Source organism: Solenopsis invicta, chromosome 3, assembly GCF_016802725.1.
Source record: "Solenopsis invicta isolate M01_SB chromosome 3, UNIL_Sinv_3.0, whole genome shotgun sequence".
Classification (NCBI taxonomy): Eukaryota; Metazoa; Arthropoda; class Insecta; order Hymenoptera; family Formicidae; genus Solenopsis; species Solenopsis invicta.
Window position 1 is genome coordinate 3,526,261 of NC_052666.1, and position 144,179 is coordinate 3,670,439.

Here is a 144,179-nt window from a genome sequence, read left to right on the forward strand (position 1 = left end):
AAATTAAATATTTGATTTTTTTTAATAATATTATAAAAATTCACGTAAAAAGTAATTTGTTATACGACTGAAGAGTTTACATTTTGATGATATTCCTGAGATCTTTTAAGAAATATTAATTGTAAATATGTTTTTTTAATATTTATTTCATAAACATTTCACAAATAATAACAAAAATAAATTAAGAGTACATGTTTAGGTCATTAAAGACAAGCGTTTTAAATGGCCTGAATATTGATTTATTTGGATTATTTATAATATAAATTTTTATTATTTTCAGAATAATTAAAAAATTTGTTAAGTACAAACGTACATTTACACAGGCGCGTCGTGCACGACACCCACATATACACATGCGAACATAAATATAATAAGTAAGGCACGCACTCGCACACACGTGTGCGAGTGTATACATGTGTTAACGAGAGTGGACGATGGACGGGTAGCGCGACGCGATTAAAACAAAAGATGAGTCTCGGTCAATTCAAGGAATTTGCACCTCGGGATTGCCTGTTACCCGGCAGACGTGCGTCTCGGTATTCCCTGTCGCCAAGCGCACGTCTTTTCATTAAAAATAATTGCAATCCAATATCAGTTTTTTGTCCCGAATCCGCGTCTCGGATTCATTACGTCCTCGATCGCAGAGCTGAGTAGACGAGTCAAAATCAATCACTGATTAAGACGCGGAATAGTCGCGTAATCGCGTCGCATCGCTCCACGGCGTCGTCCTCGTAAACTCAGGGCGGCTGCCCCTTAACGCTGCCGAGACTGAAAAAACGCGTTATTATAAAGACGTGCACGCGAGTGATTTTCCGCGATCGAGAAAGAGACACGCTCACAAATTTTGTATTCACAATTCCGCGACTCAAGGCAATGGCTCCACGGCGGTGTCCTCACGGGCTCAGGGTTACTGCCTCTCGGCGTTGTCGCGGTGAATACGTCCTTCTGGACACACGCGTGCTCATCCAATCATTATCGTTTCGCAGTACGTGGTGAATACACGTGTGAATTAATTTGATTGAACTGTGCAATTATAAATAAAACATTTAAAGAAATACAGTGTGTGAAATTTAAGTATTTCTCACTGAACAAAATTGTTTATATGTTTGTTACAATAACGTTTTATATACCATATTTTATTAAATTATATTATTTTATATTATGAATTCTCTTGTACAAACTTTATTGTCTTAGCTCTACACCGTTATATATCCATTTACTGAAACATTTACTTTAACAACTTTCAATCGAGATTGCTTACATTGGAATTCCTTTTTTTTAAGCTTATTTATTTTGCAATTAAATGTAATAATTCTAACGTTTATAAATATTTTATGTATAATAATTTATATTTACTTTTGAACAAAAATAACGTTTGTAGAATATTTTCAAAATATTATATGGATATTGGAATAACTTATAAATAGATATTTTAATTTTTAATAATACTTGTACAATATTCTAACAATATTATAATACTTATAAGACTGAAATATGAATCTTGTATATTTTATAAGATTTTAATAAAAACAGAATTAAAAAATATTATTTTTATTCGAGGATTTCTTTAAAAATAAGTAACTAAATTTTGTTCTATGATAAAAATAGGAAATTTAAATAATTCTTTATTCAATGTATTCGAATTTGTCTCTCGTTTATTTTGTGTTTAATACGCAATATTAATTAATTCTGATGGCATTGCGTATATGCATAATTGTGCATAATTCACATCAGCGCATCAAACATATCAATTATCTCAAGTCAAAAGAAAACATTCAATGCGTTGGAAGAAGTTTAAGAATTCAATACAGTTAGTACAATCTAAAGAATCTTCAAAACTATCAATGTGTTTTCAATACGCATGTCGGTTAAATCGAAACGACTTTTTATATAGATTATGCGCTTTGTAACTTGGAACACACTATATTTCGTTGCTACGTGACGTCAACATTTATATAAACAAACAAATTTTGTTTGTTATTTAAAAGAAGAACTTCATTCCTTATCAAATTCGACGAAGAAGAACACGATAAAACACAGAGTATAAAGGTTAATAATATACAGAAAATAAGAAAAAAATAAAAATAATCATAAAAGATTAAAAAGAAGAAAAGAGAGAAAAGAAGACAAATATATTATTAAAAGGAGAACAGAATATAAGGACAAAAAAAGACAAAAGAATTAACAGAATTTTAAAAAAGTAAGTAATTAATAATTAATAGTTAAATAATTTATTAAAAAAGCTAATTGTAAACGAGAGAAAGAGAGAGGGAGAGAGAAAGAGAGAGATTTATTCTAGAGCTCTGTATTATAAGAGTAGCGCAAACGCTGCCCTGCTGGACTTAATGTTAATTGACTGAAAAGTGTGGAAACAAAAATCACTGAATGCTCATGAGAGATCATTAGGTCCAACAGTCGGCATTGCTAAAAGATAAAAGATTTGCGCTACTCTTATAATATAGAGCTCTAATGTATTCATATTCTCTCTCTCTCTCTCTCTCTCTCTCTCTCTCTCTCTCTCTCTCTCTCTCTGATGATGGTCAGAATTTACATATTATTGATGTTCTTTAACTACACATATGAGTTGATGTACCAAGAGATAATATAAATTTTTATCAAAGTGGTTAAAAAAATAAATAAAGACTAAATGTTAAATATAACTATAAGACATCTACATGATATTCATACAAAAAAATTATTATTACTATTTCCACTTTAAACATATTTAACTTTAAATGTATTTCATTGTAATATGCAGTTAATATTTTAAATATATGATTGGTTCTGAAAAAAGAAAGGATAACAATTGTCATTTTAATCCTGTGAGTTAAAATGGATTATGTGACCTAATAAAATAAAAACTTCTTTTGAATTGAAAAAATAAGAACTACTTTATTTTAATTCAGATATATTAATGAAAATTAAAAAATGTCCGCATTATTTTCATTAATTAATCAAACATTTGTAACGATAGCATCGTTACGCAGGTAAATTATATCTCTTTCTCGCTCGCACGCCGGATTATAACATATCGTTCCGTCCCTTTTACTCGCACAACCGATCACGTGACGTCAGTACTCTCCGCCTCGCTCACTCGCACGCACGGCCACGTAACGTTGGTTCCGTCTTCCATCTCGCTCGCTCTTGCGCCCGGCCCCATGACGTCACACATAGCATCGCGCGGGCACGTGCGCGTAGGTACACGCCGAAAAGTGGGGTAAACACGTGGTTCCGACTGCGTGGGCGGCTGGAGGGTATAAATACGGAGCCACACCAGGAAGGAGCAACCAGTCGGTTCCAAATCACCGGTACCGATACTCCGGGAGTACTCGGAGCTCCTTGGCTGGGTGTTCTCGGCTTCCTTATACCGGGTGTACTCGGTTTCCTGAAAACCCCTGACACCGGGCGTTCTCGGTTATCCGTACTCCTGTGCCGGGCGTTCTTGGCTTTCTTGACACCGGGCGTTCTCGGGTATCCGCACTCCTGTGCCGGGCGTTCTCGGCTTCCTGACACGGCCCTCCTGATACTGGGCGTACTCGGTTCCCGTTTCTTTACCTGTTACCTGTCCTATAATTTTGATTCTTAATTTTCGTTTTATTTTCAAAGCAGATTTAGAATAATTTCACTCGGTCGGCGACGACGCGTTTACCCGGAGTTACAACTTCCTCGCCGGATTTTCCTTGGATATCCTCCGTCCCGAGCGTTCCGTCCGAACAAGCGCCCTCCTAACAAAGCGAGCATATGTTGTCCCCTTCCTCAGGCCAGCGATAGTTATTAAGTTGCGTTAGTATTAAGTCCGCGTTACTTGTAATATTTTCCGAGCGTTAGTTTGTAAGATCCGCCTCTCGCATTTAGACTTAAGATTTCAATCGACGCCGCGAGCGCTTAATTTAGTTAAGTTTTCTACGTGTTCTCTATGCGTGTACGTCATAATTAGTTTTAAGTTCTTTCCGCGTGTGAACAAACGTTCCAGGGGAACACGAGTTCCGAAGGTGTTAACTTCCTCTCTTCCTAATAAATTTTATTTTTTTTGTATCACATGGAGTGTAAGGAGATATTGATTTAAAATAAATATTTTGTTAATTTCTTTTCAAATCGGAGTTCCTTCTTTTCTCGACTCTGGCACCGGCGAGCTAATCCGCGACCGCGAGAAAAGTCGCACTGTTACACATTTTTTTCAGTTTTATAAATATATTTTAAATATATTATTTTAATAAATTTAAATGTGTTAAATTAATATGTTTTAAATACACTCTGATTTTAAATAATAAGAAATATGTGGAAAATATTGTCCATTAATTTACAAGTATGTATGTAAGAAAGTACATTTGAATTTAAAGTAAAATTTTCATTAAGTTGTCTTATCACACAACCAATTAAAATTAAAATTTTTATTTAATGTCAAATATAATAACACATTAAATGAATTACTGAATCTATTTAACTTTAAATATGAATGCGATTCGAATTTCAAACTGCAATATTAATATGCACTTTTCCAATATCATTCAGTTTCTTAAATATACGTATAAAACGCATGAAGCGCATACAAAATTTGGATTTCCTGAGCTATTTATGCGTTGAGAGTTGATGTACCGAGGAATAATATAAATCTTTATCAAAATAGTTGAAAAAATAAATAAAGAATAAATGATAAATATAAATATAAGTCATCTATATGATATACATACATATATATACATACATAGTAATATGTTATTCTACTTGTTGATTGTACTTGTATATTTGTTGATTTGTTAATTATATAATTTCTTTTAATTTCTTTCTTGAATTACCTTGTTCTTTACAAAACTTTCTTAAAGCCTTTTATATTATATGATTTTTATTGAAAAAAATTCTACTCCACAACGTCTGTCTGTTCACAGTGCATATAATTAAAAACCTTAATAATTTGAATATACGCAACAATATACATAAATCATTATACATCTTTTGTTGTCGTCATGTTTTTATTATAGTGCTCAAGATGGAACGACAAATTATTTTTACTATCATATTGCTGTCATATTGTTGATAATAACATAACATATTAATGATGCTAACCGTTTACTTTTGTTTCGTCCCTGATTGCGTGTGTAAGCAATCACGTTGCGGCACTTGTAACGTATTCTTTTTCGAATCAGCAAATACATAGCAAATTATAATAACACATATGCGATACATTGATTAATTTCTTCAATACGTTATTATACATGTATCATGTTTATTATTATATCCATGTCTCTTTACATTATGATTATTGTTAAGAAAATAAACATATAAATAAATAATTAACATGTCAAAATTATTTTTCATTATGACCATTTGAAGCCAGAAAAATGCCAAAAAGGATTAAGAAAATGGAAGAAAAAAAAATAAATCACGAAGATAATAGTATGCTTTCCGACGAAGAAAATATTAATTTAAATAATATGAATATTTCAACAAATAGTAACGATTTAAAAATGGAAGAAAATAATGCGATTACGTACGTATTTTTTGAAAATCTTATACATTTACTCTCTTGTTTTCTCGCACGTTTGTTCTCTCATTCTCTCACATGTTTGATATCTCGCGTGTTTAATGTCTTGTACGCTCAATGTTTCGCTCTCTCTCTCTCTCTCTCTCTCTCTCTCTCTCTCTCTCCCTCTCTCTTTCTTTTTCTCTCTAAATTAGTAATATACAGTAGTAAAAAAGTGGAAATATATATTTTTTCAAATTAAACAGACCAAGCCTTCTACGGTTGTAGCTAGATCTTCATGCTATTTTTGGTGGTGTAAATTTCTATACACATTCAAACTTAGCAAAATTGCGCGTTGATTACTTTTCAGATATAACATAACCCTAAGCTAAAAAAGATTAAGTAATATCATATAATTTATTAAATTAAGATTAATTTATGTTGATTTTGTGTGAATTTCGTAATCCGAGGATCAGGATATGTGCAATGAATGCGAGAGATATAATGTGCCAAAAAGAACATGTTCGTCTTTAATAAGTATATTGGTACAGATACATTACATGTGAAGTCTTTAATAAGTATATTGGTACAGATACATTACATGTGAAGCTCAACGTGCAGCACAGGCAGAGATACATTAAGGATGGTGAGAGCGGCGAGCGGAACGTAAGAAAAGAAAAAGGATAGATGAATGTATCGATTGTCGCCCATCTCGATTACCGCAGGATGGCGCTACAAGATAAGAAAGCGCGAAGTGACCGAATAAATCGATTTATTACTTCAACACGCCCTCTCAAATCGCGCGTTAATCATCTTCAAATTTAGCTAATAGTCCCAACTTCTCCAAGCATCTTTCATGCGAGACACGGGGAAGTGCCTTAGTGAGGATGTCAGCAGTCATGCGTGTTGTAGACACGTGTTGTAGCTCCAATTCGCCAGATGCGATCTTCTCGCGGACGAAATGGCATCGGACATCTATGTGCTACGTCCGTGCATGATGAACTGGGTCGGAAGCTATGTATAATGCTCCAAGGTTGTCAACAGAAAGAATAATCTTTCCATACTTGCCATTCCAATCTCGTGAAAAAGGCTTCTCAAATAGATAGCTTCCTTTGTAGCTTCCGAGAGGCTAACGTACTCAGCCTCGGTAGACGATAGTGCAACCGTCCGTTGTTTCTGAGATCTCCAAGAGATTGCTGCTCCGCCTAAAATATAAACATAACCAGTATACGAACGACGATTAGATGTATCGCTGGCCCAATCGGCATCCGAAAATCCGTGGATAGGCTCGCCTGTTGGAGTATAGACAAGCGCCAGGTCAGATGTCCCTGATAGGTATCTCAGAATTCGTTTAGCCGCGGACCAATGTTCAGCCTGGGGATCATTTACGTGTTGAGCCATCCTGGAGACAGTATTGGCAATGTCTGGGCGCGTCGCCACAGCAAGGTACATCAATGCACCAATTAACTCACGGTATGGCCATTTTTCTGAGTTTGGAGCTTGATTCGCTAATGGCTTTGTTGCAGAACACCGTGATGATATCTCAGAGGGGGTGGCTACTCCGTTGCAATTTTCCATTCCGTATTCTTTCAGCAACGCCATAATATAACCCATCTGTGATAACTTGATCACGCCATCCTCTTGTCTGATTTCTAGTCCCAGACAATGCTTTGCAGATCCAAGGTCCTTTATTTCGAAGTCTTGCAGTAGTTGATCCTTACTCTTCTGGATCCAAGCTTCATCTCGCGCCGCCACGAGTAAATCGTCAACATATACGACCACGAGCATAATTTCGGAATTGCGCCAGCCGTAATAGAGGCATGGTTCATTCACGGTTGCCTTAAGCCCTAGACCCCTCAATTTTTGACTCAACTTAGCATGCCATTGTCATCCAGCCTGACGTAAACCGTATAGTGCTCGCTTAAGACAACAAGCATTTCCTCCTTTCTCGATCATCTTAAGCATAGTTTGAGCGCGAGTACAAACCTCTGAAGTATTCGATGACTTAGCAACGATCTTTCTCAGCGTCTCCTCAAGCATCTCAGGTATTTCCATAATGACCTTTTCTTCGAGTTGACCATTTAAATAAGCAGTAACAACATCAAACTGCCAAATTTTTAGCTTAAGCTCGGCAGCGAGTGCCATCATTGTTCGGACGGTTTCTAATCTCGCAACAGTGGCAAAGGTTTGATAATAATCAATTCCGAAACGTTGGCTATATCCTTTTGCAACTATTCTAGCCTTGCGTCGTTCAATTTGACCATCGGAATGATACTTATTTGTAAGCACAAATCTGCAGCCAACGACATTTTGCCCCTCGGATCTCTTGATGATATCCCATGTGTCAATTTTTAACAGACTTACTACCTCGTCCTCTACACCTTTCTTCCATTCTTCATGATCCTTACCCTCAAGTGCTTCCTGAACAGGTACTTCGGCTACGCCGGTAAAAACGTCATCTGAGTCGCTTGCCTCCTCGGAATCCACTTCTATCGGATTCTTCTGAGCTCTCTCCATCGACGTCGCGGATCTGAATAATCTCCTGGGTCGTCCTCTGTTTCCGGTGCGAAGCAATCTAGGCCTTCCAGGCGCTCGCTTAGGTTCTTCGCATTGTATCAAAGGTTCACACGGAGTATCGGGAAGAACAACCGGTGGAACCGTTGTTACAGGATCAGTAGAAACCAGCTCGACGTGATCGCGCGGAGAATTTTCGGAAGATTTTTCAATCAATTCCGTTGTATCTTCGACTATCAAATCATCCAATATCGGCGAATCCTCAGATACATCGTTCATCCTCTCCAGAAAGCGAACATCTCGAGCAATAACAGTCTTATGCTTCGACGGGATCTATACCCGGAAGCCTTTTGTGTCTCTAGGGTATCCCACAAAAACACCTTCCAATGAACGGGCTGCTAATTTATCCTTCGTCGGATCCTTATCTAAAACAAATACTTTTGAACCAAAAATTTTTAGATTATCGTAGCTCAACGATTCACCTGTCCATTTTTCAAACGGAATGCCTCCATCTAGGGCGCTTGTTGGACATCGGTTACGTATATAACAAGCTGTAGCGATGGCATCAGTCCAGAAACTCGCTGTCAAACCTGACTGAAGCATCAGACATCTAGCCATATCTTGCAAAGTCCGATTAAACCTTTCAGCCACTCCATTCTGTTGTGGAGTGTGAGGGACTGTTAATCTGCGCTCAATGCCACTCCTTACTAAATATTGGTCGAATTCGGCGTTGCGATACTCTCTGCCATTGTCTGATTGCAAATACTTTATTTTTCTTCCAGTTATTTGCTCCACCATGGCCTGATATGACTTAAACGCCTCGAATACGCCCTTTTTCTCTCGTAGAAAATACACTTCGCTCCACCTAGTACAGTCATCAACAAAGGTTACAAAATATCGTGCACCATTTGCGGCCTGTGTACGATATGGGCCAACAACGTCCGAATGTACAATCTTTAGGGGTTCAGTACATGGATTCCGATCCTTTGGAAAGGGGAACACAGTCATCTTTCCTTTTAAACAGATGGTACAACGCGACAGACTATCAATGTCTTTCAAATTTACGCTCGGTGAAATACGGTCCCGGATCGAACGCGAGAGATCACGCGCATTTAAATGACCCAAACGGCAGTGCCACTTTAACAGTTCGGAGCACTCCGTTGCGATCGCAGCTTTCGCGCATCTGACGTCTTCGCGAACGTAATATAAATCGCCTTTACGATCCGCGATTAATCTCACATCACCATTACAATTTACTACTCGCGCTTCCCGATCATTGAAAATTACATTGTGTCCCATGTCTGTTATCTTAGCCACTGAAACTAAATTTGTACGCAAGTCGGGCACATACAACGTATTTCGGAATTGTACCAATCGTTTTTCTTGTTTAGTCGCAGCGTGAGAATAACGTCACCTTCGCCTTTAATTTCTGCAACGGCATGACTAGCTAAATTTAATTTATTTTTGCCTGATTCGTGCATCTGTTGAAAGCTTCCTACGTCACCACAAAGATGGGTAGTGCACCCACTGTCGAGAATCCAAGGTCGAGTCGTTGTCCCGCATTTGCCCCCAAACGCCTCTTCAATCGGTACTGTCATATGGCAGGCAGCATTTAATATAACAGTAAAGTATAATATATAAAATATGAAAGATCAACTGTAGAAAATTATATTGTGAAATTATAACATGTAATGTCAATAATTATTATTAAAAAAAAAATGAAAAGTTTTAATCATGAAAACATAAAAAATGATTTAAAAGTTAATTATTCTGTTTGTTTTAACAAAATAAATTTAAAGAAAAGAAATATATATTTTTACAAATTAAATAAACCAAGCCTTCTACGACCATAGTTAGACCTTCGTGCTATATTTGTTTGTTTAAATTTATATACACATTCAAACTTAGCAAAACTGTGAGATAATAAATTTATTATAGAAATATTATGGAAACTAAAATGAACGTTTTGACTCGCAATATTTTTAAAAGCGTTTTACAATATTTAGTATTCACAATTTTAAAGATTGTGAATATATTAAGTACATAGTAAATTTCGTTAATGTTAAATGTAAAAGTAACAGTGAGTTGTCAAAATGATAAAGTTCTTCAGTATGGTCAAGATTAAAATTTCGACATCTATTCATCATTTAATGGCAAGAATAAAGTGAATCAAATAATTAAAAAAGTCGTGATGATATATTAAATGTCCGAAACATTACACATTACGATAAAATGTTAAAAAGAATTTTTCTAATAAATAATGTATAATTTTATAATTATTGTAATATAGTAAAGTAATATATATTCCTATCTTATGTATGAAGTAAATTTTATGAATATTGCTAAAATAAATTTTGTTTTTTACATTTTGTTATTATATTTATAGAATATAATCTTAACTACTCAAATAAAAAAAATATATTTTTTAATAACAAAAAAAACAGCAAATACAAATCAGGTGCAGTAAATGGTGCACAATAAATAGCAATCTTAAATTCTTAAATTGACATAATTTATATATATTTTAGAAATATATGTAACAATGTAAACGATCCGATTGAAGAGTTTGAAAACTTAGATGGAATGGATGTTTTAACATCCAATGAAGATTTAGAAAAAATTAAATTATGTGATTTAACCGTATAAGTATGATTTTGAATATTTTCCATTTTGGATATTTTTCAAATATTTATTAGTTGTTGAATATTTGTTTATTTTATTTAATAAAAAAATATTCAAAAAGTTAAATGTTTTTAAAATTATTGTAAATAATTATCATAAAATCAAAAATAAATTAATTTTGAATAAATGTTCTGTAAATATTTTTTAAAATTATTATTGCAAATAAATCATTAATATGACATAGATATTAAATAAACATTAAGGGGTTACACTACCCAGAAAATTTTTTTTTTTCAAAATTTTTTATTTGCTTAAATGATGTATAAACTATTTAAAAATGACATTCAAAAAGAATTTTGGTGGAAAGGCTGTTATAAATAATTTTTTCAGATTTTTTTCGGAAGCCCCTCTGAGCGCTCCGAAACGTTTGAAAAGGCCGCTCGACCGCGCACAGGATTATAAGGGTATTACAGCTCTGTCGGTAGTTTTAGCAGGTATAAGTGAATTATAGTTCTTCAAAATATATATAGATGGTGTAATAAATCTCGGAGATGTCGTAGGACGCCAGAAAAACCGTTAGAACTGGAGTAAACACGTTGCAACGAGCATCGCTTGCTAGTCCGACGTACGCGCTCATTTTATTTAGTTTGTGCGTTGTTTTTCAGTGCTTTATTTAACAAAATGAGTGAAAAAGTATATAACACAAAGAAAGGAAATAGAACAAGACCATCTCGGGCCAGTCGGAGCAGAATTTCTAACAGAAAACCGCCCAACCGCCACAGCTTCGAGAGCGACACCGAGGGAGTTTCGAGACTTGCAAAAAAATTAGAAACAACCCATGAACATGAATTCGAAATTGACGCAACGTTCGGATACCGGATATTGAACTTTGTTACTGTTTTTGGGATGCTGTCACAAATTTTAAAGTGTCAGTGCGGAGGCAGTGTTACTTTTTCGGAATCATGCGTGCGTGGCCTTGGATTCAAGCTCGTTGTGTTGTGTCAAAAGTGCGGAAGTACTTCAATTGACAGCAGTCCATTAATTAATGGTCATGCTTACGATATTAATAGACGTGTTACCTTTGCTATGAGAATAATTGGTATCGGAAGGCAAGGAATAACTAAATTTTGTGCGTTTATGTGTTTCCCGAAACCAGTGTTTCAAAAATCGTACGATGCAATTGTAAAGAGCATTGTAACTGCTACGGACGCTGTCAAATCTAAATGTCTACAAAAAGCTGCTGAGGAGGAAAATCAGGTTTGTACAGAAAAAGTACAGCTTGAGGGTTTGACAGTGTCAGGGGACGGCTCCTGGAGAAAATGTGGCTTCAGTTCACTGTACGGATTCGCAAGTTTAATCGGATGGTACTCCGAAAAAATTATTGATATTTGCGTGAAGTCAAAATATTGCAAGGAGTGTGAGCACTGGGGAAAAAAGAAAGACACTACCGAGTATGAAGAATGGCACGCTTTACACGAAGAGTACTGTAATGCAAATCACAATAGGAGTGCAGGGAAAATGGAGCCCGACGCTATGGTGGAAATGTTCTCTCGTTCCGAGTCTTTGTACAATGTTCGGTATGCGTACTACATCGGAGATGGCAAAACGCATAAGAGTATTCAAGATGCTAAGCCGTATGGCGATTTTCCCGTCATAAAAAAGGAATGTATAGGTCATGTACAAAAAAGGCTTGGAACAAGACTACGCAATTTGAAAAAAGAAGTGAAAAATCTTGGGGGCCGAGGGAAATTAACTGGAAAATTGATAGACGAATTGAGTGTGTACTACGGACTGGCTATACGTCGAAATACTGATTCAGTAGAGAATATGCGCAAGGAAATATACGCTACATTATATCACAAAATTTCAACAGACGAAAAACCTCAGCACGATAGATGCCCCGCAGGAGCCGATTCTTGGTGCTCTTGGCAAAGAGCGAAAGCCTCGCAAACTCTCGAGATGTACACTCACAAACCAGCTATGCCCCTCTTGGTTTTCAATGCTGTACAAAAAATCTACGAAGATTTAACAAGAGAAGAACTCCTCTCCCGTTGCCTAGGAGGATATACGCAAAATGCAAACGAAAGTTTGAACTCTGTCGTTTGGTCGATTGCACCGAAAGCGATATCTAGCGGCAAAGCAGTAGTTGATATTGCAACCAACGTAGCCGTCATAACATATAATGGCGGCTTTTCATCACTGTTAGATGTAGTATCAACCCTCGAATTGAAGATTAGTCCCGAGTTGCATAATTACGCAATGGAAATCGACCAACATCGTGTTCGAGCCGCCAACCGCTCATCGTCGATCAACCGAAAAAGCACTCGGAAGGATCTTACGGCACTCAGGAAGGAGACTGACGAGCTAAATTCGAATGTAGAAGGACAGCTATATGGAGCTGGGATAGCAGAGTAAAGGTGAAAAAATCAGCAAGCCCATATTTTGAAAATTTCATATCACAAATACGATTTCAAACTTTAAACGCGTTTTTCTCGAAACTATGTTTTACGAATCGGTGTACACCGTATCTCGCTCAATTTTTGTCCGATTGACTTGAAATTTTAACTGCAACTTCTTAAATAGATTTTCCGTGGAAGTACACACGATTTTTATGATTGATAAATTATTACGTTTGCAGTTAACAATTTATGGTCGATTTTTTTGCTAAAAAATGAAAAAAAAATTTCAACTCATACAAATTTGTGAATTTTTAAACAAAATTAAAAATCCTCGGTACTTCTATGGAAAAACTATTGTAAATTAAGAAAAAAATTTTTTTTTGTTCCAGATGGCACACCAGGACTGCAACGGTGCACACCGTTTTTCTCCTACAAAAAAAATTTTTTTTGTTTTTTATACTGCCACGAAGCCATTTTGTTATACATATATAAATAAAAAATATTTTTGAGAACTTTAATATATGTGTAATAAAGCCCTAAATTTTTGTTTTGATCCACCACCTAGAATTCAAGGAAAAAATTCACGAAAAAGCTTATTTTTTTCGACGCGCTTGGGTAGTGTAACCCCTTAAGTAAATATTAAATTAATATTTTCTCTAAATTATTATTTTAAATAAATAATAAATTTTATTTTTTAATAACTATTTAATAAATTCATTTTTATAATAAATTATACAATAAATAATTAATATAAAATAAATATTTAAAAAACTCTGTCTACTGATTGTTTTAGGAAGCTATATAACTCTGATTTATATAAAAATAGATTAATTAATAATTAAACGGTCTTAATTATTTCATTATTTTTATAGTGAAATAATAGGATACGTTGATGGTATTGAAGCTCCAAGATATAGGAGATAAACGCCAATATAAAGTATTTAAATTTTTCCTAAATAACGGATCGGGGAAACGTGTCCAAGTTATATCTTGGAATGACGAAATTGACCGGGTGGAATCTTACATAAAATCAAATTATGTAGGTGTTTTCATCATGCACTTTATTTTCTTTATATGTATACATACATGTACAACATACGTATATTATAAATGTCGCATAATTAATAAATTATTTTAATCATTTTTTAACAGATTATTCATTTAGACGGTGCACATTCTCGTCCACCAAAAGCAGCTCAATTTAATAATGGAAATGTTAATTATGAATTACAAATCTCATCAAGTACCCGAATTTCATGTTTAGGAAAATATAAATTTGAAAACACATTAAATCTGCCAGAACCGGAAGAAGTTAATTGTTCGGAAATTTTAAATACAACAACAAGAGTCAGTAAGTTTCTCAGGTTTATCAATTTATTATATAAATAAAGAAAGTCGACAATGCTAACAAAAACTAATTATACAATACATCACATTTTTTAATACATCACATTAACATTTAAATATAAAATAAAATTCTTCTTTAACAATAAATAATTATTACAGTGATAGAAGGTTATATCAAAACAAATTTTGCAACAGTATACAATATTAAATAAAATAAAAAAATTGGTTACGGTTCAATAACTGACGGAAGATACAAATTGGAAGTTCACATATCAAACTTCGATGCAGAAGATTATGATGACTTAAATTTAAAAAAGGGAGATAAAATAAAAATAATAGGAATGATACAAACAGGTAAAGTATAAAAGAAATGAGTGCAAATTTATATAATATAAAAAATGTAAAAAAATTTATACACTTTTTATAAAATTAAAAAATTTTTTTTATTCGTGTGCACCAATTACCATATCTATTTAACAATTTATTAAAATACTTAAATTTTTAACTAAATATATATTTTTTATAATAAATCTACATGATTACACGGATACTTTTTCCCATTTTTAATAAATTTATTTTATTGAAAGAAACATAATTATCATTTAAATTATTTTTTATGTTTTCTCATAAATAAAACTATTTTCATTTTTCTTTTAAAAATAATTATTGACATTACACATTTATAATAATTTCATAATATAATTTTCTACAGTTGATCCACCATATTTTATAATCCAAAATATAAAAGATATTATTAAAATAAAAGGACAGATGCCGTTAAAAGCAACTTTAAAAATTGGCGAATGTCTAAAGAAAACAAATTCAGAAAATAATTTTCAAGAGGTATGTACAAAATCCTCATGCAAAAAAAATATTGAAATTATTCAATAAAATTATTAAATTTATACAATATTTTAATATTGTACCAAAAAATTATTTGTAATTAATAAATTAATCTTAATCACATCGTAAAGAAACACCGCTTTAATTAATTTGTAGCATGAAATGATCGAAAAAACTCAAAATATATTAATATTAAACCTTCAATTGTAATTCTCGTAAAAATCTTATTATTGATAAACATTGATTTGACAAACTGTTAGCAAATTTTTGTTAATTTTAAAATTTCTTTATAATAAAAAATGTAGATTTTTAATTATTTTAAATATTGTAAATAAATACAAAAAATATTTTAATATAAAAATTACAAAAAAAAGATATACAAGGTGCCTCTAAAATCCATAGAATTTTATCTACTACATTTCGAAAACATTTTAAATTATAAAAAATCATGAAATACATATTTAATCATGTTAAAGAACTTATTTTTAAGGGAATTATAAAGATTATCCCTCTCAAACATTATTTTTGCAAAACTTCAACTAAAATATTTTAAATAGCAAGGAAATTAATTATTATATTAAATAAAATTTTAACAGCGGTATGTAAAACCAACATTACAATTTAAGGATTAAAACTATAAATATTTTCTTAATTTTTAATTATCTAACGAAATGACAAAGAAATAATACATTTTCTTCTTGTAGCATCAAAATAAGAAGAGTAAACAATAATTGAAGAAAAAGTTGTACCTTAAATTAGATGTTATCAAAGCAACAAATTTTCTAAGTATTTACTTATAAAATGTAAATATTTGAGTTTACTTATTAATTATAAAAATTTGTTATTAATATAAAAATTATTTAATTATGTTTTTCACAAACACACACACACACACACACACACACACATTTAATTATATTTAATTCTATATGTATTACATATGAATAAAGTTCATGCTAAATTGATAATCATATTTCTCAAAATTTATGACAAATTAGAAGTTCACGTATCAAACTTCGATGCAGAAGATTATAATGACTTCAATTTAAAAAAGGGAGATAAAATAAAAATATAAATAGAAGTGATAAAAACAGGTAAAGTATAAAAGAAATAAATACAAATTTATAAAATATAAAGATGTGAAAAAATTTATACACTTTTTATGAAATTTTAAAGTTACACATTTATAATAATTTCATGATATAATTTTCTACAGTTGATCTACCATATTTTATAGTCCAAAATACAAAAGATATTTCTAAAATAACAGGACAGATGTCGTTGAAAGCAATTTTAAAAATTGGCGAATGTTTAAGGAAAAGAAATTCAGAGAATAATTTTTTGGAGGTATGTATAAATCCTCATGCAACATAAAAATTGAAGTTATTCTATAGAATTATTAAATTTATACAATATTTCAATATCGTACAATAATCATGACGTAAAGAGACATGGATATACATATATATGTAAGTTTATTTTATTAACGCTGGTGCAGCGTCTCTGTGAACTTCGTCCATCTCGGCTTCGATCTGCGTAGCCATCCACATTTTAAATAAAAATGTTTAATTACCGCATGGAATTTGTCTTTTTCCATTTTTATGACAACTGCTGCCATGATTATTTCCAACGTCTGCCATACATAAACAAAGCGTCGTTTTGACTGAAATTTGGTATGAGACAGTTTGAAAAGTGTTACTTCCCAGCTATATACTGTACAGTTTATTGTAGCGCCACTTTGCGGAAATTTATCTTACTTATCGAACGACCATTGTATACTCGTATATACATTTAATTAATGAAACATAATTCCACACAAATAATTATTTAAGACAAATGCGTAGAAATTATACAGTTTTATTTATTAGATGTGTAATATATATTTATCTTCTATATTTGTCAGACTATAAAAAACAGAACAATACTAAACAATACCAAATAGAAGTTGATAAAATATTTATAATGTCAATGAAGAACTTTAACTTGGTATCTATAAACGTATTTTTCTGTCGGTTTAGTATAAAATGTTTACATTTTAAGATATCTTTTTTAATTTTAAAAATAATATATTAATAGAAAATAATATAAAAAATAAAATAAAAAATTAAATTAAATTAAATTAAATTTTAGCAGCGATAAAACCAGCAATCATACCATAATACCAGCAACAAATTTTATATTTACTTATAGAATATAAAAATTTAAGTTTATTTATTATTTATAAAAATTTGTATTATTTAATTGCATGTTTCTCGTAACACATCGTTTCTCGTAATCTCGCTCTTAACACACACACACACACACACACACACACACACACACACACACACACACACACATCTTTAGTTAAACTTAATTATAACTGTATTATTTTTACATACACACACACATCTTTAGTTAAACTTAATTATAACTGTATATGTACATACATATACATATATATAAAGTTCATGTTAAATCAATAATAATAAAAAAATAAAAAAAATTGTTTTTATTAATTTATGTAAAATTTTTCTGAACTTTATTAACTTTTTAATTTTTTTATACTTATTTAAATATAATATAATAAACATTCATTATTAAAAGCTCTATAGCGCGCGCTTGTTTTGTTCTAGTTTTGATTAAATTGTGTCTAAAATTGAAAATTGATGTGTTTCATGATATATTTCAGAAAAACTCCCTTTTCTACAACATTTTATAGTATTCCAACTTCAGACAGAGTATATGCGAGTAACATCCGCAAACCGACCTGTGAAGAACGTATTTTGTCCAGTATTTTTTATGTAAAATACTCACAAAAAAAGTTTCACTTATACACTATATGGGTCGCATTGACAACAAAACCCTAACTTTACTGCCGTGCCGTTCGAATTTTAATTGATCAAAAAAGTTGATCAACCATATCAATCAAAAGAGGAGATTTCAAACTTTTTTACGTCTTGGTCCGAACTTCCTATCTCATTCCGTCTTCACATAGCAAGCGTTCAAAACTTCATATGGGGTCTCTCAGACCCACTTACGTGTTTAAGGTTTAATTTAATATAATGTAAATAAATAAATATTTTTTATACATTATATAAATTCATTATATCAATAACAGCTCATATAAATCCATGCATATTCATGCAAGATTATATATGAACTAATATATATACTTATGTATATTTATATATAATTTTATATAATTATATATGATTATGTCTAAAACATTTTTTCCCGGGTAGTGGTACATTTCGAACCGATTTCCGAGGCGACACCTACTGTCTCCCTCGAGCACCTCACGACCATTCGCGGCCCTACAGCTGACAATGAGCTGCCGGCCGCATGTCAAATGTTGTGGCTTAGGAGCATGGAGGGCCACTTGTAAAAAAAATAGTCTAGAGCCTAGAACCTAGAAATAATTATTATTTTAATAAATAATAATATAAAAATTTAATGTATGTAATGCATACAATATGATAAACATGTTATAATAATCTATTTCCCCAAAATAAGTTATTAAAAATTTTAAATTTTAAATTAAAATCTGAACAATAGCTTTCCACATTACCCATGAGGTACGCAAATGTGTTTTTTTTTTTTAGTGGTTTTTCCAGTAGGCCTGTTTTAAGAAATAATAAATATAATGCAAAATATGGCTTGGCAGAAAAGTAATATTTGATATCGTAAGACATGATAATTAAAGAAGAAACAGCAAAAAAAATGAAACAATCAGTTAAAAAAACGTTGAGTTTCTTAGCTGTTTGAATGTGGTTCTACTAAGGATAATATATCTACAAAACTTTTTGAAAAACAAGGACAATGATGAATCGTTTAAAGAAGAACATTTATCCGTTTTTACAAATGAATTTTGAGGAAAAGCATTTGCACAAATATGTGGATACAAACATGCAGAAAATTCGAAGACGTGGATAACGCCATGCATCTAAAATTTTAACAAATTTGATTCCCTTTTCTAATTGGGCTTGTAAAGTAACATTAGATTGAAAATCATAAAGTTTTTCCTGAAATTCGAGACTTTGTTCTTGGATTTGCACAGAGACGAGTCTCAAAAAGTATTACATAAAGAAATTACATCTTTTCTTAGCTTTCTAGTTTTAAGTCATTGAAACGCTTATCAAACTGGTTTATCAAGGAATCAGTTAAAAATTAATAAGTATTTTGAAATTACATTTTATGCCATATTTTTCAAAAAGAATCTGGCAAGAAGGAAAAAAACAAAAAATATTATTTTTTAAATAATTTTTAAAATAATTGCAGTTTTTTACAAAAAGAATCTACATGACTAAAATATTGGGAAATAATTTGGTCAGTCTTTTGTAACTTTAGATGAAAAATATTTAATTAATTTGTTACATTAGTAATTAGAGCAAGCTCACACAACGAGTCTAAATCTTTGAAAAAAATTTAAATTTATTAGATTTTACAGGTAATTGTTCTTGCAAGAAAAGGAAGATCTCTTTTCTTATTGCAAAGAACTTTTCTGAACACTTTCCTGCACTGAACCGAATTTGCAAACGTACATTTGTATAAACAGCGTTATGTTTCTCGAGAAAATGTTGAAACTTTTGATGAGAAAGAAAGTTTTGACTGCCTCAAATTATATTTATAATTTTTGTTATGAGTTGCATCACACTGTACAGTTTAACAATTTTTCATATAATGCCTCTTGATAAATTATACAATGAATAATAGAGAATTTTAAATTTCGTTGCTTTAATTGATTAAAGAATTTTTCAAACCTATCAATTCCCTTGCGTCATCAGTTATGATAGCTGTGAACATTTGGAAAAATCTATTTTAATTTTTCTAGGTTTAGGTAACAATTTTGAAAATATCAATACTTGTTTTTCTATAATGGGGACAAAATCTTAAAGTTCCTCGACATATGAAATTCATTTTGCACGATTCGAGCAAAAATACTCATTTGACTCACGTGTCGATTATTGGTGTTCCCTTACAGACATAATATGCGTAAAATTCTAATAAATTTTAATTTGAAAATTAAACGAACTTGAAAAGTGAAGTTCGATCTTAATTATGCCTGAGTCTCGTCCGGATGGACTTTCTATGTAGTTATACTCCTGCTCGTGTTTTGACAGCAGTGTTCACAGAAATAAATCCGCGTGCGTCCCGTCGCCGCGCGGTGGCCCGGCTCGCGTCACGTGGTCTGTCGTTCCGCGCCATCACACTTATTATTTTCAAAGTGTTGAGGCAAATCGTCTATCTAGAGCCGTAATCTTGGGAGGGCAAAAAAGAAGTATGGCAAGTAGGCCTATATTTTCTTTGAGTGTAGAAGGTTCATCCGGACGAGACCCAAGCATAATTGAGATCGAACTTCACTTTTTAAGTTCGTTTAATCTTCAAATTAGGCCGTCGTGCCTTGTCCGAATGGACTTACTATGTAGATGTTCAAAGAAAGATTTGCCTCACTCTAAAACACTATATAGTCTCTATATTTGGCGGTGTTTACACTAAGAACAACTTCCACTTAGCATAAAAGATCATTTGTGACAGACCTCGCAACATAAACTCAAATAAAAAGATTTGCCATAACGTGTAGAAAACGAAACGCAAGTTTAGGTATAATTTGGCTTACATAAATAAGGCTAAACGGTGCTTACGTAGAAAAAACCGAGTTACAGAAGTCTTCCGGATTAAGAATCGGTCGCTTATGAAATCTTGCAAAGATTTGGGAGTCGCCTGACCATCCCGCCGCATGTTTAATTAAGTCTGTTGTATTTCCATTTTTATCTGCTAGTGAAGTAGAGGCGTGTCGGGTGCTGTGGGCCGAGAACAGCTCGCTCCGCACTCCACACTCTTCTAGTTCTTTACGCAACCATCGACTTAAAGTTTGTACACTAACTGCTTTATGAGGTTTTTTGCAAGCTATAAATAAGTTGTCACATTGCGCTGCCCGTAAGCTTTTGGTGATTTGTAAATAGTGTTCTGAAATATGGGCGATACATAAGTTCGGGCGATCAGAAAAACGGGCGAAGGTAAGTATTGGTTGCGGACACACTGGGGCAGACGTCTTAACTCGGTCGGAGTTCTAATGACAACTTTCTCTGTCGCGAACATAATTTGCGAAATTTTGATGGCTGTCAACGTTTGCGCTCGTTGTCCTGAGCCCAGTGCTAGTAACAAAACAAGCTTTGTAGTAATGGTTTTTAATGACATGGTGTCGTATGGAAATATTTTTGCTAATTTGGCGATCATTAGGGCTAGATCCCAAATAAAATCATAACGGGGTTTATGAGATTTTACAATACTAGCCCCTTTGCAAAAGCGTTTTATTAGAGGATGGTCGCCTATTTTATTGTTTGAAATAAAAGAGACAGCTGAGCGGGCAGTGTTAAGCGCAGAATACGATCCTGCGTTTCGTAATTCTTGAGTTAGAAATTCTAATACTTGGTTGACTTCTGGCGAAAATAGGTAAATCCGCTGTGTTTGACAGAAGTTCTCCCAAGCTTGAAGTGGGCGAGAGTATTGTTTAATTGTAGACTTAGCTAGAGAGGCTAAGATCGTGTCTAATGCTGTTGCCGGTACAACCCGAGCTTGGAAAGCTTCCCTGATAACTTCCCTGCTGCCGGGGAAAGGCTTTTCCACTGAGGGTGTTGGTCCCTAAAAGGAGATGATAAGAGCGAATGAGATGGCTGGAAAACAGTTGGGTCGTTGAGTAAGAGGTGACGGAAGTTGGGGAACCATGGTTGTGAAGGCCACCATGGCACAATCAAGACCCCCGTTGCCTCGTCGTCTATTATTTTGCGTAAGACCTTGGGCAACAAAATAAATGGAGGAAACGCATAAAAGAAAATACGATGCCAATTCACGGTGAAAGCGTCTATCGTCCCTGGGTCCGGAAACCGCGAAATATAAATATCGTTTTTCGTATTAATTGCTGCCAAGAGATCGACATCAAAATTTCCAAACCTCTCTTCGATCACCTCAAATGCCTGATTTGATAGCGTCCACTCCGTGTTCACATCTTGAACTCTGGATTCACTATCCGCGATGACATTGTCAGTAGAGGCAATGTAAGAAGCGTGGAGATAGATATCTCTCTCCTCACACCACTTTTAGATTTCTCTGGCTATTTGTGATAGTAGGGGTGTACCGAACTGATCCGAATCTATTCACGTGTGAGAGAGCCGTTGTGTTGTCAATGCGAAGCAAAATGCTACAACTATGTAGATCCGTTGCAAAGCATTTTAGTGCGTTAAAAGCTGCTTTTAATTCTAAAATATTAATATGGAAAGACTTATCATCAGACGACCACCATCCGTGTGTACGTTGATCATTGCAAGAGGCTCCCCAGCCTGTTAATGATGCGTTCGAAAAAATTTTGCGTGTAAATCGATTTGAATGGACAATATTGAATTGCTTGGTATTTGAAAATATTTTGGTCTACTACTCAAAATCTTCTTCTAAATATCGGGGAATATACATTTGTTTAGAATAATTTCCAGAACAAGTTTCTAGAGCCAAGTATTTTTCTTGTTCAAAATTTTTTATATATAAAGGCCCGTATTTAACGGCTGGACACTGCTACTAAAGATCCGATGAAGCTCGTAAATTCCCTAATAGTGCGACTTGCTCGATATGCGTCGTACTAGCGATAAAAGTTTTTGTCTCCTGTCAGGTGGTATGGCTATTGATTGTTGAGTAGAGTCAAACATGAAACCGAGGTATTTACATCGCGATGACGGATTTAGCTGAGACTTAGAATAATTTATAAAGAAACTTATAGATGTAAATAACCGCAGTGATGCATCGACATTACTCGCACAATCTTTGATCGACGTTCCTAAAAGCAGTAAATCGTCGAAGTAGATTACTGACTGAAAACCTTTTTTTCTTAGGTTTGTAACAATTGAGCGTACAATCTTAATAAAGATAAATGGTGCTGTTGCCAGATCAAATAGCATTGACGTGAACTCATAGCATCTACCCCTCCACTGGAAACGAAGAAACTTCCTGTGAGTAGAATGCACTGGTACTAGTAAATATGCATCTTCAAGATCTAATGATGCCATTTTTATGTTTAGAATCATAAGCCCTATTACCGTGCGCCAGTCTTCCATTTTAAAATGTGGAGGGGAGATGTATGAGTTCAGGTCTCGGAGATTTAAAATAAAGCGTTTCCCTCCGGAGGCCTTGTCGACTAGAAAAAACGAAGATAAAATTGATCTTCTGATTGCTCGACTCATAGTATCGCACTCTTTTGCTGCAACTGTCTGATCTTGTTGCAATCCTCGGCCTCTGATGTGAAGAAAGAAGGCTCCCTCAGAAAAGGTCGGGGTATTGGCGGTGTGATGAACGGAATCTTATAACCTTGTACTGCTTCCAGAACTTTCGAGTTCGTGGTTATTTGTCTCCATCTATCCGCGAACAAGGCTAACCGGCCTGCCAACCTTACCGAGTTTAACGGCGTGTCCGTGATCTGGGATCTGGCTCACCTGCTGCGACTCTGGTGTTGAGAGCTGCCCCTCCTCGATTAATGAGTCGACGGAATTCTGCGAGGAAGGCCTATCGGGTTTTTTGATTTTTGCTATATATTCTGCTGGCGTTGAGCTGACTGTGTCGGTGGTTGTGATTTTCTGGCCATTTTGCAAGCGACCTTTTCGACCGTCTGAGCGGTGCTAATTTGCTCAGCAAAGTTGGCCCCAAAAAGGCAGTCGTCCACCACCGCTGCGTCTGATACTGTTTTTGCCAAAAATTTGAGTGACGGGACAATAAATGCTTGTCTTGCTTGCGATAAACGGTAATAATGACTTGCTAAGAGACGAATGACCTCTGCAATTTTTGTGGCTGCGTTTCTCGCTTCTTCCGAAGCCTGAAGGATTTCAAGATTTGCCAAATCCGTAAAACCTGAGCCGATGGCGTTTAGCGATGCTCCTACTTAAGCCTGAGCCTGCAGTTGATGCTTGTTTCAAACCCTAGCAGTACTGTCTAGGTTAGGAAGAATTTCCCCATTTAATTTGGGCGGGCTGAGAAAATCCAAATCCTCTTTCGGTTCGTATTTAACGAGGACTACGTCTCTCAATTCGTTTTTAAGCCCTGTCGGTTTTTGCAGTGCTAAGAATACCTGGTAGCCACGACGCGGTCGGAGGCCGATGAGTTTGCTCGCCGAACAGTTCCAAGACGAAGGAATCTGGGTCCGTCGTTTCTCCGATAGCGTTCGCTTTGCTAGTAGCCACTATTACGGCATCGCTAAATACGACGTTGTTAGTTCTCGTTGGACTAAGAACGTCAGCACTCTCAGAAAAGGGAAAGGTGGTCTTGCAGAATGGAACAGTCGGTTGTGCTTCCTCTTTGCCGTAACATGCGTACGGGTCGACAAGAAATCCCACCTGGTTCGCTGCCCCTACCGTTACTGGACGTCTGTTCGTCTGCGAGCCTTTCGGGAGTATGGGACACATTGCCTGAATCTGTCGAGATTCCCGCCAAAGAAGCGGATTCGCCGATCTGTCGTGTTTCTGTGGAAAGGGTGTCCCCGCCGGAAGCCCTCGATTTTTCATGAAAGCGAGAAACTCGTTAAAAGTTTCTAACAGCCTTACATGTTGCTGCGGCGAGATATCTTACATGCCGGGCGCGTGGCCAAAGAGGTTAGCTTCTGTTTTAGTGCTTACTTCAAAAGAAAAAAAGAAAATAGAGAAAGAAGATAAAGAAAAATGTATATATAAAAAAATCCAGGAAAGATATTAATGAAAAAGAAGACTTATGTGTAGTATGCAACGGAAAATATTCCGAAAGTAATGAAAATTGGATTAAATGTTTGCAGTGTGCAAATTGGATACATGAGACATGTGCAGATTTACGATGCATTTGTTACACTTGCGCTTAATATTTTTATTATTTGTATTAATTACTTACTGCCTATCTATTTTTTTATTTAATTTTCTCTATTCACATTTTGCCAAAGATAGTTGTTCCATTAGGGAATTTTTGTTTTTATTTTGTCTTTCATACAATCAATTATTTTATATGTAATTTTGAAAAATCTACTTAATTCTATGATTCTATATTGTGCTTATAAATATTTTTTAATATGACATTTTAATTTTTTTGATAACGACAGTTATGTTATGCACAAACGATTCAGCGATAAAATAAGTTAAAATTAGACATTTATTTGTTTATTAATGATATGTGTTGTGCAATAATATGTGATAAAATAAGTCATGTAATGTGCGAGATCGCATCCAATTGTATCCGACGGCCGAATTGCTCGTTCTCGCGCCGCGACCAAGCCAACAGCGACGTTACAACGCGTGAACGGCAGCGGGAGAGAGCGTGATCTCCGGTGTTTGCGCGAGCTTCTAGAAGAATTCGGGATCGCCGTTGCTGCCTAAGCATAAGCAAAGGAAGTCGAATAACAGCCTTGACGACCGACGGATTCCTCTAGAAGCATTCCTCGCGCACATTATAAATAGGTGGCTCAGTGTCATTAAAGGCACTTGCTTCGAAACTGTACTCGCGTTCGGTGCGTCGCCAACGTTTGTGAAATAATAAATTCAAGTTAAGCATTACTCAATTCGTTTCAATCAGTACTCCGCGTGCCACTTGCTGTGCCGTAATATTCGGCACATTTTCTGGTCCTTCGAGCCGGATCGTGCGTCGCGGCCGGTGCATATCTGACTACATTTTCCTCTCGCGGAGTAAACGTGCCAGTTCTGTAGTGTGAGTGGTGGAACCCGACCTCCAAATTATCCGAATGGAGGCGTTATTGGAGCAGCAATCTGAGCTCCGCGGACGCATCTCTCGCGTCGTCGCGAACCTCAAGAAGACCGGTGTCGCGAACCTGACCGTCGATCACGTCCAAGCGGCCTTGGCCATTTTGGAAAAGCGATGGGCCAAGTTCGAGGAGAACCACGATAAGCTCGGGCTTGCTCACGGGAAGGAGTTAAGGAAAACCGAGTACTATACGAACGACCATGCCGAGGAGATGGAGATGCTCTACACCAGCCAACGAGCTGCACTAATGGACCTGGGGCGGTCGTTGAAGGCAAAGACCGAAGCAAATGTTTCGACGACGGTCAGGGCCAAAAGCACACAGCGAGCCCCGCTTCCTCGGCTCGAGCTCCCAACGTTCTCCGGCAGGTTCGAGGACTGGCCGGTATTCCGTATCTATTCGACTCCATCGTCGGTCAGGATCCGCATCTGTCCGACGTCCAAAGGCTCCACTATCTAAAGACGAGGGTCAAGGGAGAAGCGGAACAGCTTCTGAGGGGCTTGCCCTCGACGGACGCGAATTATGAACGCGCGTGGTCAACCTTGAAAGGTCACTATGAGAAAAAAAGGTTGTTAGTCAAGGCTTATTTGTCCGCGATTACATCGTTGCCCAAAATGAAAGCGGATTGCGTAGCCGACCTGCGACGGATCTACCATGGCATGGTAGCATCCACCCAAGCTTTGGAAGGTATCGGTAAGCCCGTTTCCAATACCACTCACTTACTCGTGCATCTCATGGTGGAGTTGCTCGACGCGGGTACAAGACGTGAGTGGGAAAATTCCATCGCGAAAAAAAGCGACCCGCCGTCGTTTGACGAGTTCAAGGACTTCCTCGAGGAACAGCTTGTGACGCACGAGTCGCTGCGGTCTGTCAAGGGGGAGTCCTCCTCAGGAAAATCCGCTCATCACACCGGGAGGCAGAGCGGAGGCTCCGAGCGCAGCTGCGTGGTGTGCAAGCAGAATCACTTTATTATGAACTGCGAGAAGTTTCGTCGGAAACCTACAAAGGAGCGGTTGGAGGTAGTGACCGCCAATCGACTGTGCATCAACTGCATGGGACGACATCAGGTGAGCGCGTGCTCTTCGCCGAAGGCGTGTGCTAGGTGCGCCGCGCGCCACAACACACTCCTACATGACGCGTACGAGGCGGCTCCGGGAGCCGTTGTTGCACTTTCGCCGTCGGTGCATGCCGCGCGGCACCCTCACTTCGAGCCGCCGCAGACGCTTCTCGCCACCGCGCGCGTTCTGGTGACGGATCGATTCGGAACTTTACACGCGGTTCGAGCCCTCATGGATCCGGGATCAGAGACTTCGTTGATCACAGAAGCGCTGGCCCAACGCCTGCGACTGCCGCGGACAACGGCGTCCGTGGCAATTTACGGAGTGGGCGGGTTGAGGTCGGGGGTGTCGCGGGGACGAATCGCGATCAATCTGACCTCGCGCGTTGGAGACGCGGTGTTTGCCATCTCCGCCTTGGTGATGCCAAGACTCTCGATCTACGGTGGTTCCGTGTAAGCTAACTCCAGCGGATGGTCGCACATCCGCGGCCTTGATCTCGCTGATCCTGACTTCAGTTCTACGGACCCAGTCGAGCTGCTGCTCGGTGTCGACGTCTATGCCAAGGTGGCACGACCAGGCATGCGGCTGGGAGGTGATGAGGAACCAATCGCGCAGCAGACCGCTCTAGGATGGATCATCATGGGTCCGGTAAGCTCTTGTCAGGTGACCACAGCCTTGACATCGTTGCAGTGCTCCGCTGTTAACGATCTGAACGCATTAGTGCGTCGATTTTGGGAACTGGAGGAACCACCGCGAGCGACACTCCCCCTGTCTCCGGACGACGCGGCTTGCGAGGAGCATTACTTGCGGTCGCATTCACGGGACGCCTCGGGACGTTACGTCGTCCGATTCGCGACTCGTTCGACTCTGCCGGACTTACGTGACACGCGATTCACCGCGCTGCGAGTGTTGCAGGCGAACGAGCACCGCTTCCGGAGGGAAGTCGCTCTTCGTGACGCGTACTCACAGTTCCTGGCTGAGTATCTTGAGCTTGGCCACATGACGCCGGCGCCTCCCTTACCGGCAGATTGTTCACGCGCCTGTTTCCTGCCCCATCACGGAGTATGGAAGGGCGACGGCGAGAAGGCTAGGATCCGCGTCGTGTTCAACGGCTCTTCACGGACATCCTCTGGTACCTCCTTAAATGGCGAACTTCTTGCAGGACCGAATTTGTTGCCGACGCTCTGCGACGTGATAACGCGCTGGCGTAAACACCAGTTTGTTCTCGCTGCGGACATCGAAAAGATATACCGGCAGATTTGGGTGCATCTAGAGGACCGTGACCTTCAACGGATTTACTGGAAGATAGGCAGCCGAGTCCAGGAGTTCCACCTTAACACGGTTACTTACGGGCTGGCCAGTGCACCCTACTTGGCTGTTCGAACGTTGCGTCAGCTTGCCAAGAACGAGGGTGCGCGCTTTCCTCGGGCAGCTGAGGCCCTGCGGCGGGACACCTATGTGGACGATGTACTGTCTGGGGCCTCCTCTCAGTTCGAGACCTGCGAGCTGCGCGAGCAGCTGACTCAGTTGTGTTTGGCGGGCGGCTTCCGCTTACGCAAATGGGTCGCCAACAAGGAAGACCTGCTGCGCGACATCCCCGCTGAGCACCGGTCGTCGCTGCCGTCGACGGTCGCGTTGACGTCGGAGGAGCACGACGTCCTGGGGATACGTTGGCTTCCCGCTGAGGACAGCTTTGCTCCAACTGTCAAGAGCATGACAGAGGAGCTGGTCACCAAGCGCACGGTGTTGAGGCAAACCGCGCATCTCTTCGATCCGCTGGGCTGGCTCACCCGGTCGTAATAAATGCTAAACTTCTCATTCAGGCGGCCTGGCTACGGCGGTTTGACTGGGATGCTCCCCTTGCTGCAGACGACGCGGAGTGCTGGCGACGGTTGCGGACGGAGCTGCCCGTCCTGGAGGAAATCCGCATCCCGCGCTGGTCACGTGCGGATTCTCCGGGCGCGCTTATTGAGATGCACGGTTTCGCCGATGCGTCGGAACGCGCCTACGGAGCGATCTTATACCTCCGCACAATCGCGGACGGCAGGGTGTGGCTGACGCTGCTGATCGCCAAGACGCGAGTCGCACCGCTCAGACAGGTCTCCCTTCCGCGACTGGAGCTTTGCGCGGCGGCTCTGTTGGCTCGGATCGCGGCTCACACCGCTTCCGTCCTGGCCCTGGATGGAGCGGCGATTCACCTTTGGACGGACTCCACAGTCGTTCTGGGATGGCTTCAGGGACATCCCACGCGATGGACAACCTTCGTGGCAAACAGGGTCGCCGAGGTTCAGGGAGCACTGCCGGACGCGCACTGGCATCATGTGCCGGGCGGATCAATCCGGCCGATTGTGCATCGCGGGGAATGTCACCCCTGGAGCTGCGAGTGCATGAGCTCTGGTGGCGAGGACCTCAGTACCTGTTGGCGAACTCTGCGGCTTGGCCGAGACAGCAGTGGCCTTGAGTCGTGAGCTGCCTGAGCAGCGAGCTGCTCGGGTCCACATCGCTTGCGAAAAGCAAGAACCGGAGGAGCTGACTCGCTTCTCCTCGTTGCGCCGTTTGCTTCGGGTAACCGCCTGGATGCGCCGCTGGGTGACGTTGGCAACTTCGCGTGCCGACTTGACGCGGGGGGCGGTGCTCTCGGCTACTGAGCTGGCAGACGCTCGGGCCATGTGGATCCGATGCGCGCAGAGGATTGCCTTCCGGGACGATATTAAGGCTCTGTCGAGAGGGCGTATCGAGCACTCTCAGGGTCCACTCCGGTTGCTGAGTCCGTTTCTCGACGACAAGGGACTGCTGCGCGTGGGTGGCCGACTGAAGCACGCGCTGTTGAATGCTGACCAGCGTTATCCCATAATACTTCCGCGGGGCTCGCATCTCACCTATCTGGTGGTCGCGGACGAGCATGGCCGTGTGCTTCATGGCGGCACCCAATTAACTCTCGCATCGCTGCGTCGGAGGTACTGGGTACTACGAGGTCGGCAATTGATGAAGCACTTCATTCATCGTTGTCTTCCATGCTTGCGATGGCGGGCCGCGAATCCCCAACCACGGATGGGCAGTCTCCCACGAGCCAGAGTCGTTCCGAGTCGACCGTTCACTCATACGGGCTTGGACTATGCTGGACCGATCCTCCTGCGTACCACGAAAGGTCGAGGTCACAGGGCCTACAAGGCCTTTGTGGCAGTCTTTGTTTGTTTCAGTTCGCGAGCCGTCCACCTCGAGGTCGTTAGCGACTACACAGCTGATGCCTTTCTTGCAGCGTTCCGGCGCTTCGTGTCCCGCAGAGGATTGTGCTTGCACCTGTACAGTGATTGCGGAACTAACTTCGTGGGCGCGGATCGACAGCTGCGCGGTTTTTTGGGAATGGCGAGCGAGAGTAGCCGGAGTATCATAGGAAAGCTAGCGGAGGAGGGTGTGGAGTGGCACTTCAACCCTCCCGCTGCCCCTCACTTTGGGGGCCTCTGGGAAGCTGCGGTCAAGGCCTTCAAACACCATCTGCGCCGAGTCATCGGCGAGTCAACACTGACTTACGAGGAGATGGCTACGTTTTTGGCCGAAGTAGAGGCGTGTCTCAACTCTCGACCATTGCAGGCGCTTTCGGACGACGCCGACGAATTGGATGTGTTGACGCCGGGCCATTTTCTCGTTGGCGCTCCGTTGAAGGCTATCCCCGAACCGGCACTGACGGGGATTCCCCCCAGTAAGCTGACACGCTGGAAGCTACTCCAGCAAATGAGGGATCATCTTTGGCAGCGGTGGTCGCAGGAATACCTCCAGGCGCTGACCCCTCGACCAAGGTGGTGGCGTGCGGAAGGTGGCCTGAAGGAGGGTCAACTTTGCCTGCTGAAGCAGGAAACAACGCCACCGACGCGGTGGCCCTTGGTGCGTGTCACGCGTCTCCACCCGGGTGATGATGGCGAGGTGCGGGTCGTGACCGTTCGGGGAGCTACAGGGGAGCTTCGGCGGCCAGTCATCAAGCTCGTCCCTCTTCCGACGGACGAGGAGAGTACGCAGCGCCATGCCTAGCTGAGCTCACTCAGGGGTCGCATTCGGAGGAGGCTCGCTGTATTATGCGCTCCTGTTTAAGGTCTCTCCTCTGTTCGCACCGGGCCAGTTGAGCGGGTTGTGCGGCCCGTTGAATAATAATAGTACATAATCTTACAGTAGCATTAGTTATAATAAGTTGTGTTCTTAGGTTGTAAGGAACTAGCCGGCGTTGTTGCGCTCTTTCGGGCGGAGTAAAATCGCCGAATTTTATCGGCGAGGCGGGCGGGATGTGCGAGATCGCATCCAATTGTATCCGACGGCCGAATTGCTCGTTCTCGCGCCGCGACCAAGCCAGCAGCGGCGTGACAACGCGTGAACGGCAGCGGGAGAGAGCGTGATCTCCGGTGTTTGCGCGAGCTTCTAGAGGAATTCGGGATCGCCGTTGCTGACTAAGCATAAGCAAAGGAAGTCGAATAACAGCCTTGACGACCGACGGATTCCTCTAGAAGCATTCCTCGCGCACATTATAAATAGGTGGCTCAGTGTCATTAAAGGCACTTGCTTCGAAACTGTACTCGCGTTCGGTGCGTCGCCAACGTTTGTGAAATAATAAATTCAAGTTAAGCATTACTCAATTCGTTTCAATCAGTACTCCGCGTGCCACTTGCTGTGCCGAAATATTCGGCACATGTAATAAAACATGTATGTAATAAAATTTATTATAATATAAAAAAATAGTTTTGTAAAACAATCATTAATTTTGAATAAAAATGTTTTAATACAAACTTTTAATATAAACTCTGCAATATCATATTAAAAATTACAACTTAACTCTGACAAAATCCTTTAAGCCCGGTCTACATAGGCCGCAGTTCGCAAAACGGAAGACACACGCACAGTCTACATGTCAATCTAACCTCTTTATGTATAGAAGTTAGATTGATATATAGACTGTGCGTGTGTCTTGCGTTTTGCGAACTGCGACCTATGTAGACCGGGCTTTATATTTAATATTTTTATATTAAAGAAAGCTATATCTGAAATAGTTTACAATTGTTTTTCTACAACAGCATTTTGCTCGATCATTACAAAACAACTTTAAAACATATAATCTTTATTAAGAACATATCTGCTATCTGTTTTTTATTTTCTATTACGTTTTCATTAATTTAACATGGACTTTAGTCCTATAACCTTACCTATAGCCAACTTACACCATGATATATGTCAATTTGCCCCACTATCGGGGCAAGCTGGCTACAATGCAGCATGTTTGTATTTCACTTATTACAAAGAAACTATACAGTATACAGGATCGTTTCGGGCATAAAATATAGAGAAAGTTTCTCTCTATCATATTAGTACTGTATAATCATGATAGTTAGTTGTTTAAAAACTCAATTGCCAAAATTATGAAAACGGTGCCAACGAACCACGGTCCTCCCTAATAAAGGTTCTACTTAAGTGTGCGCATGGGCGCATTTATATTTTACCATTACAGTGGAAAATTCATATTCTGTATGGATAGATGTAATTGCAGTCCGTTTGTACAATAACTGAGTAACAAATAATTGGAAATATTAATGTATTATAATTTTCAAAGACTTTTATACCTTTATACAGCTGACATTGATGACAGAAAACAATCTTACTTAAAATTCTTTGAATATAATCAACTTAAATATTATTTCTGAGATACTCTTTTTAAATTTAAAGTACTTCAGAAATAATATTTAAATTTATTATATTCAATTTATTTCTATAATCAGTTTAAATTTATTATGTTTTTTAAATTGTAAAAGTACTACAGAAATAATATTTAACTTTTTGTATTCAGAGGATTACAATCAGCAATACTTGAGAAAGATTTTAGATTTTTTTAGCAATATTTCTGCGAAGTTTTAAATGCAAGAATCGCGGACGTTTTGTTATTCCAGCAACATCTTTGAAACGTTGCAAACATATTTCGAAACTTTTCTGAAATATTTTATTTTTTTGAGACATCTCTAAAAAATTGTAGTACTGTTTGAATATATATAAACTTGTTAGTACAAAATTCCAAGATAAAATGATAATACAATAATTTATTTATCACGCGAAATTTGAGGGAGCAAAACCCATGTGTTATCTTTACCTTACGATAAGTACGAGAAAGAGGTTATAATTTCTATAGCGTTGACGATGGCTACTATGTTGCCACCGTCAACGCGGAGTTTGCAGATGAGGAGTCAGGAGCCTTAATTATACATCTCTTCAATAATACATATTAACTTAATCTATGAGTTTGAAACAACCGATATTTTGTTAAGGTGCGCGGGTTTAGCGGCTTGGTTTAACGCAATAGGTTTGTGGCGAGAAAAAGAAAATAAATCGGTTTTCGACAGTATATGAGTTTGAGTCTATTACTAAATAGTACGTTTGATACAGCTATTTCTCACGATAATATAAATCAAGAACGAACAGAATGCGGTACAAGAAGACTGTGTTGTGATACAGGTAATTTAATCAAGAAATGAGAAGCGCGCAGAAAAGAATACGGTGTCCTGATACAGGTATATTTCGCGGCAGTACAATAGAAGAACGCGGTAAAAGAAGACAAAGGTTTCGGACAGTAGGCTATTTACGAGATATTTACAGACGGCCTTGACCGCGAAGCCGACCGGGAATCTCGCGATTCTCGGAAAAGAAACCGGCGTTCCTAAGTATTTTGGCTGGCCGAGTTTCCGGGCGCGGTTGCGCTGGTATTCGGCGGGGTGCGGCGTACGGCGCGAAAGCGCGAACTAGCCCGATGCGCTTGAATGTCTTAGAGACCGTGCTCATCTGGCGCGTCTGGCTGTCGGTGCGGCGATTCTGGCGTGCGAGCTTTCGGTCTGGATCGCCCGGAGCCACCAAGTACTTTGGTAGCGGCAAAGAACCTTTATCGCCTTTGGTCTCCGGAGTGGTTGTGCGAAAGGAAGCTGCGCTCTCTCGAACGCCGGCTCAGTCGAGTATCTCGACAGTGGCAAAGTACCTTTACCGCTTGTTCTTGCCGGAGGAGTTTCGGATCGGGATCAGGATCGCGGAATTGATCCTGAGCGTGCGAGCGGAGGTCTTTTATACCCCCTGGGTCGCGCGCTCAGGTGTTTCCGTGCGTTTTCGTTATCCCTCGAGATTTCATCTCGGGATTCCCGTTTCTTCACGGCCGCTGGTACAGGCGTGCTTTCGCTGATGATTGCTTCTCGCTGGTCGGTGATGCGCGTGCGTGTGGTCTTCTATCGCGCACGGAATTGCCTCGTGCTAACGGCCGCCTTCGGCCGTTAGCGGCGTTGTCCTTATGGCAGCGTGTAGGTAGGCGCAAGCGCGTTTTCTATTGTTTGAAACCGAACAGCTGCCTCCGGCTGGTGTTCGCCGGAAATGCAACGTGCATGCGTTGTTACAAGTTAGAGTAACATAAACGTATTAGAGTATAAAGTGTTCACACATCATTACAAGGGATCCAGTTTACAGCAGTCGTAGATGTCAAGCATCGTCCTGCATTTGTGTGGTCCTTATTACGAGCTAGCGAATTAAATCGTTTTTGCTCGGGATCGGATCAAGTGGAATCTTGTTCGAGCGAAGGATCGGAAATGGTTTGATTAAATTAAAATTAGCATGGGTTAGATAAAAATCATAAATTTATTTTAACATTGAAAACTGAATGATTATAAAGATATCAAAATTATCATAAAGATTGATTATACAATTATCGATTATAAATTTATGTATTTTAAATTTACAATTGTGATTATTTCAAAGAGTATTGTGTGCAGGTGTGTGTGTGTGTGTGTGTGTGTGTGTGTTCTTATATGAAAGTATATAATGTCTGTGTCGATTGAGAGGTAGCATTGGCGCAGATTATTTCCTCGGTTCGAGCATTAACACGTCACTTTTTCGCATAATAAAGTTTCCAATGGAATACTGCATAAACGATTATATGGAAACAGAAAATCCAAGAGCCAAGTATTATCAAAATGACGTAAAACGGCATTGTTGGAAGGTCCATTGTTGAGAGAATCTTATTTGTTGAACGGAAGTAACAATAATCTTCAGAGCACGATAGATTAGGTCGATCAAGGTAGATCGCCTGCAATAATCCTTCAAATATATATCTGCAATAAATTTTAATGTTTACTGAAAAAACATGCTAAATTGAAACTACAATAGAGTACGTCTTTGCACGTAAACAACAATTTTAGTTTAATAAGTTTGTACCTGTAGTAACTTAGAAAAGTTAACGGTTGTATATACACCGACAATTCTGCTATTTTCACGAAAAATCCAGCAAGCATCAATAATGGTACATTAATTCCCGGTATCAAAAATACACCTAACTAAAAGAAATTATTTTCGATTAACTATAATATTATCCTTTATACTAAATAAGAATCGAAATAAAATTTAAATGAAAACCTAATCAATGAACTGGTATGTTTGATATATACAGGGTGTACTAGTAGAATCCGGAAAAATCCATTGTAAGTTTCAGAATCATTTATTTTAATAAAAAATAACAATCGTAAGGAAAAATACATTTATGTTTGATATATATGTTTGGGTTAGGGCATTCCTAAAAAACAATTTTATTCTATATAGCCCCCTTCTACTTAGATGACCGCTTTAATTTTGGACAGGAAGTGCGTGCACGCCTTTGTCAAAAATTCCTTCATCATACACGCGAACGATGCATCAATAGCGGCTTTCAGTGATGCAACGTTAGGATGTCGAGTCTTGGAATGTCCCTCAAACACGTAGCATACAAAATAATCCAGCGAATAAAGTTTAGGCTGTTAGCCGGCCAAAATGTCTTACTCCGAAACATTTTCATATTTTTGAAGAGCCGATTCTGCACTAAGTAGCCATCTAAGAACCTTCTTTGGACGCTTTGGAAGCCGTGTAGCGATGAATAATGACGTGAACTGTCGATTTCCGGTAATCGGAAAACGTTATTATTTTGGACACGGTACGTCCCGCGCGAAGATTTTCAACAAGCACGGCTCTCCGGTTACATTCTGTACACTGATTAACCAGTTTGACCATGACAAAGTTATGTTTTTGTTCCCGATGAATTTGGCTTACTTGAATGCTATCTAGTTGCAGGCTTACAAGTTATTATATGGCAAAAATTTTAATTTGAAAGTTGTCCGGATTCTACTGGTACACCCTGTGTGTGTGTGTGTGTGTGTGTGCGCGCGCGCGCGCGCGTGCGTGTGTGTGTGTGCGCGTGTGAGTGTGTGTGTGTATATATATATAACAAACATATCAGTTCATTGGTTAGGTTTTCATTTAAATTTTATTTTGATTTTTATTTAATGTAAGAGATAATTTTAGAAACAAGACAATATAATACCTTAATTTAATATTAGAAATATGTCAATACAACCTTCATTTTAAAGGAGAAGAGGATAATATGGCACCCATTTTCATTTTATTAAATAATTTTGTTTATAATTAATATTTTCTAATAAAACATGAACGATTACATTTGTCAAAGTGTCGTTTGACAGATTCTAGGCTGAAAGTAATGAGATATTTATTATTTAGAACGTGATTTATAAAAATCTAATACCCTGCATAATCGGTGGCAGACAAAAAGTGATTGTAATATGGCTATCTATAAAATAATTTACAAAAATTAGTTTAATTTAAAAGAAACACAGTATCTTGTTACAAAATTATGTATTTTTAATTTTTCATTGTTTAGAATTTTCTTGATTTAAATTTTTCCTGCGTTCAGAAACTTTAGAAATACCATTAGAAATTTAGTTAAAAATATCATTTTATCTGTGTTTAACATGAAACAACAAGCATAAAATGACGTCTTTAATGTTTCTAGATATTCATTAATGTTTCTAGATATTCTCCGCTCTCTAAAATGACGATCGATTTATTGAAGAAATATTTCGATATAAAAGTTTTACTTAAAAAGCCATATTAATGAAATTCTATATTATTGTTTTAACTTTGTATAACTCAAAATGTGTATAGTTGATTAAGAATGTAAATAACAAAAAAACACTCAAGTGTATGTACATGCATTTTTTTGATAATACACTCAAGTTTAAGAATAATGAGGAAGTATGAGTGATTAAAGGATAAAGGTGTATGTTGAAAAAATTTAGAAGTGCTCAAAAGTAAAAATGCCTTCTAATAATTGTCACTTATTATGTATTGTCACATTAGCATCGCTAAAAAACGGCGGGCTACTAAATGAATAACTCCATAAGCAATTGTTAGAATACGTCACTTAATAACGGAGGTAATAGGGGTAATCATATTGTCGACAGTAACCATAATACTCCTCTTCTCCTCTATATGTGTACGTAAATAAATCACCTGTTGATTTATTAACGTATTAATATTATAACAATTTTATTCAATCTTTTCATAATATTGTAATATATAATGTTGAATTTTTAAAACTTTTTAATATGAACCGTGAATATTACTGTGAATATTACTGTGAATATTAATTAAAATAATAATGAAAAATGCGATGTTTAAATACCTTAGTGCCAAAAGCTGTGCCTATAAATATCCCGAACGTTTGTCCAAGAATCACAGTTAACAGACAAATGCTCCACACCTGTATAATTCTATTAAATACCATTGGCTGTCCTGTCATGTAATATGATATTAACAAGAAAGATGTTGTGCAAAGTATCTAAAAGTCAAACAAACTTTTACCTAATTTGTAAAAACAATGACATTTTTGAACTGACACTATAATGGGTTCACTCTTTTCAGCTGAATTTTTTGTGTCATGTTTTCTTTCTAACAAGAAAAAGAAGAAACATAAAATTCAGCTGGAAAGTACTTTATATTTAGACTAAACTTTATGTTTAAACAAAATAATTAGCGACAAAATTGTAATGCTGTGCATTACAATTTGAAACATACTTGCACCGGAATATCCGTTAACACTTTTACGCTGTAGTAGGCTTTAAAAGAGTACCAATTATTTAAATGTTCCTGTAGAAATACATTCGCTTCCGTGGGAACTACAATGAGATATATTTAAAATGTTACAATTATAATTTATGAACTTCAAAACTTATTTCTTCTTATTTTAAATAAGATAAATTGAAAATATTGCTATTGAGACTGTATTTTTATCGGTTTTATTTTAAATTACCAGACTGTAGTAATGTTTAATGTAATTATTAACAAACATAAAGTACAACTGTTTATATATTACGTTTATATACAATATAAAAAGATACATATATGTATACATACATATAGTCATGTATGTGCATATTCAAGTATATATGTATATAATATGAAATATAAAGTATATTAAAAGAATCTGTGTCACTTACTCATCAGCACCGTCTGTAGGGCATTTAATAGAAATAAATACATTTGAATGACAAATAAGCAAGATATATTGCTTTGTACTTTTACGGCGTCGTCACCAAAATTATAGTATATTAATCCGAACAAAAGTCCAGCTGTGATGTGCGTTGCAATTCTTAGTTTTGTAAAGGTCTAAAAGATCGATCAAAATAACATTCTGATTTACCTAACAAATCATTTAAATATTACTTTAAACATTTGTACTTACATTATCTCGCATGATACAGATTAGAGCTCGTGAACATAAAACCTTTTGCTGGTGCCATGTCGATTTTTCGTGTCTTCTGATTTTTGTGGATGTGACTGTATTATCAGTTTCGAAATTTTGTTCGAAATCTATCGATGAATTCTGTTCTGTAAAATATTTATTAATTACGAGATGAAATCATAAAGTAAAATGAACTTATTTACTTTTCAAGCATAATGTTAACAAAATATATACAACATTGTTTTTCAATAGCAGTCCAAAGGACCACGCACTATTTTTATGAAAAAAACTCGTTTGGTCGATTTGTTTGAATTTTTTATATGGTGTAGTACTTGCATTCCGAATAAAAAAACCTCAATTTTTAGAATAGGGGTGCCCAACCTTTCTGTAAGCTACTATTTTTAGAAGAGCAACTTCGTGATCTATCTATGTATGTATAAGGTGTAAGAGAAAAAGTACAAAATGAGAGAAAATATGACTTAACCTTTTATTAAACGTATTAATAGGGATAGGTGTTTTAACTAGGAAGAAATTAATAAGAAAATGATTAATATAAAAATTATAAATTTTCTAATAGAATTCAAATAAAATACACATAAAAACGTATAATAAAATTTAAAAAATAATATAAATAATATAAATATTTGACATTGCAAAGATTTAGCAATTTTTTAAGAATTAGTATTATAAGAGGACAAAGATAATCTTAAATATTGATCATGATGTTCATTAATTAAAGAAAATCTGTCTCTTTTTCAATTAAAACAAGTTTTAACTTTCTTCACAGTATTATAATTCTATTCTATTCTAATAGTTTTCGCAATGCTATAATTTTTTAAAATTTATTTGACTATGATCAACTAAAATAATAATTTTTAAAGTTTTTTTATTAGGAATGCACTACAACATATAAAAAATTCAAGCAAATCAACTGAGCACGTTTTTTCATATAAACTGTGCGTGGTTCTTTGCAAAAAATTTCCTCAAAGTTACGTGCCCCGTATTTCATTTTATTTTTTTAGATGGCATTAGAAGACTTGTAAATCCTTACACAAATTTTTTTGTAATGTCTTGGACGATTATTGAATAATGTATAGATTTTGCTAACATGTATTGTTTATTAAAGAATAAATAAATTTACTTCTTTTCATATTGAGATTATTAGTATAACTATTGAATATTTTCTTTTTATATAAATTATAATTATAAAATTATTTTATATAAATTATAATTATAAAATAATCATTATGAATAAAATGTTTAAATATTCAATTATATATAATATACATAGTGTGTCTGGTAAGTATCGAGACTGAATTTTTCCTGTCAATAAGAAAAGGTGTAGGATTGATGGGGGCAGGGGATGTCACGCGAGCTAGGAAACTCGGTCGAATTGCCTTTGAGACTTTGAAATGAGTAGATGGCGCCTGAAGTGAAGGTGTGTTTATGGGATAAAGACAAAGGTAGAGGAGAAGAGGGTAATATGGCACCCCCATTTACATTTTATTGAATAATTATGTTCATAATTAATATTTTCTATTAAAACTTGAACAATTACATTCGTCAGAGTGTTGTTCGACAGACTCTAGACTCAAAGTAATGAAATATTTATTATTTAAGACGTGATTTATAAAAATCTCATGCACTGCATAATTGATAAAAGAAAAAAGTGGTTGTAGGCTACCTATAAAAGGTTGTGGCTATCTATAAAATTAATTTTAAAAAATCAGTTTAGTTTAAAAGAAACACAGCACCTTGTTACAAAATTATATATTTTTAATTTTCCATTGTTTAGAAATTTCTTGATTTAGAATTTTCCTGCGTTCATCATTTTGATGTCATTTTGATTTATCGTTTTGCTTAGGCCAACGTGCTCGATGGTTCGCTGCATTTTAAATCTCTACGCTAGCGTTAAACACATCTTCATTTCAGATTTCAAGCGCCATCTAAACATTCCAAAGACTTGGAGGCAATTCAGCCGGATTTCCTAGCTCATGTAACATCCCCCACCAATCCTGCCCATAGACTACCCTCCACTTCTTCCTATTGACAGGAAAAAGTCGGTCCCGATACTTACCGGACACACCATGTACACATCATACTTACTACTTTTGTATGTACTGCGCGATTTTTCATATTCATCACGACAGATCTTATGTAAATTTTCTAACTCTTCATCTTTCTGTTCAGTTATCACCTCGAGAACTGCAATCAAAAAAATACAATTAATACCGCAATTGTTCTTTGTGGTTAATAAAGAGTAATAATTTTATATTTTTTAAAATTAATGACAAAATCTACCTTTTAATAACTTTAAAAAATTTGCAGTGCAAAAATTAATAAAAAAAATTAATTTTAAAATTATAAAGAGATGTGTGAGTGAAATGTATATAGATTTCTAAAATACTTTATATCAATTCACTAATTTTAATTTTAGTTTTCTTATAATTTATTTATCAAAGAGTGGTACAATCAACATTACCAAATTCGGCTATGTTGTAAAAGCTAGGACGCGTGAATCCGGCAATGTTGTACGTGCTCAAGATCTCGCTTTTTGGTCCGCAATACATACATTTTCCTCGATTAAGTACCATGATGTCATCGAAAAGCGAAATCATACGACCACTAGGTTGATGTATTGCACAAACTACAGCGCAATTTGCTTTCGTCATATTGTGCAACATGCCAATTAACTATTTAACAGAAATTATATATTTCCATACAGTATATTAAAAACAATATTATAGGTAGAAGAAAATCATAACGTACAGCTTTTACAGATCAAAATTGCGTTTGGGCATGATGCAATTGATCAATCGATAAATTAAAAAACTTGCTTTATATTGTAACGTTACTGCCGTATAATTAGAATATTCTGCACTTGTATAACAGTGCTATCTAAAAGTTTTAAATTTGAATTTTGTATCGATTACTTAATGCTATCTTTTAGAATGCAGTAGAAATAAAAATCTTTGACATGTGTATGTGTCAATGTGTATTAATGTGATTTCAATACTGATTAAGGCCAGACTTTTCGAAGTTTATTGGTTATCCCTTGTCGCAACCATGAGATATAGATGTGCACCAGAAAATGTGTTTGAACGACTTAAGGAGATATCTCCGTAAGCCTTTTGAAACAATTTGACAGTTTTCGAAATTGACAAGAAAGTTTTGCAAGAAAATTATATTGCCACACGTTGGTCTTCACATTCATCTCTCACAGCGTACCGAGGAATATTTCTATTACGTATAAGTTTTATTGCATACCAGCATTAATTACGCAGTTACACAAAAAGTGTCATGTCCTTGAGATTAGACCCATGTTTTACTTTAGATTTTAGATACGTGGATGACATTGTATTCTCAGAGCCGTAGCCACGAGAGCGCCAGAGGGTGCGCGGCTCTCTAACATTCTTTTGGCACCCTAAACTAAAGTCCTATATGAAGAGAGAAGCGACATTGATGTCCGAAGCTCTGATTGGTAATCTGATTGATACTTGATTGGCTAAGCGAGCGGCCATATTGTGACCACAGCTGTTTGCAGAATGATACGAATGGTGTTTGATGACGTTAGAGCGGTCCCAAAATGGCGGTAGAGGACTCAATTGGATACTGAAGGTTGTGGTGCGGGTTCGATGTTGCTTCTCTCTTTATATAGGACTCTACTCTAAATAGAACAAATAACGACTAATGTACTTTTACACAATCTATTGCTTTTTTACCGTTAAGAGTGTATTATTTTATTTGTGTATTTAAATACAATGGAGGACGTTTTTTTGTTTATACATAGATATAATACATTATTATTTTTGTAATTTTTATATTAATATATTTTGTTTTTAGTTATCTAAGAAAGCTTTAAATTGATATCTTAAAATATTATTTTGATTAAATTGTAAGCACTCTCTACTTTTTCTCAGGTACTCTCACAAAATTCGTTCTAGATACGATTGTGTGTACTTTCTACTACGTAGGTCAAGGATAAATATAATATTGAATGTTTTGTTTAATGTTTATCATCCAAAACTTAATTTCACGGTTAAGGTGGAAGAGGAAAAAATAAATTTTCTAGATATAACTTTAATTAAGAAACACAATTTTATGATGTACGATTGGTACCAAAAACCGATTTTTTCCTCTCGATATCCCAATTTTTATCGAAGCGTTTATTGTACTTTTAATAATTAATTGTCAATATATATACTAATTACACACAAACATCCAGTGTTGACTCTTACGGCATTAATTTATATTCTGATTTTAGATAGCATTATTAGAAAGAAGTAAATTCAGTCAAACGTTTGAACCGCACTGTGTATAGAATTATTAGCAGCTTATAACAATATCGATCATTTTGATAAAACGATCGTTATTGATTGATAGCAGTATTAATAATTTATATCATACCTGGTAAGACGCCGCACTGTCAAGACCGCTTGTTGGCTCATCTAATAAGAAAACTGATGACTTGCTGATTATTTGCACGCCGATAGACAATCTTCTCCGTTCGCCACCACTTAATTTTATTACTAACGTGTCCAAGCAATTTGACAACCAAAGATTTTCTGCGATATTGTTCACCTGACAGAAATATTTGATGCATTGTACATTTTATATATATATATGTGCGTGCGTGCGTGCGTGTGTGCGTGTGTGTGTGTGTGTGTGTGTGTGTACATATATATACAGGGTAGACAAAAAGTATTGGACCCCCCAATATTTCCGTTCCCTTGCATTTTACAAGAAAATGTTTCAGACAAAAGTTGTAGGGTTTAAAAAGATCTATTTATTGATCTTATCAGTTTGACCTTGGATGGCGTCGCCAAGGTCAGATCGAAATTACATTAACTTTTTTAAATGGAACACCAAACATTTTATTGCATATTCTTGTAGCTTATCTCAAGACCTTTCCAAAACACTACAAGAAAGTTTATTTTCGTTGAGTACTTTCCGAGTTGTGAGGCTTGAAAGCTACAGTGTACTGTAGTGTTGGTCCAGCCAGTTAAGGCAAGAGTGGCGTGTGGGTCCGGCTTGCCTTAACTGGCCGGACCCACACGCCACTCTTGCCTTAACTGGCTGGACCCATACTACATTACACTGTAGCTTTCAAGCCTCACAACTCGGGAAGTACTCAACGAAAATAAACTTTCTTGTAGTGTTTTGGAAAGGTCTCGAGATAAGCTACAAGAATATGCAATAAAAAGTTAGGTGTTCCATTTAAAAAAGTTAATGTAATTTTGATCTGACCTTGGCGACGCCATCCAAGGTCAAACTGATAAGATCAGTAAATAGATCTTTTCAAACCCTACAACTTTTGTCTGAAACATTTTCTTGTAAAATGCAAGGGAACGGAAATATTGGGGGGGTCCGATACTTTTTAACTACCCTGTATATAATAGTTATATATATATATATATGTAATTTGTACAATCGCACTTAAAATTTACATACTTACAATTGAATTAATCTCTTGTTTGTTCTGATTACCGTCGAGTTGTAATCGAGCCGCTATGTAGAGCGTTTCGCTCGTTGTGAGGAACGGCAATAAATCAAAGTGTTGCGGTACGTAACACACATGTTTACGGAACATTGCTCGATTCCACTTAACGTCGTTTATTGTGATAGTACCTTTAACATCTAGGGGTTGTTTTCCCGATATAATTTTCATCAAAGTAGTCTTTCCTGCACCGGAAGGACCAATTATTACTGTAAACTTCCCTGATTCAAAATGCCCCGTGACGTTATGTAAAATTGTTTTCTCAGCTCCTGCAGTAAACATTCATTAATTGATATTAACTATTTCTACGTAACAATGCGTACAACGCAACTTTTCTCTCGCGCGTACGTATCGCATTTACGGCGAGTCTCGATAACGCACATCCCGATAGCACACAAACCACTCACAATGGCAGATGCCTAGAGATTTTCCGTAGGTTGTGTTAGATAAGTCAAGATGATTGGTTGGTAGGCTATCGGGATGTGCGCTATCGGAACCCTCCCTCGTATTTACACATTTTAAGATCTACATATTCTTGTAAAACAATGGCGAAAGCTTTCTTAAATTAGTATGTGTAACACAAACTTGCCTTTGCGGTTGCGAACCGAGTAGGAAAGATCGTTGAATTGGATATACATTTTTGATTTCCACTTCTCGGCTTCCAGCAGTTGTTTTGATTCTTGCAACTCGATCTTGCACTCATTATCCAACATCCTCGCTGCGTTATTTTTAGTATTGCTTTCCGGCATCTTTCTGAGCATTTTGTAAAACAGTTAGTCAATATTTGATTAATTTAAATGTCTGTTTACAATCTCGTCCTACTTATTGTATGTTCAAAGTAAAAATTGTCTTTCATCTTCACAAAACGTGTAAAAGATTAAGTCTATCTGTGAAATGTATCGCATATGGAGCTGTCAGTTGCGACTGTCGAGTTCATACAATGAAAGAAACGATTTCTCTTAGTGTAGAACTCATGTTGCGATTGACTACAATCTTTAATGTATTCAATTCACCTTAATGTATTCATGTAATGTATGATCACAGGAAATTAACAATTATCACCGCGTAGAATTTTTTGCATTGGAATAGTTAATTTGAATATTTTATTTTGAATCAGCTAATATGCAATAGATTGTCATCACACAGATAGAGCGTTTAATGTATGAGGTGTGCTTGCGAAACAAAAAATTCATTCTACTTCGCTCTTAGGCTGTATGTTTACATGTTTTAAATTGCAAAAAGAGACGTTTCAAACAGCATAAACTTTCTCTATCGTTTTTGCATTCGTGAATAAAAAAGAATTATTTTAAAACAGTTCTTCTACTATAACAACTTCAGTATTTAGTTAGGTAAAACATGTATAAAACCTTTTTTATAGACCTTATTACAAACTTCATTTTTTGTTTGACACATATTTTTGTAAAATAAAGATTTTTTGAAATAATTAAGAAAAAATGTTTTTTCTTTCTTTAAGTATATTTCGAAAACTAGACGAGAACACCAATTAGTTTATAAGGAAAAGTTGTGCAGTATCCTTGCCTCTATAACATATGTCAAGGTCAACATGATTGGAGCTGGGTTACTTACAGTGCACAATTACTAAAAAATAGACTTTTAGGCGCGCGCGCACGAAAACAGGCGCCTTTTTTTTACCTCTTTTTGAAAATATAATATACTCTGTTTTATTTTCTGCTTGTTATATCGGTCTTATTTCTTTTTGTTGAACGGTTTTTATATTTAACTAGAACTGTTTAACTATTTGTTAAATAAATCATCACAATATTAGTATACAAAATTACGTTTGTATTTATGATGAAAATATCATACATAAAATCAGTGAGAAAGATAATAATAAATGATAATGAGGACTTCCGGTTGGACGGCGTTGGCGTGCATTCATGTAGACAACGCATGTGAGAATTTGATAGCAGATTGGTGTGATTGCGGAGAGTGGAAAAAGAGAAAATAAGAGGAGAGGGAAGAGGACGAAGGAGAGGTGTCGAGACGTTGGTAGAAACAAGAAATTGAGCAGGAGTGGACCACAAGGAAGGATCCAAAAGCTGACCAAAGAACAGGTTAGGAATCAACCGGAAGGAAAGAGAAGAAAGCGAGGAGAAGGAGCAAGCACGAAGAGACTACAGAGATAGTAAACAGATGGCGCCACCGGGAAGACCGGCAGGATGTAAGGTGAAAGAGGAAAGTAAATGCAATAGCATGGAAAAATACGTGACAGGAGGAGAAGAGATAATAATAAAAGAAATGAAAAAGATAGGAAGAGAGATTGAGGAAAATATAGGCAAGAGGATGGAGAAGATGATAATACAATTTGAACAAATTAGAGAAGAGTGGAAAGAAGAAAAACGGACAAGAGAAGAGGATAGGAAGAAAGACAAAGAAGAATGGAGAAAAGAGAAAAAGAACCTGGAGAAGAGAATAGAAATCCTGGAATGGTAGAGTGAGAAAAAAGATAGAGAGAAACGAAAAAACAACATAGTAATTAGAGGAGCATTCAAATGGGAAGATAATAAAATGGAACAGGAAACAAAGGACTTCATAAGGGATAATCTGAGGATAGAAGCGAATATAAACAAAGCATTTAAGGTACAGAACAGAGGAGGTAAGTGCACAGTAGTAGCAGAAGTAGGAAGCTGGGAGCAAAAGAGAGAGATAATGGTCAAGAAGAAAGAGTTAAGGGCTGGAATTTTTATCGATTACGATCTGACAAGAATGGAAAGGGAAATGCAGTCGCAATTGAGGGTAAAAGCGAAGGAAGAAAGAGAAAAAGGAAAAAAGGTCAAGGTGGGATACGGAAAGATCATGATAGATGACAGATGGTACCGATGGAGCGCAAGAGAGAAGAAATTGACAGAGGAGAAAAGAAGAGGAGAAGAATGAGACGCAGGCGGCGGGGATGGAACAGGGAAGGGAGGGGGGTTAAGAATTGGTTTTTGGAATGTAGCGGGATTAGCAAACAAATGTGAGGAGGCGTGGGAATACCTGGAGAGCTTCGACATATTAGGACTAACAGAAACGTGGGTGGACGAGGAAGGATGGAAGAAGATGGCAGACAAAGTCTCAAAGGAATACATCTGGAAATGCATACCGGCAAGAAGGGAACACAAAAAAGGAAGGGCAAAAGGCGGGATTACTCTTGAAAGCAGTAAGAAAAAGTTTGGAGGAGGTGGAGATTAACGAAATAAACGGAGAGATGGCAGAGACTAAGCTGAAATACAACGGAAACAGATGGAGGATCATTACACTCTACAGCCAAAAAATTGAAGAAACGATGAAAACACTAACGGAATGGATACCAGAAGAAGAGGAAAACTATTTACTGATAGGAGGAGATTTCAACGCGAGAACTGGAAGCGAAGGAGGCCCGATTGAAGAAGAAGAAGCAGAAAAGAGAAGCAAAATCAGACGGTCCATAGACAAAGTGAGTAATAGAGAAGGACGAATATTGCTGAATAGAATAGAAGAAAGAGGTTGGTCAATTTTAAATGGAAGTTTTGACAAAGAAGGAGGATGGACATATATAGGAGGATCGGGGATGTCAGTCATAGATTACATAATAGGAAATGACAAAGCGTTAGGGGAAGTAAAATCGGTGGAAGAAGGAGAAAGAACAGAGTCGGACCACATGCCATTAGAAGCAGAATTAGTAGGAGCACAAACAAAGAAGAAAAACGACAGAAACAAGAAAAGGGAAATAGAGAAAAGCGTTTGGACAGAAGAAGGAATAGAAATGTACATGGAAAACTGCAAAGACTGGGCGAGCACACAGGAGGAAACGGAAGGAATATGGAAGGAGATAAGTGACAAGATAAAGAAATCCATAATAAAACAGATAAAGAAGATAATTCCATGGAAAATAGGAAAAAAACAGTGGTACAACAAAGAGTGGAAAGTAAAGAAAAGAGAATTAAGGAAGACACTGAGAAATATAAAGAAGAAAAGAATTAGCAAAGAAGACTACATTGCAAAGAGAAAAGAATACAAAGAGTGGTGTAAAGAGCAGAAGAAGAAGCATGAACAGGCAGAAGAAGAGGAAATCCGAAGGATAAAGAGCGAGAAAGAGGCGTGGAAGTATATCAATAAATACGGAAAGAAAAGAAAGGAGGGGATATGCGACAACATAAAGATGGAAGAATGGAGAGATTATTTCATAGGACTCGGAAGCATACAGGAAAAAGAAACAGACATAGGCGAACGAGAAAGCGATACAGGCACGAAGATGGAGGAGGAACCAGGAGACATAGAAAAGGAAGAACTAAGAAAAATATTAAGGAAACTAAAAAATGCAAAAGCCCCCGGAGAAGACGGAATAGAGAACGAGGCGTGGAAATTTATGTCAGTAGAAATAGGAGAAGAATTTTGGAAACTTATCAACAAAATATGGAAAGGAGGAGGACTACCAAGAGATTGGAACAGAGGAGTAATTAGCCCAATTTACAAAAGAGGAGAGAAGAACGAGATAAAGAATTACAGAGGAATAACATTATTGGACTCGGCGTACAAAATATATGCAAGCATACTAAATGAAAGGTTAGAAAAAGAAACAGCAGATAAATTGAGAGAAACGCAGTTCGGATTCAGGAAGGGAAGAGGAACTATGGACGCAGTCTTCACGATAAACTACATCGTGAACAGAGAATTGTGCAAGAAAGGAGGAAAAATATTCGCATTTTTTGCGGATATGAAAGCAGCTTTCGATAAGGTGAATAGAAAGCAGCTGATAGAGTCGATGGAGAGGATGAATATAGAGACAAATCTGAGACGGAGGATCACGGAAATATATAAAGAGACAAGAAATGTGATAAAAATAGGAGAAGAGAAATCTCAAGAGTTTTGGACAGGTGGAGGACTCAGGCAAGGTTGCCCATTAAGCCCAGCACTATTCAACATATATATAAAAGATCTGGAAGAAGAGATGGAAAAAGGACAGGCCGGAGGAATAGTAGTTGGCAAAGAAAAATTCTGGACGATAACATACGCAGATGACATCGTTTTGTTGGCAGAGAGAGAAGCGGATCTGAAAGAGATGATGGAGAGGTTCAGGAGATACCTAGAGAAAAAAGAATTGAGCCTTAGTCCGGATAAATCAAAAGTGATGGTATTCGAAAGTGGAAGAGGAAGAAAAAAGAGAAGAGAATGGAAATGGAGAGAGGAAAATGTGGAAGAGGTCAAAGAGATAAGATACCTAGGATATATGCTACAGAAAAACGGAGGTGCGGAGAAACATATAAGAGAGAGACTGAGAAGAGCAACAATAGCGATGAAGAGGACTTGGAGCATAGAGGAGAGAATATTCAAAGAAGACCATAGAAGAAGAATGAAAATGTTTGAAGCACTTGTTGGAAGCGTAGCGTTATATGGAGCGGAAGTTTGGGGCTGGAAAAACGAAAAAACGTTAGACGGAGTAAAGAGGAAGTACGCGAAATGGATTCTAAACTTGGACAGAGGAACACCGAATTACATATTATTGGAGGAGACAAAGATGGAAGAGATTAGAATACAGGCGATCAAAAGAGCACTAAAATACGAGGAAAAGGCGAGAAAATCAAAGAAGAAAATAATAAAAGAATGCATAAAAGATTTAGAAAAGTGGCGACCAGGTGCAGAAGAAGGAAGATGGGAAAGAAAGAGAAGAGAGGTGTTGGAGGAGGCAGGAGTAAACAAGGAACAGCTTAGAAAGGAAAGAGAAGCAGGAAACGAGGAGATGGCAGAGAACATCTTGAAGGAACTAAAAATTAAAGAGAGCAGAGAGAGACAACAGAAGATAAACAAATCCAAGTACAACACCAACTACAAGATGATTGCACAGGAAAAGAAACCAAAATACTTGGAGGGGAGGATGAAGAAAAAGGACAGATGCTTGATAGCCAGATACAGATGCGGGAATGAAACGAAAGGGAGTCAGTATTGGAGAGAAGAGGAGGAAAGGAGATGCAGAGTATGCAAGAAAGCAGAAGAAAGTTTGTACCATATAATGAAAGATTGCGAAGCAACAAGAAGCGAAATGTCGATAGAAGAACTCACTGGAGAAGAAGGAAAGGGCCTACAAGTAATGAAAAAGATAGAAGAGCTGAGGAAGGAGATAAACAGGAAGGAGAAGAAAGAAGCAGAAGAGAATAAGAAGGAAGAAGTTCAAACAAACCAAAGATCTAATTGTAACGCTAATGTTAATGTTAATGTTGAGGGTGATATTGATTTGTTAGCTGTTGATGATGTTAACTGTAATTTTAAACTATTGAATTTTAAACTATTGAATTCTAAACTTTGAAGTTTAAGTTGAATTTGTAATGTAATATAAACAAAAGTGTATGTAACCGGAAGCCATCCTAAGCCGCAAGGCAAACGGATTAAGAACAATAAATAATAATAATAAATGATAATGATTGACATTAAACATTACATATTTGAATCACACTATTAATCAAATTACAGATCAATAAAACTGAACAAAGAAGACTCAGTTAAATTTGCGTCATTAACAACCGACATGGATGAAGATGATTTTCGGACAATTGGATTCTGGATGTACGTCGAACAAGAAATAATTTTTTAAAGAAAGGAGAGAATTTAATATGGTTATAAATGTTGCAACGACAGAAGAAGTAATGCAAGCACAAGGAATTGAAAGAATAGAATTTATTGAATACTGCTGAAAGGAATTCTATATGTAGAATACACACAGCTTAAAGGAGTTCTATATGTACTGTAACGACATCGCTCCGCGCACGGACGGTGATCGGACGGAAACGACGTCGCGAAGGGTCGCCGAAGGAATTAGATTCGTTTTCTAGTTGGTACAACGATAGGTGTTTATTTAATAGACATTAACGCGTAAAAACAGAGCAAGTGACAATTGTACGACGTGAGCGTAATGAAGTTATACAGAGAGCAAAAGAAATGGAATACTAATGCGTGGCGAGAAAATATAATCTACGTTAATCTAAGCGCGCAGACGGACAGACGTAACAATGTGTTTTTGCGGACGTAAAAACGGATCGGATATTTACAATCTATCTACAGCGTGCCCGCGTCGCGAGACGCGTTTTGCGAAACGACGTCGAACTCGTTTCTTGGAATTCCGACGTCACGGCTCTCCGAGACGGCGACCTTGTTGCGGCCGTGAAATTGTTTCATGGCGCGGTGCGTAGTGCGGTACAGCGGAGACGCAGCGCGTACATGGATCCGTGTATGTCAATGTTCGACTGCGCGCGGCCCGTCGCGAGAAAGTTAATATCGCTGGTGTAATCGCTGGGTGGCACTACCTCACGCCAAGTGCGTTTGGTGGAGGCACGGAGCACCGTACCCCCTTACGTGTAGTAGCACCGGACTCGGGTTGCGGTAGGGAACGCCCTGCGTCAAGTGGCTTGACGGGGCCCAAGCTGTCTTGAGATCGCTGCGGCGTATGAGGATGGCGGTTCGGATCAGTGGCGAAAAAGATCGAGAGTCAAGTGTTTTGACTGAGACTGAGGCGCTCGATCTCGTTCTCGACCTGGGAATCTTTTCGGCACGCCGATCAAAAGCGGACAACGTATCTGGTATCTTTGGAGGGCAAATACAAAATACAAGAATATTTGAAGGAGTACGTAGAACGAGTAGAAGAACATTGAAATTTGCAAGTTTGTAAAATAAAGTGTGACAATGGAAGAGAATGCGTGAATAAAGATGTTTTATTATGGTATAAAAGAAAAGGAATTGTATTGGATACAATACCCAGGGGCGAATTAACAAATTTTCCGCTCCTAGGCTGTTTATACACTGCCCCCCCCCCTTCCACATTAAATAGATTATCCATCGATTATGCACATCAATGTAACATGCAGATTTGATACAGATTCACAAATTTATTTTATCTTTGAGTTTTTCTTGCGGCGCGATCCTCACTATCTCTTCTTAGAAAACTTCAATTTTTTTTTAGTTTGCAGTTTTTGTACAGTATAAGGTCTAAAATGTGATATATATGTAAAATTTTTTTTAAAAAATATTTTACTTTAATATACACATGCTTACAAATTTATACAATACATTTTCGGATCTAAAGATTTTATTTAACAATTTTTTTTTTTTAATAAACAACTTTCATCGCTCATTTTGTGCCGGTGTGAAGTTAGCATTCCATGTTTAAAAAATAAATATTTTAATCAGAGTTCCATTTGCGCCCATAATACTTCTACAGTTCCTGGTAGATTGAAACAATAGTACTGTCAATTTGAATAAAAAAATTTAATTTTAAAAATATGGGGTGCCAGCTTCCCGTAGAACCCCAAGTTACGAAAGAAATAAATAAAATTACAAAACTTAAGAACTATCGCAGAACTATCGAAAAATATCAAAGAGCCGTCCAGAACTCGCAATGAAAAGATACTTTACTCTTGTAATTTAAACCAACGTTTAGGTTTAAAAATTGTTTATAAAGAAATAGCCGATATAACTCTTTTTGAAATTGTCAAAAGTATGCGACAACTACCGAGAACCGCTATCAAATCTATCGGAACTGTCAGCACTATGTTCTATGAACTTCTATGATGGATGGGTTGCCAGCGGTCAGATTAAAAATGTGTTTTAAAATATTAGATATGCAAAACTATTTTTAAAATTTATCAGAAACTATAGAACTTTTCAAGAACTGTAATATTTTGTGATTTTATTAATTTTTTTCGTAACTTGGGGTGTCAGCGGTCAGTTAAAAAATGTTTAAAAATACTAAATATGCAGAATTATTTTAAAAATTTATTAAGAGCTATAGAACTCTTTGAGAACTATAAGATTTTGTGATTTTATTTATTTTTTTTTGTAACTTGGGGTGCTACGAAAAGTTGGCACCCCATATTTTTAAAAAAGAATTTTTTTGTTCAAATTGACAGAATTATTATTTTAATCTATCAGGAAATGTAGAGCTATTGTGGGTGCAAATAAAACTCTGATTAAAATATTTATTTTTTAAAGATGAGATGCCAACTTCACACCGGCTCATTTGGTCGCATCCTAAAATTTGTTGTCCTAGGCCCGGGCCTAGGTAGGGAATGTGGCTCCGACTATACCATACATAATTCAGCAGAACGGTAAAGCAAAAAGGTTGAACAGAACCTTATTGAATAAAATTAGAGTACTCTTGTTTGATTTAGGATTTAATAAGGATATGTGTGGTTATATTGTTCTGTTTATATAATAAATATAATATTGTTTTGTTTATATACAGGGTGTTTAAAAAATACCTAGCACTAAATACGTTACGAGATTTCTTACATAAAAATAAATAATAAAATTTTCAAAAGAAAAATCGAGATATCAATAGTTTTTGAATGGTGAGCTGTTAAATTTGACCAATTACGGAGCGTAACCATCCGGCGCTCAGATACGTCGCACTCGGACTGTCTTATGATTTTCATGTCTTAACTTTTATGTATTAACTAAACAAATAAAAAAATAATGATATTCAAACATTTTGTTAAGTTATTACTTATAATTTAAGAAATAATAAGTCGAGTCTGCTTTATGTCTTTAAACATTTGTTTATTGGCTATTTTTAGGAATAGTTTTTGTCATAGGCGACGTTGATAAAGCTAACAAATTGAAAGGATTTCCAGTTTTTTGGATAGAAAAAACGTACTGCTGCAGTCCATGGAATTCGAAGGTCACGGGCGCGTTTGTTTGAGTGCGACGTGCCTGAGCGCCGGATGGTTACGCTCCTTAATTGATAAACAAGCTCATCATTGGTTCAACAGCTCACCATGCAAAAACTATTGATGTTAAAACTAATGATATTACACAAATAAGAAAAATTAAATTTATTTATTAGATTGAAATAAGGATGAGGAAAATAAACATGAAGGTTGTGTGAGAAGATGCAAATAATGAAAACAAAAAAAAATTGATCTTTAGTCAATAGAAAAAGACAAAAAGGAAATTTAAATAATAACCAAGAAGAAAATCATGAAGACTTACAAAGGGAAAAAACGTGTAAAAAATCCAAAACACAGAGGAAGTGTCCGTTTTCAAGAATAGGTAATGTTTACTTATAAAGAAGCAACAACAGGATATGATAAATGAAAATGGTAAGAGGCTATAAATGAAAAAAAGAAATTACTAGATGGAAATAATACATGAGAAGAAGTAGAATTGAAGAATGAATAATATAAAGCAGAGAACGAGTTATTTTTGGAGGTTTTTCGAATTACAATTCATCTTAATCTTAACAACCAAGATATAGCGGAACGTTTTGAATGTACTTGTCTTTTAGCTGCATTAATTTACATTTTTAATGTCGAATTACTATACTTAAATATAAATTTCTATAACTATGCTGATTTTGCTCGTTATATAAAAATCAGCATAGTTTTATTCGTCGATGAAATGCGAGAACAGTCTGAATCTATGGTCCACTGTGAGGCAACGTCTCGATGTTCCGAGCCTCTTTATTAAAATGTAATAATTTAAATAAATAATAATTGTTCAAATAACTAATACTAATTTAACTGAATAAAAATAATGTAGATGAATAAAATGATTCCAAAATGTAAAAATTTTTAACATGTCCTCAATAATTTAAACAGACGAATACATTAATAATTTAAAAACTTACAAATAGTATAGCGCATGTATAAAGTACTGTGCTCGGTTGTGTATCTGTTTCGTGCGGAGCTAACTACAAGACTGAGTATGAAGATAGTCAAGTTATGCGCTCATGTAGAAATTTATATTCAATTATAGTTAGAGCTGTGCACCAATGTTATAAGTATCGGCGGCGGGCGCCGGTAATTTTTGTCACGGCGGCGCGGCGGCGGCGTCAATCGGCATGTATTTTGTATATATATATATATATATATATATATATATATATATATATATATATATATATATATATATACATTTATATATATATACTTTATATAAATATATAAATATAAATATATATATATATATTTATTTATTTATTTATGTACAGGGTGTCCGGAAAATCGCCCGAAATATTTTGGGACGTGATTCGGGTCTTCAAACGAAGAAAAAAGAGCTATATAAACATAGGTCCGGAAACCCAGGTAGCAAAAGGAGAACGTACAACTTGTATGTGAATAATGTTTGACAATTCTTCACGCATAGTAAATTAAATAAAGAAGCTACCTGTTTCTTCGCTACATTATTGTTCTACAAAATTATCTCAATTCTTGCACGATGAGTTGATCAATAATTTTCTGCCAAAAGCATTCTACATGTATCCTACTGTGTATAACTTTTCGAAGTTTCTATGTTCTTACTTCAGTTTGAAATATACTAATCCAATAGTGTGTGTATATTATTCGTAACATTTGGAGAGCATACTAAAAATTGGCTACAACTTAACTAATATAAAGTAACAGTATCGAAATGATGTAGCACTGTCATAGTGACTACTTGTTGATGGCATCTACCTGATTACAGTAGGATTATATTTAATTTCATGCATACGTGTTTTACGGAAATATAAGATTTCATTATAATATCATGCTACTGTTGTAGTTCAACGGTGAAACATTTTAATTACTATATTACTGATGGAATATATCCAATTATTATAGATCTATGCGCATTTATACGTAATGTATGTTCATCTCTAGCATATAGAGAGTTTAATCATATTATCATGCTACCGTTGTTGACTGATGAGGCGTCATTTTGTCCAATATATATTTTATATAGAATATATATTATGTATCATCATTCTTTGTTTTCATATTTCTTTGTTTTTATCTGTGTGAGCGAAAAGAAAGCTAGGTTTCAGTACCTCCCCAGTATCATCGAAGAAAGCATCGCAGAGGTTATGACAGATTTTATTAAATTAAAAAATTATAGAACAATGAGTAGCGCCGATAAATTTCCGAAACGAAGCCGGAAAAGTTTTGACAAATTGTCAGACAAGCAGAAACGACTTCGCCAGCAAGCTCATTATAATTCGATAATTAGAGCTGTCGAATGTGTAGCTACATCTTCAAATAGAACAATCGAAGATGATAAATGTAGTACTGCAACATCAAGCAGTGTAAATATTGAAAGTGCAAGTGACAATAGTTTTCAAGATGAAGCAGGTATTGCTACCTAGAGATAAGTTTATGTTAAAAAAATTACTATGTACGGCAGTAGCCACAGACCATGAAGCCGCGGACCAAAAATTTGTACTATCAATTTTTATAAAACAAGGGGTAAGAGCCAAACGCAAGTTATTGATGCAAAATAATCTGACATCATATATTTAAAAATTAATTTAATTTAAATTTCGGTCTACATGAGACCATCTTCAGTAAATGTAAAATACACATCCACCGAGGCCACGCTGGTAAATAAATATATATATTGTGTACATAGTTTCGTAACTTTTTCAAATGAGACAAAGACGGTGTAATGATTTGCGCAATTTAAATATAAAACTTTTCAAGTCTAATAAATTACAAAATGTTAACAATCATCGTTTATACATACGTCAATAATAAAAACAAATTATATGGCAATACAATTATTCTTCAACATTATCGAAAAAGAATTGAATTGTAATTATTGTCGCTACATTGAAAAAATGACATCAGTTTAAAAAATTGTTTAAAAAATTATAATTAACATTATATTTAAATATACATACTGAAATCTTTAATTGAGTATATTCCTCGTTGGATATGTATTTTACATTTACTGAAAATGGTCTCATGTATAGACCGAAACATCTAAATTAAACTAAGTCAGATTATATTATTTTGTTGCACTAATAATTTGCGTTTGGCTCTTAGCCCTTGTTTTACATAAATTGATTTTAATTCTCATGAGCCTATATTGTTCAATCTAATTTTTACTAAGTTTCACGTGTGAAAAACAATAAAAACTTTTATAATTTCTTCGTGGTCCGTGGCTACTGCCGTACATAATAATTTTTAATATAAAATTTTCTCCGTTTACTGATACTGGTATCGATCGATGTTTCTTTTGATCCAACAGATGATGATGATATTTTCTACAGTAGTGATACTTTGGATAGCAATTTGGATGAATATGAAGACAATAGTGATGACAAGCAATATAGCAATGACGACAATTTTAAAAGTGGTAACAATTCTACAGATGCGTACCCGAATACTGACTTTATTACGAACTTTACTAACGTGTGCGTTGAAACTAATATGACTCACGTTCAGATAAATAGAATATTATCTGTTCTTAGACAACATGAGTGTTTCCAGCAAATACCAAAAGATGCTCGATGTTTATTAAAGACTCCTAGAAAATGTGAAAATATAAAAGTTATTGAGCCTGGCCGATATCTTCATATCGGTATTGAAACAAATATTATAACAAAATTAAAAAATATTGATACAGAAATACCTCATGTATTACTTGTAGATTTTTCTACTGATGGCGCTAACATTTATAACAATGTTCAATGTGATGTATGGCCGATTCAATTTCGAATTATAAATATATCTGATAAACGCCCGATGATAGCAGGTCTTTATCAAGGAACAAAACAGCCTGCTAATTTCAAAGATTTTTTTGCTGCATTTAAAAACGAAATTATTAAATTAATAAATACAGGCTTCATGTATAATGGAAAAAATATTAAATTACAAATCAACGCATTTATCGCTGACACTCCAGCAAAACATCATTGCCTCAATATTAAGGGTCATGGTGGCTACTACAGTTGCCCTAAATGTAAAATTCCTGGGGAACGTCATAAAAACGACCGGACCCACATTTATATAGGAATAGGCTACGCTCCCAGAACCGACGAAGAATTCATTACTTTTCAAATTAATGATTCTCATATTCAGAATAATGACGATCGGCATCATAATGGCATTTCGGCATTTCACGATTTACCAATGGGATTAGTAAGTCAAGTCCCCATCGACTACATGCATTTAGTGTGCCTTGGCGTTGTTAAAAAAATTTTAGTGGCTGCATGGATTGATGGAAAATTTAAACCAAGAGCACTGAATATGGAAACACAAAGACATATTTCCGAGCGTTTACTAACAATAGCTGCATATAGTTGTCCAAAAGAGTTCGCACGTCTTCCGAGAAGTTTACATGATTGTCATCGATTCAAGGCTACTGAATTTCGGCAGTTCGTTTTGTATACTTCAATCCCAGTATTCTTAGATTTATTCGGAAAAGACAACAGAATATTATATTTTTTAAAACTACACTGCGCTATTCGCCTCTTAATTAAGCCAAAACTGAACGACGTTGAGATTAACAAAGCACAAAAATTGTTAGAATCGTTCGTTTCCGACAGCGTAAATATATACGGAAGAAATTTTTTGTCATATAACATTCATTGTTTAATTCATCTCACAGAAGATGTTCGAAAATTTGGATCTTTAGATCATTTTTCTTGTTTTCCTTTTGAAAACAACATGGCATTTTTTCGCAAGATAATAAGAAGTCGCACGAAGAAACTGGAGCAAATTTATAAACGTTACGAAGAAAAAAAAATTACCAATAAGATCTTTCATGTTCAATTAAACTCAAGCAAAATAATTACTGCTTATCTTGCAAAAAAGATTTCCGAAAACAATTGTCGACCTGTTGTAATAGAAAATAATTTATTACTCCAATTTAATTAAATAAGAATTAACAATTTTACTTACAGTTTAGATGATAAGAATAACTGTTGTATATTACACGATGGCAGAATTATTATCATTGTCAATATTTTAAAATACAGCGATAGCACCTATCGTCTTGTTGGGAAAATGTTTTATAAAGTGGAGAATCTTTATGAAATTGATCAAGATTTCAATTCAACACACGTTGATATTTATAAATGTAGCGAACTACGACAAATATATTTTGATATTTTACCGTGCGATATTAAATGTAAAGCGTATAAAATGCCTTATTGGAAAAATTGTGAAAGATATTACGAAAATGATATTTCTGTTATTGCAGCGATATATAATGCTGAATGGTTGCATTAAATAATATTTAATAAAGTATGTACGCATATGTTTACGAATAATATATATTCATTCAAAATTACTCAACTCTATTATTTGAAAACGTGAATGACACTTTACTATTACAAGTATTGCGCGGGTACACGCGTCTGCTAGTGTTTTAATTACTCAATTTACTTTAACATTCCTCTAAATATTTCTTGAAGAACAAATTATCTATATATATATATATATATATATATATATATATATAGATAGATAGATAGATAGATAGATAGATAGATAGATAGATAGATAGATAGATAGATAGATATAGATAATTTGTTCTATATGGTTTTATTTTGTTATTGTCTTTTTGTCAAATATGTACATATGTATATGCATAATATTTTTCATATTTATTTTTTATTATTTTGTTATTATGTTACTTCTTTGAGATATTGTTATATTGAATATTGATTGAGCTGCATTGCAGAGTTGTGATTACGCAGTGATGCCATTTTGAGCTCAAAGCACTATCACGCACACAAGCGAGAACTGCTACATCATATGTTCGTGCGCACTCCGAGTGTACATCATTCGCTTCGAGCGCACACGACTATCACGTGACCCCATTTATGGCGCCTAAGACCATGGTTTTTGCGCCTCGAAAATTCGAAAGGTGTTGCGATTCAAAGCGTGTGACTTCTTGTTGAGAAAGATAGCTAGTGTCCGGAATCAGCAGAATACTTCCAAATCATCATCTCAAGTTTTCACTCTTGACATTGGAAATTGTTTGAAACGAGGAGACAACAGGATTAACGGGTACGGTATGTAGTCGTTGTTGGGTGAATGATCTTTTGCAACGTAGTACTCACTCAGAGACGAGAGCCTCAAAGATCAAGCATACATAAGTATGTAGACACATAATTCAATATTGTTCAAGGTATCAAGATTAACTTTGCAAACAAGTGTATATACTTTCATATGTAGAACCTAACCTAACCTAACTATACAGAAAGTATACATGTATTTTTTATCACAAAAAATTAATAAAAATGCATCCATTACTGTTTATTAAAATAAGCTTATATCCTTACGCTTAACAAAAATTAGTTTTCAAAAAATATTACTTTTATTATTAAACGTTTTAACGTATTTGATATATTAAAATATATTATTTAATTCATCCCCACATAGGTAACAAAGTCTTATCCCATGGATCCTCCAAGTCCTCAAACCATACTAAAAAAAACTCCGGTTGCCAAGGATTTTATGGCAAGGCTAGAGTCTGATGAAAATCGGGAACTACAAGACATCTCTAATTTTACTCGAAACTTCAGAAACAATAATAATGAAGAGATCCTTAGTCCAAAAAGAAAAAAATATAAAATGCAAGGTATTAGTATACGATTAATATTTCCTTATGAAAAAATACACTCAATCATACGTTGACGGTCCGAAATAACTACCTAATTGAATGTAAACCTTCATGAAACACCCAAATTTTAGTGTTTATTCGATTTGTATTTTCTCGTAAGAGTTATTGATCTCTGAATTTTCTTGTGTTAATACTACAGCATTAAATTCATAGAAAATCTTTCCCAGATTGCTATGTCATATTCTAAAATTTTATAATCCTAATTAATATAATAAAATAATCTCTAATTCCTTTTGTAATTCTGTAGCTCGAGTTTAAGTGCACAAGCAGATATAATTTTCCAGAGATATTATACTATTATAAAAAACGTTATCTAAATTTTAGAAAGCAAGAAATAAAAAATTTGTATGGAATACACATTAAAAAGACTGTAATCCCATTTTACATAGTTGCTCTTCACATTTTTCATTCGTAACTGTCTTCTAAGAAAGAATTTTCACCAATTTAATAAATTTTATTTCTATCAAATAATGATATTTAATTTATTTATATTTATAAAATAAAATTTCATAATAAATATATACGCATTTTACATGCAAAACATAAAAATCACTTTACGTCAAATATTAATGTTATTTTTCACAAGTTTTTTTTTATCAGTTATATTTGTTCGAAGCACCATTAACATTGAATTTATTAGTTGAATAAAATCTTCAAAATTCAATTAATGTGTTTACAATTTCTTTACACGAAGGAATAAGAATATGATTGACAAACTTAAGTTTCCAAATTGTTCATAATAATAATTATATATATTTAAAGTTATAGTTTTTGTACTTTAAAAAATTACATATTAACATTTTATGTAAAAAGTTTAAATAAATCTACAGGTATTATTTCTTTTAAAATATATTTTTGATAATTTTCAGCAACAAGTTCCCCCAAAAATTATGAAAATGTCTTAAACAAGGATTCAGAAATCGAGGAAGAAGAAAATGTTAATATACCAATATCAACTTTAAAATCAATATTATTTGAAATAAAGTAAATATTATTTATTTATTTAAATATGAAACTTTAAAAGTACCTTAATGTTCGATTGTTAACTTATTCATAGCTAATATTTTAATTAGCAAATATATGTGTGTACGTGTATATTTACATGTATGTATATGTATGTGGATAAAACCTTTCTAAATTTTTCTAGAGAGTTAAAAAAGGGACAGGAAAAAATATTAGAAGTTATAAATCAATTTGGAAATGCAAAAAGTACTAGCACAGCTGTCATAAAAGAAGTTCAAAAATTGAATCTTCCTCTGCAAACAGTTGAACAATTTCATAGCCTTATAAATGATGAGAAAGCATTGACTATTTTGGTAAGTTAAAATAAAATAACTTCATACCAAGTGTGTGTACACACACATTTATATTATAATCATTCTTTAGTGTACTTGTATATAAAACTCGGAAACTAAAGTAGGTCTTAAACCTTTTCTCAGGAAAAATATTTTGTTCTCCTCGGAGGGTTCAACATATCAAATGCCTTGGATGGTTTTTTAAAAGCAAGCGTGACAGACAAATTAATAAAGTCATCTTTCACGTGGAAAGAGGGAGATAAAAAAATTCGATTCCGGGAAACAGCTTTGAGTCTAAAATATTATGGTAATTATGAAAATTATTTCAATTATCTTGGATTGACTTGACTCTTTGATTTAAAAGTTAATCTAATGTTATCACTTGCCGAGCACTAGATAGTAACATACCCGGGTCGCAATATGTACGTTCATTTAAATTGAAAAAAGATTATTTTTTAAATGAAAGAATATATCTATGTACTACAATAAATACATTATCTCTTCAAAAAAATAAGTAATTAATAATTATTCAAATTGTCTATTTTGTTCTGCTTGTATTAAAGTCAGTTTTCCGCAAGGCAACTAGCCATAATTTGTATCCTTTGGCAGATACAAATGCACATGTGATTTGTTTGAGTCGTATTACAACAAACTTTTTTACACTTATTTTGCAAGCAACAAATTCAAAACTCGGATATTTTGTGAGCAACAAATTAGCAACAAATTCTTACATTATTATTATGTGTAATTTTATTTTTATATGTATATTGTTATGCTACCTTAATCTTCCTTTAGCGTAATATCAATTTAAAAAAAAAAAAAACAGTAACAAATTTTTTTACAACAAATGAGGAACAAATAAAAATATTAGTTTGAATCGGTTCTGCTCTTCTTAATCTTTACGACAGTGATAGTGATGAGGAGTAGTTTCTCCATTTTTTGAGCAGACCTACTACTATGAACTTCTCTCAATGTTTGACAGAAGCAAAAGGTTTTGTGGTAGAATTAAAAAGTGGAACAGAAAGGTCAGTTTGAAAATTTGGAGACGTCATTGTTCTGAATGGTCACTGTCTTAAAGTCTTGCTGTATGTTCATTAACGTGATGATGCAAACAAGTTGAACTAATACGAGTAGACTAGTTCACTCTCTGTGCTTCTGTGCAGTCGAAAATTTAATTATTATTTTGCTGTTGATGATATTTACTCTTTATTTCTAAGCTTAGTTCTAAATTTATTTTATACATATTTTTATTGTAGGTGCTCTCCGGAAAATTGAAAATTTCAAAAATATTTCAGTTAAAGACTACGAATTAGAGATGTCAAAGATTATAAAAAATGCACAGCAGCGACATTATATGTCTGAGCACAGAAAGGAGCACGGAAATGTCAATGCTTTGGAGAAGTCACGCGCTGAAAATCTGCTTGCTGCTAAGTATGCGGCGGCTAGCATGACCTGATTACACGTAAATCATATAATATAATTTTTTGTAATAAAACAATATATATTATCTTATATAATAAAACATTAATACATAGTTACTTGATTTCATTATTTTAACATATTCCAAAAATTTTTTAACTATTGATACTATAGCAAATTAAGGATCAATCAAGCTAAAGATCTATGACATTTATTTTAACTTTTCGTAGACAATTTCCGTTGAAAATATAATTAAAAGTGTACATAAATAACATACAGTTTAATTACCTATTCATTTTATTTTTTCCGAGAGACTGCTTTTGCATTTTAAATAATTTTTTTTACAAATAAGTGATTATTTAGGTCATTATCAAATTATCAATATTATATACAATTTATATAATTTAATGAATATAAATTAATAATATCTAAATATAAAATTTTACGGAAATTTATAGAGGACTGTTAATATAGTATATAGTGCATAGACAGACAGAAATGTGAGGTACATTCAAAGAATTGTAGTGCAATATAAGCGGGCATAAAATACAAATTACTTTCAATCTACAGTAGTGCGATAGAAGCGGGCATAAAATACAGATTACTTTCGATCTACTGTAGTGTGATAGAAGTGGAACTAAAATATTAATTACTTATGATCTACTGTAGGTTAAAGGAAGCATAGATAAAATACTAGCTACTTTTGATCTACTGTAAAGCGATAGAAGCGGGAGCGAAAAGTACAAATGATTTTGAACTACTGTAGCGTAGTATATGCTGTCACAAAATGTGCGTTATGCTCAATTTACTATGAGGCAAAACAATTAAGAAAATGTGTTCGGATACAATTTAGATATTGTATGAGCTAACAGGCTTCCTCATCAAGAATAACATTTACCCTTCCAGTGTTGATTACGACTTGCTAGCATTGAGGAACGTAGGGAGAGCGGTTGTAACTGCATTATAGTTTGTGGAATTTAGAATGCTACAATCGATCTACCGTGCTACCTGGGAAATAAGTCGTTTTCGAGTTATAGCCACACAAATTAAATTTAAACAATATTTACTTAATTAAAGAGTACCAGTATTTATTTTAAAAGTTGGAACTCTTAATTGAAACAATTTGTATTAATTTAAAATAAATGTTTTAATAAGACAAAATAATTTTCTTAAAACAGAAAAAGAACACTTTATATTCTAAAAAATATATATTTATTTTTAAAAATATTGATACTTATTTCAATAATTCTAGATGTTAATCAAAAAATTTTCTTTAATACAAGTAAACTATTGTATTAATAACAAAACGTCTTTTTGAAATAAATAACATTTTTTTATTAATAAATAAATATATTTGTTTGCTTCAATAAATATATTATCAATGTTGAAAACTGTTTAATCAATACAAAAACATAATTCTTTTCTTTTAGATTATATTTTTTTAATTAATGAGTAATATTCTTTGTGTTTTAATATTCGTACTATTGTGTAATGGGGTGATTTAACGAACCTAGGAGAGAAGCACCAACTAATCACGTTACTATTAGGGTATACATTATTTCGACCAATCACAGAATTATTTGATTGATCAGTGTTATTCATACTGCAATGGTCACCTGATCAGTCGGCAACTCTCTTCTAGACTTGCTAAATTACTCAATTCTAATAATACGAATATCTAAGCATAAAAAATTTTTTTAAGTTCTCAAGATGATATTCTTATCAAAATAATGAATTTACCTTGTATATAAAATAAAGAAAACATTTGAGTCATATAAAACATTTTATTATAGTGCATACTTTGTTACTAATAAAACATTTTATTATAATGCATATATTGTTACTAATAAGTAACAGAAAGTATCGCAATTGTGAACATACAATACTAAAAAAATAATATTAGTAGAAAAAGAGGAAAAAGTACGTTATAACGAATCTAAAAGCTTTATACTTATATATCAAAACTTTTAACATATAATAGTTATAAAAAAGAAGGAATATAATATTTATTATTTGACATAATGTGAGCATTGTAAACTTTGTAATCTACAAGATTATTTATTTTGAGCAATAAATCCCCATTCGTTATATGCTCCATAGTTCTTTTTCATTATATGCTCCATAGTTCTCGCAATAACACAAATTGATGTACTTATTAAATAAGAAAAATACATTTTTACATTTATTAATTATAATGTACTTAATTTTCCCAAAAACTAGAGACGCATATGTTTTTATATTTATAAAATTATTGATTTCATAACGAGTTCCATATAATCTCGCCCATAGAACACAATAGTAATCGTCAACATGTCCTGGTAATAGAAATTTAAAATTATTATAATCATTTACAAAATTTAATTTTGAAATAGAAGATCTATGGGAAAGACGTATTGGGAACTTTTTGTTACAAATAATGTTAATTAAAAATAATGGGAACACATAGACAATTTAAATCGGAAAAACGCTTGACATCGGAATTTTTCACAAGACAAAATGTAACGTAATTTTAATTAACACTAACGAATTCTGTGCTTTAAAAAGTAAAAGAAACATTTTTTTTACTTTCTTCGAGTAGAGCAAAAACAGATCTTTTCATAATGCCCTTCTTTATAAAAATATCAAATGTATTTCTTAAGTAATGGAAAATTATAGGTTTCATATAATAACTTTAAGAATCAAACATTTTATTTTATTAAAAAATATATAATAAATGTTACATTGTTACATACAAAATAATGTTGAAAACCAAAGACATTAATGGATATATTTTACAACATTTTTATTTATTTATGTAAATATTTTTTTAGTTAGTTTTTTCTCTAGTTTTTTATCTACATAACTATTTCAATGAAATCATAAGATTTTTTTGTTTAATTCATTAAACAAAAAGGTTTTATAATTTCATTGAAAATGTGTCCATTAACATCTATCGTTTTCCGTATAATTTTGTATGTAATAATCTAATATTTATTATATACTTTTTAATAAACTGCATATTACAAACTTGGTAAAACATGACAAACGATATTAACAATTAAACAACTTACTTTCAAAATTTTTAATTTGATTTGAGATTTTCTAGCTTTAAATCTTTTAATATTTTTTGAGTCTCTTCATCAGCCATGTTACAGAACCTATTTAAGGTACTTGAGCCAAATAAGGCCCAATACTAAATAAAGCCCACTTTTAAATTTACCATTTAAAAACCCGCTTTATGTTTGAAATATATGCTTAAAAGATATGTCATAGGAAGTAGATAAAGACTGAATAGGAAATTAATACCGCTGACAACACGTTTATTCAGTGCAACGAAAGTTTGTAACAAAGTGGGTAAATCAGTCGTTTTTATAAAAATGTGTTGTAATTTTAATAAGTATACATTATTTTATGGTTAAATTAATACCGCTGACAACACGTTTATTCAGTGCAACGAAAGTTTGTAACAGAGTGGGTAAATCAGTCGTTTTTATTAAAATGTGTTGTAATTTTAATAAGTATACATTATTTTATGGTTTATGGCAACATATTATAATATTATTCAACTTTCTAACTATAGGAAGAAACAAATATGTATATCAATTTTCTGGAATAAATATATTTTTTTATAAATAATGTATTAAGAAATAAGGCTTTCTTGTACATTAATTGTTATAGCTATTGTCATTTGTTTATTATGTATGTAGCTTGCAACAGAGAATAACGATTTTCAATGATATTAACTTTCCATAAGCTAAAATTGCACTAGAATAGCCAGAATTTTTTATTGTTAAAATATTAATTACAGACAAAATTAAAAATAATTGTGATGTTTTACTAGTATAATAGATCTTAAAGGATTTTGTATTTATGATTGTATTAATAATCATTTTAACAGTTGAGTTGTGTTACGAACGTTTGCGTTACGCAGAGTTAAGTATTGAAGTAAAGTTCTTCAATGGTTTAGTTCAAACTTGATAATATTGTGTATTTTAGTACATAAAACATAAATATGAATATAAAATCGTTGCTCTTAAGCAAGTAAAAAATTATAAAGCGTTAAAGATTGACACTTGTGAGGTTAGGAAATCACACCAATGGCATAAAAGAACATGCAAACGTGTATGTTTGCATTTGTTTTTTGTATACCTACATCCTTTTTTAAATAAAAGAAAGTCTTAACAACAGCTTTTTTACAGACTTTCAAAATCTGTGAAAAATAGAAATTTCGAAATATTCCCGGACTAGTTACGAATTACCCCGGGCTTGGGACTATTCTTAATTATTGGCATTGGTCGACATTTTTATATGTACTTTAAAGCAAGTACATTTGCATGTTCTATCTATACCGGCATTGTGAAGGGGAAGGTTCAACCTTTCAAACCGGCTCTCTCTTTTTTTTTTTTTTTTTTTTTTTTTTTTTTAATATAGGACTCAGGAGAGTTACAAAAGAAAAAAAAGGTCTAACGGTTTGTCCCGGTCCCCCCTATAATAAAGACGCATTAGGATTTAATGTAGCTCGAATCGTAAATGTATAACTTCAATATAATTACAGCAAAATAACAAGTCTAAATTGCAGGAAATTGGACTCCAAACGATGAAGTAGTACTCGCACGCGGCCGTGGTACCACACGATATACAGAACACAGGATAACAGTAACGGACACGAAACGCTTGTCGCGCGTGATAGCGACCTCCGTGAAGTTGGCACCCGACTTTTACGAAATCGAATTTCAAAGTGTGTTTCTTGTAAGATTTTGTCTGTAGATGATTGTAGTGAATATTATTTTGTTTGTAGTTAAAAATAAATGCGTATCTTTCTCTGTTAAAGAGATTGCGATCTTAGAGAAGGAAGCTTTTACGTGTCCGTTTATTTACTCAATTATTTATGTATTTAATTTATCTATGTATTTTTATGATCCGACTTTTTAGTATTTTTTAAATAATTATGTATTAATTTATTTACTCAATTCTTTTTGACAAACTCTATCAACGGACACATTTCTTCACGGCGGAATCACGTACTTATGTTTATATTCTCCACGACTTATACTTATTGTTTTAAGTTGCTTGTCTATATTCTGTTAAATCAATGTATCTCCGACCTGCTTATGTACGCTTAACGACTAGTCGAGTCGATTTGAAACATCTTGTACTGACTGCGGCCTTCCCTAATTCCGTTCGATAACTACTATTGTCAAATGCCTTATCCATGGCTTCGCGAGTCGTCGTCGATTTTTAATGGTAAGTCACTCAAATCTACAACTCTTTAAAGTTACTTAAAGTTTATTACATAATATCAATTGTAGGGTGATCAAACTTTCCCCATAACACGTTAAAATAATTTTCACTTCGGAATCGGCAAACCGGCAGTGACAATCACATGGAATCGGCGATGACTCAAGCACTGATTAGTTAAGAGGATAAGATTGTTTACGAATTTCTGATTTATGTATTCAAAATTTTTTGCTGATGATGCCAAAGAGAGTTGAAACGTTCAAAGATTAATGTTGTTAAGTACTACAGTTAATACTGCCCTTCCATAATACTAGTTGTAGTTTCCCGCGCGGAGAAATCCCCCTTTTGTGTTAAGTTCGCGTCTAGTGACTCGGGCACTTCTCGTTCGGCTCGGTCCGTTCTCTCTCGTGCAACCTCGGATGCTCGCGATGCAGACCCAGAAGCACTCCATGTCCCGCGAGCGAGTAGGTCGGTGCGTTCGTTGTAACTGTACGATTTTTGTCACCGAGATCAATAAATCTTTTAATCGAGAGAACACCAGCTTCTCGACCACGTTATTAACCACGAAGCAATCCTCCCGTGAACCCAACGTGGCAGAGCACGCGCATGGCGTGCCCGAATCATTAACAATCTTGGTCCTTCGAGCCGGATTCTTCAATCCGCGATCTCAGTGTGACGGTCAACGACGATAGCCAGGTTCAGTGCAACGAGGCGTGAACAGCGGCCATTTTACGACGATCGCAGGCCTGACTACGCGGGCACATTGCGTCATCAAGAATCATCGTCTAAATGAGCGGGTGATCGGCAGCCATTAAACACGAGGATCGTAGCCCGACCACGCGGGCACATTACATCTTCGGGGCGCGTCACCTGAGGCAACGGGCGTGCAGCAGTGATTGTTCCAAGGAACGCGTCCGACCACGGACACGTGGCTCGTGACATAAGCGAGCGCTCGACATATTCGAACGACGCCTCACCAAGGAGGCGCACTGCGGCGACGATCAGCGAGCGCACGGACATAGGTCGACACGGCGCCTCGCCTAGGAGGCGCACCGCAGCGACGAGCAAGTCCGGTAAGCAGGCCGCGGCCACCCGCCGAAGCGGCGCAACGAGCATTCAGGAGACGCAAGACGAGCGGCTTCGACAGCCAGACATCGAGCCGCCACTTCTGGCCATCGCCTCACCTAGGAGGCGCATCGCAGCGACAACGCAGGACGAGCGGCTTCGACAGCCAGACATCGAGCCGCCACTTCTGGCCATCGCCTCACCTAGGAGGCGCATCGCAGCGACGACGCAGGACGAGCGGCTTCGACAGCCAGACATCGAGCCGCCACTTCTGGCCATCGCCTCACCTAGGAGGCGCATCGCAGCGACGACGCAGGACGAGCGGCTTCGACAGCCAGACATCGAGCCGCCATTTCTAGACATCACCTCGCCAAGGAGACCTCTTCCCCCCCCTCCCCGGCGCCAACGACTAGCATTACGATTCGGTCGCGCGCGCGCGCGCAAAGCGAGGTAAGCTTTCAGTGGCAGCCAATCAGCTTTCGCGAATTGAAAATTTCTGTTCTCTTTCAATATGACCGAAGATAATGCTCTTGCGCTACTCAAAAGGCAACGCGCCACCATCGTCGTGTACGAGAATCAAGACGTACGTGGACGGGGTACGCACGGTCAATCCTTTGCAGCTCGCTCAGATCGAGGAGCGTAAAATCAAGCTAGATAAATATTGGGCGGATTATGACGGTATACAAACTCAATTAGAAGCCTTAGATGACGCCGAGGCGCCCGACCGAGCCACGTTCGAAGATACCTTTTATAGTTTGGCGGCCAAAATGCGGGAGCTATTAACGCCTGTTACGTTCCCCGCGGTAAGTGTCGGTTCGGCGCTGAGTGTCGGTTCCTCGACATCCATCGCTCGCGAGTCGTCGCGTCCCTTAGCTCACGTGCGCTTACCAAAGCTCAATCTCCCTTCGTTTTCGGGCAAATACGACGAGTGGTTCCCGTTCCGCGACACGTTCGTTTCCGTTATACATTCAAACACTGAATTAAGTAACATTCAGAGGCTACAATATCTACGAGCCTCGCTCACCGGCGATGCGGGCAAGGTCGTCGATTCATTAGAGATGTCCGATGTAAACTATGAGGTCGCGTGGACGCTACTGAAGGAGCGGTACGACAATAAACGCGTTATAGTACAAAGCCATATTAAGGCTCTCATTGAACTGCCATCAATGGCAAAGGAGAATCACGTCGAACTGCGAAAAATTGCGGATGGCGCAGCACGACACCTCCACGCCCTTTAGGCGCTTGAACGTCCCACGGACAAGTGGGACGATTTATTGATATACGTTTTATCTTCGAAATTGGATACCGTGACGCTGCGCGAATGGCAATCGTCGTTAGCCGGCAACGAACTACCAACGCAGAAACAATTCTTTGATTTCATAACGCGCCAATGCCAGATGCTCGAAGCTACGGGCAAGTCGAGCGCCGCGGCCGCGAAAACGTCCAGCGCGCGTCTACAATCTGGTGTTAAAAAACAGTCGTGTGCTACCACCATAAAGAAAAAATGCCATTTTTGTCAAGGAGAGCATTCGATCTATTATTGCAGGGATTTCTTAGCTCTTGCTACAAAAAAAAGAATATCGGAAATTCGCGATAGAAAATTGTGCCCAAATTGTTTGCGCTCGAGTTCCCACGCGTCGAGTGAGTGCACTTCCGGAGGCTGCAGAATTTGCCAAGCTAAGCACAATACGTTGCTGCACGTAAGCAACGCTTCCCCGGGATCGTCCGGACGCAACGCGGGAGATAATGAAACGCCGAAATCGGCGAACTTAACAGTCGCGCAGCTAACCACCGCGTCGAGCGTACTTAGAAGCGGTCAATCCTTACTGTCCACGGCAGTAGTATATGTTTACGACAGCCAAGGCTCTCTTAGTCAGGCCGAGCATTATTAGATTCCGGGTCGCAAGCCAATTTAATCTCCGAAAAATACTTAACAAGCCTCGGTTTAACCTCACATCCATTAAACGTATCACTTTCGGGCGTAAACGGAACCGCGTCGACAACAGCGCAGGTAGTCGAAGTAAAGTTGCAATCACGCCTAACCTCGTACAACGCTAGCATAGAATGTGTTGTCGCGGATCGCGTCACCGATCCGCTTCCTGCCTCCCCCCTTAAGCAAAACGCGATCGACGTCCCTCGTAATATAAAACTAGCTGATCCTCGATTTTATGCATCAACAGACATAGATATTCTGATCGGGGTGGATATATTTTGGGAACTACTGTGCGTCGGTCAGATTAAAATTCCAGACAAGCGACTAACGTTGCAAAAGACGCAGTTAGGATGGGTAATAGGCGGTCCATTCAGCAATTCATTAGCCAGCGCGTCAAAAGTAAATTCATTTCACACCTCAATTACTAACGTTGAGCTGCACGCGCAATTAGGCCGACTCTGGCAAATTGATGACAGGTCCGATTCTCCCGACAATTACACTTTGGAAGAGAGATATTGTGAGCGTCACTTCTTAAACAACGTAACCCAAACGCCACAAGACAGGTACGTTGTGAAGCTTCTTGTCAAGGAACAAATAATCTTCAGGCTTGGAGATTCTCGCAGCATTGCCTTCAAACGTTTAATGGGAATCGAAAGACGTTTCAAACGTAATCCAGACTTAAAGGCTCAGTATTCACAATTCATGCGCGAGTATTTGTCACTAGCTCATATGCGGCGCGTTGACCCACAGCACATCGAGACACCAGTCTCGTTCTATTTACCGCACCACTGCGTGCACAAGATTTCAGGCGAATCCTCTAAATTACGCGTTGTATTCGACGCGTCTTGCAAAGGGAGCTCTAACGTGTCCTTAAACGACGCGCTTATGATAGGACCGGTAGTCCAACAGGACTTAATGTCGATATTGCTTCGGTTTCGAACTTTCCGGTACGCTATTACAGCCAATATAATAAAAATGTACAGACAAATCTTGATTGACCCCTCGCAAACTAGCTTACAGCGTATATTGTGGCGGGAAGACCCCGACGATGAGGTCGGCACATATGAGCTGGTGACGATTACTTACGGCACGGCTTCCGCTTCATATCTGGCTACCAGGTGTCTCTCACACCTAGCCGATCAATTCGCAGCCGAGTATCCCATCGGTTCTATACATGTCAAACGCGATTTTTATATGGACGATCTGCTCGCGGGGGCAGATACCATCCGAGAAGTAAAACTAATTCGAGACGAAACGATTCAATTACTAAGGCGGGGAGGGTTCGAGCTCAGCAAGTGGGCATCGAGTTGCCCCGAATTACTAAAAAATGCCGCCATCACTGACGGGGAACTGATCAAAATCAAGGACGATGCCGACTCGTCTATTTTAGGTATCCAATGGAATCAAGTTCAGGATGAATTCCATATTTCTTATAAGGTTGACACCGCTTGCAATTTTGTATCCAAACGCGCCATTCTCTCGGAAGCAGCAAGGCTGTTTGACCCCTTGGGCCTTCTCGGCCCCGTTACAATTACTGCGAGGCTCATCCTCCAAGAACTTTGGCTAGCGGGCACTCACTGGGACGAATCCGTCCCTCAAGGGATTCACACTCGATGGGCCGATCTCAAGACGCAATTGGTAGAGTTGAATGATCTGAGGGTTCCACGCTGTGTCAAGCTCCGAAGCGAACATCAATTACTTCAGATACACGGGTTCTGCGACGCCAGCCAACGTGCGTACGGAGCTTGTGTATACGTGCGTGCTAAGCTCGGGTCAGACGATTATTGCACGAGACTCCTGTGCTCCAAGTCCAAAATAGCACCCCTCAAAACAATTTCTTTACCGCGACTCGAATTATCGGCGGCCTTATTACTAGCAAGGCTAATTGTTAAGATCAAGGAGGCTATAAATCTAGCAAATGTAGCTACATTTCTGTGGACCGACTCCACAATCACTCTAAACTGGATAACCTCCACATCCCGTAGGTGGTCAGTGTTTGTAGCTAACAGAGTCGGCGAGATCCAGCGCTCAACTGACATCAGAACATGGCGTCACGTCCCCTCTTCGAATAACCCTGCTGACATCCTATCACGCGGAATAGGCTCTCGCGAATTAGCATTGGCCTCCATGTGGTGACACGAACCCCCCTTCTTAGAAATGAACGAGGACCAATGGCCAAACGGTAAATTCCAACAATTGGACGACGACGTCCCCGAGCAAATAAGAGTTGTCGCGACAGTCATCACACAAACCGAGTGCGTGATCAACAACCTATTGGAAAAATATTCCAAGTTGAAGAAAATATGTCGCATCATAGCTTACTGCCTTAGGTTCTCAAAGATTTATCGACCGAAAGTACCCACTGAATATCCTTCGCCCGCTGAAAAACTAATTGCCTTAAAAGTCACGTGTAGAGTCGTACAAGCCCGAGCCTTTCCAAGCGAATACAAGATTCTAAGTCAGGGAAGCTCCATTAACGCATCTAGCAATCTACTCTCATTGGCTCCATTCATGGACGAAGTCGGATTGATACGCGTGGGCGGCAGGCTAAAAAATTCAGATTTGCAATACGATGCCTGCCACCCAATATTATTGCCGCGGCATCACGAATTGACTAGGCGAATAATAAAACTCGAACATGACAGAAACATGCACCCGGGTGCACAGGCGACTATGGCGTTTGTCCGGCAGCGATTCTGGCCGTTATCATTACGATCGACTACACGTAATATCATTCAAAAATGCATAACGTGCTTCAAAGCAAAACCGAGATTTTCGGAAGCCACAATGGGTTCGTTGCCGGCCGGTAGGGTCACCGTATCCAGACCGTTTTGTCACTGCGGCGTCGACTATGCTGGACCGGTGACAACACGGGAAGGAAGACGCCGTAACGCAAGGAATAGCAAGGCATATATAGCGATCTTTGTGTGCTTCGCCACCAAGAGCGTGCACATAGAGATCGTCAGCGACCTCACATCAGAAGCCTTCATCGCCGCGTTCAAGAGATTCATTTCGCGAAGAGGCAAGCCCTCGCACATGTATTCGGACAACGGGACCACTTTCGTGGGAGCCCGAAATCAATTAAAGGAATTTTACGACCTTTACCGCGGGCGGCAAGCTCAGGCTGACATTTCGCGATTCATGTCTGAGCAGGAGATATCGTGGAACTTTATCCCGCCGAACGCTCCTCACTTCGGTGGGTTGTGGGAGGCGGCGGTAAGGTCCGCAAAACTACACATGGCTCGCATCGTGGGCCAGGCGCATCTAACATATGAGGAATTGCAGACGGTACTCTCAGAGATAGAGGCCGTCTTAAATTCTCGTCCCCTTACTCCGCTAAGTTCGGACCCAAATGATTTAGCGTATCTTAGCCCGGGTCATTTTCTGATTGGCTCGCCATTGAACAGCTTCCCTCAGTTAGATGTAAGCGATATGAATGAAAATAGCCTCACTCGGTGGCAGCGAGTAGAACAGCTGCGACAACATTTCTGGCGCAGGTGGAGTCACGAGTACCTGCATTCCCTGCAAGAGCGGACAAAATGGAAGTGCGACAAGGGCACCCAGCTCATGCCCAACCAAGTGGTGCTTATCAAACAATCGAATTCGCCGCCTCTCCAGTGGGCGATAGGACGAGTGCAGGAGGTCCACCCTGGATCCGACAAGGTGGCTCGAACTGCCACCATCAAGACGGCTAAGGGCGTGTTTGTAAGGCCATTGTCAAGGCTGGCGATACTGCCATTAGAAAGCGAACGTCGGTTGTAATACAACTCTAGTTGTAGCATTGAGTGTTGATGCTAAGTAAGTTGCATGACCTGTGATTGCCCTAAGGGCACTGAATGTAAGATACAAATCTGTTAGTTTTACGTCCTTCGGAACGCACCCCCTTTCCTTTTTTTTATCTAGCTGCGGTCATACCTTTCGGTTCAGTTACACATTAATTTCAGTTTGCGTCACGTTATAAGTTTCAACGCGCGTTTATTTAGTTCTATCTTCTAAGCCCCTAGCGTTGATAACTTACGTTTAAGCTGCGTTAACTGTTACTCCCCCCTCTCTCTTTTTTTTTTCTCTTTCGTTTGCTGCTTATTTGAGTACACTTGCTAATTTGAAAGTCCGTACTTTCAAGGGGGCCGGCGTTGTTAAGTACTACAGTTAATACTGCCCTTCCATAATACTAGTTGTAGTTTCCCGCGCGGAGAAATCCCCCTTTTGTGTTAAGTTCGCGTCTAGTGACTCGGGCACTTCTCGTTCGGCTCGGTCCGTTCTCTCTCGTGCAACCTCGGATGCTCGCGATGCAGACCCAGAAGCACTCCATGTCCCGCGAGCGAGTAGGTCGGTGCGTTCGTTGTAACTGTACGATTTTTGTCACCGAGATCTATAAATCTTTTAATCGAGAGAACACCAGCTTCTCGACCACGTTATTAACCACGAAGTAATCCTCCCGTGAACCCAACGTGGCAGAGCACGCGCATGGCGTGCCCGAATCATTAACAAATGTCGACTGATTAAATGAATCTCAGTCTATAAATAACTATTTATTTCAGCGCAAAATCAACCGCGCTACAATCTTATTAGCCCTACGCATTATATTTTTATAAAGATGTATAAATTCATTATATTATATATTATACACTGAGAAAAAATCTTTTTTGATTAAATAAATACATTACATTAAAATTAAATGTTTTAACTTAAATAAATATTTACTTTATTTAGAAAAGCGTTACATTTCATCTATTAAATTATTCGTTGAATTAAGAAAAATATTATTTTTAAGATTAAATATGAAATATTTAAAAATAACAAAATATTTATTTAAAAATAAAAAAAAAATTTATTATAATGAAGAAAATCTGTTTTTTTTTTAAACAAGTCGCCAAAAACAGAGAAATTATTTATTACTTTAATAAATTCAATATCTTTTAAATTAAGAAATCGAATGTAGATAATATCTCTAATTTGAAACAAAAAAATATTTATTTGAATTATGTGTCTACACTTCATTGGCCGTAAAAAACACATTTGTGGATACGATACCCTATGCCGACTAGTGATAATACTTTTGAATTCTACACAAAAAAAAGGTATTTGAAAAATTCTATTTGCGTGATATAACAGTATTATTCAATAAAAAATTAATAAAATAAAATTAATGGTTTTTAATTGTACTAAATAAATATTTTTACATTTAATAGTATTATTAAACGTTCAGTAGTACTCAAATAAATATTTATTAAAATTTACTAATTTTTCCCCTCAGTTAAAAAAAAATTGACTAATTAAGGAGAATAATTATAATCGATTATTTTCTTCATAATCAACCTGGATCAATTTACTCTTTTTAGCGGAACGGTCTTTACCAGTGCGATCACTGGATATAGTTCATCGCATATTGCGCAACACGTCGCACATCGCGCTAGTGTATACGGTCCTTAAGTTATAGCGAGCAACAAAAGACAAACGCTATCACACCTCCGTGAAGTTGGCACCCGACTTTTACAAAATCAGATTTTAAAGTGTGTTTCTTGTAGGATTTTGTCTGTAAATGATTGTAGTAAACATTATTTTGTTTGTAGTTAAAAAATAAATATGTTATCGGTTTTCAAAAAACAGTAAAAAATTATTTAATAGCTACAGTTTAAATGGCATCAGACTTCAATCTAATAATGTTTGTAGTTGTTTGTAGTTCAAAATTTATTTTATAATTGAAAAATAAGTATATTATTGATTTTTAAAAATCATTTAAGGATTAATTTTTAACTGCAGCACAAATGTCATCACAATTTCTGTTTTTAAGCATGCTTACTTTTAACCTATGAAAAAATTCTTGAATTGCAAACAATTTCTACAAACAATTTTATATAAAAGTATAATACCATTCAAGTTATTGTTATATAATAATTTATAACTGGTTTAAAAGAATCAAAAACATACTTATTTTTAAACTATAAACAAAAATTCATAAACTACAAACAACTACAAACCATTTCAGATTGAAATTTGATGCCATTTGAGCTGTAGCTATTAAATAATTTTTTACTGTTTTTTAAAAACCGATAACATATTTATGATTGACTGGTATCACAAGCCTGCTTTTTCAGGTAGATACCTTAATTTTCTTTCGGCACACCCACTGTCACAAAAAAGAGGAACAATTATGGGAATGGTTGACAGAGCATTCTTATTATCGAACCCTAAATTCCAGAAAAAGAACCTTGAGCTTATTATTAATATACTGTTACATAATGTTTACTATGTAAAGATTATCTTTGAGACTATTAATAGCCGGTTGAAATCACTGATTTATAAACACACACACAAAAAACCAGAGATGATGAATGATTCCACTGTAAGAGAAAAAACTCCGTGGTTCCTATTACCATACATTCCCAATAATTCTGAAAAACTTTTATCCATTACGAAGAATCTACATGTAAAACCGGCCTTTTTTAGTCTCTACAAATTAAACAGGTTTATTAAAGGACAGAAGAATACTCTCCTAATGAGTTCTATGAAAAATGTTGTATACAAAATCGCTTATAAAGAATGCGATGCTTCATACGTTGGCCAGACAAGCAAGAAACTGAAAACATGAATAACGGAAAATCGCAACAACATTAATTGGAACCCCTCCGTAATTATTGAATACCGTATAGAGTTTAATCATAAATATGAATGAGAGAACATCAAAATTCTTGATTCTGAACGTTTCCTTGGAAAGCGACTAGTGTCCGAAATGTTGCACATTTAGATGCAAAAAAATGGCTTGAACTCACAATCGGATACCGAATATTTACATCATGCGTATCTTTCTCTGATAAAGAGATTGCAATCTTAAAGTAGGAACCTTTCACGTGTCCGTTTATTTACTCAATTATTTACGTATTTAATTTACTTATGTCTTTTTATGATCCAACTCTTTAGTATTTTTTAAATAATTATGTATTAATTTATTTACTCTTTTTTTTTTTGACCAAATCTATCAACGGACACATTTTTGCACGGCGGAATCACGTATTTACGTTTATATTCTCCACGATTTATACTTATTGTTTTGAGTTGCTTGTCTATATCCTATTAAATCAATGTATCTCCGACCTGATTTATGTACGCTTAACGACCAGTCGATTGGGAACCACTCGATTGGATACATCTTGTGCTGAGTGCGGCTTTTCCTAATTCTGTTCAATAACTACTATTGTCAAATGACTTATCCATAGCTTTGAGAGTCGTCGTCGATTTTTAATGGCAAGTCACTCGAATCTACAACTCTTTAAAGTTACTATTACATAACATCAATTATAGGGTGATCAAAACTCCCGCCATATCAAGTTGAAATAATTTTCAATTTGAAATCGGCAAACTGGTAGTGACAACCACATGGAATTGGCGATGACTGCAGCACTGATTCGTTAAGAGGATAAGATTGTTTACGAATTTCTGATTTAAGTATTCAAAATTTTTTGCTGATGATGACGCCAAGGAGAGTCGAAACATTCAAAGATTAATGTCGATTGATTAAGTGATTCTCAGTCTATAAATGACTATTTATTTCCGCGCAAAATCAACCGCGCTGCACTCTCATAGACCTACACATTATATTTTTATATTTTTGTTTCGAGAGTCTTTATCATATTGTTCATACAGTTTTATAATAGAATAATTTATGATAAAGTATTTATAAGTTCACAACAGTTTTCCATAATTCATGTTTGCAGATTTTAATAAAAAATTATTAAAATTTCCAAGAAAGTAAAACAAACTTCATTAAATTTATGTAAAAAAGGGTGAAAATCCGTTAATCAATTAATTTATTATTTAACAGATTCCGAAATACTTATGTCAAAGTTATGCCAAAATAATAAAATTAATGAAAATTAAAGATGAATAAACTTGCTCGAGATCCACGCTAAGTGTTGTACGCAATAACAAAGAAATAAATTCAAATTTTAAATAGTCGTTTCGACGTTTTAATAAACGGTCTTCTTTAGTACAAACAAAGCAAGCATCAGTAACAATAATTAACAACAATGTTTGATCCTAATTTTTTAAATATCAAACCAACCAATAATTATAACAATTACCAAATCTATGGAAATCGTAAATAAAAATCGTCCAGTGATTGTTAGTTATAAATTAACATAAGATGATCATGACCTCTCGGAAACGTGTGTCGACACATATTTTTGAAATTAAAACGACTCACACTATAAACTACCGAGCGCAATAAATAAGTAATAAATGAGTGTCCCAGTTAATGAACAGGTAAGGCCGTGAAAATTATGGATGAGATTTAAATAAATAAAACTTGGTTTTCAATTAAAACCCTTTGTATTCTTGGAAAACTAGATTATTTTATCAATAGAAACTTTCGCTAATAATTTTACAATGCTATACATATTCAATAAATAACGAATATATTGCTTCATGTAAATGTATCTACGAGTGACCGTTCGATTTTGCTTTGTCTCAATTAGTAACCTATGTTTGTCCCAATTAGTGAACTGCAAACGAAGTGTCAAGTATGGATAGGTTAGAATGAATAAATTTGCGACTTTTATGCAAAAATTGATCTGGACATGAGAAAAATGCAATTTTCGGTAAGAAAAAATAATTTTGTGAAAGTATCATTTCGAAAATATAGTACATCTTAAATATGTCAATTATTTTTTATTGGAGATTGTGAAATCATTTACTATGCGGATTTTTTTAACGTTAAAAAGCTACAAAACAAGCTAATGTGAAAATAAACTAAAATTTAATAATAACATGAGATTATTTCCTGAAGCAAATAAAAAAATCACATTAATTCAAGCTATTTTATCTAGTCGGTCACTATTTTGACACGTACATTTTTCGGTACATATTAGTAATCACCACCATTATTTTATTTTTAACTAGCCATGTAATACATTTGCATTTTCTGTTAATTTCTTCTACGTCCAAATAATATAATAAACACTTTTATCACTATTTCTGATAAAATATATAATTTAAATACAATCATTAATTGACACAAGTGTATCATAAATTTTGCGTATCTTAAAAGCCAACGTCACACATACGCCTTGGTGACATGTGCTCGCATTTAATATACTTAAACTAATAAAATAAAAGAAAAAAATGATATAAACTCATATAAACATGTACTCCTTTGAAATTAGAACGTTAAAAAGTTAATACTGAAAATGTGCAATGCAAAATTTCCTTGCAATTCCAATAAAATGTATGTGCCTGGTCACTAACTAAGACAGGTTACTAATTGGGACATTCACTTTAAGTAAAATAAATTAAAATAAATAATAAAAAGATTTTTTGGGGTTATAAATATAAAAGGTTATAAATCAAAAGGTTGTATTAAATTATAAAAGGAAGTCAAAAAAGCGTGATTAATAGAAAAAGTAGTCGATAAATAAAATATAAAAAGATAAGACAATGAAACGGATTAAAATTGAAATTAGTATTACCTGTAAGTTTTGAAAAGTTGTGTCTTAGTCACGGTAGAGTGTCTCAATTTAAAATAAGAATACACAAACATCACATTCGAAATACTTAGAGGCAACTGATTCGGAGCGAAACGGGGTATAGTCAAAACCGACAATCAAGATAGGAAAGAAGGGATAAGGATTTAAGAAGGGGAATTTCGGTCAAGGATAGCAAAATATTCTTTGGAAAGAAGTTCGGTGTCGCTTTACTTATTAAGTTTACTCTATTGTCTCTTAATGTAACATTTCGGATATCGATCTTTTTACATAAGACGGTTGTCTAAAATTTTCACATTTTCCTAATCAAATTTATAATTCTCCTCAATGCGGTGTATAGAAATAACCGAGGGAAAACTGGATTTTATGATATCCGCCTTCCGTTTTATGATATTCGAAACTTAATGTTCCAAAGTTCTTTCATGCAAAATTGTTTTTGTATTATTGTTGTGCAGTAAGGTAATGTCATAATCCTTAACCGGCTTATTAAAAATGTTCTCGACATTGTCTTTGTCCATTTTACAAGTACTTAAATAGTAATGACAGTTTAAACATAGAAACATTTTTTTTTCACATGCCAACAGAAAACATGTCAAGGTATCTTAAAAATTTTGTTATAAATTTAATTTACGTACTTACACGTTAATAAATATTCTGAATAGTTACACTGTCACCAAATTTTGTCAGTCTGAATAATCATTTATTTTTTTGGCCCAGACTTCATGCACTTGTCCTGCGAGGAGAAACGCTGCGTGCGAGTTGTGTATGTAACGATTGTCAATTCTTGCCTGGCAAGTGGTTGCTGAAAATATACATACGCATATGCACGCGCATGTATACAACTCGCAGTAATCAGTGGTTTTCCGTACGTGACACGAGATGCATGATGTCCAGGTCCACTATTCGCATGATTCGCACACCGTCACGTGACTACCGAGATATTCGGCAGCGGCTTGTTTAATTGCATTGGCAGCGGCGGCGGCGGCGTACCGTGGGACCAAACTACTAGTTTAGTGGACAAAACCTTTTCTTCATCGAATTTTCCATGACATACGGTTCCAGTTGACTTGTAGACATATCAATATATTTTCTTAATGTATTAATACTATCCAGTAACCTATTAAAAAAAGATTTCTTAATATATGAATGTATCGAAGAAAAGTTTAAACAAGCTAAAGTTTTAATTTCTTTCCTCTTTTGAACACGTTTAGAATTTGTCTTAAATCTATTAAAAAAATTTGTTTAAGGATTTTCAAAGATAAAATTTTACAATGAAATATATATTTTCAGTAAAATATATTGTTCTATAATAATTTATATATTAAATTTAATTCTGTATATAATATTTAAGCTGTTCAAAATATGTAAATAAATATACATATGTATTAGGGACTTACATTTATTCGTCGTCATTTGACTTAGTAATTTGTTTGTTATTTTCTGGGTTAAGAAAAGCAGAAATTTTTGAATTCAAATCCTTTTGAATTCACATCCTTTTCTTGCAGGAAGTAAACTCGAAGATTTTATTGAATCTGTGGATATCAGAAAGATATGCATTAAATCGTCGTTCGTCACAACTCTTGACATTTTCCGAGTAAATTTCTCACGGGATGCCCTGAAATCTTTGTTACGCGATTTTTGGGCTTCTTCGCTTAACATTCCAATAAGGAGCTAAATTTTCATCGTGCGTTGTGCCTTTTCTCTGAATAACAATGCCAACGGGCAAATCCATTTCAGAGTGGAAACGATCCTTAATATATGTTTCTCTAGCATCTATCTGAGCCTTCGTATGTTCTGTCTTCTGCCACAACTTTGTATCCAATTTTACTGAAACGTGATATAACCATTCAAAAAATCGAATGTAAGCATGTAGAGTTGAAAGATCAAATTCGTAGACGCTTCTATCAATTTATCTTCTCATTACTTTATCGACATCATTCATGTCCGCAGGAGTAGCACCACACATGTTACATTTTTGCGACGAATTAGTATTAGTTAAGGCATTACGTGTCTTCCCATCAATCATTGTCATGCATAAATCATGATGGACAGTTAAGTGAGAGATGCCTGGAATATCTATTTTTGATGCGACTAATTCATTAATTTTTGTGTCCATGTTTTTCTTTTCCATCCGTATTATTTCCGCAGTTTCTTTCACAAATTTTAACTTTATTGCTCTGCAATATCGGGTAGAGGAATGCCGAGGATTTTGCAACAAAATTATCTTCTTTGCACTCACTTTTGAAAGAACATAAAGTTGAAGAGACACTAAACAGGTCATAAATAAATTGCCGTCCGATTGCGGTTGCTGTGAATCCGTGAAGATTTGTTTATAAAGCAAATGACAACTACTTCCGTCACAGCCCCACTTTGAGATTAAGTGTAAATTATTACATATGTTCTCTGGCATTTGCAGTAAAACTTTGAATTGTAGCTGAACTATTCGACGAACAGTGAGATCTAATAATGCCTGCAATTCAATTTCTGATTTTGTCTCTGTTATACGGATAGATTCTTTTGATGGATAGCATTCTGTTTTAGCTTTACGTATTTTTTTATAAGAAGGATAAATATCTGCTCCACGAGATTTTGCTTGAGTCCTTAATACTTGATAAGAGTATTTTGTTAATCCAGCTTCAATTATCAGAGCTAATGCTTCTACAGGTTTATAAGAAATGACGGTATTATTTTTCTTAGCAACACTTTAAGTCTCATTAATTTTTTTTGAGTGTGAAGGCGTTGTCATAATTGCTTCCTTTATCAATTTTGCCTCTTCGAATTTTCCATCTAAACGTAAACTCTTTTCTGCAGCATATATTAACCGTTCAGTATTATTTTTGTTATAAATTTCACTAATTTTCCGCTTCTTACTTCGTTCACTGTACAATCCGAATTTTTTTTGCGGTCGAAGACTTCGATTTAATTGAGATGATATAGAATTATTACCTGGGATTGAAATTGTAATAATAGTATCGAGCCAATTTGAATTATTTTCCATAAAACGTTTTTTTTTAATTAGAATCCTCCCATTTCTTCTTAATTTTAGAGTAATATTTTTGCATCTCAGATTTTATACACGTACTCAAAACATCCATACACTATATACTTTTGATGAAAAGATCTGCAAATTGATACCGCAAATTCCAGGAGGCTGAAGATGATGACATCAACGCTTCAAACAGCTTACGTAGTGTAATTTCAAAAGACATGTTCAATTTAAATACGACACCAAAGTGAGAAATGTCAGCAAACCGCCATAAAAGAAAATTAAGATGTTACTATAAACGCGAAGCTCTTTCGACTGAAATGCAAGACGCGACAATAGGTCGACAATTGCTTGAAGCAAAAACAAATGACTATCAATACAGGCAACATTCAGTCGAACAATTGAACGGAAAGATGTTTTCTCGAGCAAAGCAACATCGGCACGTATAATAATTTAAAAAGGCTACATAATTTTGTCCTTCAATATAAGTCATTTTTTTAAGAAAACGTATTGATTAAAATATTGTAGTTCTTTAGTTTTTGAAATAAAATATAATATTATTAAACGATATTATTTTTTATAATCAATGATAACATACTCAGCCAAAAATAATAATAGAATCAACGTAGATTTGATTGCCGATTTGATGATTTCGACATGGAATCAACGTCGATTTCATTATCATTTCTAATTGGGTATGACTAAAGTGTATGACATTCAAATAAAGAAAAAGTTTATGCTGGTCAAAACGGATCTTAGTGCTCAAATAACAATTTCCTAGAAGATTTTATATACATTAATATACATATAATGCTCCCGAAATAGAAAATGTATATAAATTCATCTAGGAAATTATTTGAGCACTAAGACTCGATTAAGCATTAATATATTATCCTTCTTTCGCATTTACCGTCTAAACATTTCATGTGCGCGATGTGTGTTTTTACAAAATGCCATGTCTCTCTACAAAAAAATTCACTTTTCTTGAAAAAGAGCAAATAAAAGCAGAGCACATACTTTCGTTTTTACTTTGAGAATACTATTAGCTTTCTATTTATAAGAAAAACAGAGCGGGGTCTTATAGGGCTTTTTTTGTAATTCCCGAGAAAGTTTATAATATTGCTATGTGCATCAATATAACAGAACAGAATTTTTTTCTTCACTTCTACTCGATATTCTAAATTATTTTATAATTTTTTAAGAGAAAAAGATTTAATGAAACATAAAAAAAATTAAAGTTTCTTTATTGTTAATGTTTTCCAGAATTGTCAAACGATCGTATTACTACTACAATTCATAAAACGTTTTGCAGTCTCCTACAATCTCGGACTTAGAGCCATTTTACTATTATTCTGACGATGATTCTTAATATAAAATCAGTTTTCATACACCTTAAACATTTCTACATAACATTATAGCAGTCAGAAGCTCTTACAATAAGTTTCATTTTTAAGGTTTTGTCCACGGAAAGAGGGCTTTGGTCCCACTGTGCGGCGTAGCGCGGTGACACACAGCTCTAACAATAAGCATAGTAATTTGAGATTAGAAATGTAAATTAATGCGGCTAAAGAAGGACAAGCACGTCCGAAACATTCTGTTAACTGTATCTTGGTTGTTAAAATTAAGATAAATTGTAATTTGGAAAACCAAAGAACAGCTCGTTCTCGGTCTTATATTATTCATTATTTATTGATACCAGCGTAAAAAGATTGATAGAATTGAAGAACTTAAAAGAAGAAAAACCACTACTTCTGCCAAAGTAATTTAAATTTTATTTATATTTTCCTACATAAAATTCTATTAAAATTTAATTTTTAAATATAGTCCTTTCGTACAAATATCTTTATATTTATTATAGATAGAAACCAATCTGGCTCACGCCGATTTAAACTCAAATTATGTAAGATTTTAAAATTCGGACAGACTTAAATATTAAGCTTCTTCACTCAATTTTTAACTTAATTCAACATCGAGGTCGCAAGCGAAAAATGGGTTTTTAAAATAAAACACGACAGAATGTATAAAGCTCGACTCGTAATACGAGGATGTGAACAGGAGTGAGTTTTCAAGAAACGTTTAGTCCAGTCATAAGTATAAGTGCTTCAAGAAGTCTATTTGCACTAGTTGCTATTAAAAAATAGTAACTAGACATAAAAACAGCTTTTTCTCTATAGAAATGTTGAAGATATGTACATATATCCGTCTGAAAGATATGATAGTAAAGGAAAAGTTTTTAAATTAAACAAGACTTTATATGATTTATGGCAAGCTTCATTGAGATAGAACATACGCTTTATAGATTTTCTCGAAGAAAAGAATTTTAAGCCACTAGAATGCGAACAATGTATTTTTAAGAAAAGTAACAAGTATATAATTGTAGGAATATATGTAGATAATGGAATGCTTATTGGAAATTATATACAAGAAAGAGAAGGGACAATTAAACAACTTACAAAGGAATTTAAAATGACAGTAGAATACAAGCCTAAGAAATTTGTAGGAAAAGAAATTATAAAAGAAGAAGATAGAATAAAATTAAAACAAGAATACACAAAAAAAATTTTGAAACCATTTGGAGTTGATAAAGCGAAACCTGTTAAAATACCGATTTTGACAAATGACGAAAGAAACACAATGAAGAGAGAAGATTTTTATACAGAGAAATAATAGGAAATCTATTATATTTATCTACTAATTATCTAAAACAAGGACTAATATATCGTATGAAGTTGGTTTTTGTACTAGATTTGTTGAAAATTATACACAAGGTAATGTAAACAATGTAAAACATACGAGGGCTATTTTTTTAATTAATCATCGATAATATTGCACAAAATTCCTAGTTGCAATACAGACCCCGTTCACGATTGGTCGGAATTTCATTGTTAGTGACAGTAAAGTAACGAGCATGTAAACATGTCGACTACGATCGAGTCTCCCGCCAAGTGCGAAGTACATACGCTCTGTCCTTCTGCCAAGTGTAAGTACGTTCTGTTATTCGCTTTTTGCAGACCGAAGGGAATAATGCAACTGAAATTAATCAAAGAATGTATCGTGTGAACGATGGCGATTCAGTTGCCACAGATTTTCTTCCTCTGCCGGCCTCGTCGTGAATATCGGTATGTCCTTCTCGAAATTGCCCATACCAATCACGCGCCACACCGTCACTCATGAATTTGTTACCATACATACGACACATTCTTCGATGAATTTCAGTTACATTATTTCCTTTGGTCTGCAAAAAGCGAATAACAGAACGCACTTCGCACTTCGCGGGAGAACAGAACGTATGTACTTCGGTCTTGGCGGGAGACTCAATCGTAGTCGACATGTTTATATGCTCGCTACTTCACTATCACTAACAATGGAATTCCGACCAATGGGCAAACAGGTAACAGTACTACTAACTTAATTGCGCAAGAACGGGGTCTGTATTGCAACTAGGAATTTTGTACAATGTTGTCGGAGGTTAATTAAAAAATAACCTTCGTATTATGAAATGTCTGAATGGAACAAAAAAACAAGGTATTTAATTTAACAGCAACGGAAAATTAAATTTTTTGCAAGTATATTCTGATACAGATTTTGCGGGAGATATTCAAATAAGACAAAGTACAACTGGCTACGTCATATTTTATGGTGGAGGTCCAATAAGTTGGTGTTCTAGAAGACATCAAAACACTATCAAGTACTATCAAGAATAGAAGCTGAATATGTAGTAGCAGTAGAATGCGACAAAGGACTATTACATTTAAAATATTTATTGGAAGAATTACAAGGAACAAAAATTAAAATTGTATTAAATATAGATAATTAGAGTACAATACCGCTGATAACAAATGGTATTGTAAACAAAAGATTGAAACATACATGTTAAATACAGATATGTGCATGATTTGGTTAAAAATAAAATCATAGAATTGAAATATTGTCTAACGAATGAAAGGCAGATATACTAACAAAAGTTTCAAATGTTGCAAAATTTAAAAATTGCAGAAAGACAATTAGTGAATTAATATGATGAAATTAAAGGGAAATGTTGAATAATCGATTAAAATCTATAATTGTCATTATGTTAATTCACAGTTTGGACATTGTTTTGTTTTTAGCCTGTCATATCATTAGATTTATATTAAATAGTGTGTTCATGTTGAGTGCGTGCGTTAAGGTCTAACATGGGTAAAAGAATATTGAATCGATTATTCAACACTTTTGCGTATTTTTTAGCTTGTTTATTTCTTTCTTCGCGAGAGCTGTTTTGCCCTTGCCTTCGGTTCTCCGCCCTTTTTACGATTAGAAGAGCTTGCTGGCCGCATGAGAGCGACAATATCGTTTATGCTGTAAATAGTGTTGCTAGATGGGTCGCTTTTTTCGCAAATGCGTATAAAACGTAACCTAACTTAAAGTACTCTAAACTGTAAGGAAAAGGTACTACTAGAGACCTTATTTCAACAATGATAAAAACATCTTGAGTATAAAAAAATATTAATAAATTATAAGATTTACATGCACGTATGCGAATATAATTATAAAAAGATTAAATAATTCATGTGCAAAATGGATTAATGATACAAAGTAAAAGAGAAGAATAATGAAATATAAAATTTGTTAACAATTTGAATAAAATAATTTATTGGGTAGAATCATAAAGAATATCAACATATGTTGCAAGCGTAACGGAAAACTACCAAGAAACCTTAATGGTATTCAAAAATATATTTTTTTTCAAAATAACAAAATTACTATTTCATAAATATTCAAAATAAATAATAAACAACAAATTAAATGATTAAGCTGACAACCGTTAAATAATAAATAAATCAATTAATCCATGCTGTACGTAAATTATGTATCAATAATATAAAAATACCACGAATCTTTTTGGTCACACTAGACTAGAACATAAAATTAAAAAATATAATACATGTACCATATAATATATGTAACAATAAAATAAATGCTTTAAAATGTAATAATAATAGTTAATAATAATAATGATGTAATTAACATGCATAAAGAAAGTCAGTATATAAATGGGAAACAAAATAAAGAACATGCACATAAACAATTTAAAAAAAAACAAAGTTACAAAAGGTTAATACCATCAGATAAATACCGTTAGATGTAAAACGGCAATAATCTGTATATAAATTTTGAGCATTATGTAATTCCAAATGTCTTAAATCTACTTAAAAATTTAAACATTTAATACCTTAAGTTTAAAAACTTGAACGTACAATACAAATTGCGGAAACTGTAGCATGAGATAATCGATTCTTTTTTTTATTTTTCACCCTTGAAACTATTGAAAAATTTATTCAGTTTCGGCATTTGAATGCGGAAACGACAATACTACTTCGACTAATGATTTTAAAGTTAAAAATAATTTATTATTACTAAAATCTTTAAATTATAATATTTTTTCCATATTTCTTCTATTTCTAATTGTAAGGAAGATAATTCTTTTTTTCTACATAGTTAAACATGGATGACGGAATTCTCCATTTAAATGCTAATTTTGTATCAATTTACCCTATGCGCAGCAATATCAGTTAAATCTTTAACTTTACTTCTGTCTTCATCATATAACGCAATTTGAGAATCTAAAAAAGTTAATGATTCGAAAAATTTATCGTTATATGGTGAACGTTTTAACATTTCTTTAATTGCTGTTTTATAAAAATTTAAACATTTAAACCTGAATTTTTGGACGCATTTTGGAGACAGAGTTGCCAAAAAATTTTCACATTCGAGCCCAACATATACAGAGTGTCCGTTTATAAATGTCCAAGCAGATATCTCGTAACTGATTGAAGTTATAAAAGAGTTTAATAAGAGAAATTTACATAGCTCTTAGTCAGCTACAAAATGCATGTAAAAAAATTTTTTTTACTCGTGACCTTTTCAAGTTATGAAAATCAACATAGGTTTTTTAAATGGGTACCTATAACTTTTTTTTACATAGTAGAATATTAACATAGTAGAGGTAATTTGCAATCAAAATTATATTCGGAAAAAAATCGCTATTATGCTTCGAGATAATTTACGAGATAATCGGCATGTTAAGTATTAATAATTTGGATTCAGTATTGTTGAACAATTTGGAATGTCAAATAGGTTGAGATACATTGTTATTTTATGAAACATTTATTACTACATTTATTAATAAATTGCTCGAAATTGTTACCATCGTGATCAATATAGCATTCAATTTTATAATGTTAAGCAGCATTTCTGTTTCAACAGTTTTAGTGATCTTATGTCGTGAATCTTCTTTATTTTCAGGGATAATTACATAAACAATGTCCTTAATATACCTCTAAAGGAAAAAATCGCAAGGTGTCAAGTCCGAAGATTTTGGTGGCCATCATATAGGATCATTAGTACTTATCCAAGTATTAGTACTTATACAACAATTAAGAAATCTATTATTTATAAAGTTAATTACAGCACGTGTATTGTGTGCTGGAGCACCATCTTGTTGAAAAATAATATTTCGAAAAACTGATAATGGGAGATCGCGTAAATAATCTGAAAAAGTTGTTTGCAAAAATTCAAAGTGTCTGTCACAATTTTAAGATGACCATGGAAAAAGGAAGGTCCAATAATTTTTTCGACAATCATCAAATCGTTGTGTATTTTGATAAGTTGAAGGTCAGTGGTCCTGTTCGGCATAACAGATTTCAAAATGTTATATAATCAGATGAATCTTGTTTTTCAAATTTTAATACGTAACCATCCATTTTAATATATAACTATCTCGTAAACGAAGCATAATAGCAATTTTTTTCCAAATATAATTTTAATTGTAAATTACCTCCACTATGTAAATATGCAAAAAAATTATAGCTACTCATTTAAAAAACCTACGTTGATCTTTATAATTCGGAAAGGTTACGAGTAAAAAAAATTTTTTTATATGCCTTTTATAGCCGACTAAGAGCCGTGTAAATTTCTCTTATCAAACTTTCTTGTAACTTCAATCAGAGACTTCTTCATACGAGACATTTGCTTGGATATATATGGACGGACTCCCTGTATATTATTTATTTAGGTGTTTTATGATATTTTTATCGTCTACATTCAAAGTAATAATGTGTGCTAAAGTTTCGAAAATAATACAATTTTGACTTATTTGTTGAATTAACTGCTGATTATTTAAAAATAATTTATAAATCAAAACCATTCGCGATTGGAAAAGAGCGTTAAAGCTATTAAAAAACTTTAAAGAATATAAAAAAACAAATAAAAGATATGCTTTAATTGACCCAATAAGAACTGGATTGTTTTATATACTTTTATTAAACGTATGATATAAAAGTCTGATATAAAACAGGTATAGGTATATGGCAGAAACGTATATAAGTAAAACGGTTTTTATACGTTGGTGCAATATAGGTTTATAATAATCATTCTTATTACGCATATATAATACGGAATTACGTATTTCATACGTTAAAAAATGGTTTATAAAATGCCAGAATTGTATCTGCGTTTATAGCACGTATAGAAATACTATCAAATACTATCATATACTAATTAAATAAACGTTTCTTAAATACGTTTATGATTTGCAAAAGTTGTCCCTTTAAATAACGTATCAAGAATAGGATTTAATATCCAGGTATGATATACTTTTTAAATATGTTAATAAAAGTTTGAGCATAAATTATATTTATATGTTTTTTATCGCAGCAATATTTAAACAAATAATAAACGTATTTTATATCACATTTAGTATAGCTTATTAAAGGTTTATTGAAGACGTATATTATTTTTGAAATAAAAAACATTTATAAAACGTTTAGGAAATATCGAATACGGTTAAAATTCAAGATATTTAATTATTAATAGTTATTTTACACGTAAAAGCATATTACGGTTCTTTAGAAAATCGCGCAATTTGTTTTGGTTTTGAGTTTCAAAGTTTTTTCGCCACGCCAGGCTTCGCGGCTTGCGCGGCTTCCACTAGGTGGTCACGCCGCGGGAGATTTTCTCGTGAGTCGAATGCGGTCACAGGCGTTATATCTAGACGCCAGCGTAACCATTTTTCCAGATCATATTTCTATGAAACTTTTGAAATTTTCTTCTTGCAACTTTAAAACAAATACTCGTTATTGAATGTGACGTGTGTGCGCAACGCTGTTGCCATGTTACATATAAAAATTTACATCTTTTGATGTAAATCAAAATTGTGTTGTTAATTAATCTTGTACTTGAGTTAAATTTTTAATTCTATTAAAGGAAATGAATACAATAAGTATTGTTTTGTAGACTAATTATTTATTGCCTATATATTAATGTATTGTTTTAATAACTCTATATGGGTTCCAATCTTATCTTTAATTGTCGTAATACCGTATTTTTAGTGCAGAAATCCCGATCAATTTGGATTATTTTTTTTTTTAATCGCACATTTTTTACATACATTTATAATTAGGATTTAAAAAACGAACAAATTATTGATTTCAAATGAGACAAGAAGAGCTTCAGGACCGTGCAGGGTATTGTGGATCAACACAAAATAAATACCAATGTGAATAAAGTAAACGTTTCGACTATTTAATAACTAGTCATCTTCAGTACAATGTTTTAATCTATAAAAGTAAAACAATTAAATAGCAAATCATATCATAAACTTAACGCAACTTTAATCAATAAATTAAGATCTTACCAGATATATCTGCGATATCAGCTTATCTAGCTACTGATTAATGTTGCGTAAGGCCCTGCATGGCCTTGAAGCTCTTCTTGTCTCATTTGAATTGTTCTTTAGGAAGCTTGAATCTTGTACATATTTTCTAGTTATTGATTTATCAATACGTATTTTATACGACTATATATAATTCATTATTTATTTGGTTCTCTAATCTAAATATAATTCGTATATGCTTAATGTTTAATAAATGAATAAAAATTAGGATACCAAAACGTTTATGAGACGGTCATGGAAACGGAAATTATATCAGCTTGAAATACGTTTAATATACTGGGTTTACATTATACGATAATACCAAAAATAAACGTACATTATATCTTCTTGTTTTTATTGGGGAATTATCATTTAAACACGTTAAAATTATTTCTGCGGATTGTAATTTATCTTCTGTGACAGCTAAAATAGAATAACTTTTTAGGACTTGCCGATTATAAAGAAGTCTAATAACACATTTATGCAAAACTAACCATCTTGTGTTTGATAATTTTAAAATCTTATTTTTTTCCACTTCAAAAAAGTCTTGAAATTTACATAAAATTGCAGATCTTTTTGCACTATCCGAAATATAAATTTTATTAATAATAATTTTAATTTAATTTTTATATAATTCTGGTAGTTGTTTACAAGCTTTGCTAGCGATAATCGCGAAAGAATGGCAGACGCATTTTTATAAAACTAAATCAGGTTCTTGTGATTTTAAATGTGATAAGAAAGAATTGTGAGATTCAATCGTAACGGATGCGTTGTTGCTTGCCATTCCAATAACATTTGTAATAGGTATATCTTTATTTTCTAACATTTTTTGGAAAATTTTGAAAATTTTTTTGCAGAACAATTTGTGGCATCTAAAAGTAACAAGTCTAATAATTATGTTTTGACTTTCATATCTAAAAGAGAAACATCGTGAAAGAACACACATAACTTTGGTATCTGTGATATCTGTACTTTCATCAACTAAAACTGAAAATTTACTATCGTTTAAAAATCTAATTCATTTTTTCATTTCCCATTTAGCTATGATTTCTTTAACAATTTTGGTACATTTAGATTGGGCCAGTGAAAGATCTTGAGCAATTTTTGAATCTATAAAAATATTTTTTTAGCAAAGATATTAAATGGTCCGCGGTATAAAAAGCAATATTATATTCAGCGTAAAACGCTGATAATTATATTTCTACGCATTTGACTTGATCTTTACGTTTTAAATTACTTTTTTTTTGAGAGGGGAAAATACCGTTGTTGGACAGCCATAACTCGGGGACGGTGCGAAAGTGTGAAACGGTATGACATGTTTTAAATTAATATTACTGCTGTCACTGTTATTGAGCCTTTGACATTTTATCTTTCTATATGTTTAGCCCTCTGTGAATGGCGTATTAAATCTATTATAGCACATCTGATGGTCGTATTACACGAAATGCTTCTTTACTTATTCTAATTACTATTCTAATTACTATTCTAAATACACTCACTCGCCATCTCACGCAATCACACTCACGCGCCACACCTAAAAAGTCCCCGTATTACACAAAATGTAAAAAGCTTTATTTTCAGTTGGATGAGGAGCCAACCATCCTTTAAAATCTTTTTCGTCTAACCGTGCATGTTGAAATTCTTTACTTTTTAACGACTTCTTATGAATCTATGTTTTATAAATAAAAATAAATTTGATATATATATATATATATATATATATATATATATATATATTAAATGAAATATACACAAACATAAAAAAGTAATATAGTAATAATAAATTATTAAAATAATTATTCATGCAAAATCAGCTCCTCATTCATGTAAAATATAAAATCATGCTGCTTAAGTAATAAATTTTACAAGCTTTCTATAATTTATTTTTACTTTTAAAAAATCATGCATAAATTATGCAACTTGTGTATCTCATGCAGTGTACATACCAATATGGTTATTTCCAAAACATACCTTCAGAGGAAAATTTTCCTCGAAAAGAATGTTTTAAAACGTAACTTATCTTTAACCTTTGCAGCAGCAACTTTAGCAGCCCGCTAACATTTCCTGCCTACGTTTATCACTACACGGCACTGTATGAACTGCCTCGACCGTTGCGCATACGCGAAAAAGCGACCCATCTAGCAACACTGCTGTAAGTGGTGTAGTTTCTGTCCGCTATCACGTAATTATTCCATTTGTTGTGTACGTTGATTTCAGATCCGGTGACGCGACGGGTAATTGCGTCTGGCGCCCAACTTATCGTAATTTAGCGAAAATTTGTGTCGGTACAGATTCCGCTCGTGTGCGCGTTTCGTATAACTTTTTTTTCTGTTTGATCACGTATTTCGTCTCCGCTCTCAGGCGAGCCAAGAAAATACGTAATAGTATAATGGGTAATTTTTTTGCATTGCTTTGTGGCCATGACGTAATTTCTTTATTGTTCTGTGTATGTATGGCCGCTGTTACCAGTTGTTACAAGAAGGGGTGGCGTGCCCGTTGTTATTACAACTATTATTGGAGATTAAAGATTTGAAAATATTTTATTGAGGTGCTGGATGATTGAGTGTATATTTTTGAATGCTTTTGGCTGGCGTGTTTTGAGCGTGCGTAGGATTGAAGGTTTGAAAGAAAGTATCTGTATTTGCTGTATGTATTTTAGGTGTATTTATCAGATTATATGAAAGAAGATACATTTAATGTGTACGTTTGTGTGAATTTAATTGTAAATAAATGCGCGTGCGCTTGTGAATTTATATAAATGAGTGTGTTCGTACTAGTGCAAATGATTTATATAATTTCCCGCTGAGTATTTCTTAATATTATAAGTTACAATCATGTTGCTTATAATACGCAGTTTTTCTTTTGCTGTCGAAGATGGCTCCCCCTCTGTTCATATTCTTTCGCAGAATTTATTTTTATATGAAATATTTTTAGAAAGTTTTGCTACGAAAATAAAGCTTGACTTTTGATTTTAACTGAGTTGAGAAGAGAAGACTAGAAGTTTCTTTATTAAATTTCTGAATTTTATCTTAGATTCTTGTATGCGTCTTTCTTGTGAAATTCCTTCGAAACCTTTTCTTGATTTTACTGAGAGAAAAGAAAAGAAATAATTTTTAATTATTGAATAAGATTTTGATGAGTTTGAGGGGAAGGCTATATATGTGGATGCTCAAAGAGTTTTCGTTAAAATTCCAGCCTGCGCTTCTTTCTTGAGTGGTCTAGAAGAGAATTTTAGAAGGAGATTTCAAAGAAATTGGTAGTAAATTTTAATACTTGAAATTTTTGAGAAAAATAGACTTTTAGAATATGACTTTAAACTCAAAGAAAATAATTTAGAAGAGATCAATTTTTAGAAAAATAAATTTGAAAAAATTAAATTATGAGAAAATAATTTTTAGAGAAATTATTTTAGAAAGGTTTTTTTCGGTGGTGATTGACCCCATGATTTTAACTAACAATAAGATTTAGCCCGTCCTTGATCTCACTAATAATCTGCAAGTTGGTGAGTTGCCTATGGTGGACGCTTTATTAGCTTGATCAGCTTGAATGATGACCGATTATTAGTTTGATCAGCTTGAACGATTCTGAAGGAATGAATTTCGCTCTGATTTTGCCCGATATTTATATTGACAGTTTGTAGATGATGTGTACCGAAAGAAGAGATTTCCGATTTCTGTCAGTTTTTCATAATGGATAAGGCCACCTTACCGCGACCGCGCGGAAGTATAAATTTGTATAAATCACAATTTTTAAGTGGTTTTAATTTTGTGTATGTGGCATTATAGCATTTTCCATCCAAAATCGTTACATTTAAAAAAATTTAGAGTTTTAATATTGTTTCTTTGTAAAAACTATTTTTATTTGCTCCGAATCTTTAAATATTTTTAGCGGCTTTAATTTTCGAGCTATCTTAATTCTAGGGGCATAATGCGATTGTGGTATTCCGAATGTTTCTGACGAAAATGTTTTTAATTTAACATTAATTCTATAAGTCGAAAAATTAGTTAATTTTAAAATCTTCAAGGATTTTTAATGGCTCTAATTATAATATTATTGTTACGATCCGCGCAGTTTAGAGCAGCAACCGAGCTGCCGCGTAACACTCGTCTTCACATCCGTGCACTCACGCCCGAATTAAGCAAGGCTTCTTTAATAAACACAGAATTACTTTTATTAAAAGCCACGTTACAATAAGCACGTCCATTTAACAGAACGGCTTGTCACCAAATACAGTTGACAGCTAGTTTACAAATCGTCCCGGAGAACGCTACGCGGCTTCATTCATCCTGCAGCTCGATCTTGCCTCGCAAGGGCGATTCAGTTCGGGGCATAACATTATATTGATTCTGCGAGCATAGTGCGATAGCGGAGTGCATATACCATAAGTTTTCAGGTCGAAACTCATAATTTTATTGTTGCTTCCGTGTGAAAAATATTTTAATTTGTTTTGGAAAAATAGATGGAATCGCCGCGTGCGAGTTTCGAGGCGCTTGCGCTCGGCATGGAGTAGGTGCGCGCGAGTGCTGCGAGACGAAATCTTTAAATATCTTTACCGATTCTAATTTTTTAGTTATCGTTATTCTACGTTGATAGTGCGGTGGTATCGCGTGCCCGCTACGGATCTGTGGCTATTCTTCGCCACACACCCAACGGTCAAACTAAAAAAGTAACAGTCACAGAGAGAAAAGCAAAGAAACATTTCGAGTTAAGAAAATAAACGTATACATACGTCACACAGCGAAACTTAAGGTACAGAAAATAATAAACAAATTTTACGTTGGACATGAACCGCATGGATAGACCGAGGATACATAAGACGCGCGAGAAAGAGGAGGCTATTTCGCCTAGTAACCGTTTAACGATTCAGACGCGTATCTTATCTTGTTAGAGTGTTTAGATTATTTTTACATTGAAACTGGCAATTGCACTTCAACTCGATTTCTACATTTACTTTTTTTATCTCTGACTCCACTCCCGCGATATAAAATACCAAAGATCTTTGATCTAAGATTCGCTCTCTCATTATTATTACAGTATGTTTTAATTTCATTTATCTTGAAATTTTCTGATTTTTAACAGCTACTATTTTTAAGATATTTAGATACGGCGAGCACGGTGTGATAGCGGTGTGCAAACAACATGTTTCTAGGTCGAAACTCATAATTTTATTGTTGCTACCATGTGAAAATTATTTTTCTTTGCGCTTGAAATGTTAAAGGAACAGGCGCGCGAGTGTTGCGAGGCACGGACAAGGTGCGCGCGAGTATCGCGAGACGAATTCTTTAGATTCCGCGTATGATAAATATTTGATTTAATATAATTTATATTTTATAAGTGATTTCAATCTGACGTGCATGACTCGATAGCGGCCAGTACACGCAAATATCATGCGATCTCAAATTTATCAAATTATTATTTTTATTTTTAATCTTAGTGAGAAGTGTTACAGAAAATTGTTGGCCATGAGTAAGCGCAACAGTTTCGAATATATAAATTCTGATTTAGAAAATATTGATTATGTTAAATTCGTTTTTAGATTTTAATTTCTTGTTATAATTTATCTCAACTCTGTTTTTTAAAAAATTAAAATTTATTTTAACAAATGGTGCGGAAAAAAAGGAATTTTTTAGGCGCCAGATGTAACAGCGTAAACATCTTTTTTGCAACATGATTAAAATAGGTTAATTGTCTTTCATTAATTTTTCCTATAAAATCAATTTATAAGTAATTTTTGTCTAATACATTTTTAAAAACTTATGTATAACAATTATTTATAAAATTGATTTTGCTATGGCTCTTTATATTTCTATATTTCTATATTTCTAATGTCGAAATAGAAAGGCCTCACAGTGAACTATGGATTCAGACTGTTCTCGCGTTGCATCAACGAATAAAACTATGCTGATTTTTACATAAAATCAGGGTAAAAATCAGCATAGTTATGCGCTCATGTAGAAATTTGTGTTTAACTCTAGTACACTGAAAAAAAAATTTTTTTACTTTTAATAAATGTATTTATTAAATTTAAGTTTACTTAATTAAAGAAAACAACTTTTTAACTATTCAAATAAGGCAAGATGAGCTTAAGAGCCGTGCTGGGTGTTGTGCGCCAAAAACAAAAACTAGTACCAAATTAAATAAGTAAACGTTTCGACTTTTAATCAACGGTCTTTCTTAGTACAAACTTAGAATCTATAACAACATTTAAAATTACAAATCTCATCACAAATTTGACGAATCGAATTAACTGACAAATTAAAATCTTACCAAATATGAAACTGCGACATCAGCTTACAAAAACATAGCAACAAGATATGTCGGAATTGCCTCAATTTAAGAGATAATCGTGAGGATCGTGTAAAGATATCATTTTTGGAACGTGAATCTGGTAAAATAGCACAAATTGCAACATAAAAACAATATGTAAAAACTTAATGAAACAACTACCACAAAAATTAAACTAACAGTACCTATTAAAAGTCAAAATATAAAACTAAAAAACGAGAAAAAAGTAATAGAAATAATAAATTGAAAGTTGTATAAGTCAAAATAGTAAAAAATGTAAAAAGAAAATGAATAACATAAAGAGTCATAGAAGTAAAAATAATAACTAAGGATAAAAAGTGCTAAATATAATAAAATGAACTCTGTACAAGACAAAATAGTAAAATTGTAGAAAATAAATAGCAAAAAGAAATTGTAAAAATATTAATATGGATTATATCTGTGAGTTTCGAAAACTATATCTTAGACGATACCAGTATAGATGTCAAAACACAAATAAGGAACGAACGAAAGAGAAATATCAGAATAGAAGGATAGGAGTGGAAAGAAGGAAGGGAAATACGTTCGAGAATTGGAAGGTACGCGTCAGGAAGAAGTTCGGTATTACTTTGTTGAGTCTTTTTTGTTGTTTTTTGATATGTAACATCTCAGATATGGATCTTTTTACAAAAAAATGGTTTTTATATAAAATTTCTACGTTCTCCCAATCAAAATCTTGATTATTTGCAATACGGTGTTTCGAAATAATCAAAGGAGAGCTGGCTTTTTTGAAAAGTCTCTGCTTTGTGTTCAGAGACTTTTGTTTTTAATTGACGTTTTGTTTGTCCCACATAAGAAGAGTAGCAATTTCTACATGAGCGCATAACAGCATAGTTATTAACAGCTAGCTCTTCTTCGGTTATTTCGAAACACCGTATTGCGAATAATCAAGATTTCGATTGGGAGAACGTAGAAATTTCTACAATTGATTTTATAAACTACATTGTTACAAAATAATCGATCAATATGATCTTTTCCCGTAGTTATAAACTTGTTAAGTTTATATGGGATTATAAAGGCTGCATTACAGTTATACTTATTAGGGAACAACAAAAATTTCTCAGATTCCGAATTGATGTGAGGAATCGTGAAGTCGCATCCTTATTCGCTCCGTTGGTGACATTTTTATAAAAAAAGTTACTTTAATCTAAAATGAATCATGGAAAACATAAAGTTTAAAAGATAATTATTGTTTTGCCTTATTTGAATTGTTATTCATAGGAGTCTCGAACTTTGCATTTATTGTTAATTTTTTAATTATAAAACTTTTTAATTATAGTAAACCGTTTCATTAAAATAAAAAAATTATTTTTTGTTGAAAAATTTATTTAAATTTAAGCCAGATTTACTAAATTACGATAAAATATTTGTTGAAATCTAATAAATGAATTTTTAAAATACTAAATCCATATTTTTTAATTTTAAAAATAACGTTTTACTAAATATTTGTTTAAATTTAGTTTTTTAAAGTTATAAAATTAATAAATAGTTTATTTAGAAGAAATAAGTATTTTTTGAAAACAATTTATTACTTTCGACAGAACGTAAACTTAAATAAAGGTAATATATCAGATAAAAAAAACAATTTTTTATTTTTAGGAAATATATTTTTTTACTTTTAAAAGGCATTTTTTAAATGTACAAGTTCTTTTAGCTTCTATTAAAATATTGTAGGATTGTTAAGGATGGTAAAGGAATAAAGGGTTTTGAAGGGTCAGGATTGAAATATTCACTTCACTTTTACTAATTTTTAATTTACATTGACTTCTCTGAGTTTTTCTAATCTGATCTCTCGAGCGCTATCGGGCATACATACACTGATAAAAAAATTTAATAAAAAAAATTTTCTTCAACTTTAGTAAACCATTTGCTTGTATGTGACTGTGAACGCATTTTTTAAAAATAAGGAATTGAATTTGCGGTTTCCTCGCTTACACAACGCATCATCTCGATCCTGCACGATCGTGACAGGACATGTCTTAACAATAAAATATCATTCATATTTATTGAAATCTAATAAATGAATTTTTGAAATATTAAATCCGGATTTTTTAATTTTGAAAATAACGTTTATTAATTCTCTTTCTTATCCTACAATATTTTTGTGTATAAAATCTGAATGATTTAGAAAGAGTCGTATATATTTCTTTAGTAATTTTTTCCATAAAATTGATTGGCACAATTAGTTTTCCTTTACAGTCAACCTTTAATAGTTTATTTATCGCAATTAGTTGCAAAATTGATTTTTGCTATGTACTTTTTACGTCAATAATGCTCCGGTATTATTTCCAATTGTTGTTTTTTGACCATCTTTATTGATATGGTAATACATTTATTTTTTAATAAATATCACTTGGGTTGGAATAGGAAGATTTTTCAATGATAATGCAGAGATAGTACTACTTATGTTTTGTATAGAAATTAAAGGGAATACCACATGGGTTAAAATAGGAAAATTTTTCAATAAAGAAACAAAGATGGTACACTTGAGTTTTGTAGAAAAAAATAAAGATTGAAGGAGAGATATACGCACGCACGCACTTGGCGCCTTTTTTTACCGTTTTTTAAAAAGATAAAAAAAGGCGCCAAATAATTTTGTACTAACATTTTTAATATCAAACTAATTGTCACATTGCGTTTGGACGTTAGGACAAGTTGTGTCCTAATTGAGACACAGACGTTTTAGGCTGTTCGGATATTAATTTGACTATTTTTTAAATTATTTATTATATATTTTATGCAAAAAAAAATAATAATAAACTGTATAAATAATTAAAACCTGTTTCTGCCCATAACCAGATCAGCGAAGACAGCCAAAAGATAATAATTAGAAATAGAACCGGAATGTAAAAAAACATTATTCACATAAAAAACCCTGTTGCATAAAGTAATTTTGCAACTAGTTGTTATAAACAAATTATTAAAAATTGATTTATAGAGAAAAATCGATTGTGCCAATCGATTTTATTGGAAAAATTACTAAAGAAACATATGACTTTTTTTTAAATTATTTATATTTTATGCAAAAAAAATAATATAGTCACTTTTTAATCATTTGTTTGTAATAGTTGCAAAATTGATTTTTGAAAAGTGTTTTATGTGTAATGTGTTTTCATGATCTTGTCCTATTTACAATTGTTATTTTTCGACAAACTTTACTGGTCTGACTATGAATATATTTAATGGCTTAATGTATTTATTAAATAATTACAGCTCTATTTTTAGAACAACAAATAATTGAGTTTTAGTAAGAATAAATATCATTAAACTTAGTAGCAATGAAATTGAAGTGATGCTATTTCTATGATATATTTTAAATCAATAAACAGTATTATAGTTTTAATTGTAAATCATTATTTAAATAATTGAACACATACATATTTATGCATAACGATGTTTACTAAATTGACATATACATATATAAATACATATTGTTGTAGCCTAAGCTAACATCAGTGCATAGCAACAAAAAGCGAGTTTGTTGCTATGCGTATTAATTTTAAGCGAATACTCGCGCTTTGGAATTGACCGAAACACGACAGCAACGGAAGGCGCGCATTGTCTTTCGAAACTTCCTTTCGAAAGACTCACAGAAAACGCGACAACGACGGAAGACGCAGATAGTCTTTCGTCGGAAGCCGAACCGCTGCCGACCTTTAGCTTGCAGTCGACCTGCAATTCAGCATCAGCCATATTAGAGGATAAAAAGTTCTTTGAATTGGGAAACTACGGAGAATAACTTGAACTATTGTAAGAGTAACGTCACGGTCGCGGCCGCCGCGAGTCAGCCGCGCGTAATACGATATGCATACGTCGAGCCGTGACGTAATACGATATAATATAGAAGATTACGCACTCCGCGGTCCAATATAACGGGGCACCTAATAATAAGTACAAAAGGCGTTACGAATAAACCATCTTTATATATTGTGATAAAAAGTGTGTTCATTGACAATCCGTTTGAGCTGTTGTCCCGCCAGTTCCAATTCTTTGAACAAAAGCGAATCACGAACAAATATAATATATTTTGTGCTGTGTTCACACACCAACGCGGGCACAACAATATGTATTGTATATACTTATTTAATTATTTATCGAATAATCGTTTACAATTAAAATTAATGTTACAATATCAAAAATTATTTCACATTTTAGAGTAATTTAGAGGTAAAATAGCTCAATAATGTGACATGGTAGAGCAATTTCATTTAAAGATTTGTTTTCAGTGCAGATCAAAATTCTGTATAACATCGATTGTATTAACTACTTGATACTTTACAGTAATATATACATATATATATACATATATATAAAATACAGTAATAATACAGCAATTTACATTATGTACACACACACGCGCGCGCACACGTGTGTGTGTGTGTGTGTGTGTGTGTGTGTGTGTGTGTGTGTGTGTGTGTGTAAAATCTAACTTTTTTGCTGTGTATCTTGTACTCACGTAAAAGAGGCTTGGTCTCTCTTGCTTCGCGTTCACTTTGGCACGAGATACTGAACTTTTTTCGGGCCTACGTCCGATATAAAGTTTTTTTTATCTATACATTGAAGAGAAAGTAGAGGAAGATAAAAATAATTATCATAAGTTGTCTCCCTCTCTCTCTCTCTCTCTCACACACACACACACACACACACGCGCGCGCGCGCGCGCGCGTGTGTGTGTGTGTCTGTGTGTGTGTGTATATGTACTATATCAATAATGATGGCGTAATCGCTTTCTAAATGAATAATGTTTTTGATAAGTAAAATCAAGCTCGTGTTTAATATCGTCCGATAAACATAAAAGACGAAAACTGATGTACGAGAATATAATGTAGTATGATATGCCGCACTGCACGATGGCTTGAGAATGACTGACTGAAATTTAGGCACTGTCGCGCTATGGAATTGTGACCTTGTCGAACACGCGTATGGCACGGTCGGCACATGTAGTGCTAGCTGTACGTGTTCTTGGGTGTGTGAAGTTGGCACCCCTATGGTACACAATCATAGTTCCGTTCAGAGTTCTGGATTATTTACAACAAAAGGAAGAGTTCTTGATAGTTTTTACAAATAGTTCTGCTATTATAACAAAAAAAATGAATTTTGAAAAATGGGGGTGCTAACTTCACACCCAAAAGTAGCACCGCATAGTTCTGAATAATTAATTTGATGCTTTTTAAGGAGTACTAGAGTTCTCCGTATAAAAAAAACTTTTTTGATTAAAAGAAAAAAAAAGAAAAAAAATTAAAAAATGCTTATCAAGTCCGAATAGTTCTGAATAGCGCATACGATTCCTTTCGATGAGTTCTAGAGTTCTCCATAGATTTTAGAAACAGATCTGCTCAAAAAAGTAAAAAAATCGCAATTGAATTCTCGAAAGTGGTATGAAAAAAATGAAAGAAACTTCAAAAGTATCAGTTTTACATAATTTTCTCATTAAGATTTTTGATAGAACTCCGCGACGCCTATTCAGAACTCTCAACAGAACTCCCAGAACGCTTAAAAAATTTTTTTACGATGTCGACCTTGTATTTTTAAAGTTCGGAAAAATTTTTTAAGAGTTCTGGTAGTTCTGTTGAGAGTTCTGGGTAGTCCTCGATGAGTTCTATTAAAAATCTTAATGACAAAAATCTGTAGGATTGAAAACGAAAATGTTACGGACGATCGCAGGTGTGTCGATTTTATATTTTCCGAGTGTGAAAAATTTTTTAAGAGTTCTGATAGTTCTGTTTAGAGTTCCGGGTAGTTCTCGATGAGTTCTATCAAAAATCCTAATGACAAAAATCTGTAGGATTGAAAACAAAAATGTTATGGACGATTATAGGTGACGACTTCATACTTTTCGAGTGCGAAATTTTTTTTAAGAGTTCTGGTAGTTCTGTTCGGAGTTCTGGGTAGTTCCTAATGAGTTCTATCAAAAATCCTAATGACAAAAATCTGTAGGATTGAAAACGAAAATGTTACGGACGATCGCAGGTGTGTCGATTTTATATTTTCCGAGTGTGAAAAATTTTTTAAGAGTTCTGATAGTTCTGTTTAGAGTTCCGGGTAGTTCCCGATGAGTTCTATCAAAAATCCTAATGACAAAAATCTGTAGGTTTGAAAACAAAAATGTTACGGACGATTATAGGTGACGACTTTATACTTTTCGAGTGCGAAATTTTTTTTAAGAGTTCTGGTAGTTCTGTTCGGAGTTCTGGGTAGTTCCCGATGAGTTCTATCAAAAATCCTAATGACAAAAATCTGTAGGATTGAAAACGAAAATGTTACGGACGATCGTAGGTGTGTCGACTTTATATTTTTCGAGTGCAAAAAATTTTTTAAGAGTTCTGAGAATTCTATTGAACGTTTTGGATAGCCACTGCAGAGTTCTATCAAAAATTTTACTAAGAAAATTACATAAAACTTTTTTTGTTTTTTTTTGAAGTTTTGACTCTTTTATTGATACCAATTTTGAGAATTCAACGCAGACATTTTTTACGTTATCGGACAAAACTATTTCTAAACAGATTTTTATCATTAAGATTTTTGATAGAGCTTATTGGAACTACCCAGAACTTTAAACAGAACTATCAGAACTCTTAAAAAATTTTTCGCACTCGGAAAGTATAAAGTCGTCACCTACAATTGTCTGTAACATTTTCGTTTTCAATCCTACAGATTTTTGTCATTAGGATTTTTGATAGAACTCATCGGGAACTACCCAGAACTCCGAACAGAACTACCAGAACTCTTAAAAAAAATTTCGCACTCGAAAAGTATAAAGTCGTCACCTATAATCGTCCGTAACATTTTTGTTTTCAATCCTACAGATTTTTGTCATTAGGATTTTTGATAGAACTCATCGGGAACTACCCGGAACTCTAAACAGAACTATCAGAACTCTTAAAAAATTTTTCACACTCGGAAAATATAAAATCGACACACCTGCGATCGTCCGTAACATTTTCGTTTTCAATCCTACAGATTTTTGTCATTAGGATTTTTGATAGAACTCATCAGGAACTACCCAGAACTCCGAACAGAACTACCAGAACTCTTAAAAAAAATTTCGCACTCGAAAAGTATGAAGTCGTCACCTATAATCGTCCATAACATTTTTGTTTTTAATCCTACAGATTTTTGTCATTAGGATTTTTGATAGAACTCATCGAGAACTACCCGGAACTCTAAACAGAACTATCAGAACTCTTAAAAAATTTTTCACACTCGGAAAATATAAAATCGACACACCTGCGATCGTCCGTAACATTTTCGTTTTCAATCCTACAGATTTTTGTCATTAAGATTTTTAATAGAACTCATCGAGGACTACCCAGAACTCTCAACAGAACTACCAGAACTCTTAAAAAATTTTTCCGAACTTTAAAAATACAAGGTCGACATCGTAAAAAAATTTTTTAAGCGTTCTGGGAGTTCTGTTGAGAGTTCTGAATAGGCGTCGCGGAGTTCTATCAAAAATCTTAATGAGAAAATTATGTAAAACTGATACTTTTGAAGTTTCTTTCATTTTTTTCATACCACTTTCAAGAATTCAATTGCGATTTTTTTTACTTTTTTGAGCAGATCTGTTTCTAAAATCTATGGAGAACTCTAGAACTCATCGAAAGGAATCGTATGCGCTATTCAGAACTATTCGGACTTGATATGCATTTTTTAATTTTTTTTCTTTTTTTTTTCTTTTAATCAAAAAAGTTTTTTTTATACGGAGAACTCTAGTACTCCTTAAAAAGCATCAAATTAATTATTCAGAACTATGCGGTGCTACTTTTGGGTGTGAAGTTAGCACCCCCATTTTTCAAAATTCATTTTTTTTGTTATAATAGCAGAACTATTTGTAAAAACTATCAAGAACTCTTCCTTTTGTTGTAAATAATCCAGAACTCTGAACGGAACTATGATTGTGTACCATAGGGGTTCCAACTTCACACACCCCGTGTTTTTCCCATATATTAGATCTCTGTCCAACACATCTGTTTAATTTTTGCAAAAAGACGCGCACTTAGGTTTTATTTATTCTTTTTTATTTAACTAAATTGCAATCTCTTTATTTAACTCATCAAATTTAATTCTACCTGATGGTTTTGTTAAGATATCAGCTGATTGTACATTTGCAATATTCTATATTAATCGATTTGTTTTTAAACATATCATGCACAAATTTTTAGCGGACGTCAATGTGTTTGAACCGTTTGTTAATAATTCCATTCTTTATTAGACTTATGGTGCTTTGATTGTCAATATTCAATGTCGTTGACATTACTTTTTCAAAAATTTCCTTTAATAACGAATTTGCGTAAATCAATTCCTTACAACATTCCGATTTTGTTATATATTCCGTCTTTGTGCTGGAAAGAGCTATTGTTGGCTGTTTCTTTGAACTTTAAACGATAGGTTTTTCGTATAGAAATATAATATATCTGGAGGTACTTTTTCTAATTTCCACATCTCCCGCGAAATCAAAGTCACAATAGGCTGTAGTTTTGTAATTCTGGTTTTCGTTATTATATCCTATGCTTCTGTTTAAGGTGCCCTTATTATATCTAAAAGTTCTTTTTACTGCTGTGACATTCTTATTTGTCGGTTTTTCTACGTGTTTACTTGTTATACTGACAGCATGTGCTATATCTGGTCGTGTCTTATTTGACAAATATAATAAACTTCCTATAGTTTCTCTATATGTTAATTTTGTATCTATCATGCTTGTTTCACAATCTTTGTCTTTAATTATTATTAGCGTGCTTAGAATTTTTGCGTTTTTCATCTCGAACTTTTTTAACAATGTTTTCGCACAATTTGTTTGACTAACAGTTTTATCCCAGTCTCTGTTTTCTCGATTTTCTTCCCTAAGAATACTTTCGGAATTATATTTACTTTTACTTCAAATTCTCGTTTTAAATTTATGATTAATTTATTTATTTCCTTTTTATTTTTATCTTTTATTATGCCGTCATCTACGTAAATGGTTAACAATAAATTGCTTTTCTCATGTTTGAAAATACATTGATTTGTTTTTAATTGCTCTAAATTATTTTGTTTTAAGAAATTTGTAAAACGCTTATTCCAACTTAACGATGCTTGTTTTAGACCGTACATTGCTTTAAATAACTTGCATATTTTATTTTTATAATCAAAACCTTTAGGAGGATACATGTAAACATTTTCTTTTAAGTCGTCATAAAGAAGAGACGTTTTCACATCAAATGATAATCTCTGAGTTTTTATTTGCCGCTAAAGCAAATAAAATACGTAATGATTTCGAACTCACCACAGGACTGAATGTCTCGTCATAGTTTATGTAACTCTGAATGATCGCACCTTTGAATGACCAACCTTGCCTTGTATCGCCCGTCGTCCTTTACCTGAAGACTCAGTGGTTTTGACGAGTTTTTTGTCCGCATCCACTAGTGACCATGTTTTATTTTTTATTTGTGCTACCTTTTTTGCTCTTGTATGGCAGCTAACCATCTCTCTTTATCTGATTCTAAAATTGCTTAGCAATAAGTTAAATAAGCTTCATTGGTATATCTTTCCGGGGTTTCTCGAGTTCTCTGCAATTTTCTTAATGTGTTGTCATTATTGGCTTGTTGAGGAACTAAGAATTTTTCTTCTAAGTTAAACGAGTCTTCGTAACATGAATCCTCATCTTCAGATATTATAATTATATGTTGTGCGTCCTCTTGCGTATTTTTCTCTTCTGCGATCTCTTCGTCTTGTTCGTGTGAGTAATTTTTTATCGAAGAATTATTTCTTCTTTCAGCTGAAGGCTTCAGTTTCTTTTCTTGAAAATGCACATCTCTGGCTATTATTATTTTTTGTTTTATTGGATCCTATAAGCGATAGCCCGTTGGTAAGTATCCCGCGTTTTGCAGATATATTTTTCCAAATGACGATTGCATCACAATCGTCCGCCGGAACGGTTCTCGCCGTTCCGAACTTTAATTCCCAAATATTTAGATTTGTGTATTATAGTCAAATCACCTCCGCGATACTTGGTGAAAGTGGGAACTAAATAATCCTAGAAGAAATTTGACGGAGCTCATCACATACATGAAGCCTTAACTTCATTGGCTTGTGCAGGCACGTTTGCAGATCCGTGTTAATCTTCTGACTGTCTTGCAATGGATATCGACCAAGATAAACGGCTAATCATTATTTTTTATATACGAATATTGTATGGCAAGTGAAAACAGTCTTAAAAACATGTTGTATGAAAAATAAAGCATTAGCGGTTACATAACATTTGCAGATAACAAATTATGCCTCAGTAAAATCGTGCAAATCCGTGATTGCTCATGAAGCTGATAATTTACGTCTTGTTGTCAGCAACAGTACAGACACATTGTTATCTGGATTTGTTTCTGCATTTTAGTTTTTATTTTAGTATATCTCTTCAATTTGAGTAATTTATTATTTGTAATTGTTGTCTTAGTATTTATTAGATATAAATTAATTAAAAATAAATTATATTTATATTATTTATAAAAAGGAAACTATATAGAATGTTACAGGAATATGAATGTGTAGCTAAATATCATAATTTTATATAATATTGTTTCCATATATTTTGTATAGAATATTTATTCTGTTGCGTATTATATTTATAGGCTCGAAAAATACGTCTTATGACACTAATTAAATTTTAACAAAGTTATTGCTTTATAAAAATTTTTTTCCCTTTCAGAAGATTGTTTGATATTATTCTATTCTACATTGAAAAAAAATTTTGTTTAATATAATAAACCGGTGTTTTTAAATATAATCTTTTAAATGTTATTAAATATACACTTTGTTTCCAAAAACATTTTGTTACATTAAATAAACAATTGTTTGCATGTATCCAAAATTATCATTTTTAAATTGAATCATTGATATTAAATAACAGTTTATTTGATCATAAGATATTATTTAATAAAATAAAAAAGATCTAGTTTCTTAAAACAAGCAACCAAAAATAGATAAAGGTTGATATTTTATAAGTGTTTAATTTATGATACAAAATCTTTTATTAAAATAAAAGAAACCAGTTTTCATAAAACGAGCAGCCCAAAATTGAAAAAAAATTTATAACTAAATAATTCTTTATTCAAACAAAAAAATGATTTAACTCTTAAACACGTAAGTGGGTCTGAGAGAGTCCATATGAAGTTTTGAACGCTTTCTGCGTGAAGACGGAATGAGATTGGAGGTTTGGACCAAGACGTAAAAAAGTTTGAAATCTCCTCTTTCGATTGATATGGTTGATCAACTTTTTTTGTCAACTAGAATTTGAACGGTACGATAGCAAAGTTTTGTTAGGTTTAGTGCGACCCATATAGTGTGTAAATAAAACTTTTTTGTATCTTACATAAAAAAGCTGGACAAAATACGTTTGATGAGGTCGGTTTGCGGATGTTACTTGCATGTACTTTGTCTAAAGTTGGAATACTATAAAAGAAAAGGGAGTTTTTCCGAAATATATCATGAAACACATTAATTTTCAATTTTAGACACGATTTAATCAAAAATACCTGATCTTTGCCTTGTTACGTGAGTACATTTTTTAATAGAGATAACAATGATATAACTCTTTTTTGAAAGTATGAATCTTTAGCTTTAAAACGCCGTATTGCAAAGTTTTTAAAAGTTTTTTGTTGCAAAGATATGATTTAAAAAAAAAAAAGTGGATTTTTAGATGCCCAAAAATAGTTCATATTCTCCATGTTACATAATTATATTTTTTAAAAGGAATGACTTTGCCAAATTTTATTTTAAAAATGTGATTCTTTAACTTTAAAACGCCGTATTGTAAAGTTTTTAAAAGTTTTTTGTTGCAAAGATATAATTTTTTTTAAGAAGTGAATTTTTAGATGCTCAAAAATACCTCAAGTTCATATTCTTCATGCTACATAATTATACTTTTGAAAGGAAATAACTTTGCCAAATTTTATTTTGAAAATGTGATTTTTTAGCTTTAAAACGCCGTATTTGAAAGTCCTTAAAAGTTTTTTGTTGCGAAGATATGATTTTTTTAAGGAAAAGTAGATTTTTGACCAATTTCTCATTTTTGTTTAATGGTTTTTCCTTTATAACTACACAATAAATTATTTTTTGGCAATGACGATTATGCAGTCACACTCCTAAGATTCTAAACTTTCATTAAAAAAAAAAAAAAAAAATCGTAGAAAAATATTGATTATGATAAAAGTTATAGCTTCTCAAAGTTGAAAAAGTCTCCCAGACCCGAAAATGTGTTTCCGTATTTTACAGGATCGGTGTGTTTAGGGGTTAATATAATAAAAAAAGCTGTTTCTTTTAAACAAACAATTGAAGGTTAAAAGAAAAACGTGATATTAGTAAATAATTTTTTGACAGTTAAAAAACGATTTATTAAAATAAAAGAAACCAGTTTTCTTAAAGCAAACAGATAAAAATTCAGAAAAAATTTGATATTAAATACTTGTAGAGTAAAGTCGGTATTTACGCCGTGGAGGGATGTACGCCGTAGCAGTCAGAAAAAGTGGAATAAAGACAGATTTCTTACGACCACTTTGTTATGTGCCTTTACGCTATATTAGTATTGTAGTGTAATTACAGTTCTGTATTGTTAATAACGAAATCGTGAATTGAATTATTTTTTTTATGTAGAAGTAGCACGATCGTGTATTGTTGGTAAAGGTGTTAAAAACACCTTAACAACTTTTTGAGTAAATATACTTGAGCTTTTCGCGGTTTTCATTTAAAATGCTATAATTAGTTTATGAGTTGTACGCAATTACAATATTTACGTAAACACATCTTCGTATCTGGGAGACTATTTCAACTTTGAAAAGCTATAATTTTAGTTCAAATCAATATTTTTCACCAATTTTTTTTTCAAAAATGTGACTGCACAAATGGCATTGCCGAAAAATGATTTATTATAAAATTATAAAGGAAAAATCAATTAAGCAAAAATGAAAAATTGTTCAAAAAAATACTTTTGCTTTAAAAAATATATCTTTGCAACAAAAAATTTTTAAGGATTTAAAAAGAAACAAATTAACAAAAAACACTATTTGATCAACACCCAAAAATTGCAGTCAATGCCGACAAATTGAAATCGCTATAAAAGAAAGAAAGTAGGATTGTGAGTCAGATATAATGCGTGTGAGTTGGTATTTAATCCTATATACTTATGTTTAGCACAGTTTAATAAAATTACATTTTTTTATGGTAATAATTGAATTTTTTTTATCTCACTTTAACATTTGTAAAAGATTATTAAGAGATTGTCTATTATAGGAAATATTTTTTTTAAATTGGAATTTTATAAGTGTTGAATTTTTGTAAGTAAATAAAAAACTTACTTTTCTCGAGTTTTGGATTTTTGGATCAGAGGCAGAATCCAAATAAGCAGTTGGACAGCTGCAAGACGCTTTCTGAGAACCTGTTTCTTTAAAATATTTCGATTTTTTGTGATAATATAAAAACGTATTAGGACATTCATTATACCGCTACCGTCGTAGTCGAGCCTGCTTTTGTGATTGTCTTGTTTACTAGGATATGCAGATAGATTTAATAACGATTTTTAAACCCGATCAACCAAAATACATCTCTTCAACTATCTCTAAAATTAAATGTAAGAAAAATGCTGTAAATAAAACAAAAAACTTACCGTGATAAGCCACCACAGACCCCTGCGTGGATATTTTTTCACCTTGCGCAGACTTAATTCGGTATAATTTTGTCTTTATTTATTTATTTATTTATTTTTTTTTCATTGAAATTATAAATGTCTTTCGAAGAAACTATCATTTTTTTCTCCACTGGTTAACTTGAGGCACACAAACACGTTACAATTACTCGTGTTAAATGCGACGTACATGTATAAAATCACAATCGCGGCGATGCAAATAGTCAATTTGCAAAAACAGTAAATTAACTGTATATTTGAGAATAATTGTGTTGACTGTGTTTAGCGGAAATATATTTGTGTGTAGCTTGAATGTGCAGCTAGAAACTTGACGCGGGCTCGCGAAAGCTAGCTCGAACTCCCTCAGTCGTTTGCGCTGTCTCGATAGAGCGAGACGGAGAGTAAATAAAAACGGAGTTAATTTACTGTTCACTGAGAGAAATGATGAAATGCTATCTCGAAAAATTCCTGCGTTCGCGTAGGTTCCGTCTAAAATTACCGGTAGGACAGCTGAGATCAATGTTTCCTTTTTTCTTCAATTTTTGTTTGTTTATTGACATATACAGGGTGTTTCTTAAAGAGTGTCCAGCAATTATATAGTATTAGTCGTTGTTGAAAACTGAATCGAAAAATTCTGAACGAGTTTTTCCTAGAATGCTTAATAAAAGCAATAATTATTAAATAAAGCAGATCCAATCAGACATACGTCGGTGAACCGTGCAAAGTTGTAGAGGCAATTAGCAATGTAGCGGCGAGCGCTTATGTATGGTATCAGGGGCCCTATTCTTGTAATAATCATCATTCTGAATATCTAAAATTGGACGCGCAGATGTGGTTCAAGATGGAATGAACATAGAAGTTGAAGGACTCGAACATGATGCTCCGATTAAATTTAACATTTTATCTATGTCTGCAGCACAATTTTGCGCATCTGTGTGCTGTAAAACTTTCATAATAAAACTTTTTTTGAAAGCGCGAGTAAACTGTTTTGATATCGTATTCAGACAATTACCGTTTTGTTGCCTAATAGAACTAAAGAAATTTTCTAGACAATCTTGATTTATTTTACGTGTGCGTAAATGTGAAAATCCATAACATTTTAATTTTTTCCAAAGTAACATTATATTTTTAATTGTAATCTGCCAACATTCACAACAGTTTACTTTAACACGTACATTATTTTTATTGATGACATTTATAGTTTTTAAAAAATTTATCATTTGTTTTAAAAATTGATTTTGTTTTGCTCTTCCGGTAAATACTTTTCCGTATTCTTTAGGACTATTTATTGAAGATGAATTTAAAACAGCAAATAACTTATCAAAATGATCAATATAATCTATTGTTCCTACTGCTTTACTTGAAAGAAAACCGGAGGGCATTTGTGTACACATGCCCGCAGCTACGTGATTACTTAAAATTTGAACAGCATATTTAACTTTCATTTTTTGAAAACTTGTAGGTTCTACATGATTTTTAGATAGCTTTGGAGCAGTTTTGATCCATTGTTTGCTATTTCTATTATAAAATTCTATAATGCAACTTTGTTCATTCCAAATTGTATACGATCTTTAAGTAAATTATCGCGTGTTCTTTTCATCAAATGGAGTGTATCGAACATATATATATATTTCAAAATTATCAACTAAAAAAGTACAATTTTCTATTGAAATACCCAATTCACGAGATGGCTGGATAAAATTAGAACCCATATCCGAAATTAAAGCGTGCACATTAACACCACAACTTTGCAATTTCCGAATAATATCAAATATAATAGGTTTTATTACATTTGATTTACATGATGTTTCCACAAAACAAAAGCAAACTGGAAGTTTCCAATCCCCTGCAATAATAACACAAAGATATTTAGATTAAGTTTCATAATTAACTTCAAATGAATGTTACATGAACAGTTTTCCGCGATATGCACTATCAATATTGAAAAAATATAAATTTAACCAGGAACGTTTGATAAGAGTTCCTGTAAACCATTCATTAGTATGACAAAGTTTAATGCAATCGTCATTCTTCACACAATCTTCAGATATTGCTTTCTCTTCTTCCACAATAAGATACGAATGATCTTTCTCGCAATACACAAGAAACATGATTTAAATAATGAATATTGCACAGAAAGTTTGAAGACGTACAAATGTGAGTAAAATATGTATATACACGGAAAAAAAAATTTTTTATTATCAAAAAAATTTTATTTGACTTAAAAAAATGATTTATTTCAATACTCCTAACCAAGTATTTATTTGAAACTAATTCAAACATTTTATTAAGGAAAAAAAAAGTTATCTTTAAAGTAAAAAAATATTTGTTTAAAAAAAGGAATTGAAAAATTAAAACAGCAAAACAAATATTAAACACAAACAAATATTTTCTTTGTAAAAAATTTTTTTTTAATTATACTTAAAAAATAACTTCTAAAGTTAAACAAATTTGTTATTTCAATTTAATAAATGTTATTTTGAAATTTAGTAAGTAATTCATACCAGTATATTCATGAATTTTTTTATCAAGTAAATATTTTCTTAATTTAAAGAAAATGTTTCTTTTTATCAACAAAATATATTACTTACCTTCAAATAAATACTTGATTTGAAACAAGAATTTAGACCGAAGTGGAATCAAAATCAATAACCATTCCATATCTCTTTCTTTAGTCAAACTGAAATCGTACATAAATTATACCAAAATTCTATATAGTTTATAACACCAGAATTATAACGGGATCAATAAAGAAGTTATCAATGATTCTGATGTTATAAACTTATAGAATTTTAGTACGATTATGATTTTTGTTCAACTAAAGAAAGGATTATGGAACGGTTATTGGTTCCGATTCCAGTTCAGTCTGGAAAAATAAATCATTCTTTTAAAATTATGCACTTTCGATTATTATAACTCCTTTTTGTTATGTATAATTTTTACATATAATATGAAATTGCAACGCGAAAAATTTCAATACAAATATATGTATTAACAATGTTTTATGCACTATATATGTATATATACATAAACATTCAAAAAGATACAATTCATTATACAATTAATTGCATTAAAATAATCAAAAGTTTTTTAACGTTTCATAGAATTTACATTTGTCTTACTTTTCACAAAGATATAAGTTATACATGAAATTAAAAAAAGGAAAAAAATATATAACTAAAAAAAATATATAACAGATTTTTGATAATGTTTTTAATATTAAAATAAATGTGAATAATATTGTGTTTGAATATTATTTACCAAATTTATTTTTATCAATAAAATATGAACATAATACATAAAATTGAAAAGTTTAAAATAATAAATGAAAAGTTAATACTTTTATTAACTTTTATTTTAAAATTAGAACTTATTAATATTCACTTAAGACAAAATACAACTAAAAGACATGAGTAAGTTTATTATAAATCGCAAAAAATGATATGTAATACTTTTTATCTGATAACATATTTATAGTATAAACATTATAATCTATAAGATCCTTTGGTGTAAGCAAATCTAATTCTATACTTTCTTCAATTTCATAAGCATTTAAATGGTTACAATAGTGCAAAATTTTTAAATTATGATAAATAAAAAAGGTGTTAGAAAAGTTCGTTATTATATATTTAATTTTTCCAAAAGAAATTGTATGTGAATTTAATCTAATAACATTGTCAACATTGTAATGAGTACCATTAATTATCACCCATTTTATATTATCACAATTAGTTAAAAAATTTGCTGGCAATAATTCTTTTATTTTTTCATTATTATCTAAAATAACTTTTGTAATAGAAGGTCCATGTGTAACTCTACCAGAAAAACCTTCATTGCGAACCAATCTATCACACAATTGTAATTGGTGTTTCAAAGATAATGTATAACATGGATTTTTACGTGATGTAATAACTTTACTATTCTCTTTAATTTGCTTGTGCTTAGCTTCAAATCTCATTGATGACATGTTTTTTAATGGTCCAAATATTTTCATTATTCTAGAATAATGAACTAATAAATGATGTTTAAATTTTAATTTTATTTGAAATAATTTAAGCAACAATTTCAAATATTCAGTCACAAGTGAATCAAATAAATGAATAACTTCAGTAGGAAAAGTTGGGAGGACAGTAACATAAACAATTTCATGTAACATTAAGTATAGTTTCCAACAAGGATTATTTTTGGGTATTAAATCTCCAATTATCAAATTGAGATTTATTACTAAATAAAACATTTCAGAAGCTGATAGAATTATAAAATTATTTTTTATAGAATCTTCTTGTATTTCGAAAGAAACATTTTTAATGTTTTTATTACAAGAGTTGCGACTGTAATGGAATATTCTTTCATTTAAAATATCTAAAGAAATAAATTGTTGTTTATAAATAAAATTATTTAAAATTTGTCCGATGTCGTATCTACATATGCCTTCTAGTAAGTCATGCATAGGATCTACGCTAATATTAGTTATTACGTGAAAATTTGGAATTGTATTAAATATGCAAGTTTCTTGTACTCCAAAGCTTCTTTCTTTACAATGTTGTGAATAATTTGTTATAGTTCTCAAAAAAGTAACATTTTCTTTATAACTGGTTTTGTCCTCGTAACAAATTCTACAACTGTTCTTTGAATTAAAACTTTTAGTAAAGCCTAAAATAGTATTTAATCCTAAATTGTCTCCTACAATATAAACTAGTCTAAAGAATACTTGTTTATTTTGACCATTTATATTTATTACAATTCCAGAATTTTGTAAGTCTGTAATATGTTTGATAACATTGTAAAAAATTTTGTTTCCAATTAGCTTGTGATCACGATAACTGTGTATTTGAAACAAAAATATGTTTTGTAACATACTTGAATATTCTTCTGGTAATCCAAGTATAGTACAGTAAACTATTCCCAATTTATTTATTGATTTATGCGAACCTAAGGGATTGTTTATTTCTAGATCGTCAAAATATAAAATTAATGGAAATATTATTTTTACATTCATATTATTTTCAACAGATCTCCAAAACGAACTATTAAAAAATGTAGTATAATTATTTGTTCTGCATTTTTCTATGTAATCAATAATACATTCAAAAACGTTTGGAAGCTCTAGAAATTTTTGTAAAATTATTTTTAAAGGAATAAAACATAGTTTTTCTCTTACAAATTACAGTTTTCGTAATAAGTCCTACTTTTCTTGATGATAAAAATGTATTAACAGTAAATAATAAAGGTTCAATCAAACAGTTTATAGATTTCAAATATTTTAATGTTAAATATTCACTTTTAAAAGATTTAAATCCATTTTTAAAAACATTTATAAATGCACATAGATCTTTATCATTATTAAATCTATTACTAATGATGGTTAGAAAAACGGAAATGTAGGATTTATATAAATTATTGACTATTTCATGAATGACTTTTCTATTTAGTGAACCACAAGCATATAAATGAGTTAAAAATTGTAGTGTTGCTTTAAATACTTCTTCTTGGAAAATCTGAATGCTCATATTTTTTGCTGTTAGGACATCAGAATCTTCACTTTTTTCAGACACTGATACAAAATTTTTATTTTTTTGAAGCACTGATATGTTATTTAAATCTGGTAAAGTTATATTACATGGACTTCCATTAGATACATTCATTAGACTATTTGTGACAATTTTGTTTGGAATGTCTGATACATTTTCTGAAATATGGACACGTTTAATGTGTCTTTTTAACGAATAAACATGAGTATATTTTGCATAACAATTTTCAAAATTACATTGAACTTCAGAATTTATTAATGTCTTATGTGTTAACATAATATGTGACATTAAAATATCTATAGTATAAAATGATTTATTGCAAAAAAAACAAGAAATCATTTTGTCCTCTTTACAGTTTTAAACAGAATACAAAAAAATATCGTCTCCTATTATATTATATCAAGTAATATCTATAAATACATGTTTATACTAAAAACTTAAATTTTTACTTCTGATTTGGCTCAACACTTCTGTTTCAGCCAAATAAAAAAAATCTTTATATTATAAATATATTTGTATTTTTGATAAAAGCAATTGAATAACAATGTCTATATTAAAGCCTACAAATTTGAATTTTAGCACTTTGCTTTTATCCAAATAAAAACAATATTAATTTGTTAAATATATTTAATTTGTATTTTCAATTGATTCATTTGCAATCTGTTTTGTTAAAATTTCTGTTCTTCCATCCAGTAATTTTTTTAATATATATGCAGTAAAAGATATATTTAAATCCCACTTTGTCGTGAAACCATAAATACCTCTTTGAATTAACATCCACAGATGTTCACTAGCTGCTGGATACTTTAGTTGAAAAGCATGAAAAGCCTTAAAACAAATATCTACCTTCAATTGTAGTATTAATCTTGTATACAGTTTCATCGATACATACATAAGTGTCAATATTAGTTTTATAATCACCAACAGTTATAATACAAGGTTGAACAGGAGTCTTCAAAGTTTCAGCGTTTTTTTTTTTGTTTCATATCTAACACGAAGCATATCACCAGGAACCAACATAAAAATTTATTTGCATTATTTATAACATTGATACATTTTGTGTGTGTGTGTGTGTGTGTGTGTGTGTGTGTGTGTGTGTGTGTGTGTGTGTGTGTGTGTGCGTGCGTGCGTGCGTGCGTGCGTGCGTGCGTGTGTGTGCGCGCGCGCGTGCGTGTTAAATATACATATTTTTATTAACGTTAGCATGTTTTATCATACTATCCTTAGCTGCTCCAATAGAGGCCTTATAACTATTTTTACCAGATACAAACACTCTTTTTGGAGGAATAAAATGCGGTAACAATTGTAAAATGATAGCCGTTTTTGCATCTATAAATTAAACATTTGATAAGTTAAATAATAAATAATTTAATTGTAAATAATGTTGCTCTAGAATGAAACGAAAGTGTCATTTCAACTGCACTAATCATTTCGCTTTTTTTTAATTGTACAGCATAGATATATAATATAATACAGCAGATATAAAATTACTAACTCTAATATAAATAATATCAAAATACTTTTTGCTAATTAAAATCATAGCATATGAAATTGCACTTTCGACAGTTCCAGTAGCTGTTTTCACAAATTTTTACCTTCGTTTACTTCTTTGTCTTCTATTTGTTGTAACATTAAATTTAAATTGTCATTTTTATGATTAATATCTGTATATCGTTTAACAATTTCGAAAAAATTCAACCACATATCGTAATTAAGATTAATTTCAGAGATATTCATACTTTTGAAATCTAAAGCTATTAACTCATAACCTTGAGGATACTTATAAAGTGGCCATTTTTCAAATATTTTTGATAAATTTTTGTCTTCACATTGTTTCAAATCCTTAAAGCGAATTGTGTAGCACTTATTCCAGTTTTCTACGACTAGTTCCCATGGTGCTTGATTATATTTTAGCCACTGCACACTTTCTTCTAATAACTCATTTTCATCTACATACAAATATTAAAAATTCTAATCAAATTACAATTCAATTTGGATATACATAAAAAGAAAGTAAAAAATAAATTGTAAGTTTCCTTCTTTTAAATAAACTTTTATTAAAAAATATTAAGTTATGTTTGCTTTAAATTTTTGTTTAGCAATTTTTCACATAGAACAAAATTTAAATGTAATTTAAATTTATTATAAATAAATATAACATTTTTTAATAAGTTTATCCAAAAAGTTCATAAAAAACAAGAAAAATTAATGTATTATAATTATTTTAAATTTAGATTTTTATATGTATATTTATATATAGAAAATGTATTACCATTTTCTTCAGTAACAGCAGATATTTCCAACAATTCTTTTTCTTCTTGTATTTTTTTATCCAATATTTTAGTTTTGTGTTGCTTATTTCGCCACATAGTCATTAATTTTCCACGCGATGGAATTGATTTATTTGTGACAGAATTCTTTTTTGTAATAGGGGAAGTATAATATGTTTCTTTTACTTCATTCGGAAATGTTTCTATTATCATAACAGAAACATATTCCGCTAAATCATTTGTCATGCTACAAATTAAAATACGAACACTTGTAAATAAATGATTAATAAACAAAATAATTATCAAGAATTATATAAAATATTCAATATTTACCGCAGTGATAAATTATGCGATATGATAATTTCGCATAAATTACGTCTTAATTTTTCACATAATTCATTTTTTGTTGAATAGTACGTTAGAATTTGTTGCCCCGATTTACTGCCATTAAGCATTGTTTTTATAGAAATCAAAAATTGTTCAGTAACCGTAGAATTTGGAAAAGATAAGTTTTTTGTTTCTAATTGATTATTGTAATCGGGCAATGAAATATTTACATCATCTGCGAGTTTCTGTAAAAAGTAAATTATAATATAATATAATAATTACAAAAATAAAATTTATAAATATTTATTAATGTAAAAATATATTATTTATATGTACTAAAAAATATTTACTCTTTTTTTATTTATACACGTATTATCCTCGTTATTCATTAATACTTCTTCTGAAATATTACTTTTATATTGTTTCCAAAAACTTAAAAATTTTGCTCTTTTACCAATAATAGGAATTAATTCATTAATCATATCTTCATTTAAATCTTTTAATACTTCCTTTGTTATTTCATTTCCTAAAAATAGTAATATTAATAAAATGATGTAGATAATACGTACTTCATTTAATACAACGTACTTTATTTAAGTGGCAATTCATAACACGTTAGTATGAGCAAGCAACTTGAGTTGTCTTTATTTTGAAACCTTCAGCAAAAATATGTATATACATGTAATATATATGTAGCATTTATTTTAATAAAAAGATTAAGTAATATTGAATGACATGTTATTATATTACTTTTATTCCATATTTTTAATTTTTTTATTAAAAATGCTACGTAAATACTTCAAGTAAATGCAAGTGTGATTAGTTTTTGTAATTATTGTATAATTGATTAATATTATAAAGCTTCATAACTTTGAAAAACTTATTTTTAAAGCTTTATAAATGTAAGTAAGAAAAGTAAGATAAAATTGTATATAAACAAAGATTAAAAGAAATCGACTGAGAAAGAGAGAGAGAGACAGACAGACAGACAGACAGACAGACAGACAGACAGACAGACAGACAGACAAACAGAAAATTTATTTTATCAACAAATTGTACTTACTTTCAAAAATGTTAATTAACTCATTTAATTGGAGCTTTTCCAATATTTTTTTCATATCTTCATCTGCCATGTTATAAGAAAAAAGAATGAGTATAATAAAACTCTGAAATAATATAAAATGTTTCAGATAAATTTTTACGCAACATCTGCTTGAAGAATAAACCATCTATATAATGAAAACTTTATATACTTAGTGATTGTATTGTATCTTTATATAAATCGCGTAGATGTCCTATCTTAAAGAACAAATTTTCTCGAGAAGAACGTTTACAACATCTACAAATTTTTTTATAAAATGCTGAATTATGAGGGAACTCGTCTCCAAGCACCAAGCACATTGGTTAAGGCACGGATACTAGTAAAGATGAGTGGCGTAGCAACAAAACGGTCTCGCGCCAATTCTCGATTGTCGCTTGTCAAGCTATCGCCTTTAGCTATGCACAACATAGAATACGTTTCACTTAATACTCGCAACGTTCACGAGCATCATTTATTTTTATACTTAATATTTGATAAACAATAAAGATGAAAAGATTCCAAGAGTGTGCAAACATACATAGAATATATATTTTCATAGAAAATTTATTAAAAGATTTTATTAAAAGTTCTGTAATTGAATAAAAAAAATTTTTTAATTAAAACAAAAAAATAATTATTTTTCTATAAATAAATATTTCTTTTAGATTTACGAAATAATTTAGTTAAATTTAGTTATCTTTGAAAGAAAGAAATTTTTATTTAAATAAACTTTTTACATTTAAAGAAATTAATTTTTTTTCTTAAAAAAAATGAATTATTTTCATTTATGTTACTGCATTTCAAATCAAAAAAATATTTTTTAGGATTAAATATCTCATTATTAGAATTATTATTTTTTATATTTAAAAAAGTATTTTGTTAAATTTATAAATATTCTTCTTCAATCTAATAAATACTTCTTTACTTAAGCAAAATAATTCAAAAAAATATATTTCTTTAAATTCAACAAATTTTTTTTTCCGTGTACATAAGTAAGATATTCAAATTGTGAAAATGTTAGTGACAGTATTGACGAATTACTTGATGGTTTAAAAAATATTTTTTTATCTCCAAAACTATTATAATAGTGAAATAACTGTCGACACCTATAATAAATTTCCTTAATTTATATATAAGTCATAACAAAACAAATGCTTCTTTGATTGACGAATTAAAATTTCTATCGTCTACTTTATCGCGTCCTAACAAAATGCCAAAGACAATTTTTAAATTATTTAATTATATTAAAGAACAAATTCTTTTTTGCAACATTGTTAAAGATTATTATTATAAAATTTGTCAATTTTGTTATGATATGGAAAAACAAATATTATGTATTGCCTGTAACATTGATGTAAGTTGCATTTCTTTTTATGAGATAGATATTATTGATCAAATTAAATATTTATTTGAGTATATGAATTTTGCTGATATTATAGATAAAGCAAATCAAAATAGAAATATCGATGCAAATATAATTACTGACATTTTAAACGAAACTGAATATAAAAGACTAAATATTGACAGAGAGCAATATGATCTGATACTTATCCTTAATACTGATGAAGTTTGCATTAAGATAAAATTCAAAAGCTAATCTGTGGCCAATATTTTTCACGATAGCTGAAATTCTATCATCTAAGATTTTTTTTGTAATATGTATAGGAATATGGTATGCGGAATCAAAACCAGAAATAAATACATATTTTAAACCTTTATGCTTTAAACTTCAGTCTTGCTTCAGTCAATGAGGTGTAACTTGGATTCATCTTAGAAGCAATATAACTTATAAAAGTAAAATAAGAGTGCCTTTAATAATAGCTGATGCTCCGGTTAGAGCGATGATTTTAAATATGCAAAACTATAATGGTAAATATAGATGTCAGACCTGTGAGATTAAAACAAGAAGGATAAATGAACTAGAAAAAAGATGACGTCGTGTATAAGTTTAGTCCTTATAGCATTTTAAGGACAAAAGAGAGAATGCTAGCATTTGGAAAACGTGCTGAAAATACACATCAAATTATTAAAAGTATAAAAGGAAGAACAGTGATACATGTCTTGCCAGGAGTTGATGAAAGTATAGTAGTATTAATATAGTATAATAGTATAATAGTATTTGCTGAATTTATGCATCTGTTATGTTTAGGAATAATCAAACAAGTTGTAATTTTATGGATAGAAAAACTAGATAACTGGAACATTAAAGAATATATTGATACTGTTGATAATTTCTCAGCAAAAATGAAGCCACCTGACACATTTAATCGTTTATCCAGAGAATTAAAAACAAGTACATTTTGGAAAGCATATGAATATTTATATTGGGGACTGTTCTATTCTGTTCTCGCTGTTAAAGATTATTTGCCCGATGAATACTTTCAACATTGGCTATTATTTGTTATATGTATAAATTTCTTACTGCAAGAAGAGATACACATTAATCCAGATTTAGAAAAGATAGTTTACTTACAAGATTTGTCTACGAATTAGAAAATTTATATAGAGAGACAGAATTAACTTACAACTTACATCAGATGTTACATATGATATTAAATGTTCGACGGTGGGGTCCAATATGGAGCACTAGTGCTTTTCTCTTTGAAAGTTTTAATGGAATTTTGGCCAAAATGTTCCATGGATCAAAACATATTGGAGCGGAGCTTATAAATAAAATAAAAATTTTTCACGGAATTCGGATCATGAAACATAAAAACTTATTTCAGTCACTTCTTGAGCCTGATAAATGTATTGGTAAAGATATGTCTATCAACTTCACTCTACAGAAGAAATATTTAATAGAGTCTGTAGACATTTTAGAAACAGATGTAAGAATCTTTGCCCGAGCTAAAATTAAAGGCCAAATATACACGTCTTTGCTCTATAAAACTATGAAAACAAATTATTGTATATGTTGTAAAGTCGGAGAAAATTCTGTTCTTTTTAGGTTGATAAAATATTTTTTAACATGTGAACAAGGTATTTGTTTTGTGCTTGAACCATTTAAAATAGATCACTCTAGGATTATATTTCATCGAGAAACGCAAAAGTTGATCATATCTTACCTATTGCAGAAGGAGGGCAGCCTTCTGTCTTGTTATAAGTGAATGAAATCACATCAATGATGAAAGTTTTTTTAGTGAATGATTGTATATGTATTATTCTAAAAGTATTAGAAAATATTTTTTTGAATGATATAAAGACGTATTTTATTTTATTTCTTTCTTTAAAAGATTTGAATAGAATCTTAAAAATAATTTTTTTAGATAGAAATGAACAACGACAAAGTTCATAACTACGTAATTATATATAATTATAAAAATGTTGGGGTTCTAAATGTATAAATTTTCATATATTTATAAATCTCTAATAAAGCCCGTATCAAACTACAGATTAAGATAGGATTGAAATATAACCAATCAAATAACTTGCATTGCACAGTATTTAAAATCTGAATTTGTATGTCCAATTTCCTTTCTAACTAAATATTTTGTGATCCTGGCAAATATAATAAAAAACATATTTTGATATAATATGATATTTATAATCAAAATCATAATATTACCTGTGTTTGTCTGCAATTGATCTTGTTCATTTTCTGTTTTGTGTATCAATCAGGCTGAAATAATCAAAAAACTGATAATGTAATATTATATTAGATATACGAGTATATGTATTAAGTGCTCTAGTAACCAAAGTAACGTTTTAATTGTTTGATATTACAAATGTCATTTGACGTTATCTTGTTTGTTAGGATATATATTATTAAGTGTAAATGTAAATTACATTATTAAGTATGTATAATATATTATGTTTTCATCATTTATAGTCTATTATATGTATGTACAGTGGACATAATATAAACTATGTACTTGGATACATAATATGAAAATAAACATCTATTAAAAATATTTTATTTTACGTTTATTATTATTCATTATATCTCGTGTTATTTTTGTAAAATAAAATTAAAAATGTTTAAGGCGTCAAATAAAATATATTATCTTGTTAATTATACTTGAATTAAGCTTTATTTGTATTCATCCTTTCATGCCGTCGATGTATATGTATTTACATTCTGAACATTAGAGAACAAATAGAAAATAGATGCAAGATTTATTGTACATTATATTTAATATAAAGATAAAATCATTAATATCACATAAATAATGCAAAATATAAAATTTAAAAACTGTGATTTTACAGTTATTTTGATTAGTTTTTATTTCAAAACTGATATACTTAATTAAAATTTTTTAAAAATCAACGTTAAATATAAATATTAATAATAAAAGTTATTTTAACTTTTTATGTTTAATTCAATATAATATAAATAAATAAATATTTTTTATATATAATTATATAAATTCATTGTATCAATAAGAGCTCATATAAAACCATGTATAATCATGCAAGATTATATATGAACTAATATATATACTTATGTATATTTATATATAATTTTATATAATTATATAAGATTATGTTTAAAAAATTTTTTCCCGGGTAGTGGTACATTTCGAGCCCATTTCTGAGGCGACACCTACTATCCCCTCGAGTCCCTCACGGCCTGACTCCGCTCGCGGCCCTACAGCTGAGCTGCCGGCCGCGTGTCAAATGTTGTGGCTCAGGAGCGTGGAGGACCACTTGTAAAAGAAATAGCCTAGGGCCTAGAACCTAGAAATAATTATTATTTTTATAAATAATATAAAAATTTAATATTAATGTATGTAATATATACAATATAATATACATATATTACAATAATATATTTTTCCAAAATAAGTAATTAAAAAATTAAAATTTTAAATTAAAATCTGGACAATAGCTTTCCACATTACCTATGAAGTACGCGAATGCGTTTTGTTTTAGTGGTTTTTCCATTTGGCCTTTTTTAAAAAATAATTAATATAATGCAAAATATGGCTTGGCAGAAAAGTAATATTTGATATCGTAAGACATGATAATTAAAGAAGAAACAGCAAAAAAAATGAAACAATCAGTTTAAAAAAATGTTGAGTTTCTTAGCTGTTTGAATGTGATTTTACTAAGGATAATATATCTACAAAACTTTTTGAAAAACAAGGAAAATGATGAATCGTTTAAAGAAGAACATTTATTCGTTTTTATAAATTGAGGAAGAGCATTTGCACAAATATGTGGATACAAACATGCAGAAAATTCGAAGACGTGGATAATGCCATGCATCTAAAATTTTAACAAATTTGATTCCTTTTTCTAATTGGGCCTGTAAAGTAACATCAGATTGCAAATCATAAAGTTTTTCCTGAAATTCGAGACTTTGTTCTTGGATTCAGAGACGAGTCTCAAAAAGTATTACATAAAGAAATTACATCTTTTCTTAGCTTTCTAGTTTTAAGTCATTGAAACGCTTATCAAATTGGTTTATCAAGGAATCAATTAAAAATTAATAAGTATTTTGAAATTACATTTTATGCCATGTTTTTCAAAAAATATCTGGCAAGAAGAAAAAAAATAAAAAAAATAATTTTTTAGATAATTTTTTAAATAATTGCAGTTTTTTACAAAAAGAATCTACATGACTAAAATATTGGGAAATAATTTGTTCAGTCTTTTGTAACTTTAGATGGAAAATATTTAATTAATTTGTTACATTAATAATTAGAGCAAGCTCACACAACGAGTCTAAATCTTTGAAAAAAATTAAAATTTATTAAATTTTATAGGTAATTGTTCTTGCAAGAAAAGGAAGATCTCTTTTCTTATTGCAAAGAACTTTTCTGAACACTTTCCTGCATTGAACTAAATTTGCAAAGGTACATTTGTATAAACAGCGTTATGTTTCTCGAGAAAATGTTGAAACTTTTGATGAGAAAGAAATTTTTGACCACCTCAAATTATATTTATAATTTTTGTTATGAGTTGCATTACACTGTACAGTTTAATAACTTTTTCAAATAATGCCTCTTGATAAATTTATACAATGAATAATAGAGAATTTTAAATTTCGTTGCTTTAATTGACCAAAGAATTTTTCAAACCTGTCATTGCCCTTGCGTTATCAGTTATAATAGCTGAACATTTTGAAAAATCTATTTCAAATTTTTCTAGGTTTAGATAACAATTTTAAAAATATCAATACTTGTTTTTCTATAATGGGACAAAATCTTAGAATTCCTTGACACATGAAATTCATTTTGCACGATTCCAGCAAAAATACTCAATTAACTCACGTGTGAATTATCGGTGTTCCCTTAAAGACATAATAAGCGTAAAATTCTAATAAATTTTAATTTTTTTTCTAATGAAGAAATAATATCATTTATTCGAAATTTAATCGTCTTGTCACTTAAAGGAATACTAGCAACTATTTTAAGAGTCAATAAATTTCCAAACTTTATCTCTGCGATGAGGCTGATTTCTTTACAAATTTTTCTCTACAAAATAATTTCGAATTTTTTGCGATAAGATTTGAAAAGCATACGATACTATAAGTTAGTAAGAATTTTTATCGAAAGTGTAACATTTACAATATAAGAATCTGAACTACAACTTTCTTATTATAAATTAATTTCAATTTTTTAAATTAAATTTAATTCTTCCTCGTTCATATATTTGAATACTTATTTAAATGTTTATTTATGTAATATTATTTGTTAAAATTTATATAATATTATTTATATAATATTATTTCTTTTAACAAGAGAGAGTAGATAACCACATAAGACAGGTTTTATTACAAATAGAAGCGAAATTTCTTGCCATATTTTTATTAAAGTGTTGCATGTATCTTTGCTCATTATTGTTTAAATTAATCCAGCAATTACTATTATTATCATTATCACTATTGAACAAATAACATTTGTATCTTGTAATATGGATTTTTTAATGTTATTTAAATCTTTAAATTTCCCGGCTAAACTTTTGGCGCTCCTACAACGATAGCATTGATACGCAATTGTTTTATCTCCTTGACTGTTTCTTAACAATACTTCCAGTGAAACGTGCGAATCTCACAGTCACAGTGAGATTCTCGTGTCAAAGGTCAAAGTTAATAAAGATCCATATCATATTATAAAAATTAAAACTGCTATTTGTATAATAGTGATAGTGATAGTGCTTGAAAAATGGACAGCAAGCGGAGATGTATGCAATCCTTTGATCAGGTACGGGAGGAAATTTTTTTGCTAATATTTATAATAAAGCCACCTGTCTTTTGTGTGGTTATTAACTTTTTGTCGTTAAAAGATTTATAGTTTATAGACATTACAATACTAAACATTCAAATGAATATTCAAATGTAATTGCGGGATTAAAAGAAATGTATCAAAAAGGTCGTACTCCGGATTCTCACATGGAAAATGTTACATGTTCGGTAAAGGCACTTGCAGCATCATATCCCTGATAAAAAAAAACCGGTAGAAAACGATACAAAGTGTCAGAAACTTTATTCAAAACGATAAAATTCTATTGTTTTGAATCAGGTTTTTGAAACTTTTTATCGTTTTCTATTTGTTTCTTTAATCAGGGATGCTATTTTGAATCTTATTGCGAAAAATTCAAAATCATTTTGTGAAGGAAAATTTGTAAAAGAATGTTTAATTGCTGTAGTGAGGTCGTTTGAAAATGCATTAACTATTGAAAAAGCTGCTAGCATTCTTTTAAGTGACAAGATATATCTCGAATGAGTGATATTGCTTCTTCATTAGAAACAAAATTAAAATCTTTACAAGAATCTTATGCTTTTTTCAATATGTCTGGACGAGAACATCGATATACGACATGTGAGTCAATTGAGTATTTTTGCTCGAATTGTTCAAAACGATTTTTCACATGTTGAGGAGCTCTTAGATTTTGTCCCACTACATAATGGAACAACAGGTAGAGATATTTTCAATGTTGTTAATAAAACGTTACAAAAATTTGGTATCGATTTTTCTAAATGTTCAGCTATCGTTACTGATGGCGCAAAAGCAATGATAAGTTCAAAAAATAGATTCTTCGGGCAGTTAAAACAACGAAATTTTAAATTTTTTGTTACGCATTGCATAATTCATCAAGAAGCATGTGGGAGAGATGTTAAATTATCCACGGCAATGCAAACTGTAACAAAAATTACAAATTTAATTAGAGGCGGTAACAAATTCCTCTCCTATTGAAAGTTACAACACTTTCTCGAGGAACGTAATGCTATTTATAAAGATGTACCTTTACATTGTGAAGTTCGATGGCTCAGTGCAGGAAAATGTTTAGAGAAATTCTTTGCAATAAGAAAAGAGATCTTCCTTTTCTTGCAAGAACAATTACCTGACAAATCTAATAAATTTAAATATTTTTTGAAGATTTAGACTCGTTGTGTGAACTTGCCCTGATTACTGATGTAACTAATCAATTAAATATTTTAAATTTAAAGTTGCAGAAGACAGACCAAATCATTTCGCAATTTTTTAGTCATGTAGATTCTTTTCGTAAAAAATTGCAATTATTTAAAATTATCTAGAAAATTTTTCATTTTTTTTCTTCTTGTCAAATTTTTTTTGAAGAACATGGCACAAAATGTAATTTCAAAAATCACATTAATTTAATTGATTTCTGAATCATTCAATTTAATAAGCGTTTTAGTGATTTTGAAATGCTAAAAAAAGATTTCATATTTTTTGAGAATTCTCTCACTGTGCAAATCCAAGAACAAAATCTCGAATCTTAAGAAGAATTTTGTGATTTGCAGTCTGACATTATTTTATAAGCGTGATTATAAAAAGGAATCGAATTTTTTTAAATTTTAGATGCATCGCGTTATCCACGTCTTCGAATTTTTGGTCTGCGAATTTTCTTCATGTTTGGGTCCACAAATTTCTGTGAATGTTCTATTTCAAAAATGAAATTTATAAAAAAGGATAAACGTTCTTCTTTGAACTATGCATCATTGTCCTCATGGGAACTAGTTTTTCAAAAATTTCTGTAGATATATTGTCCTTAGTAGAATCGTGTAAACGATTAAGAAAATCAACATAAAGAGAGTAGCGGAATAAGAAGGTTGATTTTGGGCCTCCGTGTAATCAATCGTTATATACGAAATCATGTCTATAGGAGACATCGTGTTTATAAGAGACATTATGTTAACAAGAAACATTGTGTCCGCAAAGGACATCATGTCTGCCAAAGACACATGATGTGCCAAACCATATTTTGCATTATCTTACAATTAGTTATTTTTTTAGTGGATTAGGCCTACTGGGAAAACCACTTAAAAAAAAAAAAACACATTTGCAATAGTACCTTATGGGTAATGTGGAAAGCTATTGTTCAGATTTTAATTTTAATTTTAATTCTTTAATTATATATTTTGGGGAAAGTATTTTTCTCCGTGTAGTAACATTTTCTTGACATTTAGAAAAAATCAAAATACAGTACTCCTTTAGATCACATTTATAAGAAGTCAAATTGCATCTCTTTTAGATGACATTTATAAGAAGTCAGATTGTCGTATTCTTTTAGATGTCATATATATGATGTCTTTTTTTCCTCTAAAATCGATGCATTAGATAACATAATGATATCTTTATGTTATCATTCTGATACAACACGAAGGTTTTTTACGAAAGTTTTATTGATAGGTTACAAAAAGAAGCTTTTAAAAAGGTTACTGATAAAAATGCAAAACATTACAAAAACCTTTCATGAAAATTTTTTCCGAAAACTTTAAAACACCTTACAAAAACATTTTCAAAAAATATTTATAAAAAGAAGAAAGAATACATGAAATATCATAAAAACATTTTAGGAACTATTTGAAAAATATTTTAGAAAACATTAAAAACTGGTTATTTGAAATATTTTATAATATATATTGAAAACCTTTCAGTTATATTTTCTAAGAAACTTAATAGAAATGTTATAACATTATTAAAAAAACCTATTCAGAAAGTTATCGAGAAATATTTCTAAATTATTCCAAAGAAAGCTTAATGAAAATATTTTTGAAAGATTTATGTAATATTTATTAGAATGTTTTTTCCATAAAATCTTTGTTTCTAAAAATTTTTTGAAAACCATACAGAAATATATCCAAATATATTTTAGAAAATAGAAAGTGTTCTTGAAAATGTTCTGGAAAGATTATTAAAATCTATCTGAAAGGTTTCTTTGAATAAATTTTAGCCCAAGTCAAAACAATTAGTTTATTCTTAAAACGTTAATGGAAACTGAATGAGCATAAAAACTTTTAATTATATTATAAACAATTGATTGTCTATCTTTTTTTCTATAAGAAAAGTAAGCGTTTTTTTCACAGCTCCCGACCAACATTCATTACCTTTACAGAAATGAACTATTGGAAAGCCAATAATCACTATTGACTTACAATAGTGATTATTCATTCTCTAATAGTGATTATGTTAGCATCCAATAATTGGATTATTTGCAATAATCATTTCCTAATAGTTTTTGAATGAGTGATTATTGATTTCATAATCAAGTTATTTGCAATAACCACTGCTCAATAGTTTTTAACTGTAGTGATTATTAATTCCAAATCAGATTGTTTGTAATAATCATTCCCCAATAGTTTTCTTATAAAATGATTATCGATTCCATTAATCAGATTATTTTCAATAATCACCAGCACACTACTTTTAATAGTTAATATATAAATGATTATTTGTCGACTATTCACAATAAACTCAATAAGAACTGGATCGTTTTATATACGTTTATTAAACGCAAGTATGGTATAAAACAGATGTCTAGATATGTGATAGATATGTATATAGGTTTTTATACGTTAATGCAATATACGTTTATAATAATCGTTCTTATTACGTATATATAATACGGAACGTATTTTATACGTTGAAAAATGGTTTATAAAATGCCAGAAATGTATTTACGTTTGTAACACGTATAGAAATACTATCAAATACTATCATATACTAATTAAATAAACGTTTCTTAAATACGTTTATGATTTGTCCCTTTAAATAACGTATCAAAAATAGGATTCAATATCCAGGTATGATATATTATAGTTTTTAAATATGTTAATAAAAGTTTGAGCGTAAATTATATTTATACGTTTTCATTGCAGCAATATTTAAACAAATAATAAATGTATTTTATACACATTCGATATAGCCAATTAAAGATTTATTGAAAACGTATATCACTTATGAAATGAAAAACATTTATAAATCATTTTGGAAATACTAAATACGGTTAAAATCCAAGACATTCAATTATTAATAATTATTTTATATGTAAAAACATATTACGGTGCTCTCGAAAATTGAGCGATTTGCTTTGTTTTTGAATCTCAAACATAGGCTTTGTACTATGTCTATGGTCTCAAAGCTTTTTAGCGACGCCAGTCTTCGCGCCTTCGCGGCTTGCGCGGTTTCCGCTAGGTGGCCACGCTGCGGTGAATCTTCTCGTGAGTCAAATGCGGCCACAGGCGTTATATCTAGGAGTCACCGCAACCGTCTTTGTAAACCGCACTTCGGTAAAACTTTTGGAAACTTATTGCTGTATCCTGAGACAAATATTTGTTCTCGTTTTTTTAAACGAGACGTGTATGTGGTTCGCTATTTCACATAAAATTTTATATTATTTATACGTAAACAACAATGTGTATTGTTATTAAATCTTGTACATAAATGTTGAATTTAGATTTAATATTTTTTTTAATTTGTTGAAAGAAAAGGAAAAAATATTTTTTTGAAAACTATAATTTATTACGTTTAAATTATTGATTATTAATATACATATTTTATACGATTATATAATCGAGGTGACTATTAGGCTCAAATAATTTTTCAATAGTTCTGTGTAAATAGTTCGTCCCAATAATCCGCGAAAAAACTATGACGAATAATCCATTAGTTTTATTAATAACTTTAGTAATAGTTACAATAGTCCATTTCCGTAAGGGTAATTATTTAATTATCAGCGTTTGTCCAACTAGTTTGTTGGACAAACGCTGAACAATTTTTGTATAACTTTTTACGAGCAATCGAATGGGTTATTAATATCGATTATTAAGCGTAACGAATATACGATAGTCATATTTTGCCACGTGTAGGCTTTGGTTACAACAAAAAACAAATCAGTTGCCATGCCGGCATTAGCCACCAAATTTTTGCATCAGCTTGCTGGCAGCACTATCACAGAGGTACATTAATACTTCAATGAAACAGATATGTATTACAGCGATTACTCTTGAATATAACTAGGCAACAGATTTTCTAATATTTTTGTAAGTTTTTCAAAAACTTTTATACGCTTACTGTCATTCACATCTTGTACAGCAGCAGTATCCGCTTTCTTTTTTATGGCATCAGCAATTTTATTCATTGCAAACGCATTTATTTTGCATGTTTTTACTTGAATTGCAGCATGCGTCTGCAAAAGAATGTATTTTACAAATTAGCTCTAATTTATTTTTTAAAAGTCACATTTTGCACTAATTTAAAAGTTTTTCTTATAAACTCGGCATTGGCTTGCTTCTGAGGAATGAATTGGAAGTTCTCCCGTGACGAATGTAATTGTTTTAATGTAACACGATTAACTACAACAATTAAAATGTTTAACATATTTCTTAATATTATTTACAGCTATTGTTATAAAGATTATCAAAATTATTAATAATTATTAAACAAAAATTTTCTAAGTTTTTATTGTAATATTTAATCCTTTTTAATTATAATACTGCGACATTAAAAAATGATTTGTAAACTCCAGAATGCTTAGTCGTTTCCTTTAGTTTTATAGGTACTGAATACAAATGCTTTTTACTTAGATAGCACACAGATTAAGAAAAAGTTAAAAAACAATTTAGGCTTGTGTTGCCAATTTAGAGTCTATTTTAAGATGCAAAAAGAATATTTTTTCTGAAAAGAATTCTTGCATCTGAAAATGAATTCTGAATTGATGACATAAGCCTAAATTTTTGTTAAAAACTTTCTGTATTGCATGGGTAGATTGCTTTATCACGTCACAATTTTGAGAAATTTGCAATTAAAGTTGCAAAAACGAGTTATTTTTAAAGTAATAGAGATTTTTTTTAAAGTAATAGAGAGAGGGTTATTCTTACTTATAATTACGTCTACAAGAAACCATTTTTGTATTATTTTTTTTTATAATTTAATATGATTTTAGCATTAAATTTTCTCGATGAAGTCGAAGGTTCATGAATATTTTCCATAGAATTAATAGATCATTTGGCTGGTTTTGATGGAACTGGATACGGGGTATTTCTATTATTCTTGGATGAAATAGCCTTTGGAGTTTTTTTTTGATTCCCTGTTTCCAACGGAATTTGAACTAGCATCAAAATCTTCAATTCCAATTATTTCATTATGTTCTAATGCGTTACTTGAACAGTCGTCATAGAATTGAATTCTCGTCGTTGTTATTATTACAGTTTATATATTCAAAGAAATAAGCAAAGAATGTTACATTTTAAATATGTTGCTGTTGAAAATATCTGCGTCAACAATAATTACATATTAAAGTAAAAAAAACATCTTATAGAAACAAGTAAGTCAAAGAACGGATTTTTAAATTTTCCAGTAACAAAAATGTAATATATTATTTACTTTGCTATTTTTTTCATACTGCATACAATGCAAATTATTACACAACGTATTATTGTATAACTATCGCAAATATGATTATATTTATATTATTGTAATATATGCATATTATAGCTAGTTTAATTGTATCATAATTAACTTATACGTAATATATATAAATTGCTTAAATTTTTTAAAAAAAGATTTTTGATGAAAATACAGTTGATACAGTTTGATAAGATATATTAGCACATTTTTAATTATATAAGTAATTGAGTTTCTCACCATTTTCTGAGTCTTGCAATGTTTCTTGTGAAATATCTGGAAAAATACTGATAACCTGTCAAATTGCTGATAAAACTGCATTATTTTCTTGTTTAAATTCTTCTATTAAATTCTATGCATAGAAAAATAATCTAGATAGCATAAAACATTGCAGCAATGTTGCAACGTTGCTGCAATATTTCATGCTTACTGGGAAGTATATTTGTAAAAAGCGATTTATCTAGGAAGAGAGAATAGCTTATGAGTTATAGCAAAGTCGATTAGGTACACTAATACACATTAAAGCTATTGTATCATACAAAAAAATTATATAAAAATATGTAACATGTCATTTTTATACTTAGATTAGTTTAGTGTCCAGCGTCTTTAATGTGCACTAATGTATTAGTGCAATCTAATTAAATTCGCTACTATATTTACAATTTTAACGATTTATAAAAATTACCTCCTCTTCAGGGATATTTTCAGCACAATATTTGCTTCCTTCAATATACTCGGCTCCTATTATTCCAATAATACGCAATTTAAGATCTGTTAGTTTTTATTGTATAATAGCTTTATTTCCAGTTAAAGCTTTCGCCTTTTGCAAATCTTTTGCTTTTATTGAAGTGCTTTTTAAGTCCCTCCAAACCTTAAACATAAATAAATTTATATGATATTACATATGCTTTATTTTACTCTTACACGGCAACAACCGCAAAGGATCATATTGACAATTATTTCTTTAATTTAATAAATTAATTTTATTAGCTATTAATTTAGTTCAGTTAAAAATATATTAACTTATTCAACCCTGCTTTTACTAAATATATGTGCATGTAATTGTTCATACCACTTGCCATTGTTTCACAGTTTTCGTTGCTTCGTTCAAGGAATTTAACTTATTCGTTAATTCAGTCCATTTTTTTTGTTTCATTTTTCCCATGTAGGGCTTGAATTTTACCTTCCGCAAGACATTTATTTATGTTAAAAAAGTCAATCATTTTGGTTAATTGGACTTGTGACGCCCTTGTAGTTCTTGTTTTTTTTTACTGTAAAATAAAAATTATCAAAATTTTTTTATATTTTATTATGTGTATATTTTATATTGGTAATTATTTAAAATACGGTCATCGTCGAAAATGTTGATAAAAATATATTTATTCTGTCGCTTCTTCCTCTGGCATGCTAGCTGCGCATTCTTGACTACCTTCGACGTACTCTAGTCCTATGCAGCCAATAATGCGTTTTTGCAATTCGTCGAGCCCTTCTGCAATGACTGAAAAATTTCCTGTTTGATTCCTCTCAATTCTTAATTTTGAGGCTTTTTTGGACGCATTACTTTTTAAGTCGCGCCAAACCTGACGATTAAGCGTATGTATGTATGTATGTATGTATGTATGTACGTATGTACGTATGTATGTATGTATGTATGTATATATATATATATGTATATATATGTATATATGTATATATATGTATATATATATATATATATATATATATATATATATATATCCCAGATAACATTCAAGCACCCTAATAGTAATATAAAAGTATTCTACTTTAGAGAGTCTAGAAGTGTCCTTGTTGACGTCGAAAATGTACACAAATAGATGGATATGGTAATGAAATATTATGCATCTTTAAAAATAAGATTTTTAGTCTTGTACAGTTCGTGCCAAGTATGCCTGGGGTCCGATTCTAGGGTCCACGTTTTGTTCTTAGTTGTTTTTATGTTCATGACTATTATAAGCGGATGTTGCGTCAGCGATCATGAATGTATCGTAGTGTTAGTAAATTATGTTTTGACAGCCGGCCGATGTAACCTCAGTTTTGTTCGGTGAAATCTTAGAAATATTCCATAGCTTAATTGAAAAAAAAAAAAAAAACAGATCGAAACCTTTGATATATCAGATAAGTTGTAGGTTTGAAAATAAAAAGTGCTATTATTTGGCAGTAAGAAAGTACACTTTGTGAGCTGTTTTTCTGACGATTACAGGTAATAATAAAATTTGGTGCAAGACATTACCGTATTCTTTAATAAATGTAAGGATAGTCAACAACGGAGTGTTTGTGACGATAATTATCAAAGGCTTCGATCCGCTTCCTTTTAATTAAGCTTTGGAATATTTCTGAGATTTCACCGATCAAAACTGAGGTTACATCGACCGGCTGTCAATACATAATTTACTAACACTACGATACACTCATGATCGCTGACGCAGCATCCGCTTATAACAGTCATGAACGTAAAAACGACTAAGAACAAAACGTGGACCCTAGAATCAGACTCCAAGCATACCTGGCACAAACTGTACAATATGTCCCTATTATCGAAAATCTGTATTTCGCTTTTAGTCATACATTACCTCACTACTATTGAATAATTGTAGATCATTTTTTATCTTCTATAAATCCTAATCTCAACTAAAATTCACTTTTTACCTCCAACAATAGTTATGACTACACTCTAAAAATAAATTTTAGCACATGTGCAATATAAAAAATTTTTTTTTAAACAGATTTTATTCTTATAGCTTTTATATCCGTATTCACTTTTTTGCATATAAGATTCTTTTACTTTACCTAATTACAATTACACCTATTATACAATTTTTGTAAACGCATCGGCGCGACGGGATTCGAACCTAAGATTTTCGGAACAATAACCTAATACGCTAACACTGAGCTAATCGTACGCTTGTGATATTGTTATATAAAAAGTTATATTTGAAATAAAGTGGATTTGAACAGGAAAGAACTTACGTCTTGAATATTGCGCGAACACTCACTAGCCCTTTGATTATTTAGCCTTATTATTAGATATTTTTAATATAAATTGGGTAATTATTTAGAAGACCCCTATTACCTCTGATTTTTACAAGATTAGGCTCATTCAACGCGTTTTCGCACAAAATGAACGAATCTAGCAGAAAAAAGTGTCGCTCTGTCTCGCGAACCGAAATATCAAGCACATTAAACTTGGCAACTATTTAGGTTAGCATACCTGTCATCTCGCCGTAATATAGCGACTTGAGCATGCGAATGAGAAATAAGCATACTACATTCGTCCAACAGTATCATTCTAAAGTATAATAGAAAAGTCTCCAAAAATAGCACAAAAGACTTTACCCTAAGTACAAACTTCAAGAAGCAGATTTCGCATCCAATCGATTATTTTTTTTTATCACTCGTTCCTGAATTATTATCTTAGAACATATATGTATTCTAAGATTATTATCTATAAAAGATATAATATCAAACTGCTAGAAATTGATTGACTATCACGAAGTTTACCCCGTATGCGATTCACTGCGCGCCGGAAGAAATCACATTGCTGCATCGTAACAAAATGTAAAAATGGTGAAAATCTGTAGAGGATGGTATGTACTTGATAGACATAAAGACGCTCGAGGATGACAAAAGGATACAGGACGAAAAGGAAGCTGCGTTGGAGGCGAGAAGAGCATCGATGGTAAAGCGATGCGACAAGAAAATAGCACGGCGTCGTTCGCAGGCCGAGCAACGATCGCAGCCGAGCAAGCTATCTTGGCGGAGGAATTGTCACGTACCCAAGCAGTTGTTAAAGCAAAACAAAAAGAGATTGAAGTGTCGCACAATATGGCTGCCGAACTCTCGCGGCGTAAAAATAAAGATTTATAAATTTCCTGGTGAAAATTTTTCTCTGAATTTTTATATAATATATCTACATCTTCAGAATTTACTTAGCAAATAAGTCTCGACCTGATCTTTTTTTTTTGCCAATGGTTATGTAAGTTAGATTCTTCGATAAACATACTAAACAAGATATTGCAAATGTAAAACCTATGCTAAGGTATATTAAAAGAACTGCAGACTTAAGTATTGTTTATACGAAAACAGAAATATTTAATGGCATTGAAAAACTAGATTGTTATCTAGATTCAGATTATGCAGGTGATTTAGAAACGCATAAAAGTACAACTGGTTTTGTAATTTTTTATTCAAATGGTTTAATAAGCTGGAGTTTTGTGATTTATTTTCTTACAATATAAAAATTATAAATGCCACTTATTTAAAATGAAAAATTTGAAATAAAAATGTAAATTTTTTACTCAAATTTTCGAGAACTTTTTTGTATATTATTTTGATTTGAAAAATTGATTTAGAACATTATTATTTACAAGAGTAGTCTGCCGGAATGCTTTTAAAAAATTTATTATTAAAAGCATTTAGTGGTACATTAGCGGTATATTATTAAAAGCTCTAAATGTGTATAAGAACTGTATATGAGATAATTTAATTCTTTAATATACATTAAAATATCTTATATTTTAAAGTATATAAGAATGTATATAAGATATTTTAATTCTTATGTACAGAATGTTTTAAAAGTTTTAAATTAAAATACTACAGCAAGAAAGTTGTTGACAAATAAAATAAAATTGTTATATACAGATTTTATTATATACAGAAATAAGATGTTTATGTCCAAAGTTTAAAACTGGTCAATAAAATAATATTTTGTAATAAAAAATTTGAAATAAAAACATAAATAACAATTGTTTGCTTAAGTTTACTACAAATGTGTATGAAAATTAGTTATAAAATACATTATATCCTTCCAATTCTGCAATTAGCAATAATCTAAAACATCGAAGTTTTATCATTGTGTGGCAATTCATAACCATGTCATTCGCATATGTTATCGGATCATATCAATTCCCACACATAATCCCCACATAGCACATTACCGTCTTTGACCTTGTTTACACCGAGCACTTGATACGCTTACTAACTAGTAATTTTCTATTAAATTATCTTAATTTCGGCAATAAATTTAAAAAATAGTATATTAAGTTGGTATAATATGAATCAAGATAATTAAATATATGTATTATGTATACACGCATTGTCGACAGTAAGATAAATTAATAGAAAGTTACGAGTTAGTACGCGCGTATCAAGTGCTCGGTGTAAACTAGGCCTTTGTTGTCAATTCGTCGGATTTTTTGATAAACGGCAACAAAGACAATGTGTCATGTCGGTCAATATGTATTTTCATACTCTTTGAAAATAATTTATTGTAATCACGTCCAAAGAGAAAACAAGTTTGCTATATATTCAGTACAAATAAAGTATGGCATTTACCATTCATGGAAGGTTGACGATGTGACCAGTATATCGTCGAAATATGAAAAACTGAATTCCAGACCCTGAAGAACTTCGTCGATGAAGCGCTGAAAGGTCTGCGCGGCATTGCGCAGCCCAAACGACATGTACGGAAATTCATACCAAACGGTGTTGTTATCGCAGTCTTTGGTATATCCTCTTCCGCTACCGGGATCTGATTATATGCTCAAACGAAATCCAACGTTGTGAAGATCTTCTTTCCCTGTAGGTTTTGTGCATAATCCTAGATATGATGCACCGGTAGCAATCAGGAATCGTTTGTGCGTTGTAATTTCCGCAAGGTCTCCATTCTTCTTCTTGGGTACCATATGCAAAGGCGAGGACCAATAGCGTTTAGATGGTCGTACAATTACGAGTTCCATCATCTTCTGGAATTCTCTCTTCGCGGTTGCCAACCGCTTCGGCGCGAGTCTTCGTGGTCGACCGACCACCGACGGACCCGGCGTCGTTTTGTTATAAAGTGCCGCGTATCATGCTTTGTCTCTCTCGGCCGTCCTTCTGGTCTTGTCACGTCAGGGTATCAGCAACTCGGGGGGCTCCGGAAGTATGCTGCACGCGTTCCCGGAGCCCCCCAATCATGGACCAGGGCAGGACACCCGGAGAGGTTTTAGTGGGTATGTCCCCGCCGACACGTCGTCGGCGGGGAAGAGCCCCACATAACCATCAGACCTCCCCCGGGGCCTGGGGTATGCGGTAACGCATTTCCTCTCCGTTACAAAAAAAAGGGTATCAGCAACTCGTGATACGGAGTTGCTCCGGTTACCGTTTTAATGCTCGGAGTCTCGCATGGTGAACATAGTCCTTGCACTGTCAGACTCGTCATGCCATCCACGAGTCGACCTTTTCTCAGATCTACCAGCAGTCCGTAGACTGAAAGGAAGCCAGCCCCGATAACCGGTCTGGATACATCCGCCAAGACAAAACACAACACAAAAACTCGTTGCAATCTACAGTTCAGCGTCAGAGATTCTGTGCCATATGTATGGATAGTTGTTTCGTTTGCGGCCGACAGTTTGTAATTCAATTTTTGTCGCGTACCACGTACCATCCTTTGCGGATAGACTTTGTGTGATCTTTGTGATCAGCTCCCGTGTCGATTAAGAAACTGACTCTTGTATCGTGGTCCGTTACGAAGAGGCGACGTGTCGACTGGCCGGAATCGCTTGCCGCCATTAATGATTGGCTGCTGCGTTTTCTGCTTGCTGTTGCGAGGAGCATGGAGCCTCGCATCGTCTGGCGTCTGGGCTGAAACGCCAATGATAATAGCATAAACCATTGGTTGCATGGCCATGAGCACGTGGGCGAGAACGCAAACGCGAACGCGGGCTCGTGTACCGTCGCTCGTGGCTACGGTCTTGCTCGGGTTCGCCGATTGCCTCAATGGATTTTTGGATGGCCGTCAGCTGCTCTGCCATCTCTTGTTGCATCGACAAGTGCATCTATGCTAGCTGCAAGTTGATTTTTGCCTCTAAAGATGTCGCGTCGTCCTGTCTTGCGCTGCGCGAAACCGAAGACGGGCGCCGCACAGTGGGGCTGCAGCGGAAAAAATTATTTTTCGAAATTTTAAGTCAAAATAGTTATAAAAATAATGTTTCAGAATCTATACATGTCAATATTAAATGATTCTTATATTTTTTATTTTATTTTCATAATATTAAAAATCTAATAAGCTTTAGTAGCAAAATATATAGTAAAAAGTAATATTCAATTGAAAATATATTTTTTATATTTTGATCTGTATATGGCAGCTGTATTCACTATAATAATTCAAACTAATTTTAAATCGGCCTCATAAGATAATAAATAAATAATCATTAAGAATATTTTTGTTTTAACATTATTCTGAAAGCACATCAACCTTTAATGTTAAATAAGTGTGAGTTAGATAGAGTTTTTCATTGTTATCCAAACCTCTCCAAGATGACTTCTTTGGCTATAATGGAAGATAATCTTTCTAATTGGAAGTAATATTGACAAACAGCTGCGCATATTTGCGCTACTACAAGAATTTCGAGTTTTTATTCCAAGATATACATGTACTTAAATGCACATGACTGGAATCACACTGTATCTTCCTGTGTGTGTGTGTGTGTGTGTGTGTGTGTGTGTGTGTGCGCGCGCGCGTGTGCATGTGCGCGTGTGTGTGTGTGTGTGTGCGCGCGTGCGCGCGTGTGTGCGTGCGTGCGCGTGTGCATGGTGTGCGTATGTGTGTGACTGTTGCAAAAGTATAACAAAAATATTTTATTAAAATATAAAAAATTACACAAAATTTTTAATAATTTAAGTTCCATTTAATAATTAATTTATACATCTTTTAAAAGTGTTTTAGCATCTTCACTTAACGGTAAAACATTTGTTGGAATTTCTTTTCGTAAAGTAAATAAATATGGATCAGATGAAATCAATAATTGATGAAGCACATCTTCATTTGTAGCTGTACGACTAATTTTTCTTGAATGGTGCATTCGATATCTTCTGTAATCTTTGTTCCGTGCTTCCTGTGCTTCTTCGGATAACAAGCCAATGGGGAGTACTGCTGCGTTAATAATTTCTTCGCCATGAAGTAATACTTTATGAACACTTACTGGCATATAGTACCAGCCATATAAGTCTACAAACAGTTTAGCAATATCATAAGCATATTTGCCAAACTTTTGGGAATCAATAGCGGCAGTGCATGTAATGACTTCTAATATCACCGAGAAACGTTTAATTAAATCAAAATTGATTCCTGTGCTCTCTGCTGCTAATTTTGGTTGAGAAAAGAAACGACGTGAAGTGTTACCATCATTGGTATTTCCATAACCTTGACACACCATATCTATTCTAAGACCAGTACGGGATCGAAATTCCTTCTGAATTCTCTTTTTAGTTTGTTCTTTTTCAAATTTTGTTTCTTTTGTAGTTGACCATTTTTTAAAAGATAAATTATAAGCTATATGAAGAATGCATTCCATAAATTTAATACGCGCATGTAGAGGAGATAAACCGACTTTTAAAGCATTATTATTATAAGATTTTTGTTTAATTCGATTAAGATCATTCATTTCTCGAGGAGTTGCTGTACAAATATAACAAATTGATGATGATTTTGTGTTAGAGAGTGACTGAGCTGTCTTTCCATCAATCATTGTGCACAATAAATTATGTTTCACATTAAATGTACGTCCGAATACAGTTACTATCGTTTTATGTAAGTTAGAAATTTTATCTTCTATGTATTGCACGGTTTTTGTTATTAGTTCAGGTGTTTCTTTCGCGAATTCAAATTGGATGGGTCTACAAAGCCTTGGAGTTGACGGACGTGAATTTTGCCAAAACTGTTTCTCAAAATTGTCATTTGAAATTAATCGGATCGGTACTGTAGACACCAAGTACAAAAATGCATCAGATAATTCTTCTGAATCTATTGAGAAATTCTGCTTGTACTCACTTTGATTAGAAGCTCCGTCACATCCCCATTTCCATATCAGAATCAATTCCTCTTCAGTAATATCAGAAATAGTTTTGTCATTAAAAGTT

The 144,179-nt window shown here is 33.1% G+C and overlaps 5 protein-coding genes and 1 long non-coding RNA gene across 18 annotated transcripts; 5 read left to right on the forward strand and 1 right to left on the reverse strand.

Moving 5' to 3' along the window:
* The first annotated feature begins 11,432 nt into the window (after nucleotides 1-11,432).
* On the forward strand, nucleotides 11,433-13,569 carry LOC120357139. The gene is made up of 2 exons (XM_039446940.1): nucleotides 11,433-13,014; nucleotides 13,386-13,569. The coding sequence occupies exon 1, from the start codon at nucleotides 11,504-11,506 to the stop codon at nucleotides 13,010-13,012; it is 1,509 nt and encodes a 502-aa protein (XP_039302874.1). The 5' UTR covers nucleotides 11,433-11,503; the 3' UTR covers nucleotides 13,013-13,014; nucleotides 13,386-13,569.
* A 12,334-nt stretch (nucleotides 13,570-25,903) lies between these two features.
* Nucleotides 25,904-28,779, forward strand: LOC120357161. Its single transcript, XM_039446983.1, has 3 exons — nucleotides 25,904-26,224; nucleotides 26,290-27,431; nucleotides 27,495-28,779. The coding sequence occupies exons 1-3, from the start codon at nucleotides 25,904-25,906 to the stop codon at nucleotides 28,777-28,779; spliced, it is 2,748 nt and encodes a 915-aa protein (XP_039302917.1).
* Nucleotides 28,780-29,556: 777 nt separating this feature from the next.
* On the forward strand, nucleotides 29,557-31,005 carry LOC120357162. Its single transcript, XM_039446984.1, has one exon. It carries the CDS (start codon nucleotides 29,557-29,559, stop codon nucleotides 31,003-31,005), a length of 1,449 nt encoding a protein of 482 aa, XP_039302918.1.
* A 3,596-nt stretch (nucleotides 31,006-34,601) lies between these two features.
* Nucleotides 34,602-103,659, reverse strand: LOC105203707 (ATP-binding cassette sub-family G member 1). Of its 12 annotated transcripts, none has more exons than XM_039446916.1 (13): nucleotides 103,513-103,659; nucleotides 103,268-103,361; nucleotides 44,635-44,794; nucleotides 44,004-44,314; nucleotides 42,956-43,129; nucleotides 41,031-41,241; nucleotides 40,655-40,753; nucleotides 38,549-38,694; nucleotides 38,304-38,472; nucleotides 37,882-37,982; nucleotides 37,490-37,645; nucleotides 35,197-35,315; nucleotides 34,602-35,093 (listed from the first exon to the last, which is right to left on the reverse strand). In XM_039446916.1, exons 3-13 carry the CDS (start codon nucleotides 44,792-44,794, stop codon nucleotides 34,868-34,870), a joined length of 1,872 nt encoding a protein of 623 aa, XP_039302850.1. In that variant the 5' UTR covers nucleotides 103,268-103,361; nucleotides 103,513-103,659; the 3' UTR covers nucleotides 34,602-34,867. The 12 variants fall into 12 exon arrangements, with proteins under 12 accessions (XP_039302850.1, XP_039302847.1, XP_039302854.1 ...); XM_039446913.1 differs by having other exon boundaries at nucleotides 44,635-44,798; XM_039446920.1 differs by having other exon boundaries at nucleotides 103,626-103,657.
* Nucleotides 59,384-63,230, forward strand: LOC113004075. Of its 2 annotated transcripts, none has more exons than XM_039446959.1 (6): nucleotides 59,384-59,785; nucleotides 60,161-60,359; nucleotides 61,271-61,385; nucleotides 61,549-61,717; nucleotides 61,841-62,003; nucleotides 62,953-63,230. In XM_039446959.1, the coding sequence occupies exons 2-6, from the start codon at nucleotides 60,179-60,181 to the stop codon at nucleotides 63,150-63,152; spliced, it is 828 nt and encodes a 275-aa protein (XP_039302893.1). In that variant the 5' UTR covers nucleotides 59,384-59,785; nucleotides 60,161-60,178; the 3' UTR covers nucleotides 63,153-63,230. The 2 variants fall into 2 exon arrangements, with proteins under 2 accessions (XP_039302893.1, XP_039302892.1); XM_039446958.1 differs by having other exon boundaries at nucleotides 59,388-59,790.
* On the forward strand, nucleotides 93,424-95,458 carry LOC120357157. Its single transcript, XR_005574348.1, has 2 exons — nucleotides 93,424-93,795; nucleotides 94,523-95,458. It is a non-coding gene; the product is annotated as an uncharacterized LOC120357157 (long non-coding RNA).
* Nucleotides 103,660-144,179: the final 40,520 nt, after the last annotated feature.

What these genes read in the sequence shown, in the direction of transcription:
- LOC120357161 (XM_039446983.1), top strand. Translation starts at nt 25,904, where the DNA reads ATGGAGGCGTTATTGGAGCAGCAATCTGAGCTCCGCGGACGCATCTCT. An exon ending in AAGCAAATGTTTCGACGACG is followed by an intron (nt 26,225 to 26,289) that starts GTCAGGGCCAAA and finishes GTTCTCCGGCAG; the next exon opens with GTTCGAGGACTGGCCGGTAT. An exon ending in TCGATCTACGGTGGTTCCGT is followed by an intron (nt 27,432 to 27,494) that starts GTAAGCTAACTC and finishes TCCTGACTTCAG; the next exon opens with TTCTACGGACCCAGTCGAGC.
- LOC120357139 (XM_039446940.1), top strand. Translation starts at nt 11,504, where the DNA reads ATGCTGTCACAAATTTTAAAGTGTCAGTGCGGAGGCAGTGTTACTTTT.
- LOC105203707 (XM_039446910.1), bottom strand. Translation starts at nt 80,865, where the DNA reads ATGTTTGTGTATTCTTATTTTAAATTGAGACACTCTACCGTGACTAAG. An exon ending in CAACTTTTCAAAACTTACAG is followed by an intron (nt 44,799 to 80,794) that starts GTAATACTAATT and finishes CAAAATGCTCAG; the next exon opens with AAAGATGCCGGAAAGCAATA. An exon ending in AACAAGAGATTAATTCAATT is followed by an intron (nt 43,130 to 44,003) that starts GTAAGTATGTAA and finishes TATTTCTGTCAG; the next exon opens with GTGAACAATATCGCAGAAAA.
- LOC120357162 (XM_039446984.1), top strand. Translation starts at nt 29,557, where the DNA reads ATGCGCCGCTGGGTGACGTTGGCAACTTCGCGTGCCGACTTGACGCGG.
- LOC113004075 (XM_039446959.1), top strand. Translation starts at nt 60,179, where the DNA reads ATGGATCCTCCAAGTCCTCAAACCATACTAAAAAAAACTCCGGTTGCC. An exon ending in AAAAAAATATAAAATGCAAG is followed by an intron (nt 60,360 to 61,270) that starts GTATTAGTATAC and finishes GATAATTTTCAG; the next exon opens with CAACAAGTTCCCCCAAAAAT. An exon ending in TTTGAGTCTAAAATATTATG is followed by an intron (nt 62,004 to 62,952) that starts GTAATTATGAAA and finishes TTTTTATTGTAG; the next exon opens with GTGCTCTCCGGAAAATTGAA.